The sequence below is a fragment of the Lontra canadensis genome, unplaced genomic scaffold (genome assembly GCF_010015895.1).
Source record: "Lontra canadensis isolate GAN:19392208 unplaced genomic scaffold, GSC_riverotter_1.0 scaffold5, whole genome shotgun sequence".
Classification (NCBI taxonomy): Eukaryota; Metazoa; Chordata; class Mammalia; order Carnivora; family Mustelidae; genus Lontra; species Lontra canadensis.
This window is the reverse complement of record NW_022630999.1, coordinates 41,659,636-41,771,977: the sequence shown is the minus strand read 5'-3', so window position 1 is coordinate 41,771,977 and position 112,342 is coordinate 41,659,636. Positions and strand designations below refer to the sequence as shown.

At 37.9% G+C, this 112,342-nt stretch overlaps 1 protein-coding gene across 1 annotated transcript; it reads right to left on the bottom strand.

Moving 5' to 3' along the window:
- Positions 1 to 35,178: 35,178 nt before the first annotated feature.
- Positions 35,179 to 98,208, bottom strand: SLC27A6 (solute carrier family 27 member 6). The gene is made up of 10 exons (XM_032851971.1): positions 97,556 to 98,208; positions 87,261 to 87,464; positions 71,521 to 71,679; positions 70,120 to 70,244; positions 52,268 to 52,462; positions 45,702 to 45,792; positions 42,270 to 42,468; positions 41,138 to 41,235; positions 39,474 to 39,604; positions 35,179 to 35,418 (listed from the first exon to the last, which is right to left on the bottom strand). The coding sequence occupies exons 1-10, from the start codon at positions 98,034 to 98,036 to the stop codon at positions 35,242 to 35,244; spliced, it is 1,860 nt and encodes a 619-aa protein (XP_032707862.1). The 5' UTR covers positions 98,037 to 98,208; the 3' UTR covers positions 35,179 to 35,241.
- Between the last annotated feature and the right edge of the window lie 14,134 nt (positions 98,209 to 112,342).

Here is a 112,342-nt window from a genome sequence, read left to right as displayed (position 1 = left end):
AGAAGGAAGACCAGTGCCTAAAAGGCCTCTTCAGATCACAGAGACAGCATATGCCACAACGGAGAATAATATGACTCATTCTGTGTGACATGAAATGCTGCCAGCTTTGAGGGGGGCCCAGTAGTAAAGGGGTTTTACAGTACATTCAGGTAGCAGTGTGGACAGCCCTGCCTCCCAGGCTATATGACCTGATAGATCCCATAGTATTGGAAATATCAAAAGTAAAGAAGATCCCATTAGGTTGATGGAAAGCCCTAAGGCAAGAACCACAATCCAGACAGCATCAGTTTTGGAACACAGTCGTGTTATCTCCAGCAGCAAATTCTACTGTTCCGATGGGACATCAAATTACCATCAGATGGAAAAGCTGACCCTGAGCTGATTTCTTTCAGATCCACCAAGACTTAGGGTTAAAAAGGCCCAGAAGAAATCATATTGTACTTTCAACAGAAAGTTGGAAGTGGTACATACGGGATCAAGAATAAGCAAGACTGGACAGATGAAATGATTAAATGTGTCAGCTAGCCTAGACACCCATGTTACCCACCACTGTCTTAACAGCACCTTTCCTTCATGGGAAGGAGATCCATTATCACTAATTGACAGAAGCTAAAAGATTTGAGCTTGGTTCACGAATGCGTTGGCTTAATGTCTTGGTATAAGCCATGGAAGACAGGAATGAGGAGAAATCCCCCCAGGGGGCAAAGTTTGGACAATGATTTAGTTATCTACTTTTCATGGAAATAGAGGTTATCTGAGCTGGGCCTAAAAATTACACAGAATGATGGACAAAGGCAAATGGCTTAGCAAGATAGTCAGGAACCTGGAAAAAGAACGACTAGAAGATCAGGAACAAGGAGATCTGGGATAGTGACATGAAAATATTCATAAGGAAAGGAGCACCAAGTGCGACAATTTTCATATTGCATGGTAATGCTCACTCAAAAGGATCCACTACAGAAGAGACACTATACCAGCAGGAAGATACCCAGAATATAAAAAGGACTCCTTCTACTCCATGATGAAAAGACAACACAGTTAAAATGGGAGAAAAGACTTGAACAAGTACTTCACAGAAAAAGATGAACAAATGTCCGACAACAACATGAGAAAGTGTTTAATGTCTCTAGTTGTCAGAAAATCACAAATTAAATCAACATAAAAATTCTATTTCAAGTCCACTAAGATCGTTACAATTAAAAAGATAACAACAACAATATGGAACTAGAATTTTTGTACATTGTAGTGAGTGTGTAAAATGGCACAACCGTTAAGAAAAATTGACATGGCAACTTTTTACATAGTTAAACATGAATCTGTTCTTTACCCACAAAATCTCAACCTGCAGTTTTTATGCAAGAGACATGAAAACTTATACACAAATATTCGTGGAAGCTCCATTTATGATATCCCCAAACGAGAAATAACCCAAATTCTATTAAGGTTTCATAAACTGTTGGTGATATTGTCACACAGTGGAATACTACAAGAAATAAAAAACAGTGAATATCTCATACACAGAACAACATAGATGAATCTGAAAAAACAAACAAACAAACATGAAGCCAGACAGAAAAGAGTATATATTGTGTGATTCCATTCAAACAAACTTCAAAAAGAGTTAAAACTAATCTCTGTGCTATAAATCAGAACAATGGTAACCTATGGGAGGATTGCAAGGATTAGAAAGAATCACAGAATTTTCTGCGTTGATGGAAATATTCAGCCTTTCATTTGCGTTTATTTAATTAGAAGCCACCTATGCATTTTACCATATGGAAATTTTTACCCTAAAATAAAAAGTACAATCCAAAGTCTTATATTAATTATTTCTCTGATCCTAATTCCTGCCACTCAACCCTCTGCTCCAGGCCCACTGACCTCTTGTCATTCCTCATCCTTTGCACCTACTATTTTTTCTGCTTGAGAACTATTCTGCTTCCAGATAGCCACGCTGAGTTTTAAACGAGTCTATATGAGTTCCTGCTGTCTCATTTAATGCAGGTCTATGTTCAAATATGAACCTCAAATCAAAGAGGTCCGCCCTCATTTTCTTACATCTAATAAGTAGATCAGTTACCGTGACCACAATCTATACCCATTTCCTGCTTCACGTTTTTTGTCTTTCTTAACACTTATCCCCATTTGTATATATAGTGACAGCAGAAACTTGTTCCCTTTGTTTCCTGCTGTATCACCACCCCTAGAACACCCCTAGAACATAGTAGGCTCTCCACAAACAGGGTGAAGGGCTGTTAACAGTGTATATATCTTTAAGCTAGCTGTACTGAAAAATCCAAGGTATGCTCAGTCAAGGGTATTATTTAGGTGACTGCTTTGTCTACATTGTAAATTAATCCTGCAACAGCTATGATTAGAGGATTACCAGATTTCTTAGAAGGCTCCAAACAAGTATCTGACTCCACCTGCATTTTCTGAAAACTTTGTGATAAGCAAAGAAATGCAAGCCTCACATAGCTTTTACACCCTCCTCCATGGGGAGTTCTGACAATTTTCTGCAAAGGAAAGGAAAGGTGTCAAGATAACATTCCATACATAGATGTGACGTGGTATAGCAAAATGATGGGAAGACATAACAGATAAATTTAAGAACCAGAGGAGACCTTAAGATTATCTACCAGAGACACTCTAGCAGAAACTTATTGCTCGGATTTGTTGTTATTTTATTATAACATCACCAAAAATCTTAGAGTTGATTGCCGGCGCATCCAGCTGTGACTAGCTCCCATAATGTTATTCAAACTCATATTAATATAAAATTCAATTGCTTGAATTTCCCATCTATTCAATCAATGAATACTATACACTTAGAATTCTGTGGTGAACAAGAAAGATAATAAATATTCCTACAGAGCTCCTTGCTGTTATGGAGCTGACAGTCTGTCTACTGAGGTAGATAGACAATAAACACATAAACAAATAAAAGAGCTAAATAACCCTGGGTAGCAAAAAGGCTACGAAGAAAATGTCATAGACCATAGTTGGAAACTGTAGGATGCAGGATACTTTAAATAAATAAATAGCCTGCAATCTACTTTCTTGGAAGGCAGCATTTAAGCTGTGATCTGAGTGGTGGGAAAAAGTGCTCCAGAGGGAGGAACACATGCACGGGCTCTGAAAGTCTAACCAGCCTACTATGTTTGAGGAAGGTTGTGGTTGGAACATAGTGAATTGCGTGAGACAAGATATGTGATCAATGGCTTATAAGCACATAAAGAATATGGGTTTGGGGCGCCTGGGTGGCTCAGTGGGTTAAGCCTCTGCCTTCAGCTCAGGTCATGATCTCAGGGTCCTGGGATCGAGCCCTGCATCGGGCTCTTTGCTCTGCAGGGAGCCTGCTTCCTCCTCTCTCTCTCTCTCTGCTTGCTTCTCTGCCTACTTGTGATTTCTGTCAAAAAAATAAATAAAATCTTAAAAAAAAAAAAAAAAGAATATGGGTTTATTTTGAGTATAAAAATTTTTTTTAAGATTTTATTTATTCATTTGAGAGAGATACAGAGACAGATATGGAGAAAGAGAGCACAGGCAGGGGGAGAGGCAGAGGGAGAGGGAGAAGCGGACTCCTCACTGAGCTGGGGGCCCAACATGGGGCCCAATCCCAGGACTTGGTGATCATGACCTGAGCCAAAGACAGATGCCCAACCATCTGAGCAACCCAGGTACCCCTTGAGTAAAATGTTTTAATCAGGGAAATGACATGAATGATTTATAAATGAATAAAACCTCATCTTAGTACTATGTGAGAAATTGAATGTAGAGGGTCAAAAGCAGAGACAAGGAAAATAAAAGCCGAGATAAGGAGACCTGCTTGGTTGGCTGTCAGAGTCATCCAGGCAAGAGAGGGTGGCTGATTGCTTTGGAGCAGTGGTTCTCAGCCAGGGGCATATTTGGCAATGCCTGGGGGGCATAAACAGCTGGAGAGAAGAGCCAACTATGTCTAATACTGCGGAGAGATCAAGCAGAATGAGAATGCACGTAGAGAGTAGGGACATCTGTGACTTTGACAAGGGCAGTTACAGGGGAAGATGGGGTTTAAGAGCCTGGTTTTACTGCATTCAAAGACACAACTGGTAGTGAGAAATGAGTTGATCAATTCATTAGATTAAGAGGGACAGGACACCTGGGTGGCTCAGTTGGTTAAGCTTCTGCCTTGGGCTCAGGTCATGATCCTGAAATCCTGGGATCCAGTCCCACATTGACTCCCTGCTCAGGGGAGTCTGCTTCCTCCTCTGCCTGCTACTCCTCCTCCTTCCGCTCTCTCTCTCTCTGTGTCTGACAAATAAATGAATAAAATCTTTTTTTTAAAAAAGCATTAAAAAAAGAGACAGTTTAGGAGAATTTCCTTAAGGATAAGAAACGCTAGAGATATTAGATTATCATTATACACTGGTGAGAATCAAGCAGAAGAAAGCAAGAGATTTATAATGCTGGAGGAAAAAAGATAATTGAAGGAGCAAAGTCCTTGAAAAGGACAGAATCCAGAGCACAGAAGGGGGGCTGTGCTTCTTTTGGGAACAGAGATTCTTCTTCTATGGAGAATGAAAGGCAGAGAATTAGGGTAAACATAGAGGCAGGTTAACAACTGGAATAAGGACATAAGGGAATCTGTTTTGTTTTGCATGATACATAATTTTGCATACAACTCCTAAATATCTATTATCTTTATTTCTTAGTATAATTTAGATATGTTATTATATTAAAGGCAGTCATAGTTTTGGCTTGGTCTGGTATTCCTAACTCTGTCTTTTCTTATTCTCTTTTCAAAGGACATACTTTGGGAGCCACATATCTACTTTAACACATTCCTTTCATCATGACCATCTTTCGAAGACAGAAAGGTGTTTACAATCCATTCTATTTTGTATTTCAGAAGTTCCCTGTATCTCCTCAGGAAGTTCCTGTCCAATGTGGCATCTGGTTCATTTTTCCAAGACGAGGCTCCTGGAGTGGAAAGGAAAAAGTGAAATTATAAACTTGCGAGTGTTTCCATTGTCTCCAAAATTTATCTTAAGATCTTCAAGTCAGACAACCTCAGACAGTCCAGCCACATGGCTGATATCACAATCTGCATGGCTTTGGTTTTCCGAAGTTCAGTTATGGCTCCTTTGGAATCCTTAATCACCTTGTTGCTTCTCACCTGTTGGTGCCCACCTGCAGCAGACGAGTACTGTGACTTGTGATTCTTTGACAAAAAAAAGTTTGTAGAACCTCTCAGGTCAGCCTAGCATTTAGCCCCCACATCTTCCCTCCTGATAAGTTGGAGGAAGCAACCCTGCTCCTAACAGAGGCTCCCCCTTGGGCCCTGGATCCTCCATCTCTCAGAGACTTCTGCTCTGCAATTATCCCCAATCCTGTTCTATGTGAACAAATGCCTTCCTCGCTCCTGGATCTTTCTCACTGGATATGAGTTAAGTGAGAAAATAATAAATTAACTCTTTTGCTCCTCTTCTTCTAATAATAGGGTCCTATTTCTCTCATGTCAATTGAAAAACTTCTTGGAAAAGGTGACTCTACTTGTCTTTCCATGTATTCCCTAACTCACCCCACTATGGCTTCTACCTTCCTCTGTCCACTCAAACTGCTCTTGTCAAGGTCATCAATGAGCTGCTTCTTGCCAGTGTCATGACTATGCCTATCACCAATGACCAAGTCTGCACTCTGAACTTATGGGACTTTTCAAGCATATGCAACATGTCTCTCATCATTCTCTGCTTTGTAAAATCTTTTTAGTTGGTAACTGTCATTACTTCATACTCCCCTGGTTTTCCTTTTCACTGACTGCCTTCACGAGGCTTCTAAAAAAATCTTGTTGTTCTCCCATTACCTGACTTCTAAATGTCAGCACACACCAGACATCAGTCTTGAGTCCACTTTTTTTTTCCTCTCTGCATGCTTTCCCTGGTTGATCTCATCTTGTCCCTAATTGCTATCTATATGTTACAACAATCAAATTTTTATTTCCAGTGCTGATTCCTCCCTGATGTTCAGACTTATATGTCAAATTGCTTTCTTGGCCCTTCCACTTGATGTCTTCAGAACTTCTCACACACACCATGATCATGATTGGAATGCCTGGGTGACTCCTTTGGTTGAGGATCCGACTCTTGATTTCAGCTCAAGTCAATTGTGGGGTCATGAGATCAAGCCCGGCTTTGGGCTCCGCGCTGGACATGGAGCCTGCTTGAGATTCTCTCTCCCTCTCTCTCTGCTTCTCCCCACTTGCACATGAAAGAAAGAAAGAAAGAGAGGAAGGAAGGAAGAAAGAAAGAAAAGTTCAAATATGGGATAATCAACACAGAATTCTTAGTTTTCATCCTACATATATCTTTCCTCAGAGTCTTCCCTCATCTTAGAAAGTGGAGTCACCTCCCAGTGGTCAAGCTAGAAACCTGTGAGTCATTCTGGACTGATCCCCACCGGCACCACCACATTCATTTTGCCAGCAGAAGCCAATGGCTTCTACCACCCAGTTTTGTTCAGGTTGCCACCATTCCAGTCGAAGCACGTCAGCTTTCTCCTGGATGGCTGCCAGAGGTTTTGCCAGTGATTCAGCTCTTGCCCCTCAGGCCATGCTCCACATGGCAGAGTGAACTATGGACAAAGTAAATGAGAACATCTCACTTCTCTGCTTACAACTCCTCATTAGCTTCCAGCTACATTTAAAAGAGAAGGAAATCCATTTCCTTAGCTTGGTCTGCTAGGTGTTACGAAGTCTGACTTCTATTCTACCTCTCTGCTCTCATCTCCAGCCTTCCTATTCTGAACTCCCACTGCTCCAGCCACAAGGAACTTTCCAGCTTCAAAGCCTTGCGCTTATTCTGCCTGTAGGATTTGTTCTCAAGGTTTCCCCCTGCTGGGCCACTTCTCATTCTTCAAATCTACCTGGAGTAGATTCCCTCAATCCAGTCCCTTCACTCTTAACCACGTTATTGTCTTGATTTTCTCCTTGGCCCTTGCCATTATATAAGCTTATTTATGGAGTGTACACACCTCATGAAGGCAGAAACCCTGTCCATCTCTTTCATCAAATTGTTCCCAGGAGCACAGTGCCTGCCAAATAATACAAACTCAATAAACACATGAACAAATCAACAAATGACTCAATGTAATTGATTTACTCTCTCCTTATTCTTTCTATTCTCTGGTTGAGTAATTTGAAGTTATTTCCCACCCTCTCCAGGGTGTTACATATTTGTATGTTTTTGATGTTCCAGGGAGGTTACATCTTTGCATACTTCACGGTTCCAAACCTAAAGGATTGAGAGTCTGAATTTATTGTATAGATTGTGTCGATTATAAATACAGTTGTTACCTCTTATCAGTGGTTTTGCTTTCTGCCATTTAGGTTAACCCGTAGTCAAGCACCTTCCAGAAGCAGATGGCTCTCCTTCTGATGTATCCTTAGCAGGTCAGTTGTACCCTAATGCTATGTCATGATAGCTGGGTCATTCACCTCCCTTCAGCTCCTCAGGTAGGCATTTTATCATCTCACGTCATCACAAGAAGAAGGGTGAGTGCAGTCCAGTATGATATTGTGAGAGAAAGAGACCACATTTCTGTAACTTCTATTATATTGTTATAACTATTCTTAAAAAAAAAAAAAAAAGATTTAGGGGCACCTGGGTGGTGCAGTGGGTTAAGCCTCTGCCTTTGGCTCAGGTCATGATCTCAGGGTCCTGGGATCAAGCCCTTGGGCTCTCTGCTCAGCAAGAAGCCTACTTCCTCCTCTCTCTCTCTGCCTACTTGTGATCTCTGTCAAGTAAATAAATAAAATCTTAAAAAAAAAAAGATTTATTTATTCATTTCAGAGAAAGAGAGAGCATGCACAGGGAGGGGCAGAGAGAGATGGAGAAAGAAACTTAAGCAGACTCTACACTGAACGAGGAGCTGAGATCATGACCTGAGCTGAAACCAAGATTCGGAGCTTGACTGAGCCACCCAGGTGCCCCTAATTGTTCTATTTTATAATTAATTATTGCTAATCTCTGTGTTAAAACTGCCCAATTTAGAAGTTAAACTTTATCAAAGTATTAGTGATGTCATCATTGAAGGTTGGTATCTCTCTGATTCTCTTACTCTTCCTTTCATGGTCCCATGATGGGGGACCACCCAGTTCCAAGCATTGCACAACTGTATTCAGTGGCCCAAAGCAAGGGCAGCACAAGGGAGAGATCTTTTCTCTGCTTCCCTTGCAATTATTGAAAAAAAGAAAAAAATTTCCAGAATCCCCGCACAAACTTCCGTCATGCCATTGGTCAAAAGGGAGTCAGTCACATACCCACCCCGGACTTGCAAGTGGGTATTGTGGTACCAAGGAAGAGGGATATAGGATTTGCCAAATGCAGCCTTTCCTCTCTGGCCTTGCTTTGAGAAGGCAGCAGTAGTAAGCCTACTGCCTCAGTTTACACTTCATTATGGAGCTCACAATTTTGGGATGATTTTCAACACAGGAACGCTGCAGAAGAGGCTGACAAGGAGGCTTCAGGCTTTTTCTACCCGGGTAATGCGTGTCTGGCTTTCCTGCAGGGCCTCTGTGGCCACTTTATATTGCTGATTCTATCACCTCCATTAAAATTTAAAATCTAGCTGTGATGAAGTTAAGTGATTTCTCATACCCTCCTTTCTGGAGCTAAAACTTGGCAAAAATAGGATTTCCATGATTATTATTTCTTTAATGCCAGCATTTACTTTCACTGGCAGGGTTTTCCCCCAATTTAGTTTATCAAAAAATTGGACTATCTCCTATTACTTTTCTTTTCAGGAATAACCTCTCCAATCCTAATAGGCTACTCCCCAAAATTGTGCTACAGGGATTTTATGGCTTAGAGAGTAAGGAAAAGAATATTTGGGGCTAAAACAAAAAACCTGATGGGATCTTTTGCGCACACATTTTTTTGTATTTTTCCTTAGCCCTATCTAAATCCATTATCTACTTCAACCTCTATGTTTCTGAGTGAATTAGGGCCTTGGTCTTTTTTTTTTTTTTTTTGGATACTATTTTTTGAGTTTTTACTGCTCACTAGGTCCAAGACTAAGCACTTTCCATGTGCTCATTTAATTTGATTCGTACAATAATCCAATGAAATAACCTGTCCTCACCATCTGCTCTCCTCCAGACTTCTCAGCTTACAAAGCAAACTAAGGACCAGAGAGATGAAGTGGCTGCTTGGAATCCTATTAACTTGTTGTTACAGAGCACGGACCCCATAAGAGGTCAGGATTTTACTGCCTGGAATATAATTAGAACATCTTCTTAATGAAGCAGAAGGGAAGGCTCAGGAATATGGCCACTGCTTCCCTCTAAGGCTACCCAGGTGCCTCACTCTTGTTGCGTCTGATTAAAATTAGATTAAAATTAAAGATTAAAATGTCTGCTGGTGGAAGAGGGCCTGTCACATGGCATGTTCTTTTCACTTACCTCTTCAGAATAAGCTCCTATCTGGAAACCCATTCAGTACTCAAGTAAATGCAAATTCCTTGAAAATAGAGAGTTAATAGTAAAAGTTGTGGTTATTGTCTTGGAATACTAATAGCAAACACTTTCATAATCCTTGGTATGTTGTAAGCACAGGTCTATTTGTTTTTGTTTCCTATGGCTGCTGTAACAAAATTATCACAAAAGAGCTTACTTCAAACAGCACAAGTTTACTTGCTCACAATTCAAGAGGCCAGGAACCTGAGCTCAGTATCACTGATGTCAACAGGCCTGGGCTGCCTCTGGAGACTATAAGGAAGAGCTGCTCCTTGCTTTGTTCAGTTTTTGGTGGCTGTTGGAATTTCTTGGCTTTTGGTCCCTGCCTACATCAATATATTGCCTTCTTTTATGTCTGCATGTGGTCAGATTTCCCTCTGCCTTCTTCTTACATGGATACATATAATTGCATTTAGGGTACATCTGGATAATCTCCCTTGACTTAAGTCAAGGGCCTTGACTTAATCACACTGGCAAAGACCCTTTTTACCATGCAAGGTGACATTTGCAGGTTCCAGGGATTAGGACCAGATACTGGAGCTATGACTTAGTCTACTGCAATATTTTATACATAGTACTCACTTAATCACATAGTCATCGAGGTAAGTATCGTGATTATCCCCATTTATTGATGAAAGTGAGGCACAGAGAGTTCATAAAACTTATCCAAGATCAAACAGCCATTAAGTAGCAGTGTGTGGATTGGAACCAGGTTTGTGACCTGAAAAACTAGCTGCCACTGTAATTAAATGAAAAAAAAAAAATTCCTATAGAAGAATTCCCTAGGCTGAGTGTGCCAAGATCGAAGTCAAATGTAAAGAGGTTTCTGCTTCAAAGGCAGTTTTTCTAATTTATGGAATTTCCCCACTTTCTCCTCTTTGGCAGGACTCCTTGTTCTGTCGTGGACTTTATCATCTCATACATAGACAATCACTCTACGTGCGGGCCTTTTAGAGTCACGTGGGAATAGTGTGCTGGAGAAACTGTAGACAGTTGAGGTATTTGCTGAATGAATGGACTTTTAACTGATCCATCAAAGAAACACAAAGTTTGGGTTGGCAGTAAGCAAAGCAGCAAGCAAGCTGGATACTCATCATCATTTAAAAATTTTTTTTAAGATTTTATTTATTTGAGAGAGAGATAGCAAGAGAGCAGGAGCAGGGGGAGAGCCTAAAATGGGGCTCGATTCCAGGGCCCTTGGATCATGATGTTTGACCAACTGAGCCACCCAGGCACCCCTGCCCTTTGAAACCTTAAACCTACCCATCTCTACTACTTGCTCAGGTCAGGCTGTTTTAATCAAGTAGCCCATTTCTATATGCCTGTTATGGAGACTCTTCCAGAAAGCTCTGTATTTATATCCTTTCCCAGGTCTTCATTCTTTCTTGTACTTTTAACCAGTTCATTTTTATATTTCTTCCCCATACACTCAGAGTTTCACCAAAACAATTTTCATAGTTCTTCATATCACTATGCTCCTAGGGTCAGGCCACTTGTCCTGAAGCTTATTTCCTTCCCCATGAATCTCATTCTCCCTTGACCAAACTAGCATGACCAACATGCTCCTCAATTTAAAGTCTTACATTATCCCACCACTGCTGGGACACACAGGTATTACTATTCTACAGAATACCGGAAAGATGTATTCAAAAAATAATACCACATCAAATAATAAAAGTGTTTTTAAAAATATTAAGTGTTGGCAGATGAAATAAGACAGTCCCTCATACATTTCTGGTGAGCATGTAAGTTAATATAAATTTTTTTAAAAACCAAGTTTTCATCATCTATCGAGAATCTTGAAAGTATTCATTGTCTTTGATCTCTGAATTCTATTGTATAAGTCTGTATAGGTTGAGATGCTATAACTGAGAGATCCCAGCATGTAAATTGGTTTAAAGACAATAGAGGTTTATTTCTCACTCATGTGATAGCCCTAGTCGAGTGACTTTCTTCAATATAGTGATTCAGAGACCAAGCTCCTCCCTTCTAAGGCACTGCCATCACCTCCGTCTTTATCATCTGCATCTGGTAGACCTAAGAGAAGCAAGAGCAAGGGGAAGATACATTTACTTCAAGTTTTAATGCAAAAGTGACCCTTATATCCAATGGTGAAAACCCATCAGTCAACTTTAAGAGAGACCAGAACACAGTCTCGCCTACGTCCTCAGAAACAGAAGGAATTGGTTTTTTGTTGATGAACTAACAGCCACATCAAGCTTTCCAAAGAAGCCAGCCTCAATATAATGCCATAAGCTGAGTGTAGTGGGAAGATGGCCCCCGATACAGAGCATATGCAAACTTCATGGACACATAGGGGTATTCAAGTTTGAAGGCTCGCTCGGGCCCTCAGAAGCTGGGGCCCTTATGGAATTTAAAAAGTTATCCATTTTAAAGTTTGGATAATTCTTTCTCAAGGGGATTTGGTGAAGATTAAATGGGATATTGTATTCAAAGCACTTACTCAACTACTTGTTACACAGTAATCATTTAATAAATAACTACTATTATTATAATTGCTATTTTAAAATTTTATTTTATTTTATTTTATTTTTAAGATTTTATTTATTTATTTGACAGACAGAGATCACAAGTAGGCAGAGAGGCAGGCTTAGAGAGAGAGGAGGAAGCAGGCTCCCCGCGGAGCAGAGAGCCCGATGTGGGGCTCGATCCCAGGACCCTGGGATCATGACCTGAGCGGAAGGCAGAGGCTTTAACCCACTGAGCCACCCAGGCGCCCACTATTTTAAAATTTTATATACAAACATATCTAAGACAGTTATTCCTTTTGAACCAATATAATCTAAATGTATCTGTGAGTTAACCACCACACCTACATTCAATAGAATAGACTACAGTTCTTTAAAAGTGATGCAAAGTTGGGGTGCCTGGGTGGCTCAGTGGGTTAAAGCCTCTGCCTTCAGCTTAGGTCATGATCACAGGGTGCTGGGATCAAGCCCCGCATCAGGCTCTCCACTCAGTGGGGAGCCTGCTTCCCTGCCTCTCTGCCTACTTGTGATCTCTGTCAAATAAATAAATAAAATCTTTAAAAAATAATAAAAAAATAAAAGTGATGCAAAGTCTACAAAGTACAATACAAAATGTATATAAAATGTAAAAATTTAAAAATTTTTGAGGAATATGAATTTAATTAGATTAAAATATTCTTAGCTATGTAAAAATACAAAATGTAATAAAATTTTAACCAGTGTAATCTATAATTTTTCTTCTTTTGTTATGAAATTTTTTTTCATTTTTTGTGACTTTTGCTGGTTTTTTTGTTGTTATTGTTTTCACTGTTCCTTATGTTAAAACTTCTTTAGAGTAATAAAATGCTATAGGTATATTTGATATCTCTTTTACATAGGGTGCGTGGGTGGCTCAGTCAGTTAAGAGTCTGCCTTTGGCTCAGGTCATGATCCCAGCAAATCCCCCTACCAGGGAGTCTGCTTCTCCTTCTGCACTTCCCCCGCTCATGCTTTGTCTCTTTCTCAAATAAATAAAAATCTTAATTTTTTTTTTTTTTTAGAAATCCCTTCTATAATCCCTCCTGCTATGCCTCTCTCCATCTGAGAGAAAACTTCTTCTTGAGTGGGGTATGTCTTTCCTGATCAAGTATGTGGACATCTGTTTACATAAAAATATATGATAATTTGGAATTTTTTAAGTTACATGAATGGAATCCATCTCTGATTTATTTTTTTCATGTAATATTGTGTGTCCAATATATTTCCACATCTAGTCTATAGATCCAGTTCATTCAAAGTTCCATAGTCTTTCATTGGTTGAGTATAATACAATCCATTCATTCATGCACTACAGATGAATATTATTAAAGATTTCCAGTTTTGTGCTATCTTTAAGAAATATTGCAATGAACATTCTTTTATATGCTCCCCATGAACATGTGTGATCAATTCCTTAGGGTATACAATCAGAAGTGAAGTTCATAGGTCAAAGGGTATGATCACACTCAGGTTTATTAAATATTGCCAAATTAGTTCATATCTGTTTTACATTCTATTATGAATATAAGAGGTTCAATTTTCTATACCTTTTTCCCAATTCTTTCTGACATCTTTTTTCCCAGTGTGACAGTATTTAATAATATGTCTCTATGGCTTTACTTTTCCTTTCACTGATTATTTGTAAGGCTACACGTTTTTCATATTTTTCTTAGGCATTTAGATTTCAACTTATACCTTTAGTTTTTTGCTATTTGTGATAATATTTTACTTACTCATCTGTACGGTTCTCTTTCTGTATATATAGTCTCAAAACTAAACCCATTTTATAATACAGGCACCCCAAATATCATCGCCTATATTGTGGTTAGATGTATTGCTTTACAAACTTAAAAATCAAACTAGTATTTGGTAACTCTGGTGGAAAATTAAAATTATTTTCCAGTTGTTTTCATTGTGAATAATATATGTGGTTCACTAAAGAGATTCTGAGGACAAATGTATATTCCACACAGATCAAAGAAAGACAAGCCACCGAGCTTCTTGACATTCACCTTCCCTGCAGCTAAAGACAACAGAGTCTACACATGCTGCCAACTGTCAAGGATTTTCATTCTGCTCATCCAGGCTTAAATATCTGCTAATTTAGATAATGGCTACAGCCCATCAGCTAATAGTATTTACAACAAAAACATATGGCCAGTACTTGGAAGGCCAGTGATTAGCTAATGTTAGTCATTTCCAGATGATACAGAGATAATTTATATTGTCAGTATGAATTCTATTTGAGTCGTATGGCATTTACCAGAGTTGACCCTTCAAGAATAGACATTGGTAGGTATTTATGTGTTAACTCTTGACGGACTCTGAAAAAGACTATCACAGTTTAAGGAATACAGACTGAAAAAAGCAGTAAGGCTTGAGGGAGGTGGGGGAGAGATGAAAGAAAGAAAAAGAAAGAATCAGAAAAGAGTAGGAGGACAGAGACTGGGCAAGCTAAAGTTTACATTAGATGGAATAAGTGCTAGATTGTGCTGTAGTAAGAAACTAGTAATAATGGCTTAACCCAATCAAATTTTTTCTTGCTTACATTGATGTTCACTGTGGGTCAGAGAGGGCTCTGACCAATACTCCTCAAGAGGTAGAAGCTTCTGTGATCATTATAATTTCCTCTCAAAATTGATATGCACCATTTCTGATCACACGTGATTGTCCACAGCAGATCCCATGGCCACCTATAACTTCAACAGGAACTAACAGATCTTCCATGGTAGCCTGGAGGTAAAGGAACAGGAAACACTTGGCAAACAGCATAATAACTACCAAAGACCATCATTTTAGTTATCAAGTGTTGGTTCAGGGGCACCTGGGTGACTCAGTCAGTTAAGCATCTGCCTTTGGCTCGGGTCATGATCCTGGGGTCTTGGGATCAACCCCTGCATCAGGTTCCCTGTGGGAAGCCTTCTTCTCCCTCTCCCTCTGCACACTCCCACACTTGTGATCTCTCTCTCTCAGATAAACATAATCTTTTTTTTTTTTAAAGATTTTATTTATTTGAGAGAGAGACAGTGAGAGAGAGCATGAGCGAGGAGAAGGTCAGAGAGGGAAGCAGACTCCCCGTGGAGCTGGGGGCCCGATGCGGGACTCGATCCCGGGACTCCAGGATCATGACCTGAGCCGAAGGCAGTCGTCCAACCAACTGAGCCACCCAGGCGTCCCTCAGATAAACATAATCTTTAAAAAAAAAAAAAAAAGTTCGTTCAATTGGTTCACTCTCCCAAAAAGAGAACACATCTACCCCTACTCAAGAAAGATAACCCCCAAATCTCACTCTTAGTATTACCAAACCCCAAGTTTGGCTGCCTATCACTTGAAAGGCCAATGCTCAAGAAAAGGTTTTGATTAGAAAGGAATTTGAGCTTTATTTAGGAGGTCAGCCACCTGGGGAGAAGGCAGACTCTTGTTCAAGAGCCAACTTTGAGGTTTGTCCCTGGTCCATGGGTTTTGAAAAAGGTTTAGGGGGATTCATCAGTGAAGGGGGTGGTCTGCAACATTTCTTGATTTCGACCAGACTTGATGGTGCCAGCTACAGATGTTACCTCAGTGCCCCAGGGATGGTACAAGCAGGTCCAGTTCTTGTTTGATGATGTGTATGAACATTCTGTTCTTTCAGGAGGGCGATATCTACATTTTCTCAAAGGGAGGTAAGTAAAATTATTTTCATGACCTGAAAAAAGAGAAACATTTTGCTAAAAAAAAAAAAAAAAAAGCTAGACTCATCAGAAAGCTGAGGTGGCTTCAGAATTGCTGGCCTCTGTGGCCTGGGAGTCTTGGTCCTTCACTCCTCAAGGCCAGCGGCGTGTCTGCTGAAGATCAAGGGACTTAGGTCAGCAAGTAAAGACTGTGTTAACTTGAAGCAAGCTAACCCGGCAGACTTTCATAATACAGGTGTTTTCAGTAACTGACAGTACAGTTGGTTGAAAATAAATTTGAAATGAGAGTGCATGGGGGTATTTTGTTGGGGGGAGGTGGGTGTTTTTTAATATGTAGAGTATACTTCCAGCAGGTTAAGACCCTGAGATAATAACCTGGGAAGAACTATAGAATGCCAAACACCGAAGGGAATAAGTAATTGAGGCGGCGGGGGAAAGCCTGGGGAACTTTTGAACAGAAGTCAGTCGAGGAGGCTCACCCTTCGTGTCCAAGGATGACCGGAGCACTAGCAGCATGGGTATCATCTGGGAGTCGTTAGAAAGGCAGAATCTTGGGTCCTGTACATTATAGTATCAGAGTGTGAATCTTATCTGTATCATCTGGTGATTCCTATCTGTGTTAATGTTGGTACTCATCAAGATTTTAATTATTAAGAGGTTTTTTTTTTTAATTTACTTATTTGACAGACAGAGACCACAAGTAAGCAGAGAGTCAGGCACAGAGAGTGGGGGGGGGTTGTGGGGGTGGGGGTGAAGCAGGCTCCCCGCTGAGCAGAGAGCCTGAGGAGGACCCTGATATCATGACCTGAGCCGAATGCAGAGGCTTTAATCCACTGAGCCACCCAGGTATCCCTACTAAGAGGTATTTTATTTTATTTTTTTAAAAAGATTTTATTTATTTATTTCAGAGAGACAGTGAGTGAGAGAGAGCCTGAGAGGGGAGAGGGTCAGAGGGAGAAAGAGACTCCCCACTGAGCAGGGAGCCTAATGTGGGACTGGATCCTGGGACTCCGGGATCACGACCTGAGCTAAAGGCAGTCACCCAACCAACTGAGCCACCCAGGTGCCCAAGAGGTATTTTAAAATAGTAAGGTACAGTTGCTCATATATTCTTGCATTCAGAAAGCAGGACCTAACAGAGTTACCAAAGCTAATACAAGCTGACTAGTTGGTTATTGGTAACTATTATTAAAATCAAATCATGGGACACCTGGCTGGTTTAGTCACAAGGGCATGTGACTTTTGACTCACGGGTTGTGAGTCTGGATGCTATGTTGGGTGGAGATATTATTTAAATAAATAAATTAAATAAATAAATAAATAAAAACTTAAAAAATAAAATCACCTCTTTTGTAGTGAAAACATTTTTTCCTTTGTGTAGACTGTTATTGCTAGGATAAAGTTTATGGGGATGACAAAGCAATAAATATAAAATTTGAAAGAACATCATGAAGTAGAGAAATGCCTTGTCATTTATGTATTTACATATTCCTGTATATGTGATGTACACGAGCAGAAATCATGCATATAAATATATAAAATGTAATATAAATTATAAGTGTAAACTTTTGTCATGTAAAGTGTCTTCATATAATAAAGGATACCTAGACACAGAGAAGTTAAATGTATCCAACATCACAAAACTTTTAAGCAGCAGAATATGGAATACAATCTAATTCTCCTGAACATATTACATTGTATCTAATAACTGATATTTAAAAACATTCATTAAGTTTAACTGGGATAGTATTTCATGATGACTTTTAAGCAAGAATCAAATTACAGCTTGAATAGTATGGATTTTATGTTCATGTTTTTCTGGAATTTTAAATAACTAAAATGTCTGTCTCACAGTTAAAAATATTTTTCATATATTATAATTTCTTTTTTTAATGTTTGTTATTTTATTACTATGGAATTCTCTATTTTCTAAATAGGATGGGCTAAATTTAATTTAAACATTAAATCTTTAACTCAGAAATTTTAATATTACTAAAGGCTACCACAGTCTTAAAAATGAAAGCTTTTCTAATACTTGATTCATTTTAATCCATTCAATTTTTATAATGGGAAACCATAAAACATATTAAGTAATAGAAACTAATTTATTGGGTATTTTCCATGTGTCATGCACTTATGCCATATTTGTGCCAATAAAACTTCCTTCTCTTTAAAATATTGATATATATTAGTTCCAACTTTTATTACATATGATACTTTATATCTATATTTTATAAAAATAAGAAATGTAGAGGGGCGCCTGAGTGGCTCAGTGGGTTAAGGCCTCTGCCTTTGGCTTGGGTCGTGATCCTGGGGTCCTGGGATCAAGCCCTGCATCAGGCTCTCTGCTCGGCGGGGAGCCTGCTTGCTCCTCTCTCTCTGCCTGCCTCTTTGCCTAGTTGTGATCGCTGTCTGTCAAATAAATAAATAAAATCTTTAAAAAAAAAAAAGAAATGTAGAAAATCAAAACACTTATGTTATAATAAAATAATCCAAAATTGCATGTACACCATTATTACAATATAAAAATATTCATGCATATAGACAATGAAATGTAAAAATACATTTTCTAAAATAGGGTTATAGATTTGTGTTACTCTAGACATTTACATAATATGATATATTATTTTTAATAAAAACTGAGTGCTCTGTTTATGTTTCTCAAATGAGAAAACAAATGTTTTCTCATATTGTGGCTTAAATTTTTATCTTTTTTTTTAAGATTTTATTTATTTATTTGACAGAGAGAGATCACAGTAGACAGAGAGGCAGATAGAGAGAGAGAGGGGGAAGCAGGCTCCCTGCTGAGCAGGGAGCCCAATGTGGGACTCCATCCCAGGACCCTGAGATCATGACCTGAGCCTAAGGCAGAGGCTTTACCCACTGAGCCACCCAGGCGCCCAAAATTTTTATCTTCTTAATGATGTATTTAGAGAAACGTAGATCTTAATTTCATTGAATAAGAGACATCAGTCTTCCTTAGTTAGTGTTTGGTTCTGTTTAAATTTTTACACATCACAAGTTCATATTCTCTCTTCTTCTAAAAACATCATAGTTTTTACTTTCATGCTTAAATTTGCAACTGATTTGTAATTGATTTTTGTTTGTGGCAGGATGTTGAAAGAAGTTTCATTACTTTTCCACGTGAATATCCAATTTTCACAACATGGTATTTGGAAATCATTGTCATTTCCCCACCACGCTCCAGGGCTACTTTTCCACAAGTCAAGTGTCCATATGCACACGGTTATATTTTCTGGTTCCCAGTTCTGGTCCTAGTTTTATTTCTCTACCTTTGTATATCATGATAATATCTTAATTATTTTAGCTATATAATAAATCTTTAATTACAGATTTTCTTTTCTTTTTTTTCTTTTTTTTTTTTAAGATTTTATTTATTTATTTGAGGGAGAATGAGTGAGAGAGAGCATGAGAGAGGAGAAGGTCAGAGGGAGAAGCAGACTCCCCAAGGAGCTGGGAGCCTGATGTGGGACTCGATCCTGGAAGTCCGGAATCATGACCTGAGCCGAAGGCAGTTGCTCAACCAACTGAGCCACCCAGGCGCCCCTAGATTTTATTTTCTTAATAGAAGAATATTATTCAGATTTACAACCTCCTTTTTATTTAATCAGTTTCATTGAGTTGTATTTTTCTAGAAGACCTAACATATATTTAACTTAAGTCCTAGAAGGAAAAAAGGGAATCAAAGAATGAGGCAGAAGGGATATTAGAAGTGGTAACAACTAAGAATTTCCCGAAACTAATTAAAGACTTCAATTCGAAGATTGGAGATCAAATTTAGATCACGATAAAATTTAAGTTAGAGGCAAATAAATGAGAAAATGGTTACAGAATTCATAAAAGTAGAAAAAGGAACAAAGAAGCAAATTACATAAAAAGGTTTTAACTCACATACTGTAGATTTTAGTTACAAATTCAAATACCAGTTACACTGCATGTAAATAATAGTTTGAGTGCTAGGATTAGGCTGTTTCAGAACCTCTCAAATGCCCTCAAGCTATTGTGCCTTCTCTGCAGGAGAGTCTGCAGGAGATTAATTACCAGTGGACCCTGACCCTGACTCCCTACAAGGCCACCTTTGAGCCCTAATCTAAAGCCTTAAGATAAAGGTTTAGAAGAGTCCCCACCACTGGTGTCTTCTGGAGTGCTTTCATTCCCTATCCCCCAGATTCTTTCAGTAGTGGGGATGAGTTTCCTTGCCACCACCACTAGGTTAATGGAAGACTCTTGGGCCAAAGCAACCCTGGAGGGATATGGCATTTCTCCGATTTTCCATCAAGACTCAATTATCTGCATTTCTGTCTTCTCATCCCCTAGTGTTTTACTACCTTGTTAGGATCCTGATAACATCAAGTGAATTCTTTTTTTTTTTTTTTAAGATTTTATTTTTTTATTTATTTGACAGACAGAGATCACAAGTAGGCAGAGAGGCAGGCAGAGAGAGAGGAGGAAGCAGGCTCCCCGCTGAGCAGAGAGCCCAACTCGGGGCTTGATCTGAGGACCCTGAGATCATGACCCGAGATGAAGGCAGAAGCTCAACCCACTGAGCCACCCAGGTGCCCCACAAGTGAATTTTTTTGGCAACATATTTGATACAGGTTTTCTACTTTTCAGTGGGAAAAGTGGTCTTAATTACCTAGTTTGCCCCTACCAGTAAAGATAATTCTACTCTTATGATTTCTTTACATGTAGAGGGCCTATCATTTCACCTTTCTAACCTAGTTGAAATCATCTCTTCATTTCTTTTTTTAAAATGTTATTTATTTATTAGAGAGAGAGAGAATGAGTGAGAACGCACAAGTGGGGAGAAGAAGGAGAAGCAGACTCCCCACTCAGCAGGGAGCCTAATACTAGACTCCATCCTGGATCCTGGGTCCTGGATCACAACCTGAGCTGAAGGCAGACGCTTAATTGACTGAGCCACTCAGATGCTCCTCTACATTTCTTAAACTTATGAAAAATAAGGGTTTTAATATAAACAGCAGAAAATCTCATTAAAAGTCAGGAAATCTCTGAGTTTAATCATTAATATTATATTTCATATTTACAAGTCAAGGGTTTAACAGATTTATTGTATGCATTGCCCTCATACCAAATTCTGTAAAGGTTCAGATGGGTCTAAGTTTTATGTAAGCATATTTAACATTAGCTTTCTTTAGCCTAGCTAATTCTAGGCGAAAACAAAGTAATAATAGATATAATATTAGAGATATGGGGCAAGTGATCTTCAAATATTTAAATCTGTTAGACACTCAAGAGACAGGGGCACCAGGAACTAAAAGGAAGGACAGAAATAAAGGGGAATACATGCAGAAGACATATTCCATTTTTTCTAGGAATTATGGCTCTCTGGAGCTGCTCTAGAAGAACTGGTAGTTTATCTTATATGCAAATAACACTGAATCAGGGGTTCATGTGAGTATTTCTCCCATCTCATTTTCATAGCTTTATGCTTGCTTATGCTTGATAATGAAAACAATGCCAGATGGTAAGGCCAGTTAACAGGCTCTAAGAGACAGCTACCAGAACTTAAATGTGAGTTAGTCTTAAATAACTCAATTCAGTTGCTTTTCTTAACTATGAACAGGAAATGTGCAGTCATTTGGCCAGAGAGAGATGGAGTTACTTTAATACTTCGAGTTTTGTTTAATGCAATTCTGTTCAGAGACTGCTTATGGGACTAGGGAAGATTTCTTGGTAAGGACAAAGTCTCTGATGGTTATTAAATAGTGAGTATGAATTACCAAGGTTGGGAAGGGTGTGGGGAAAGGTAATCAGCACAGGGATGTATTTAAGAGATGTATGTTAAAATCTCACCACGGGGGGCCACCTGGGTGGCTCAGTGGGTTAAGCCTCTGGTTCAGCTCAGGTCATGATCTCAGGGTCCTGGGATCAAGCCCTGCATAGGGCTCTCTGCTCATCAGGGAGCCTGCTCCCCCCACCCCAGCCTGTATACTTGTGATCTCTCTGTCAAATAAAAAAACAAAATCTTAAAAATAAATACATAAAATAAAATCAAATCTTACCATGGGACAAGCAAAGGAGTAAATTTTGCCGCTAATCAGACAAAAGTTTCTGACCTGACTCATCGGGAAAATGGCTAAAGGTGCAGTTTACTGTGATCAGAAATACAGTAGGTTGAAATCCTAAAATGCATCAAATTTAAGAAATTAGATTAAAAAGAGGGGCAAAGGACTTTGAGAACCCAGAAAAACATCCTAGAAGTCAAGAGATTCGAGAGTTTTAAAAAGAAATAAGCACCCAAAGATGTCAAATGAACCCCATAAGACTTAACAAATGGCAAAACAATGGCAAAAAGCCATTAGGTTTAACAATATGTTGATTATTAAGGACGTGTAGACAGCAATTTTGACATCATTATGGCATCAAAAATAAGATTCAGGTGGTGCCTGGGGTGGCTCAGTCAGTTAAGCATCTGACTCTTGCTTTGAGGTCAGGTCAAGATCTCAAGTTCTGAGATCCAGCCCTCTATCACCACCTACACTCCCCGATCTGCCCTCCACTCATTAGGGGGTCTGCTTTGAGATTCTCTTCCTCTCCCTCTGCCCCTCCCCTACTCATGCTCACTTGTGTGTGTTTTTTCTCTCTCTAAAATAAATAAATAATCTTTAAATTAATAGGATTTCAGTGAGTTAAGATGCAAAGGAATTAGGGACGCAGAAATAACAAGGGTGCAGTAGACTTTCAAGAACCTTGGCTAGAGTGACATGGAATGCTATCTATTAAAGGGATGTAAAGTTGAGGGGAGGGTTCTCTTCTTTTTCTTCCTCCAATGGGAGTAAACTAAGAACAGAAAGACTCAGGGGATGAACGGGATAAATAGGGGAGAAAGGGTACACAGATGGTGGAGAAAATACTGTGCGAGAAGGAGAAGTCTTGATGGGAAGTAGTGGAATGTTAAGTGGTTGGTCATAAAACAGAAGGACATTTTGAACAACTGAGGGTAGGCAAAAGTTGCTTAATGAAGATATAGATATAACTGTGTCTGGAGAAGCTTTGCTGTGTAGATGATGCATGATCAGGTCTGAAACTATGCAAGATGCACTGATTAAGCTCTGCTCTGAAAACTCAGTTGAAGTTGATTTTTAATACAAAGGCTGTAATTAAGAGAAATAAGACAATTTGTAATAGTCATCCACATAATAAGGAGTCTCAGTAAGATAAATGATATTGTGAACAAATCCAACAAGAATATTTTAATTAAAAATCTTGCACTCAAGACTGAGCTTGAAGGACAATTATAGGATGGAAGGGAATTGCTGATGTTCCATAAAGATGATGTTGTCAGCAGCAGGGCTGCCCTTAGGCTTCAAGGACATCCAGTCCATCAGCCAAAGAAAATGCCAGTGGTCAGGATGGGGTGAGTATTTGAGATAACAGAAGTCAAAGGGGAGGACAGGCCTAAAAACATGATGGGAAATAAGAGCCAAGGAAAGAGTTTTTGAAGCATTCACCACATTCATTGCACTTGGTAATCTTCTATTTATATTGGCCTCTGGGATTTAGTTAGAACTCATACATCCCTGTTTGCCTGGTTTATATCTGTGGCGACAGCACCATTTCCTATTTAACATTTGTCATGGGGTGAGCCTAGATGTAGGCACACCTGGTTGAACATTAAAACTAAGAAAGGTCATGCAGAAGTTAAGTGAATAGGTTAAGTTAGGAAGGGTAAGAAAATTTGAAATTAGATTGCTGGGTCCATTAGTGTTTGCCCAACCAATGTATTTTGTTTTAATCTAATTTGCCCTTGATAAGCTTGATTTTATAAGCTTCGCTGTTCAAACTGCAGGAGATTAGCTAAGGCTGAACTACTGACCTAATGATAAAGATCTAATCACAGGAAAAATGCCTAAGAGGCTCATAAACTCCTCAAAGCTTTCTCACTGAATCCTTTTTAAGTTACGAGCTAGCTACCTAGCTGAATGCTAACTGAATGCTTTTTAAGTTTCGAGCTAGCTACCTAAAAAGAAATAGTTATTTGTGACCACAAGTGGTAAGTAAAGGATTGTGTTAGCATATCTTTCAAGAAGAGAAAAGGGCGGGGGGCACCTGGGTGGCTCAGTGGGTTAAGCCGCTGCCTTCGGCTCAGGTCATGATCTCAGGGTCCTGGGATCAAGTCCCGCATTGGGCTCTCTGCTCAGCAGGGAGCTTGCTTCCTCCTCTTTCTCTGCCTGCCTCGCTGTCTACTTGAGATCTCGGTCTGTCAAATGAATAAATGAAATCTTTAAAAAAAAAAAAAAAAGAAGAGAAAAGGGGTGAAAAAAATCAAACTAATATCTCCTTTTCCTGTTAACTTGCTTTGTCTTTCCTCTTCCCCTTCTACATCCTGGAAAACGAACTTATAATTTGAATATTGCTTCTCGAATACAAAATCAATACAAGCCATTCTATAGGCAGATAAGGGATTTTATAATAAGTATAGGATTTTCCAATTTTGGCATTTAAAATGCCTAGAAGGCTCATTAAAACACAGGTTGCTGGGCCCTGTTCCCAGAGCTTCAGTAAGTGTGGCACTGACAGGGAGAATGGAATGGACCTGGGGGGACCGTATTTCTAACAAGTTCCCAGGTGATGTGAATGCTGCTGGTCCCAAACCACGCCTGAGAACCACTGCTGACTGTATACCTACAGGGTATACCTACTCAATACCCTCTTCTTTGTGTGGTATTTAAGAACCCCTGACTCATTCTTCCCCTATCATACTGCTGCCCAGATTCAGTGAAAATTCAGGTCTGCACCGAAATCCCAGATCACTCCTGATAAGTAGTATGAAGCCTCAAGAGACTCTTTCTGACCCTCAGGGACTCATGTAAGAATTAACTAAAAACATTTTAAGTTAAGTGACTCCCAAAGTGAAAGGTCTGCTCACAAATCTGAAAGTCCACAGGTTACTGACACAAAGCCTACAGGAGCCAGAGGACTAGCTTATATGAACACACCCCGTATTTGTAGAGTGTGCTCAACATTGGCACCTGATCAGGCTGAAAATCGCTCATCTGAAGTCACTAACCAATTTCTTTCATATCTTCATATGATTGCAATCTGGATGACAGTGGGTGAGTTTGCAGATTATTTAATAAAATTAGACAACAAGTAAACCAATGTAATGCTTCTTAAAGTTTTTTAGGTAGTGAAATTACTTGCAGAAACTAAGGAAAGCTATGGATATTTTCCCCATGTAAATACATTCAATTTGTTTGGGGTGTGGAGGGACAGTGCAGTACCTCCTCAGGGATCTATATGCTCCAGATTAAGAACTTCTGCTCTAAGGGTTTCAGGTTGATGCCCTCCTGCTGAACGAGGTATCTCATAATCCTATGATATAAAGGCCAGTTCTGGGAAGGTTTCAGTCAGGAAGGGCTAGGCCCGCATAGACACGGTCTATGTCTTTACCTTAATCTTCCTTTGACCTGAAACTGTATTCATTTTAGCTGTTGAGGAAAGTTACCACAGACTTTGCAACTTTAAAACAACACAAACTTATTATCTTATAGCTCTGGAGGTCAGGAGTTCGAAAATCAGCGTGTCAGCAAGGCTGTGTTTCTTCTGGAGGCTCTGGACTTACTTGAACTCTTGAACTTACTACTAGTAAGGAAGTTGTAGGACTCTAATAGCCACTCCATGAATCATAGAAAACTTCTAAACTTAGATATTTATACACACAAATTAATAATGTTGCTTCTAGTTCTCTAAAACTTACATATTGTGGAAACATGGTTAACAGAGTCTGTATTTTGAGACTAACTGAAAAAAAATAGAAAAAGAACAAATTAGTTTAATCTTAAAAGCACATGATGTAATCAATCAAAAATTCTTGTGCTCAAGTATAGAAAACCAAGGAATGCAGTAAAAAAGACATGATTTCACCGAAATATTGTCAAAAATAAAGTGTTTTAGTTGCCTCCATGTTCAATATGGGCTTTCAAGATAATGAGTAAAATGAATTAACAGTAGTATAATATTTAGAAAAGGGGAGATAATATTCATTCATTCAAAAAAGGTTGTTTTTGAAGCACCTATGTAGCAGACAATCTCCACTTTGTACTGTTACTATGTCCTCATTTTTTAAAATTTTAGCTTCAGAAAACCTGGGTTAAAAAAAAAAATCACAGGACAGTTACAGGAAAAGGCCTAAACTTTAAACTCAATAAACAAACAACAAACTTTCTTCTGAATTATTGTATCTGTTCCTGCAGTTTTATTAGCAAAAATGTATTTAAAACTGTTTTTTTTTTTTTTTTGATCATCAGTGGCATCTGCATATGAAAGTTTTAAACCATCTGCTTTCCAAAATGTTCAGTTCAACATCACCATCTGCTGAAGGGGATTAAGAGCACACCTTGATGAGCATGGAGTAATATACGGAATTATCGAATCATGCTATATTGCACACCTGAAACTAATTTAACACTTTCTGTTAACTATACTGGAATTAAAATCAAATTTAAAAAAAAGGAAGGAAATTCTGACACAGACTACAAGATGGATGAACTCTGAAGACATTATGCTAAGTGAAACAAACCAGTTACAAAAGGAAAAAAATAATAAATCTCATAATTGCAACATGTGAAAACTGTTTTTCTTTTAATTTTCCTCCTATTTCTCATGAACAGCTCTCAGAATGAACTGCAGTATAACCATTGACAGAATTTACATTCTGTCATCATGTTTAGCTAAACATTTGATATACTGCAATTTTAAGCTGCAGGAAGAGTAGCAAAGAGTAGGAAAAAAAAAAAAATCTTGTAAACAATTAATTCTGTCTGTGATGCCCTAAATTGCCTCAACCTTTTCCATGGACTCAAATCCCTGTTTCATTATTGTATTTGGGATAGACACACATTTTTAAAATCCTGAAGTGACATAAGCAGGCAAATGCTATTTGGGTTACAAGTTTTATGACAAAGTAATCAGTTCTTCTTCTTCAATGAAGTAAACGTGGAAAAAAACAGAAAACACAAGTGGTGACCAATGAGTGTATCAGGCTGCAGGCCCAGGGGCACCAGAAGAAACCAGGCCTCAACCCATTTGTTCAGTCGAGGCTGGCTTCGGCTGACCTGTCCCCTATCCCATTTCTCATCCAGTCGGCAGGTCAGGCCAGTGGCACATGAGTGGCCCGTGAGCCTCCTCCTTAACTTTGAAGCTTTTTGTTCCAATTCTTTCATTACTACAATGACCCTCTAAAAGGCTCGGAAAAATACTTGTCTGGGCCCGCATACCATGCTGGCACAAGGATTCTCTCAGGCTAGCTCAGACCACTTGTGCCTAGACACGTCAAAGACAACCCCTACCCACATCAGGCCATGTTGGAGAAAGGGGCCCTTGAGGTGGTGCTGACTCCCAGGACTTTATTCGAATTGGGGTTCAGAACACCTCCCAAACTCAAACACACCATCAACCATTGCTTTAATTAGGATTTCTACTGTTCTTCTCTTTCCTGTTATTTGGCCTCAGACATCAGCTAGGGCACAAAGCCCATTTCCTGGGAAAAATCACACACTATCTAAACCTTGTGCTTTCCCCTCCAGCTACCCACCCCCCGCCCCCCCTTCTAGTCTGGCCAACTTGAATACTGTCTCCAGAGACAGGGAACAGTGGCACTGACTGACACTTAGCTTACATTTCTGAAGCCCAGAATCTAAGTATTGACTTGTTTTGTTCTGTGGTACGTTGTAATAACAGGCCAATTTAGAGTAAAGCCTGCCTCTTGCCCCTACTAGGTAGGATGCAGTGAGGAGGAAAGGGAAAATGGGGGAAAGGCTGGCTCTTGGGAGGGTGAGGAGATGGATACACGTGCAGAGTCTTAGTCTCAAACTTAGAAAGAAAAGAAAAAGAACAAATGTCAGAGTGAATATTTGGAGGGGAAGCACTTAAATTAGTCTTGAAATTAAAGGAGTTTTGAAGTGAAAATAGCTCTGCTTAAGAAGGAAGAGGACCAAAGAGTTAAATCCAGGGTAGAATAGGAACTTACCTACGCGGGGGAGAGGGAGAAAAGTGCTAATTAATTAACCAGCTTTTTAATCTTTGTGTCATTTTAGTTACCGTAGTTTTTCCTGATATAAGTTAAATTTTAGATTTTTAAAATGCAGCGAGGAACAAAATGTGCTGGGCAGAAAAGAATTCACTCACGTCGTTACGACTTCTCTTCAGGTCACACGGTAGTTGCAAGATTTTTACCTTTACGAAGGGCACCTTGCTGACTCAGTCAGCAGCCCCAGCGACTCTTGATCTCAGGGTTGTAGGTTCAGGTCCCTTGTTGGGTGTAGAGATCACTTTAAAAATAAATAAATAAATAAATAAATAAATAAATAAATAAATAAATAAATGTTTTATTTAGTTATTTTTACTTCAGGAAAAAGTGAAAAAAAAAAATACAGAGAATTTGTCCTCATCATCTTCTCCCCTTCTTACTGAAGACTTTCAATCCTAAATCTCAGATGCTGCTATATATGAAAGGCAGTTGGCTTTCTGTTTCACTTAAATTTATATTTTTGTATTATTACTGAAGTAATGCTTGTGTTTTGCTAGACAATTGCATTTTTCAAGGCATGACGCAAATTTTATTCTTCACTATAACAAGGAAAGAATCCAGGCACCAGCCCATAAGCGCATTATAATCTCCTGGAGACTGTGGACTCTGAGAAACAAACTGAGGGTTTTGGAGGGGAGGGGGGTGGGGGTTGGGTGAGCCCGGTGGTAGGTATTATGGAGGGCACGTATTGCACAGAGCACTTGGTGTGGTACATAAACAATGAATTTTGGAACACTGAAAAAAAGTTAAATAAAAAAAAAAGAATCCACTTAGTTCTATGGAGAATGAAATGCTATGATTCCATAGAGGATGATAGGAAACAGGCAACCTGAGTTTGTGTCCCCACGGTCACAGGCTGACCCCAGATGATGCTGGCACTCTGGAAATAGTTTGCCAGCTACTGAGTAGCAGAGAGAGCCTCAAAGCAATATAGAGATAGCCTTACTCATGCAATCTATTTTGGCATTGGAAAGCTTATTTAATCCATCTTTTAAAGTATCTTTTACAGAGATGTCCGGGTGGCTCATTCAGTTAAGGGTCCCCCTCTTGATTTCAGCTCAGATCATGATCTCAGGGTCATGAGGTTGATCCCTGAGTCAGGCTCCACACCTCACATGGAGCCTACGATTCTTTCTCTTCCCGCTCTCCCTCTGCCCCTCCCCCAACTCATGCTCATGTGCTAGCTCGCTCTCTCCCAATAAAAAAATTATAAAGGGGGCGCCTGGGTGGCTCAGTGGTTAAAGCCTCTGCCTTCGGCTCAGGTCATGATCTCAGGGTCCTGGGATGGAGCCTCGCGTCGGGCTCTCTGCTCAGCCGGGAGCCTGCCTCCTCCTCCTCTCTTTCTGCCTGCCTCTCTGCCTGCTTGTGATCTGTCAAATAAATAAAAATCTTTTAAAAAAATTATAAAGTATCTTTTACATAAGGTAAGCATGACAAAATTTGTTCTTATAAGTTATTTCTTCAAAATAATAGCCACTTGTAATTTAATTATCCTTTCCCCCTTCTGGTTATGGCTTACTCTTATTGCTAATAATGTCAGATTTTGTACTTGACTTACCTTTCAATCCGATTTAGCAGCTTTCCTGAAAGTCCCTGATGTGTTTCCTCATACATAACACATCAGGATACTTTTTTTTTTTTTCCCCCACATCAGGATACTTTTAATGACGGTAACAGGAACCCCACTCAAACTAAAGGGATTTCATTGCCTCCCATAACTAAAAGTCCAGATGAAGAACAAATTGCTTGAGTGGTTCAGTTTGGGATTGTCTCCATTTCTCTGCAATGCCCAGCTCCACATTTCTGTGTGTGTTAGTTTTTTCCCCCTTAGCTCAATCTCCATGTAATTGTAATACAGCTGCTGTCGACATTAGGGCAACCTGATACCTCATTCACATCTGGCTGGAGAGTCTGGCTTTCCATTGTTCTCTGGTAAAAGTAGGGGAGGACTTTCCCAGGGACCACCAGAAAACTTTCTCCTGGTGCCTCATTAATGAGAATATGAGGCTGATTGCCATTCTTCACAAGCCACTGTTAAAGGGAATACCAAGACCAACCAGTTCTACCCCATAAGCCGAGGTCAATTACACAAACTTTACAAATGATAGTAGAAGAAAATCATCATCATCATCATCATCACCACCATCACTATCATCACCATTTCAGATAGGTTAAGGATATTAAACATATTGGCCTTCTTTTTTTTTTTTTTTTTTCCTGTTAGAGATCCCCACCAATGCATCTCGCTAGTGACCTATTCCACAGCATGGAGCTTAAAGTAGCTTTTTTCTAAACTTCTGTGTCCAGCTTTTTTCTTCCCATGCTCCTCCTGCAAGCCTTCCCAATCAAGCAAGTTCTCTCTTGCTGGGCTCTGCTAAATAAAGGTAAGTGAATATCCTGTATGCTATTCATTCCTATATTAACTTGCTGATTAATTGACACTTAGATAGCTTTGTGATGAATAATATGAAGGAATATTAGTTGTTAATTATGGTAATTGTTGTCATATGTGAATTAGTAAGGCTTGGGAATCCATCTTTTCAGGAACGTAACCCTCTACCGAAATCTTGTTTCCATGGGAAAATGAATTTATCTTCTATCATTTCCATTGGCATAAATTCATTTATTATTTGAATTAGCATATGGCTCTAAACTTAAATACCAATTTTTCTAAATTAATGTGACCATTCATTCATTCAATAAAAATGACATTGCTCAATCTAATCCTGTAGATAGGAAATGGCCATCTCTATTTTTGCAAAATGAAGGCTAAATACAATTGTGCATATTTAATAGATAGATGCAACAAGCATTTTTTTTAAATTGAGTGTACCCAAGGCCTTCATATTTGTTGTTCACTTCATCTTCACAACATTTTTGGAAGGCAGATTTATAACTTCTATTTTACAGGTGAGCAAAACAAGGCTTAGAGAGGTGAGTGGCCAAACAAAGGTGACCCAGCTAGCTAAACATCGGGGCTGTGAGAGGACAGAACACAGTAAATCCTGACTCCAGTTTCACTCTACCCATGAGTTTAAATAGGGAGACATAATGGCTAGACACTGGACAGGGCAATGTCAAGGCGGCAGTGAATTTAATTTCCAGGAATCATATACTGAAAGAGTATTTTGCTACATGTTAAACTTAATTCATCTGCAGTGTGGGCCACTAGACATAAGACAATGTTTGACCAGAAAAATTTTTAAGAAATAAAAATCACTACATATTAATAAGAGAGATTATTACTCACTATTCTTCTATACAGTTGATAGAATATGTTAGTCTGATCTCTCTCCTACACAGAAACAGTAAATTTCTTAAATTTCTTAAAATTGCCCCACATTTTAGATTCCAACCATAGATGCAAGCATACACACCTCCAGGTTTTTACTGACCTTGATAGTTTTGAGGAGCGCTAGTCGGCTGTTTTGCAGAGTCTGGCATTTGTGTGATGCTTTTTCCTATGATAAGGCCGGGGTTATCTATGGGTTATTGCCCACAGTCTTTTTTTAGTCTCGTGTGAATGGCTAAAGTCTAAGAAAAACATATGAGAGATCTGAATTAATGCTTTGTTCTGCTTATATACAGAACTTCTCCCATTTCCCGGAAAAAGAAAATTAATTCCTCTTACTACAAAACCCCATTTGATATAAATGTCTTTTCATATCACACAGATCATAATAGCTTCATATAATGTTCTCTACTTGGTTTAAATAGTGTGTGAATGTAATTCAATAGCAAAATCACCTATTTTGATGAGGATCAAAACCAACTGACCACTCACAGACTTCCTTTTTAAACATAATGGTTTGGCTTGCCTAACAATCACCAAAATATTTGATTAGTGCAGGATTCACAGAAGTAGATTTAACCGTTATCTTTGATATAAACCAATTAGTTCCTATTTTTCCCTTACTGGTTTTCTTGGCAATATCAAGAAAGAATTGCCTTTTTGTTTGCTAAACTTACTCTGACAGAAATCTGTTCCCTATGTTACTGCTTTTGTGGCATAAGCTTTCACATATTATCTTCAATATTTGAAGCTCATTTGCATGAAAATATAATATCTAGTCTCAATACTGCAGCTCTTAAAATATGGAGAATTTGCTTTACTTTTCCATTATGTCATTGACAATTTATAAAACATATGCCTGTGGAAAATGGCATTTTTTTGGCCCAGAGGTTCACTTACAGATAATAGTACATTCAAGAAATAGCACAAAGAAGAGTCATTGTAAAAAAAGACAGCCAAAACCAAACCAAACCAAAACAAAACAAAACAAAAGGCAGTCAATGACTTAGCTAATTCCATTCCCAAATCTGGCGGCTCGATGTCAGCATAAGCCTGTCTTTGACCCACCCATTACCTGTATGGGTCCCTTGTTCCCATCCATCATGCCTATGGAAGCAAAGTAATCCCTTGGCTGCTCTTTCTATTCTGGCCCCAATTCATAAATAGGTAGAAAGAAGTAAAATATCTACCAGTTCTAAGAGAATTGCATCATGAATCCTACTAGAAGACCCTAAGAAACACAATCAATGACAATTCTGTGATTATTTGTAGAGATCCTTTACTGTAATTTTTCTTCCATGTCAAGAATTAGAAGTTAAGGAACTGAATTTCAGTTTGAGCCAGAATTAATCTAATTTCCATTTTGAAGGGCAAGATGGAAGCACTTAATTTCAAGCTATTTTGGCTTCTATCATTTCCCTCAAATTTGGGTCTACATCCTTGGGAATGTGCTGTGGATACTGGAGAGGAGGGGGGCATTGGGTTACCCTACCATGCAGTTCTCTCTGGAAAAGTCAATTTTATTTGGTTCCCAGTCAAAGATCCATGCAGTTAGCCACTGAGATGCCCCTATTCTAGCACCTAGCCCTCTAGAAGCCAAATGTCCTTCTAATTTCCTGCTAAAGTCAAAGTCATGGGGACCATTCTGTTTCTGAATTAGCCTCATGACTTCTCATAAGTCTCTGTGACTCTAAGACCAGAGACTTTCTAATCTAGATAGATTCTAGAACCTCTCTTATCTACATTTTCTTGAGGATTTCATTTCTTAGAAATTAAAATCAGAAAACCTCCTTGCCCCCTGCTTTTGTCCTAGTAAACTTGGATCTTGGTAGGGGTTCCATTTTTTTTATATTCTTTCTCCTTTGGAAGAGAATTCATCTTCTCTTCCTTTTGCCTCCCCCCCTTTTTTGTGCAAATGTTCTTAACATATAATAAATGTGGGCAACTTCCTTCCCCAGGTTTCTAGACATTTTCTCTTAGTTTCTAGCTCTTTAAAAACTTTAATCCTTAGTGTCTTTTGTCTTAAAGAAGTTTTGAATGTCATGGGATCTTATTTTCTATTTCTTTTATGTCATGAGTTATTTTGTGCACTGATGGAAATTTTCTATAATCAAGGGAAAGGCAGAGAAACTCATTATCTCAATTTTCTACAATTAATTACCCTAATTAATTACACAGAGGACCCATCTTGGTCTTTAGATGTGTTTTCAATGTGGTTGGTTTCTTTTGCTTTGAAGCATTTTTCAATGGTATAAGTGTGAGGCTTTCCCCCCCATCCATCTATGGTTTCTTTGAAAACCTGGTCTCATGTGTTTCCTATTTTCCAGTAATTTCTGACAATGTTTTATCCACTGAAGACAGACTCTCTTGTTCCCTCCATTCCCCCATCTTTTAGTGTATTATTGTTTTCATGATATTTTGTCTTTTACTATAATGAATTTGACAGGAAAGTTACAGGTAAGGGAGTAAGATATGTATGCTAAATTCACCATTATTTTCTCATCTCTAACAATTTTAAAAAGTTATGAGTTAGTAGTAAAATGTTCATTCAGATTTATTGCAGTAAAAAGCACATAAATCAAAACTATGTACATAAAGACAGAACAGATTTTTAATGGGAAAGGTAAAGAATCCAAATCACCAATATAAAAATCAAGTGCCAATTTATTCATTCACTTAATAGTTTTTAATAAAGACCATTCATCCATTCTCATATATTTAACAGGAGAATGGATACACTTAGACTTACTTTAATTCATTCTGACTTAAGAACTTTTTTCTTTTAAAATTTTTTATTTCTGCAAAGTTGATTACATCTTGTCATTTATTCAATCTTAAAGCTTTACATTTTATTTCTACGCTACTAGGCTTAACCTATACATTTAAAAAATATTTTAATTTTATAACTCTTGTTTTCCTAGTAAGTACAAAAAGGAACCACTGTATCTGCAACTTCTCTTCCAACCAAAATAAGCTTTTTTTTTTTTAAGGTTTTGTTTACTTATTTGAGAAAGAGAATGAGCAAGTGAGATAGAGAGAGAGAGACAGAGAGACATAGAGAGAGAGAAGGAACAGGGGGAGAGGGAGAAGCAGACTCCCCACCGTGGAGGGAACCAGATGCAGAGCTCCATCCCAGGACCCTGGCATCATGGCCTGAGCCAAAGGCAGATGCTTAACCACTGAGACACCCAAGCTTTCCCCCAAATAAGCTTTTTAACAGGAGGCAAAGCTAACTTTCCTTCTCCTTGTACAGGGAGCTAGGTTTATTGGCAAAGGAGCTTCCTGTTGGGCTCCGCTCCATTTAAGCTTAGCTCCACAACCTCCTCCTGTGGAAGCGAGCTCACTTTACCAGGAGAGTCATTTACGTGGTTCCAGCTTGAAGCAAACCTTGGAGGTTGTTGCTTCCAGACCGGAAGAAGTCCAACTGTGTGTCTTATATTGTCCTTGCAATGCATTTCTGTTAATAACCACAAACCTGCTCACACTCAAAGTCTCTTCTGCCTCTGATCTTAGTGTCAATACCTACATTCTATTGTAGTCCATTCTTTTTCTGTATCACCAGTGGTTTCTACAGTTCTGTTGGATTTTACCATTAAATTGATCTTGTTTATGTATCTTCCAAAAATTCCTAAATGTTTAGGGCTTACTGGTTTTCTTGGTTTGCTGTAAAACACTTCTGTATTTCTTCTATCATCAGAATGTGAGTTCAAGAAGGGAGACAGGAATGTATGCATGAGTTCAGTCAGCTTCCTTGGACTGGAAGTTTACAGTTAAAACATCAGAACAGAACCTCAAAACACATATTAATGAAGATGATTTTATTGAGTTATAGGGCAGGGTGCATAAGAATAAAGCATTTGAGCAAAATTTAACCATTTACTCAAAACTGGAAACTTTAAATAGTAAAGAGTACATTTGTAGTAAGTTTCTAAATTTTTAACTACTGATTATTTAGAATCTTTATGACTGAAACAAATATTTAGTTATGTAGTGAACCCCCAGATAGATAAAACAAATAATCAACTAAAGTTTTTCTATGGTCTAAAACAAATGAAAGTTCCTACTTAGAAAAAAGTTGTTGCATATTAAGAAAACACAGCATATGTTAATATCCATTCCCCCCTCCCATATTGTGTTAAAGAATCAGACACTTTCCTCTCACTTCTCCTAAGAAAACATGAAAATCTCATGTGTAAAAATTCTTAAAGTTTGACCTTCCCTAACACTATTTGATCATAAAGTTCTTTGGTCAGTGGAACATAAGATTTTTTCAAGTTATCCATGAAATAAAGTGGGTCAGAAATTTTCAATGGACTAAATCCTTCTTCCATCAATTGAAACTTCTGTAGTTTGAATGTCCCTGTTGTTTCCATCTTCTCCTACAAAGCAATTGTCAGGATTAGTGGAATCATTTAATATTATCTAAAATCTATAAACAGAATATTCAATAATAAGATAGACTGTAATATTTAATTATAACACTTTTATATTCAGTGACCATCTCTCTATTTACTACTAATAATTTAACATCAGAAATTTTAAAAAATGCCCTCTAGAACAGTGGAATTTTTAGCTTGATTTACCTCTGAACTTTATTTAAAATAGAAGAATTATGAAAATTGTCAAAAACTAATTACAACCAACTATAGAAGCATCTAAAATACATAGGCTTAACTCTTTAATTCACTGTCAACACAACAACATGTACAAGAAATGTTATTAGACACCAAGAAGATAAAACCTATGAAAGAGAACATTCCATTCATAAGGCCAAATACTATAAAAACCAGAAGGAGTAAAAGATGATCTAAATCCTGGGTTTTCAAACTGTGCACTGAGGTGCTCTGTGGTACTTCTGTGAAATTCCAGTGTCTCTAAGGTGTATTTTAAATTTTCCAGGTAAACCCAGTGATATCTGTTGGCCACTGCTTGCTAACTACTAGCTCAAGGTAGTTCATACTTCCAATATTAGTTTGTGACACATTCTTTTCAATGATGCCATATCTTTGTGAAACAGGGTTTTCAGCGGTTGCTGTGATAAAAGGCAAGTACAGCTCCAAATCAATGTGGGACAAGGAATTAGGCTCTCCCTGTGCAGTCCAATCTAATTCCAAGGTTTGAGGAGTTGTACAATGCCCAATTTACATCTCTCTGGTAGTTGTGGTTGGCTAAAAATAAGAGTATTTTTTAGCTTTCAATTTATATACATTATTTTTCCAAAGAGAAATTAATTTGTTAGACCTAAAAACTTAATGAATTTCTTTTGACCTAAATACTGAAGAAAAGAAAATTTAGGTATTTGGTGAATCCCAAATGCCAGGAAATACTGAGACTCTAGAGATGCCATGAATCTAGAAAGTTTAAGCTTTCTGCTTTAAGGGATTTAAGAGATAAAGTGTATCTCTCTGTGACAACTTCAGGCATGGAGAAGTAACCTGCTTTAAGTCAGATGACACAGAGAGGTCCTTATAAGGTTCTATGAGTCTCCTAGCCATTTTTATTCATCCTTCTGGACTAATGCAAGACTCAAGTTCTCTCTGTACCTCCTTCCCTGATCTCATCCTTCCTATCCCACCCTCTTCCCAACACTGTCATCACAGAATTAGATCTGACTGTGTGGAAACACATACTCTTTTTCTCATTTTTAGAAAATTAAAAACTCCCTGTATGTATACAATTGATATTCTGCCTTAAACACACACATACACACACACACACACACTGCTCTAGCAGCACGTGGGTAGCTCAGTTGGTTGAGCTTGAAACTCTTTGATTTTGTCTCAGGGTCCTGGCATCTGGCCCCATCGGCTCCACAATCAGCACAGAGTCTGCAGGGGATGCTTCTCTCCCTCTGCCCTTCTTCCTACTCCACTTTCGCACTCTCTCCCCACCTCTCTCTATAATATGTAAATAAATAAAATCTAAAGAAACAAACAAAAAACCCCAACTCTATAATATGCTGGGTGTATTTCTACAGGTAAGGTAATTTTTCTTTAGGTAATAAAAACTATTAGGTAATGGTTTAATAAGATCTCATCTAATTATAATATTTTAATTAACATTATTCTTATTCTAACTAATAAAGAATATCAAAATTTTTAACTGCTATGAATAACATTTTGTAGAGCATCTTTATATATAACATTTGTTCAGCTTTGATTACTTTTTAAGGATACATTTCTGGAAATGAAATTACTAAGTCAAAACATATGTAAATTCTAAGAGCCTAATTATATATATACCAACTTGTTTTCTAGTGAGGTTATAATAGTTTGTGTTTCCACAAGCTGAATGAAAGGATCAATTTAATTTCATCCCACCCATACTAATATCACATTAATTTTTTTTTTTTTTTTGTAAATTTAGAGTGCCTGGGTGGCTCAGGCAGTTAAGTCTCTCTCTCTTTTTTAATGTTATATTAGTCGCCACATAGTACATCATTAGTTTTTGATGTAGTGTTCCAAGATTCATTGTTTATGTATAACTCCCAGTGCTCCAAGTGTCTGACTCTTAATTTTGGCTCAGGTCATGATCTCAGTGTCCTTGGAGGGAGCCCCACATAGGGCTCTGGGCCCAGGGGGAGTCTTCCTGAGGATTCTCTCTCTCCCTTTGCCCTTTCTCTGCCCACCCCCAGAATAAATAAATCTTTTAGAAAAAACTTTTTTGTAAATTTAGTAGCAAAAATAATCATTTTTTAAATTTTTGCTGAATGGATTTTGGTAAGATTTTGATTTTGATAAGATAGTTATTTTATTTACTTTGTCAGAAGTGACTTAAAGTTTTGTACTGCTTATATCAGATAATTTATTATAATTCATTTGTTAAATAAATATTGTTACTGCCAACTAAGTATGATGCATTGTACTAAATATAGCAAATACTATAATAAATATAACAGTCACATTTCTATTTCTTTAGGTGTTAAATGATGCTAAAGCATTTTCTAAGTTTGTGTAAGACTGACTTAGATTTCTAGAATAGTTCTATGCCAAAATATTTCTTCTTCTTAATGAAAGTGAATTTTAAGTTGCCCTAGGGGAAATGTGTTTAAGATATTATTTAAACTACCAACTGTCTACCCAATTAAAATATATTATTTCTAAGGTAGTATGGGGAAATTCAAGAGAGAACTGAATGTGATTATAAAGGGAAACATGAGACATCCTGTGGTGTCAGAATTGTTCATATCTTGGCTGTAGTCATTGGTGAAGAAGCAATACAGGTGATAAGAGTGTATAGATCTTAACACACACACACACACACACACACACACACACATAGGTAAACACAAAATTTAATAAGATGGGTAGATTATATCAACATCAATGTCCAGGTTATAACAGTTTTGAAAAATAACACCTCTGGAGGAAATTGAGTAATCGCTACACTAAGGATCTTTCTCTGTGTTATTTCTTCCAATAGCATGACTACAACAATCTCAATAAAAATTTCAATCGAAAATGTATTAATTCTGCTTCATACTTCTGCTTACCTTTGGCATTTCAGAGGACCGCTATGAAAATAATCTGAGTCAATGCGTACGAAAGCTCTTAAAAGTTATGTAAATGAATATTTTAAAAATTATGTAAATGAAATATATATTTATGAGAGTTCAGATGATGCATCCCTTTGACCAAGCCATGACAGGGCCATGAAGATTGCTCAGCAAATGCTTGGAAGATGAATATGATGCTATCGATTGTTCCGCTAGGGATCTAAGAGTGATATGATGAATGTATCCAGAAAAGTTTTGTGATTGGATGTTAAGAGATAAGTACTAGCTTTGGGGACACAGTATTAAATACACAAATGGCTGAATAAATGAGTGAGCAAATTCATCCAGTGGCTGAGCAAACTCTTCTTTTTACTGTATTTTATTCTAGCAACCTAACAAGAGAGTGCCCACTTCTCAAAACAAATAAACTGAGAATTCCCTAAAAGTATACAGTCCCAGAGGAAGGCTGGACAGAACAAGGGTAAAAATTAAAAGCAGAATTGCTTAAAGCCAATGGCCTTTCCGTTCTGCACACATCCTCAGACATCTTGATGTCAGCCTGGTGGAACACAGTTCTAGGCATAGAGCACCAAGTGTCTTCACAAGGCTTGTGTACAATGGAGTTGGGGCTTGCACCATTGCTAAGGTCTTGAGTGAAGAGGAAGAAAGCAAGTCTATAATTAGGACAAAGACAAAGACACCCTAGCATTTCATCAAGTTCCCTTCTATAATTAGGCTTCAAAAATGGCATAAATTAGCATTCCAATGCTTTTCATTATTCTTGAGGTTTTCTAATATAAATCAAATGCACATATTATCTAAAAGATAAAATATTATCTTATAAATAAACCATCTCCTGGATTCCTGGTCTTGTAGTTAAGTTGAATCTTTAGTTAAGTAATATTACCTGAATTCTTAAAATTCAAACAGTAGAGTTACCTGAATTCTTAAAAATCGTGGGCAGGCATAAGCTGGTAAGAATGTTACAACTTGTTCATAAACCTTCTCCAAGTCCAGAGACTTATTTGGTTTTAAAGTAATAGAAGCCATTCCTGCTTTTCCTTCATAATCTGAAAAAAAAGTTTGAAATAGCATTAATTTTACAAGCACTAGGTGATTTTTAAAATGATTCTCTTAATCACATACTAATTATTGCAAATGGAGACATTAATCCTATCACAGCAGTAACAATGCAACAACATTCTAAATGAGTGGATCCCTCCCTGAGCATATGATCAATGTCCCAGAAATAAGTCAGGAACAGGAAAGGATACAGTCTATTCTTGACTGTCGACACTACACAAATGAAATAGATGGAATAGAAAACACCATAAATAACCCCCAGTTTGCATTCTACCACCATTAATATAAAATATTGGGAGGAAACACTTATTTAACGGTGAATATATTCCAGACAAATATCCATGTTAAGAGTCAATACAAAAATTAAAAGGCAATATTGTTTTTAAATTTAAAAACCAGACTGGTATTGAATTCCACGATCACTTAGTGCTTATCATGCCACCTATGGGTTTTTCCAGGGAAACAGTATAGACAACACCCAAGGTCTATTAGAGTAAACATCCCCTTCCTCTGCTCCTCATTTAAACACTTCCATCCCATTGTCCTGGGCACCTATAAACATTAGTTGGACATTATTTACACTTTTCAAAACAAAACAAAACAAAACAAAACAGCAAAGGAGAACAGCTATCCTATCATTTCAGTTTGGTAACTTTTCTTTGTCATTTTCACCATCATGAGACAATCCTCATATGCACATTTACAAAGATAAATGAAGCCAAACAAGTTTTTAAATTATTTTTTATAAAGGTTCAACTAAAGGGGCACCTGGGTGGCTCAGTGGGTTAAATGTCTGCCTTTGGCTCAGGTCATGATCCCGGGGTCCTGGAATCGAGCACCGTATTAGGCACTCTGCTCAGCGGGGAGCCTACTTCCCCGCCCCTCCCCTCTTTCCCCCCCTCAGCCTGTCTCTCTGCCTACTTGTGATCTCTGTCAAATAAATAAAAATAAAATCTTTAAAAAGTAAAAATAAAAAGGTTAACTAGGGCTCCTCAGTGGCTCAGCTGGTTCAGCAGCCGCTTTTACCTCAAGTCATGATCCTGGGCTCCCTGCTCAGTAGCAAGTCTGTTTCTAGCTCTCCCTCTGCCCTCCACCTACTCACACATGCTCTCTGTCTCTCAAATAAATAAAATCTTCAAAAAGGATTCAATATAACCATAAGTCAGTGTTACTAAACATTTAAACTAGCATGTGTTCCTATTTAGTGGCATGCATAAACTCTAGTCATAAAGGGAACAATAACAGACTATTGAAAAGCTGGAATTATTTTCAAGCAGTGAGTCATGGACCAGAATTTTCAAGCTTTACTTAAAAATACACACATCCATTAAAATTAAGTTGGTACTGGATGTGACCATTGGCATTTGTTAGCCTGGTCTAGGGCATTACTTGCCAAGACAAGACTAAGATATTTAATATACCAAAAAATGAAATGTCGAATTAGTAAGATCGTTACAAAAGTAAAGAAAAGCAACACATTCTATTTTGAGAATTCTTCCAAACCTGAAATATACTCGTACCTGGCACTGTCACCCCATAGACGTTTGTCTCCTGTATGAAATCCAACATTCCAATAAGGTCAGCAACCTCTGTGGTGGCAACGTTTTCTCCTTTCCACCTAAATGAAAACCAAGTTCCAATGAATGTACCTCTGTCTGAAGAAGTAGGTACCCAGTTTTAGCTTCAGTGCCTTGTGTTTGGTTCTGGGCAAGTTCCAAGTAACCAAACACAATGGCAGTTTTTGAAACGAAAGGCATTTCCAAGGAAGCACTTCACTGAGAAGTCAACAAAAGCAGAATCATTGTTTTAATTAAAATTACTGTATCTGTGTTTCATTGGCATAAGTCGATTACCATGTTTTTCTACAGTATGTCATAAAAACAAAGGAATGATAATTCCTCTTTATTTTGAATTGTAATTACAATTAAGTACACAACATTGCCTATCTCTAATGATAGAGTCAGAAAAAATGAAAGGAAAGTTCCAGTTGTCTCTCAGGGTAGTGACCTTTAATTTCTAGGGGTTAACCCCTTTGGATCCTTTAATACAAATGAATTATGGATTGAGTATATTCAATTAGAATGATTTTATACAAAGTGAGCCCGTAAGTTGGTAGGAGAAGGTAAGGAAGTATGATTCATTTATCCATTCAAACATATTTTTGAATGTCTCTTGTATGTCCCTCATTATTCCATAGTCATTGAGTAGTAAAGCAAAATCATTGAATAAGCCTAAAATAACCTTTAGGAATTAAGAAGGAAAATGTAAGAAAGGAAAATTTTGCTGTTTCATTGTTTTTATCATTCAGTCAAAAATTAGACCAGACTTGACCAAACTGGTTTCTGTTTCAACTCTGCCATTTAAACATCACATCTGTCTACTTATTTTATATTCTTAAAAAAAGGAGCTCACTGATTTGGACCAAAAATGATTCATTTAAATAATGATAAAAATTGACATCAACACTTAAATTAGGTTTTAATCTAGAAACAGATGGTCACTGAATTTTTAAATGGGGAGACATTACAGAGGTGAAAGTGCTCTGTCTGCCCCAAAGGTACAGACCATGTGGTCTACAATCTTTCCACGGAGCCTTGCTTGGACATGATTCACAATTACAGAAGAAGCAGTATGACCCATGCTATTTCGCACCTGAAAGTGTCGCCAATACGGTCCCAGAAATAAAAGAAATTGTCCTGATCTTGCACCATTAAGTCTCCTGTGTTAAAGTAAACATCTCCCTTCTTAAAAACATCACAAAGCAGTTTCTTCTCTGTGTGTTTCTTACTCCCGGCATAACCAAAGAAGGGATTCTTCTTATTCACTCGACAAATGAGCAGCCCAGGTTCTCCTGGGAGAGAAAGGCACTTTTTGGTGACTTGATTAAAATTATTATTACACATATCATGCATGTACTTAGATTATATCTGACCAATACAACCAAGGTTGATATTCTTTCCCTGAACTTGATTTTTATTATATTTGATATTTACCCTGGGTGCCTGCATCCTGCATCCAACACACCCTTTCACAGACAGCCACCAACACAAACCGCTTTGGAAAAACTAGCAAAAAGGAAAGCGAATGCAGGCAAAGGCACATTAAATTTATTTTACATCCTATCCTGGGTGGATAGACCAAAGGCTACCTTTTTTTCAGGTTCCATAGATTTTAACACTGATAATAATGAAACTATATAAATAACCATAATAATAATTTTAGTAAGATTATGATAGTAGCAATATTTATCAGGCTTTTACTATGCAGCAAGCCCCATGTGTCTCTTGCAACTGTAATCCTATTTATTCTTCACAGAAATCCTTTAAAAGTGATAATTAAAATCCTTATTTCACAAGGAAGGAGCCATGGCTCAAAAGGGTCAAGTAAGTTACTGAAGTCCAACAATGTTGAAAGGAATGGACCTAGAACTCAAGTTCAAGTCCTTGATTTCGCAACAAGGTTTCTGTTCAATAGGATCTCAGATCTAGAAGGTAACAGAAGCTTAAGAAAATGTTTTATTTTATAGGATAAAATATAGGATCCATATAGGATGTTATGTGGAAATCCTCAATGGGCAAGAGATGAGGCATGGAAGTTATTAGTATTCTTTATATGTAGACACATTAACTGAAACAAATTTTCAATCAGATTTACTCAAATTAATCAGGATTTTGCCCAGCAAGCTGCAAGATAAAAATCTACTTCTACAAGAAGTGTGGAAGACAAAGGGGAGCAGCAATCACTGTCCCAGAACATCCCAAGGCCATTGTTGACACGATTTGCCCCCCTGTAAACAGATGCAACATCCACATGACTACTCAGATGGGGTTAATTCCAGAACACTGTAAACCAATTATGTCATTTTAACATTATTCAATGTTCATTGCTCCCACTCCTGCTGGACATCCTGGCTTCCACAGGCACATATGCCATTGGTCAAGCCAAGTCTGGTTGGCTACTGCAGAGGCCCCTCATTGTCACTATCATCATGGACACCTTCATCATCATCATCGTCATCACCATTGTTACACTTCCTGAGTGCTTTCTGGGGACCAGTCACTATTCTGAGCACCGTATTTATCTGATTCTCATCACAAACCTGTAACACAGGCCCTCATATCATCTTCATTTTACAGTAAAGAAACCAAGAAAGATATAGTAATTTGCCCAATGTCATACAGTTACCAAATGTGGGAGATGGGCTTTGTTGTTGTTGTTTTAAAGCCTCAGGCTCCATGCTGAGATCAAGACTCAGAGGCTTAACTGACTGAGGCACCCGGGTGCCCCTGAGATGGGTTTTTATAAACCAAGTTCATCTGACTCCAAAGCCTGTCCTCCAACACATATTCCTTCAGTTACATTCCCTCTATTGCAGAAATTTCCAAGCCTCTCATCTTCCCCTTAAAATTTATATTCTTTGTTTTTCTTCTTTAAGACACAGGTTGACAGTTTCTTCCCTGACAAATTAATTATTGCAAATGCTTAAAAAGATCATAGTATTCTTCATCTATCTATTCCAGGCAAATGTATGCAAGATGCAGTATCATTAATGGAAAAAATATTGAGTAATTTATAATAAGAATCACAGAACACTAAAGCAAATGTTTGGGGACAACCTGCTTTTTTTTTTTTTTTTTAAGATTTACAGATTTATTTATTTATTTTAGAGAGAGCGAGAAAGAGTGCAAGCACAAGTCAGGGGAGGAGTAGACGATGAGGGTGAGCGTGAATCCTCAAGCAGACTCCCACTAAGTGAAGAGCCCAAACAGGGCTCAATCCCAGGATCCTGGATCATGACCTAAGCCAAAATCCAGTCGGCTGCTTAACCAACTGAGCCACGCAGGTGCTCAGGGACAATCTGCTTTTTTAAGAAACCCTGAGTTTGTACAAGCAGTTCTGAGACTCAAGTTCCGATGTTGATACTGTCCTAAATCCAATAAATAAAACACACCAGGAATGCATGGCTGGCTTAGTCAGTAGAGCATGAAACTCTTGATCTTGGGGTTGTGAGTTTGAGCACCATGCTGGGTGCATAGATTCCTTAAAAAAAAAAAAAATCTTAAATAAACAAAACAAAATAAAATACACTAGAAAGGTGTGAATAAACAAAGTTCTTTATAATCTTTTTAGAATTGGCTTTTCTCTTGGACACAGCTTACAGACCTGAATTAGGGGAAGATATTTGATAAATGCTCTTAGGTTTGAAATTTAGAGGACAGGGCGATTTGTTTTTTAATAGACAGGCTTATATTCTTTCCAAGCTTCCAGCTACCAAAACACACAAACAAGCCAGGTTTGCAACCTTTATCTCCACATTTGAAGTTAAGATTTAAACGAATTCATCTTTGAAATGTAGCCTAAGCATATTCTGAAAAAAGTAAAAAGTAATTTTGGCCTGATTTATCCAGCCTGAATCTCTAAACAAGTCCAAGTGCACATATCTACATTGAAATCTCTAGACTGATCCTATGCAGCAGCAAGTGAATTGTCTAACCAAAAATTATCAGAAACTAGACCTTGGTGGAGGAGGGGAGTGAGATGGAGAAAAGCAGCAGGTAGGTAGCAAACCCATGCCAGGCTCTCTGTAGGACTCTGCATACATCACCTCATTTAATGGTCAACAAGAACCTCACAAAATAAATATTGTTGACTCTACATATAAAGAAAATGAGTCTCCGCTCGAGTGGCCTGCCCAAAGTTGTACATTTTCTAAGGATGAGAGCCCAGATATAATGTAAGCCTACCTGACTTTCCACTATACCTAGAGTGGTAACTAAGGCATTCTTTTTTACATTTTATCTTGGTGATAGAGGACATTAGCACTACTGTTACAACTAGAAGAGCGGATCAGGAAAAAAGGATCCCAGTAATAATCCATTTTAGATTTTAGTAACTGACCATCCGAGTGACCCAATTGGGATCCCTAATACCTAATAATGAAACTATTCTACCTGCATTGAAATTCCAAATAAATCTCATCACATATCTGTAACAGCTATTCTTTCTTCTCTAAATTCAGTAGTAATTAAACAGAAATTCAGAAACTTCTGCCTGAAAAGACATGGTCAAACGCAAGAATCTTACCTTTCTTCGCATGAATACACCAGCCCTGTTCATTTCTAATGGGTTCATCTTTCTGAAAATCATACTTTAGCAAGTCATAACTGAAAAGAAGCTGCAAAAATAAAATTCAACAAACAACAAAAACAATAACGAAATACTTATTTGTGCAGTGACATCTACTGGTGGCAGAGTTTATGTTCAGACAACTGAAATAAAGAATTAGAATGCAGATTTACGAAAAAAAGTAAACTTTCCTGATAAAAATTAAATACATATTTGAAAATCAAAACTGAAGGCATTGATAAAGAGCACTTATATGATGGCATTTACTTACATTTCATTTTATGTTGCACATTACCTTAGCAAAACATTAATTTTATTCTTGAATGAGCAGTACCAAACATCTCGGTGCTCAGTCACATACTCTACTAACTCTAGCTAAAAGGAACACTTCCTGCTTTCTTCTTTTTGCAGTCATTCAAAAATATCCCTTCAGGGGCACCTGGGTGGCTAAACTGGTTAAGCATCTGAATTTTGCTTTCAGCTCAGGTCATGATATCTCAGGGTCTTGAGATCCAGCCCCACATGCTTAGGATTCTCTCTCTCCTCTCCCTCTGTCCCTCTGTTCATGCTCTCTCTTTCTCAAATAAATAAATAAATACATAAAAATTTTTAAAATCCCCTGAAAGTTTTAATAAAACCAAAGTTTCAACTATACGAAGACAAGGATTTCGTTGTCTGTTTTTAATTTACAATCCCTTAAAAAAGGGATCAGATGCTTATTTGACTTTGAACTTTTCCCCAGGCCTTTCACCTTTACATCCCTAAACTAACACTCAGTACTTCTGTGCTGTGAGATAGCAAATTTGTTAGAACATGCTCATCAAGTTGGGAAACAAGCTAGTTGGACATCTCTCCTTGTCCCCAAATATTTCCAGCTATCCTGCACCTGTCATGTCCACCCATCCACTAAGAGGTGATTCTGGGAGGAAACATTGCAGACTGGTTCAACCCCACCCCTTCCTTTTATATATAAGAAAACTGAGGTTTTGCCAATCAATTAAACAAGCTATCTTATTAAGGTGAACTAGAAAACAGTCATCTAAAAATACAGAAAAAATAATAAGGAAGAACACATAGAAGAGAGAAAGACAAAGAGGAGAAGGAACAAAGTGAATAAATATAGAGCAAATTAGTGGGAAAAGATGAATAAAATTAATGGGGTGCCTGGGTAGCTCAGTCATTGGGTATCTGCCTTCAGCTCGGGTCATGATCCCGGGGTCCTGGGATCAAGCCCTAAGTCGGGCTCCCTGCTCCGTGGGAGGAGGTCTGCTTCTCCCTCTCCCACTCCCCCTGCTTGTGTTCCCTCTCTCGCTGTGTCTCTCTCTGTAAAATAAATAAATGAAATCTTAAAAAAAAACTTAATAGACTATATAAAGGAATGCATTTGACAAGCATCATTACAAGTGTGTTTAAATTGATAGGGAGAAAGGTGGGAAACTGAGTAATAAAATAATCTATAAAAATGATACCACACCATTTTAAGTAATGCAATTAATGTAATTCCCTTGAATTTAACCAAAGAAAATGGAACCGAAGTTAAATTATGTGTTTCTTTAGCAAGAGAGAAATCAGTCCCTGCAGCATCAAGAATTTAACCTTAACCCCAGTTTAACCAGGGGTCTGGCTTTCACTCTCAGCTTCTGGGAGATTCTCTCTATGCCTTGCAATGTTATGGTTAACAGGACTCTATGTGTTAGCCTAAGGGCTTTTGGCATCCACATAGTGACAGTATGATTCAGATTGAGTGTCTCTGAGCCACATGAATAACATGATGTTGGGTGGGGACTTTGGGTCTCCCAGCTTGACCTTCTGAGGGATTCGGGAAAGAGGTCAGCCTCACAAGCAACCAAATAGATTTAAATGATGGAGCCGCAAAGAAGACTGCAGACACCAAGGCTGGTGAGCGTCCCTAGCAGGCAATACTCTGTGTACATGGTCACATGTCAGTTCCAGGAGAATAATGCCATCCTGACTCCACATGAAAGGACCCCTAAAAGCCTTGCATTTGGTGCCCTTTTGATTCTGCCCTATTGCTTCTCCCTCCATCTGATTTTAATCCATATCCTAATAATAATAATTACAAGTGTAACAGCTTTTGGTAAATTTTGAGTCCTCAGCAAATCATCAAACCCCAAGTGGGTTGTCGGGACTTCAAAACTGGCAAGTGCTGTGAGAAGTGACGGTGGTCTCGGAGATTATTGCCTAACTGCACTGCTGGTTAAATTTCCTGGTCCATAAAAATTGCCTACTTTTAAGATAATAAATAAGTTTACAGAAATTTGAAGGTATCTTTTTATTAAATCCTTTTATGTATGTACTTACATAAATATGGGAAGATGAGAAAATTAGTACCTGTATTTCCTCCTCTCCTCCCACCCAATTCCCATCGTAGTTAGTGCTGTATTTTTATATTTTCAGGATTGATACTGCCATCTGTAAACATAATTTGGAGCTCTTCAATCTTCTGTATTTAAATGGATTCAATCAAACCTTTTAACTGAAGGTGATTTCTTCATTTCTAAAATCTGCTTTCTCTTCAGGTTGACTGGATATTTCCACTGAGTGAATTTTATAAAGATGTATGATATTTTTATACATATAGGGGTATTGTATTCTCCGAATTCTTAAAATTTTGAGAACATCTCTGTTGCTTTTTTACTCAAAGAACAACTCAGTCAGAAGTAAAATTCTTAGGTGAATACCTTCCTTACTTTTTTATTTTTCCTAGCTTTGAGTGTTTAGTTCTTGTTTTAAGAGATGCCTGAGATGACTCCCATCTTCACCCTACACTTTGTACAACCTTTGTTTTCTCCTTATGGTTCTTTATGTTCAGTAACTTTACCAGTATATATTTTTCTGATGGTCATTCTGTACTTTTTTCCCCCCAGACCATAGTGTGCTCTTTTGCTAAAGATTGAAGTCTTTAAGGAAGTTTTCTTCTATTAGGTTTCAAATAAATGTTTTTCTTTTTGATCTTTTTTTTTTCTTGCAGAAACACCAATTAGTGGATGTCAGATGATTGTATCTGTTTTCTAAATCAATCTTTCTCATTTATTTTATATTCTTATTTGCTTATTCTTTTTATTGTGTTTGTGTGACTCCTTAATCCCAACCATCTTGCTCCCTAACAATGTTTAGAGCCTGTAATGTGGTGTTCATCTCTGCAATACTTTCATTCTTAGACCCTTTTATTTTTCTCCTTTGAACTGAGTGTGTCTACTTTTCAACTCCTTTTGTTAATTTTTATTTCCCTTGTGCTTTCGTATCTTTTGAGCTCTTATTTCTTTTTAAAAGATTTTATTTACTTATTTGTCAGGGAAAGAGAGAGAGAGGGAGAGCACAAGCAGAGGGAGCAGCAGGCAGAGGGAGAAGCAGGCGCTCCCTGAGCAGGGAGCCTGATGTGGGACTCAATCCCAGGACCCTGAGAGTATGACCTGAGCTGGAGGCAGAGGCTTAAGGGACTGATCCACCCAGGTGTCCCACTGAGCTTTTATTTTACTTATTTATTTTTAAACACTTTATTTACTTACTTGACAGACAGAGAGGGAACACAAGCAGGGGGAGCAACAGAGGGAAAGGGAGAAGCAGGCTCCCACTGAGCAAGGAGCCTAAAGAGGGGCTTTGGGCTCCATCCTAGGACCCTAGGATCAAGACCTGAGCCCAAGGCAGACGCTTAATGACTGAGCCACCCAGGCGCCCCCGAGCTTTTATTTTTAAAGAGAATATTATTACAATTTTTTAATCTATGGGAAATTGTTTTACTAAATATTCCCTGGTCATTTTATAGGGCTTATCATTTTGCTGTGTATTCGTAATTTTTTGTCAGCTACCTTTTATTAAGACTTCTTTTCTTTTCTTTTTTCAAGTTTTATTTCTTCTAGGGATTTCATGTTTGTTCTCTCCCAATTATATCATCCCTGGGTGTAGAAAAGGAGAAGCCAGCCTATAACTGTGACTTGGGTTTGTCTCTCAAATGCAGTCACAAAATTTTTTAGTGTTTGCTCTGAGGGCTTATATGGCACACATTCCCTTTGGCTGCATACATTTAAATTGTAAGTACGGCACACAGGAAGGACATTTGGGATGCAGGAACTTTGTGTTGATGTCTCATCTTTTCCCTTTTTTATTAACAGCCTATCTCTGTTTAGATGCTGATTTGTCTGTGAAACGGTAAGTGGAAGCTTCCATTAGGTTTAGGTGTTTGAGAGATGGACTTATCAGATCTCTCCACATGATTATGAAAGTTATTGGTCCAAATTTTTCTGGGGACTTGGTATGTAACAAAACAGTAATATATGCATACTACAATAATAATGAGAAAAGATATTACTGAATTCATATGATACCAGGTATAATTTTTTTCATTTCCAAACTGAAAAAAAAATAAAATAAGTTGAAAATCAGAAGTTTTCCAAATAAATTGGGGACAATGACTTCTTGCTTTATTGACAGTATTACAGTCAGGGAATTTAAGATGTTATAAAATTATAACGAGGTCAAGTCAGTAATGTAAAATACGAATCTTCTTTACGTACTCTTGTTGGATGACTACTAGGGAATGACTCAGCTTCACTAAGGAGCTTTAATGCGAATATGAAATTCTTAGTGGAACCAGTGCAATGAGTTGAGAAAATTAACTGTAAGGACTGAAAAACTCAATAAATATCAGCACTTACTTTCCCAAAATTACTTTTCAGAATGCAGCAGCATTTCTGAGAGGTCAATAAGACCCTCAAAATCCCAAAGAGTATATCATAAAAGTAATTTGCGCCTTCTCTTTCCAAACACGAGATAAATTTATACCAGCTTTGAACCTATTTCTTTACTTTCTAAAAATTATATGTCTCTCTCTTCTGATACTTCTCACTAAATGTTTATTTTGTGTTTCTTTAATTTTTGTTTTTGATTAGTTCCTTATTTTTATTTTTTTTTTTTAGTTTATTTCAGTTGCTTTTTAATTAACCCCCAGAAATGGATATTTAGCTCACAAATTTTCAACCACTCTTATGTAGGTCCAATGTTTTGAAATATAACATTTTAATTTTGATTCAGCTCCCATTATTTTTTTTAGATTTATTTTTATTTATTCACTTGAGACAGAGAGAGAGCACAGACAAGAGCCCGAGCAGTGGGAGGAACAGAAGGGGAGAGAGAGGGACAAGCATCAGTAGACTTTCTGCTAAGTGTGGAGCCTAAGCATGGGATCCATCCCACAACCTGAGATCATGACTGAAGCCAAAATCAAGAATCAACTGATTGTACCACCCAGGCTCCCCATCTCAAATTATTTTTCAATTTCAATAATGATTTTTTGTCCACTCATAGAAACTTACAGATATTCTATAACCCAATATATAGATGACCTACCTGTCATTTAAAAAATTTATTTCTACCTTAAACTGCTGTCAGAGAACATAAGCCACATTTAATCCTCTGAAGTTTGCTGAAATTCCCTAAGTGACCCAGTAATCTTTGTGAATGTTTCATAAGTGCTTGAAAAGAAAGGATACTCTGTAGTTTTTAGATGCAGTATCCTATAAATGTCTGTTAGTTCAAGTAACTTGTTACTGCATGTTCTATAACATTGAAGGGTTTTTTTTGTTTGTTCTAACAAATACTGAAAGAGCTATAATACAATATCCTACTATGAGTCTGGAGTTGTTTATTTCCACTTGAGTTTATAAACATTGTGCTATATAAATTTAGAAACTATTTTCTTTAACTTCACTTTTATTCTTTAAAAAATATTGTTCAGTGTAAGCTTTATGTTGACAATTACTTTCTCCAAAGCAGTTCAAGACATTGTTCTTTTGGCTTCCATGGTTGCTACTGAGAAATCAGCTGGAAGTCTTTTACTCCTAGGTAAGTGATTTTTTTGGGTGGCTTTTAAGATTTTAGTGGTATCTTGGTTTATCAGAAACCTATAAATAATTTTTTTTAAAGATTTTATTTATTTATTTATTTGACAGAGAGAGCAATCACAAGCAGGCAGAGAGGCAGGCAGAGAGAGAGGGGAAGCAGGCTCCCTGCTGAGTGGAGACCCCGATGCAGGGCTTGATCCCAGGACCCTGAGATCATGACCTGAAGGCAGAGGCTTAACCCACTGAGCCACCCAGGAGCCTCAGAAACCTATACATAATTTTTGAGTGATATAAAAATGAAGTGTAAGCAGAAACACTGGATTGAAAAGACTCAGGAAAAATGGAAAGAGTCAAATTGACATGTATCAGAAACTTTGCTTGTTTTTTATATATTATCTTATTAACTTTGAAGACAGAGCAAAAAACACTTGGGTATCATTATCCCCACATTATACAGGAAAACCTGGGAGACAGTTGAGGCTTTTATAACCTATGGTTCACCTAGAAGCTATGACTTTATAGACGTCCTCAACTTAAAAAAGAAAAAAAAAAAAGAAAAGAAAAAGGAAAAGTGATTGTATTTACCGTAATTTATAAACAGGAAGTCTAGAAGAGAGGTAAACTGACCTCAATATATTTATGGAAGGAAAATACTGTACTTACTTTGTGAAAGAAATTTGTTCTCCCAACGGATCCTATTTTTCCAGTGTAATTCATGAAACTAATGTTTCCTTCAGTAGCTCCATAAAGCTCACACATCTTAATATTTCCAAATCTGTCTAAAAATTCCCTCCATACATCACTCCGTACACCATTTCCAACTGCCAAACGCACTTGATGATCTTTTTCTCCTTCTCTCTGTTAGAAGAAAAGATTTTACTTGTAATTTATTATTTCCAGTTCTCCATTCTTTCTTTCATTACTATGACTTTATTGGCAAATATCCAGAAGTAAGTTGCACATATGCAATAATGGAAGGGAAGTAAAAAAAAAAAAAATCACGTTTAACTGTTGCTGAACCACGTACAATAGCTAATGAAACTAACACTGGCCTAGAATAATATAGCTTTTATTACCCCATATCTGGTAAAAGATCTTTACCTTCCAGATTATGAAAGCCTTATTTTGGTAGAGATCAGGTAAGGAAGAAAGCATATTTCAGGAAAAAAAGCATTACTTTTAAAAAAATTATAAAATATACTTGAGTTTGTACTCTTAGCTCTACTACTTATTGTCTATATAACTTTGAACTAAAAGGTTGAATATCATTGCGATTCTCCATTTATTCACCTATAAAAATGAGAATACCTCTCTCACCTGTATACTGCAGTATATAGTAAACCCAGGGCCTAGCATAGGATAAACGATACACTGATATCATCTAACCCCTATAACATTTGACTTGCAAATATTATGGCAACTGCTTATAAATATTATTATTTTTCATTGTGTTATGTTAGTCACCATACAGTACATTAGTTTTTGATGTAGTGCTCTAAGATTCATTATGTATAATACCCAATGCTCCATGCAATACATGCCTTCCTTACTACCCATCACCAGGCCCTATGACTTGGCAATTATAAATAATATTTTTAAATATGCAATATTCTCACATTTTTTCTTCTGACTGATACTTAAGAATTGAAAGAGAAATAGAACTATATTTTACTCTACATTCAGCAGACACTATGTTAACATGAATTATACCCTGATCAAAAATGAGAAACTCACACCTGTTAGAATGGCTATTTTAAAAAGAAGACAAGAAATAACAAGTGTTGGCAAGGACAGAGGAAAGGGAACCCTTGTGCTCTGTGGGTGGGAATGTGTATTGGTACAGCCACTATGGGAAACAGGAGAGAGGTTCCTCCAAAAATTAAAAATAAAACTCCCATGTGATCCAGCAATTCCACTTCTGGGCACTTAAGTGAAGGATAAGTGGAAAAGCTATTTGCCCCCCACCCCCACCATGTTCACTGCAGTATAATTTAGTACCCAGGACACAGAAGCAACTCAAGTGCCCACTAACATATGAATGGACAAAGAAACTGTAGTACACACACACAAACACACACACACACACAGAGTGGGATATTACTAAGCCAAGAGAAGGGAAATATTGCCATTTGCAACAGCACAGATGGACCTTGAGGGTGTTATGCTTAATGAAATAAATCAGACAAAGACAAAGACCATGTGATTTCATGTATATGTGAAATCTAAAAACAAAAGCAAAAACAAAACTCAGAATAATCCCCAATGTAAAGCTCATTGATATAGACAACAGAGTCAAGGAGTGGGGTGAGGGTGAAATGGGTAAAGGAGATCAAAAGGTACAAAATTCCAGATATAAAATAAGTCAGTCATGGGAATGTTATATACAGCAAGGTGAGTACAGTTAAAAATACTGGGCTGCATATTTGAAAGTTGCTAAGAGTAAATCTTAAAAGTTTCTCCACAAGAAAAAGAAATTTATAACTATGTGTGATATTGGACATTAATTAGATTAATTTTGGTGATCATTTTGCAATATACACAAATATAGACTCATTATGTTATACACCTAAGACTTACATAATGTTAAATGTCAATTATATTTACCAAAAAAACTGAGTAAGAACATAGTATAAATTAGAGTAAGAAGATACTGTAAGTATAGTTATGATAAATCCATGATTCCCCCTGAGCGACTCCCATCCTTGCCAAAAATAATTATAAAATTAACAAGAAATAATAATACATCAACAACAATAAAAATCAATATCCCTGACACTTATAATTAAAAATACACAACTGAGCGCATTCTTTATCTCAGTTCCTTCTCATTCTTAAAGGAAAGATTTTTATCTATTAACTCAGTGGGAAGGGCTGGCATAAAGGCCTGCAGGTGGGAACACAAAACATGCTCTGAGGTGTTATGGAAGCAGCAAAAAGAATGAGGAAGGCAGAAGGCTTGATTGAAAATGTCTAAGTAGCCCCTGCACCCTCAGATATTCCAACATAGACAATACATCTGGGCGTCTGCCCTCGCTACGTGTTATGCAGATACCAGAGACTAACTTTCTGGAGAAGCCCATCCAGACAGTCACCAGTCTGGGGTTGAGGAATCTACTGAAGACAGTAGTGTTACAGAAAAGTATGAATACTAAATGGTGAGATCGTTAAACTCTTCTGCTCTGATCTCAGAGCAAAACTAATCTGTAGTGACAGAAAGAATACTGTTCACATTTGGTGGGACAATGGCTGATTCTTAAAGCTATCCAGGGGGATGGTCTTCAAGAAAAAAAATAAACAAGGATGCCTGGTGGCTCAGTTGGTTAAGCAACTGCCTTTGGCTCAGGTCATGATCCCAGAGTCCTGGGACCAAGTCCCGCTTCGGGCTCCCAGCTCCATGGGGAGTTTGCTTCTCCCTCTGAACTTCTCCCCTCTCGTGCTCTCTCTCACTTTCACTCTCTCTCTCTCAAATAAATAAATAAAATCTTTTTTAAAAAAAAAGAAAAAAAATAAACAGAATTACTTAAAAATACTCCAAGTGATGTTAAATTATAATGAGAAATTTCAGCTGCAATGGAGAATTTGAGAGTATTTCAATACTAACTCATTTAGATCCTAATTCATTGGGTGTTTAGAAATCCAAATTTTCTAAGAAGCAATTATTAGAAAAGAAAAGTTGAAAAAATAAAATGGTAATGCTCTTTTAATTACATGATATGCCTCAGCTGTGAATAAAATGTACATATTATAATTTCTTTATAATAACTTAAAAAAACCTGATTATTGGGATAATTATATTGGTGCCAAAGAGGGAGAAGAAACAATCTATAAGAATATGTGAGTAGGAAGCCAGGTAGATGACAATTAAAACTAAAAAATCAAGAAATTAGTAACATACATATTTTATTGAGAAATATGTGACTAGATAACAACCAAAAATATGTTAAAATAATGAAGGGCGTTTACTTCTAGGGATCAGGTATTGATAGCAAGGGGTTACCTTTATTTTGAGAGTACGACTTGGTTTTTTTAAACTATAGAATTCCTTATTTGATAAAATAAAAATTAAATTAAATAAATAAACTAGGAGGCAAGCAAGAGTGTGGATATATTGAAAATAAGACTCCAAGCTGCTGATTTCCTTAGCCCTGCATCAACAGGGTTGAAGGTAAACATTCTGCAGACAGAGAAAAAAGCTCACTCAAGATACAAGCAGCTCGTTTCAAGACAGAGGAGCAGCTGTGTACTGGTTCCCACCTCCCATGGGCATGTTGGAGATGGCCAACCTGCCATGGAGTTCGTTCTTGGATTTTCTGCTATCATTTTTCTGTATAAGACAGTAGTGCTGCTAATCTTAGGATTTATTCTGTTTGAACAGAGAACAATCGTTTATGTAGTATAGCTCTTGGATGCTTTCCAGGTCAGAGATGAGTCTCAGCAAGTATCATTACTTATAAAATGTGTTGCGCACTCCAGAAAATAGTAAGAAGGTGTTTATAAACCAAATTCCACAGACTTTAACCTGTGTGTGCTACAGCCAGACAAGCTTACTAAATGAGGATAAATATTCATCCAAAAATGATTGGATTGATAGAGAAAATCGTATTATCAATACTAGGGTAAGGCTTTTGTCTAAAAATATCAAATCCACTTATGTAACTCTTAAGATATCTTTATTTTATGGTCTTCTCTTTTATTTTACTTTTTAAATTTATTTATTGAGAGAGAGAAAGTGAGAGAGAGCGAGAGAGCACGTGGTCGGGGGGAGGGCAAGAATCCTGAGAGTCCCTCCTGAGCACGATTCCACTAGTGGATCCATCCCAGGACCTGAGATCAAATTAAGCCTAAATGCAGACTCAGACCCTTAACTGACCGAGTCACCCAGGCACCACTGGTCTTCCCTTCTGAAACAAACCCAGAAGATCATGCTTTGAGGGGTATGAGAAAAGATGAACTGATTCATTTTTTACTGTTATGGGAAGAGAAGGTATATTTCTTCTGATTTTGAAATGCATGCACATCATAGAAACTTTGGAAAGCACAGGAAAGTTTTAAAATGAATTAAAAAATCTGTATCTTACTATACCAACATTATTTTCATATAACCATGTATGTAATGAAAAGTAACAATCACACTGCATTCGAGCTACATATTCTTCTTTATTAATATTATATTCTGAACATTATCCTAAGGTATTGGCTCTTAAGTGTCAAAAACAGGATTTTTCATGTGTATATGACTGTCATATCATTGTATCACAATTTATGTACTATCACCTATTTTTGGATAACCACCTTGTTTTCCAATATTCACCTATATAAAGAAACACGAGTGAACATCCAGTCTATAAATCTTTGCAGCTCATTCAGATAGATCCCTCCAAGAACGTAATAGTTACCAATTTTTATGATTTTGTTGCCAAAATTATTGTATAAAAAGGACATCTTATTTACATCATACTTCTTCAATGTACGAACTAAGAATTCATTTAATTTAAAATGTTAATTTGGTAAGAACACGTGGAATAATCTTTTTTATAATTAAATATATTATTCTTTTCTTTGGTTAATATTTTTACTTACTTTGTGATTAAAAATCTCCTTTCCCATCCAACATAAAAAAAAAAAACTCAACAGACTATCTTCTTCTTCACATTTAACAATTATATTCATCTAGAATTAAATTTGTGAGAAAAGTGTAACTTTTAAAACTTCATGTAATGATTTGTCTCATTTAAGGCCAATTCAGATAGAGATGCAACGTGAGAGACATTCAGAGAGACGTAGAGAAACCCACGCACTAAGTGAGATGTAGAGACAAAAGTGCAAACACAGGGACGGATGCTTGCTCTTTCTTGCTTGACCTTGCTCTCTCTTATTCTCTACTCCCCCCACCACATACGCTCTCTCTCTCTCTGTCTCACTCTTCCCCCACCACACACACACAGAGGGTGTGAGAGAGAGAGAGTTTTTAAAAAAAAAAAAAAAAGATAAACTAGACACATAAACTAGACACAGAGACATACTTGAAGAAAGAAAGGCGCACACACAGAGACACACGGTTGTACACAGAGACACAGGTACTAAGACACAGAGATACAAGGAAATAGAGAAGCAAACATGCAAGAATAAGTGAGATAGAAACACACAGAAAAAGGAGACAAACGCAGAAATCCACAGGGTGCGGGACAGGAACAAAAGACATGTTTGTAGCCCAATAGCAGGAGAAAAAGGAGTGGATATGTTTGAGCCCCCATGCTCAGGTTACCGTACTTTCTCATTTTAATCACCATGGCAACCCTAGAAAATAAGACGCATTATCCCCATTTTGCACATTGGGATATGAAGTTCAGGTCCAAGGTCACAGGCATGAAATAAGACACAGAATTTGAACACATTAAAATGAAAATGCTATGTGGGCAGGCGCTGTAGCCTGTTCTCTCCTCTGTGGTGCTCCATTGCCTAGGATAGTGCCTGTGTGCATAAAAGATGTTCACAACATACTTGTGGAAGGAAGAAAGAAAGAGAGGGAAGGCAAATCAAAGAAAGAAAGGGAGACAAGAGAGGGAGAGAGAGAAGGAAGGAAAGAAAGGGAGGAGAGGAAAAAAACAGCTCAAAACCCCACAAAGCCCATGTTCTATTTTCCCAAGTATTTCCCCCAAGATTTTAGGAATAGAAAGCAATCAAAACATGAGTTTATAATTCAATAGTCAGTGCTTAAATATTTATAGACTTGCATGTGTGCGCACACACACACACATACACACATCGAGTAAGCCATTTTACAATACACAGAAAGTACTCATTTTTATCTCCAGACATTTAAGCTCCCATTTGAAATTTAAAAGAGAATCTGCTGGATGAGTCAGACCTTTTAATACAGAGATGCCACAGTCCTGGGTTTCCGTAGAGCAGTTTCCCTTTGCCTTTCAGTATCATCCACCCAAACCAATGTGGACAGACCATGTCTGTACCAGGACAAGACTCATACTCAGTGGACCAAGGCTCCTGTTTTGTCAAAGCGTTCTCAGAGGAGGAGCCGTTTTCAGGCTGCCAGATGCCAGGCAGGGCTTGAACTATAGCTTCCTCCTCCTGAGCCATACATTCACGTACTCATTTGCTGAAATGCACAGGCCTCTAACAATGCCCTCCTAGAAACAAAGTCTTTTTCTTCCAGAGCACGGGCTTAATCCTACCCAGAAAATAACACAGCCAAGCTAAATGCTCTTCATATGCCTATGAAAAGTGTAAGTCTGAAGGTTCTGCTTACATACAGGTAATTTTATATCAACCTTGATTTCTCAGAAACAAAGCATGTTTTTTGACAGACAGAGACACGGAAAAGCAATATAAATTAACAGTGAAAACAAAGGGGCAAACCATTTCTGCCTTCAGAAACTATCTGCCTCGGGTAACTAGCTGCTTAATGTGCAAAACAGAAGTATGGTCTAATTACTAAAGGATCACTGGAAATTCATAACAGCATATGATAGGGCTTATGACCCTTCCATCTTGATTCTACTTAAGACCTCTTTTTTTCTAAAACCCACTGATAATCACACATGCACATGTGTCACACCAAAACACTCCACGGGGTAAGAATAACTATATTCCAACAGTTTGCTGCCTTCATAGACACTCCAATATCAATATATTGAAAAAAATAAAGGCAGCAAGCCAGCTGAGTATTACAGAATGGGTACCAAGTAACACTAAATGCAAACACATTATCAGAGAAAAAAAATAAAAGGCATAAAACAGCAAAATTTCTTCTACTACAGCAGGAAAGGAATGGTGGGGGGACAGGGTAGAGGCCTCTTTTGAGAAAGAGCCAGAGAGTATTTAAAAGGAGAGGTGTGCCCTGCTAATGTGGTGTGGGCTCCAGCGCCCCTAAAAGTCTTTGCCACGCTGCCTCTCCAGCCTGAGTTGGGCAGGTAATGGTTTCAGAGATGCTAGCTCTCAGTTCAACAAAACATTTTAAGGCCTAAATCATAGCTTGAAAAGAGCTGTGTGATCTCAAGTATTACAGCAGAAAGCAACCACACTGTGGGCTTATTTCAAACTCCCCATCTAGATAAAACAGTAAGAGCGATGGCCATTTACAGACTACTTCTTCTGAACAGGTGTCTTCTAACCTGACAGCACTCCAGGGAGCTCAAAGGTAGTGGGAAAGCCATGCTGCAGACCAGAGACATTTCCAAATTGCCTTGTTTGACAAGGACTGGCTCCAAGAGTCTATGCAAGACGTGCCTTAAACCTGAATGACAGAGCTAACAACTAAAAAGACAAGGGAGCTGTGTAGACATAAAGAGAGTTCGATCTGGAAACCCAGAGAAAGGGTCACCTAAGCCACAACTAAGCTGACTTATTAATGAAATGTTCTGAAAAGTGCAGGGGCCCATGACCAAGATAATTTCTGCTGTGAGCGGGATACAGCAGCGGTCTGACTCCCTCCATGCAAGGATGCAAACTTTTGATTTATCCAGACTCCTTCAGGGAGCTCTGTCCTCCCCAGGAATGTGACTTGCTGATTATAACTGAGCCTACCAGGCAGGCTGGGACCAGTGAAAGATTGTGCTGATCAGGAGCACACAGGTATCCTAGCAATGAGGCTCATTATTATTTGTTACTTTATTTTTAAAAAAATAACTCAATGAATTTTTATTGAGCACCTGTTATGTGTCAGGTACCATAGTGAGTACTGAGGGTATAACATTAGATGAAGAAGATAAACTCCCTGCTTTCCTGGAAGGAGAAGATAAGAGGGGAAGGGAAAGATTAAGAGAGAATAAGGAACAATTATATACAAAATCTGTACACGGTAAAAAGTTCTGTGAAGAAAAACAAAGCAGTGAAAGAAGACTATGAGATAAGCATGAGATAAGACTATGAGATAAGAACTGGCTTCATTCTTGATGACTGACTCCTAACAGCTAATAGCTTTCTTCCCTGCCCCACACCTGGGCAAGCTGATGAGATCACCCAGTGTTCCTTTATTTGGCAGCATTAGGAAGCTCAAAGTATGCAAGCAGTCCCACATGCACAAGACCATTTGCCCTGGTGCCTTCTTCTTGTCACAGTAAAAGCCAAACCTACCTCTTTCCCCAGCTTTCTGAAGTCATTTTTAGATATCCTTGGGACCCTAGTCTGCTCTCCCCAGAAAGCCCCCTTATGTGAGTAATAAACCTGTTCACATTCTCTCGGTGCATGTTTGGTGCATGTAAGTCTCAACATCTGTACCAAATTTGGGTATGAGACCATCTGAGTTGCTAAGGTGACCGCACCTATATTAGTAGGACTTGTGGTCAGAGACGCCCTTGCCTGGGAGGTGGGATGTGGATGGACTAGGGACTGAGCCATGCAAGTATCTGAGGGAACATTCAAGGGGAAAGAACGTAGAGCCCTGATATATTGAAGGAAAAACAGGGAGGACAGCAAAGCTGTGGTGGAGTAAACAAGGAGAGACAGCAGGTGTGGCAGGGAAGTGGGGAGGAGAGGAAACACTATCAGGGGAGCTGACCACGTAGAGAGCTGTGTGGTCCATTCTAAAGGAATCTGGATTTTCTTCCAAGTGAACCACCAGAAGGATTTTAATGGTGAAGGAACACAACCTGACTTCCATTTTAACTGAATCATTCCAACTGCTATGCAAGAATGGAATAGAAGGGGACAAAAGTGGGGCAAAGAAGAAGCCAGCCAGAGCTAAACTATCAGGGGGAGTTTAAACTCTCAGATGAGAGCAGCAAGGAGGCAGTAAGCTGAGGTTTGATTCCAGATGCATTTGAAGGTCAAATCTGCAGGGGTTGCTCATGGATTAGATGGGAAGAGAGGGAAAGAGAAGCTCCAAGGGAGTTTCCAGGATCTGTGTGGCTGAGCACCTGGATGGGGCAAGAAGGGCATCTTGATGGAAGAGATAGTGAAAAAGTTGAGCTTTGGCCATTTTTGAGATCAGATGCCAATGAGATTTCTAAGTGAAGATGTCAAGTGGGAAGGCAGGTATCTAATACCTGAAATCAAGGGAGAAGACACAGCTAGAGATACACCATTGAGAGTTAAGCTGTGGGTGGTATTTGCAGCCAGAAACATATCCAGAGAGTGAGAGTAGAGAAAAGAAAGGTTTGATTGCGAGTGGTGGGCACTGTGAACATTTGCAGGTCAGGAAGATTAGTGAAGACCCAGCAATGGAGACGATTTAAAGCTACCAACTGGCACTCCTGAGCTTGGTCTATATGAGTCTAATCTAAAGACCTATACTGATAAAGGGAGATCTGAACCTGTCAGGCTGCAGACTAGAACTTCAACTTTGGCATATTTGCTGTGATAACAGAAACCATTTTGTGAGGTCTCTTCTGAGAGCGCTTCGCCACTGTTTCCATGTGAATTTCTGTGCCTAACTACTTAACCCTTACATCAATCTGTTTCCATGTGAATTTCTGTGCCTAACAACATAACCCTTACATCAATCCCAGACATAACTGTTACTACACTCATTTTATCGATGACCAAACTGAGGTGGGAGCTGCTCAGAAAAGCGAGATAATTTGTTCCAGATCACAGAGCTTTTGAGACACAGAAATTAGGCTTGAATTTCAAGATCCCTGATTCCAACAGGGAAAGAAATGAAATAACTTGCCTGATGTGACACAGTGAATTAATGGAAAGGCTGGAAATAGATCCCTGATACGTTTAAAATAAAGTTATTATTATTTTTTCCACTGGGAATAAAATGATCACTTGGAAAATTCTGGCCATTTATCATTTGCTGAAGATTCTTTTGCTTATACACTAAAGACTGGCCATTTCTTGCCTTGATTTTATACATTTTATACATCCATAGCAAGGACATCAAGAACACTATTAAAGAAAGAGACAATGTAAAAATTTGCAAACAAATCATAATACAAAGAATCTTGGAGGTACATTTTAAAATGTTAAATCAATCTGGACTATAGGAAAACCTCACCCACATACCACATTTACAGTAAAAGAGTATATAACCCAAGAGGAAACAGGCATCATATCTTCAGGATTTTTAACTTTATATTTCCGTTTTAAGTATTTTTATTTGTGAAAAGTATCATGTTATAAAATTATTACTATTTTAGTATTTTAAAGTTTTACTTTGAAATTATCATGCTGTATTTATACTGGCTTTTACAAATTTTATTCATTTTAGCTATTTATTCATTCATTCTTTTTTTTTTTTTTTTTTTTTTTTTTAGAGAGAGAGAGTGCCTGCACATGAGGTGGGGGGCGAGTGGTGAGGTGGGACAGAGGGAAAGGAGAGAGAGAATCCTAAGGAGGCTCCAAGCTCAGTGCAGAGCTGAAGGCAGGCTCCATCTCACGGCCCTGAGATCATGACCTGAGCCCAAATCAAGAGTCACTTTACTGACTGAGCCACCCAGGCACCCCTAAGCTGGCTTTTATAATTAAAGTATGATTTTCATTAGTCAAAGGCCAATTATTTTCAACGCTCGCACAAATCACTCTAATTTTACAATGACATTTGCAAAAAACATTACTACATTCTGTTTAAAAATAGTTCCTTCCATTTGTATTGGGCTTCTCAGTTTAGATTTTTTAATGTATATCTCATAACTGGATTATGAGAAGCAGGGGGCAAATGAGGACAAGTGGGTGTTGCCACTTATTTTATATAATGATGGGAACCATGGCTCAAAGAGAAGTGACCAGCAGAAAGTCACACAACAAGAGTCTGAAATTGAACCTGTGTCTTTTGATTCCATAGTCAATGCATTTACTTTCTTTCTGCATAAAGTATATTTGTTGGAAATTTTTTTAAAAGATTCATTTATTTGAGAGGAGAGAGAGAGAACACACACACACATGCAAGAGTGGAGGGAAGGGGAGAGGGAGAGAATCTGAAGCAGACTCCCCGCTGATTCTGGAGCCAAGGCAGGGCTTGATCCCAGGACCCTGAGATCGTGACCTGAGCCAAAATCAAGAGTCTGATGCTTAACTGACTGAGTCACCCAGGTGCCCCTATCTGTTGGGTAATTCAGCAACTAAGAGATATGTGTACTCTTAATGGAAATTATAACATGAATGGTATAAGCAAATAGAAAAAGATATGTATATTTTATAGGCATTACTACCCACGAAATACAGATCATTAAATATTAAAATTAGCACTTATTAAAACCCATTAATAGTATACACAGTCTAAAACATTTCAAAATATTCATTAATTCCCTGCTAATTCTTCTAGCATTTAGGCAGCTCATAGCTATTTCTATCTGAGTCCTTCAAAGGACTATGTTTTTATATTTGTAGTTTTTGGTTTTTTTTTTTTTTAAGATTTTATTTATTTATTTGACAGAGAGAGACACAGTGAAAGAGGGAACACAAGTAGGGGGAGTGGGAGAGGAAGAAGTAGGCTTCCCGCTGAGCAGGGAGCTTGCTGTGGGGGCTCGATTCCAGGACCCTGAGATCATGACCTGAGTGAAAGGCAACCACTTAATGACTGAGTCACCCAAGCATCCCTCTATATTTGTAGTTTTTAAGCAGAAAAAAAGATTCTGGGAACTTGTCAAATTTTCTAAACGCTTTTATATCTACTATGAGAATATTAAACATATCTCTGATTTACTTAAGGAAAACTGAGTTTTAAAAGAGAGATGATTTACTCAATCATATAATAAAATGCTTCAAGAAATAACAAAAAATATAAATATCTTAAAACGACTAGGTCTTGGAGATAAAATCAATTGTTTTGACTGTTTCAGAGTCAGAAATGATAGTGAAACTAATGCAGAACATCTTAATAAGAATTAAAGCTCATATTAATTTAAAAATGTCATTCTTTAGAGGTTATTAAGTATGATGAGAAAAGTTTCCAGAGCTCAATGTTTTGATAAACTACATCTTTTACAAGATGTGGAATGAGGAAAATGTGATGATAAATTAGGTAGAAACTAAAAAAATGAAAACATGATAGAAAAACGAATGTTTTTAATATACCCATTAAGGTACATGTATTCTTCTACATCCAATTTAGTGTAATTTAGTCCCTTCTACTAGAATTGTATTCTTTGACAAATCTCCATCTTCCTCATCCCCACTTCCCTAAATATGACAAGGAAAACTCTTAAAAGTTTGGAAGAAACGATGGGCTTTCTTTGAAGAAAATAGAGTAGATGTCTTTTCAAATTGAAGTCTTAAAAAAACTCGCAGTGCTGATAATTGATTATTGTTATTTAACAACATAACATTAATCATTTACCATTTAGGGTAACAACTTGTTACCCTAAAGAAAGCCCAGCAAACACTTATGGGTGCCCTGCATGACTGTCTAAACATTGCTGGTAAAAAAATTAGTATGGCTTTTAATGACCAACATTTAATAAATATTTATCAGCTATCCGGGTCCTGTAAAATATCTCCCTTTTCATAATGGAAGTCAACTGTAATCCATTTTGTCAAAGTTTTAAGACACTTTAATGAAGGTATCCAGAATCTTAAGGATACTATCTAGTTCCTAGTGAATTTCCTGGCTTTTAAGAAAATAGAAGAGAGAAAAAGGATGTAACTTACAGAAGATATATTCACTAAAAAACATATGCCAAAATACATATACTAGAAAGTATAGGATACGCCTTCAGAATGTCAAAACATAGGTGTTTTACATTGATACAAACTATATTGCCTAAATGATAATATTAACTTGAAAAACAAATATTACATACATAAATCTTTGCCTGGTTAATTATACCCTGCCCTCTGTAGGCTTTGGGCTCCAGATTCCTATATCCAACTACCAATTCCACTTCTTTACCTGAATGCCTAGTGAACATACTAAACTTAACAAGTCCAAAAGAAATTTAATTTTAATTCTTTAAATCTCAGTTTAACTTACCTGACAATGGCTCACAGTTTACCCATCTCAACCAAAAACCTGAGACTCATCATTGATTCTATTACTTCACCGCCTAACCCTGTTAGTCTTGAAAATCTAACCCTGTTAGTTAAAAGTCTTGTTATCCTTCCTTCAAATAGATTCCAAATCAGTATAGTTTCTTTTTTTCAGTTTGCCTTCATCTTTTCCCAAATGCTCTACTGGAAATGATATCCAAATTTCTCCTCCATGGTACATATTGAGCCCTACAAGATCTGGTCTGTGAGTGGCCTAGCCACCCTTTCCTTCTCTAAATATTCAGTCTGTGTTCTCCGTGGGCTTCTTCATTTTCATTTTGTTCTGTTGTGACTGTAATCCCCCAGCTTCTTCATGGTTGGATCACACTTGCCATACCAATTCCTTGGCTCATTGGTCACCATTTCAGAGAAGCCCTCCCTGACCCTTCAACCTAATTAGTAATGCCACACCCTCACCACCCACCATCTCCTCCTCCTTACCCTCTTTGTTTCTTCAAAACACTTGCCATTGTCACTTTCCTTCATGTATCGGCTGCTGTATGTTCTCCCTTCCCAAACTAGAGCATGAGTACCATGAGAAAAGATGACTTGTCTTATGTGCCCCTGTATACCAAAACCTGCAATATTACTCGAATGACCGAATGAGTGACAGGTAAGATTCTATTCCTAGATATTGCTAACTCTTGGCAGTTTCAGGCAGAGTGTATTTAAAGAAGATGAAGTGTGCAGGAATCCCACAGAGGATCACTGATGTATAGCATGCCACCATATTCCTCACCAACCAATATGAAATGCAGCACTAATGCTAAGAAAACAAAGAACCTGATCCAATCAGAGAGTGTATGATGCTGCTTCAGTAATGCAGAAGACTTGAAAGACTGAAACGTGGGGAGAGCTGTTTTCCTATTCTTCAGGGAAGAGAATAATTACTCCACTTCTCCGTGACTAAGAAGAGTCAGTACCGTGGCTTTTTAAAAAAGGGTAGTGCTGCTGCCAGAAGTTTGAGGCACATCCAATGTTTATGCCAAAGGAACTTTTGTAACTGGACTTTAGAAAAAGAGAAAAAAGACAGGGTTGGTTTGGGGGGGTGGGGGTGGATAAAAGCTATCAGCCAGGGAAGGCCAACTCTAGGGTGTTTTTATTCAACTGTGTACAACCACATACAGCTTTGGGCAAAGCTCTATTTATTTCCGTCCTTCTTCCTTAATTTGCCTCAGGTCATTGCTTAAAGATCGTTTCCAAACTCTCTCTTTTCTTCCAAGAACCTCAGTTAAGACTTAAAATATGATGTCATTAACTAAGAGCAATCAGGAATTCTGTTTTAAGCACTCAGACCATGAATTCTGCCTGCAGGTAAACCTCCTTTGGAATATATTACTTATCTTTGAATGGAGAACAAATCTGGATGTATTTAGAGAATATGTGGTTTGCTTTTTTTTTTTTTTTTTTAGTTAAGGATTTATATTAAACAAATGTCTATGGTGCCTCAAACCAGGGTGTAGGACACATCCACTTCTAATTCTCTGAAGGTGTGGACCTGGTTACCTGCTTACTCTTGGCTTTGCCTGGAGCCCCTGATGTGCCACAGAGCAGATGTGGCCCCTGCCTGTAGGAGTTCACTGAAAGCAATAAATATTGGACCGAAAAAAAAAAAAAACAAAAACAAGACCTCCTTGAAGGGGTCAGATGTCTTACCAGAATGGCTTTCTTCTTTCCCTAATCTTTAATGCCAAGAACTGCTTGTTCTTGTTCTGTGTGAAATCAACAAAAGGGATTAAGTAATACAATGAATCGCTGCTCAAAAAAAAAATGATCACTTTTTCCTTTGAGCAGAGCTATTTTTTACTTCCCCTTTCTCCTCCTCCACTTGTCTTCAGGCAAATGCTGCCAGATTATGTCAAAAACACTATCTTTTCTTCAAAGAACTTTACTTAAGAGTGAAAATATTTCATTAACTAAAAGAAAAATCAGGTATTCTACTTTCAATTCTCAGTTCTCTCATATTCTCTGTGGCTATAGCATTTTCCCCAAATTAATTCATTCCCAATTCAGAGAGGTGAAAATGTTCTTTTTATAAAAAAATTCTAACAAAATGCTTTGAAAAAAGATTTGTAGTGAACATGACAAACTATGAATAAATATCTTTATTATAGGAAATGATGGCTCAAACAGATAAAATATTATGTGTACAGGCATAAATGAGTAAAAGACTCAGAAAAGACATTTTAAAGAGAACTACTGATAATTTTCTAATTATTCAACCTTGCTAGTAATCTGAACAAAGAAGTTAAAAATATATTTGTTTCTATCCATAAAGTCATAAATGAAATTAAGTGTTCCCCCATTACCAAAAATGGAAGAAAAAAAAAAAAACAAGAAAAAAAAACCCCAAGACATTCCTTGTTCAAACAAAATATTATTAAGAAGCCCTAAGGATGCCTGGGTGGCTCATTTGGTTAAGCATCTGCTTTCTGGTCAGGTCATGATACTGGAGTCCTGGTATCTAGTCCTGCATTGGGTTGCCTGCCCAGCAGGGAGTCTGCTTCTCCCTCTGACCTTCTTCCTTCTCATGCTTTCTCTCTCTCTCATTCTCACTCTGTCAAGTAAATAAAAATCTTTAAAAAGAAAAAAAAAAAAGAAGAAGCCCTAGCAAACTGGGTTTCATCCAACATATTTGAAAGACTGTGAAGATTGCCCTATTTTTCCCTATTCACTATCCTTCAGTGACTTTTGAGGAACTCTGAAGGGGGTTCTAGTTCTCCATGAAGCATAACTGGGAAACCACTATTTTTAATATCACGCAGTCCTGATAAAGAGACCATACGCACAATAAGTATACTCTCACAACATCATTGAGATTCTAAATCATGTTAACCACTTTGAATTGTAATTTGGAAATATGCCCTAAAAGTCGCCAAAATACCCATGTCCTTTGACTGCCTTCACTTCTGAGCCCTTCTACTGGGTACATTGCATAAAGACACTAATTGCAGCATCATTTAACAGAGTAAAACATTAGAAAAAAAAATACATGTGTTCCACTATTCAGTACACACTTACTGAGCAAATAACCCTGACAAAGCTAATGTTGCTATTGAAGGATGAGGAGAAAAAGGAATGGTTAGTGGTGTAGTTAGAAAGTCTGTGAAGAAGTTCATTATGTGGTGCCCAATTTGTCCTTTACTAAAGGAGGCTTCTATCTCCATGGAGGACATTAATTCCCCAAATTATCCTCATCCAGACATCACATCACCAAAAAACACAATGAGAACTAGAAGATATACCAGGTTGTGGAATTATAATTAATTATTCCACTAGGATTCTTAAGATAAGACCACAACTTTGACATGGGCCTAGTCTCCCTAAAGAAAAAGAAGGCCAAAAAGTCTAAAACATTTCTCTGGGACTCCCTGTCTTAGAGATGGATCTAGGGAACGTATAGCTATTTGAAGCACTCCTGACTGAGAAAAGAACAAGGATGGCTTCTGGGCACAAAGGGAATGTGGGTCAGGAGCTAGAGGAGATCTCTACATGGTAAAAGTCAAGCTTAAAGTGAATAAAAGCATTTTGTAAATAAAACTATCCAGTTTCACATTCTTCTTGTGTTTTCCTTCCCTGTGTAATCCCATCTCTTCAACACAGTCTAATTTAAATGCTTCCAGCCTAGTCTCAGCTGTGCTGAGGGTAAAGGAAGAATTACAAGTCCATATTTTAGCCAGAGAAGACAGAGAAGACATCCCAGTCCACCATCCATGCCTTAGGCTGGCATGATGATGGCAAAGGTGATGCATGAGGAATGAGGAAGGGGGTTTATCAAAGGCCAAAGACAGGCCATCAGCTTCTGCTGCCTGCCCCTCACAGGGAGGCATTCCCAATCACCATTATTCATGGGGTGGTGTGGATTTGATGACAGAAGGTCACTTCTTTGTAGCCTCAAGAATGTTTTAAGAAATCAGGTAAAACATAAGCATCTCAAAACACAAACAAGACCAGGAAAAGAATTTCTGAAGGCAAAAACGCAAACAGATGAATAAAGACTAACCCTAGGCTCTTGCAACTCTCTCTGCTTGTCTATTTTCAGAAAGGGCCAATTTATCAGTTGTTTGTGGGAATGACCGTTTCAGGTGGGGAGACAAGAACACATGAATGCAAAATTTCTTTTTAACTTAAAATCAAAACCAAACAGACTAATGTAATCACTTATTCAAAAGAAAAGAAATAACAAACATGTATAGTCAATATCATTAGTTTTGTTTTTTTTAGAGAACAGCATTTTGAAAGATGATCTAATTCAGCCTTGCAGTAACCACTTTCTGTGTACAGAGTAGGCATTTAATTTCATAATCGGATGTGTGCTACATTTGCAGAAATTTTAATCAGTCTCAACATAAAGTGGACTGGATTGCAAGTCTCTCCTATCCTGTCATAATGTAAAGCACTTCAGTACAATCACGCAGAGCTCTCCTTTTATTTCCTCTGACTTGCATCTCTGTAAGTCAGTCAAACTATGTTCTGGAAGGTCTCCACCTTTGTGTACACACACACACACACACACAAATTTTTTTTCTCTCCATACTTTTTTCTTTCTGAAATTATTTTTCCTTTCTGAAAATGATTCCTCTTACCTTAGGTTGTTTGCAAAGATAGCGACAAAGTTCTCCAATATATAGAAACACAGTCACATTATACTTTCTGCAGTCATTCCAAAATTGACTTGCTGAGAATTTCTTCTTCAACACACAAGTAGCTCCTATGAGAAAAGTCAAAGAACAGGCACTGGGGGAAAATATTCAAGGGCAGAAGTGACATAAAACAGAAATGATGTTGCCTCATCTATACATGTACATTCAATTTCATGGCTTTTGTAATCCATCAGTGGCCATTTAATCAAGCTCATTTCAAACCATTAATCTTACAATCCAATAAACTTAAAAAAATACACGTTATAATTCTACATTTTGACTGCAAATGTATTTTTTTTTTCTTTTTGAAATACAGGGGATGAAAGATAAGGTCAAAATAAGGAGGGAAGTTGAAAGTATTAGAGCATGACTATAGATAATGGTCAGTCTTCTTCACAGAGTCCAAGAATATTCACTTACTTTGTTTTTGAATATGTACACTTATTTTTAAAACCTTAAAGCTGCCTCAATATTTCTTGATGTGGAGAGTTGGTAAGAAAGAATTGGTAAGATAGCACCAGTCATGTTCATTGATGACTACAGAACCTAAATGTAACAACCTAAATTTCACAAGAATGTAAGTCATATGAATATGTTCCCAGGAAAATGCTAATGTCTTGACTCTTGCCTTTGTTTATTTTGGACACTGGTCATGTTTTACATATCCATAAAATTACTTTTTTATATTTCAGACATATACAGGTAGTAGTGAATGGTCTCCATTATATATTATTTAGTGGCCAGACAAATAATCTCAGCATGTTTATGAACAGAATCTACTGAGTCATGAGCTACCAACAGACTTACTGGGTTCCTGGGGTACCTTGTTTGCAAAGGTAGCCTCAACAATTCCTGTTATGCAATGTGGATTTGCCACCTCTCTATTTCAAGGGGTAGGATCTGTTTCCTCAACCTTCATATCTTGACTCTAGACTGGTTTGTTACTTGCTCTGATTAACAATATGCAGGTGAAATGATCAATGTGATTTCTGAGGTTAAGCCTTAAGAGCTACACAGTTTCTACATTCACCCTCTTGGAAGCCTCCTTCCACCATTTAAGGAGGTGGGGAGTAGATAGATCATCAAAGGATGAGTGACCACATAGAGAAGGAAGACTGGTCAACAGCCAGCTCCAACCACACAGCCAAATGTCTAAGGCATTGCTCTCTTCAGTTCAGGAATAGACTAAGTATATCACAAAATTGGGTCCTTTTAATAAAAATTATGTTGTAACTATATAATAAGCCCACAGTTACTCTGAATTCTCTGACAGAGTTTCAAAATTTAATGAACACAAGTTAATAAGCATTTTGAATACTCATCAAACAGAAAATGAAAACTTACCCAACTCAACACATCCACCAATTCCCAGAAGAGATCCTGAACTATGATACAGAGGAAGAGTTATATAAATGATGTCATTAGCAGTAGAACCGAAACCCCACAAGCCAGCAGAACCCTTTAAAGACTGCAGCTGACTGATTACAGCTGCTTTTGGTAGACCTGGAAAAAAAGAAAAGAGATATATATAATAGAAAGCAAGTTTACATATTACAAGTGCTTTGTAGGGACCAAGCAAATGTGAGCTGTTGCTGTAATTATTTCTAGAATCTTGGATCTACCCAAAAGATTAAAATTAAAATTATATAGTTTGTGATACCATAAGCTTCAAAGAAGAGTCATATCTGTTTTAAGAATGACAAAAATGCCCCAAATCTGAAAATGTACACCCAAAATGAGGCAACTCATGACATTAATCTAAATTATACTTAAAGTAGACATTTTCTAGTGAAAAATTTTAAAATTCTATCTCAAGAACCATGACAAATTCTGTCATGTTTCATATCAAATTCCATGTTAAATGATGTTGAAATAGTTCTACACATTCATGATCCAAACATAAATCATCTGCTTTTTTCTTTCTAGTCTTCTTCTATGTACCATGGGAGTCTTATAAAAATATATAGCTATAATTAGTGTATAAAACATTTTACATACTGTTTTTAATTTTCCATATTGTTATAGTCTTTTGTAGTATAACATCAGCACAATAAATCCATCCAGTTAATACATGATATAATATGAAAGTGCCTTATCCTGATTGAATATCACCAATTTCGTGTTTCAACCTATATCTCCTTGTATACACAACACACAACTTGTTTTCATAATGGTAAGTACCCTCTCTTGAATTCATTTGTTAGATTAAATGGTATTTTAGTTCTATTCTCTTTGTCAGTTCAAAGAGTTCTAGTATCTGTGGAATGTCCTCAGGCAGAGGACCCCATACCAAATCTACCTTACTGATAAAGTTACTTTGCTTCACAACATGCAATGGTGACAAGGAGTATCATCCATTGTTCCAGACAGGCAAGCAGAGACCAATGTCAGAGAAGGCACAGGAATAAGCAAGTGGCAGGATCAAAAGTGAGGACCAGCAGCCCTAAGTGTGGCCTTTCTCTCTAACCCCCTACCGGAACAGTCCCACTTACCATTTGCCAAGGGTGGGTTACTAATGTCAGTGGCTCTGCACACTTACTGCTGCACCTGACTGGATTCTATTTCCCAATTCTAGAAAATGAGACCCAAATTTCACAATGTATTTCCTAAATTGAAGTACTTCCTTGGTATTTTCAGTTTGTCTTAGAGTCCTACAGCAAAATATACTCCCACAGTGATGTTGGCTGCAAGGCTGTATGAGTCATTCCTTTTTTTCTCTCCCTTCTAATATACAACTAATGGGACCTGTATAACTACCTCCTTTCCAAAAGTGCCTCTGTACAACATACAAAGACACCCAGAGATCCATCCACCCGTGGATGTGAATGTGGGTGAACTGGACCCCAGAGGAGGTGGCAGATTAGGGGAGGTGGTGCTACAGCCATGACCTTTCTGGCAGAAAAGGTCAAGGGTGAAGGCAGTGAGTGGGTGAGTGGTGAATTTGCCTGGCCCTGTGGGCTGCTGCGTCTAGGACCAATTGCTCTCTCTGAGAAGAGACCACAGTGACTAAGGGGAGGGAAGGGGAAGTGAAATAGGCAGACAAAGAGAGGTGAAGGAAAGTGATTCCTACTCTCTACCCCAGGACTCAAGAGAACCAACCATAGACCTTTGGGACCTCCCCCTCCACTTGCACTTGATGATTCCCCCTACCAAGGCAGAGGCACGCCCAAAGCCCAAGTGCTAAGTACATACTTAGCCCTCCCACCTCAACCACCGCTTGGCCTTTTTGTGTGTGTTTTGAGCAGCAGTAGAGAAATCAAGAATTGGTACGATAGCGCCACCTTCTGAAAAACAGAAGGAGGGCTCCGAACTACCAACGTGTTCAACTGTTGGTATCACAGTAAACAAAACCTTGCCTGGGGACACCTGGCTGGCTTAGCTAGTGGAGCCTGAGACTCTGAATCTTCAGGTTGGGACTAAGAGTCTCAGACTGGGTGTAGAGATTACTTAAAAATAAAATCTTTTAAAAAAATAACCCCCCAAAACCGGGATGCCTGGTTGGTTCAGTTGGTTAAGCATCTGCCTTGGACACGGTCCTGATCGCAGATCTGGGATCTAGTCCCTCATCACGCTCCATCCTTGGGGAGGAGTCTTCTTCTCCCTCTGCCGGCTGCTCCCCTTGCTTGTACTCTTACTTTCTCTCTCTCTCTCTCTCTCTCTCTCTCTCTGATAAATAAATAAAATCTTAAAAACAAAAACAAAAAACCTTGCCTAAAGAAGAAAGGTATTTCCTGCTTCAAATATGGTGGCAGAGGCACTTTTCATCAAACATCATGAAAAATCACGGTAACAGAGTATAACAGAAAATGACAATTTTTCCATGAACCAAACCAAAGATATGGAATACTGCAATCTAACTGACAACAGAATTTAAAATAGTTATTATGAAGATATTCAATGAGCTACAAGAAAACTCAGAAAGACAATATGATGATCTCAGAGCTACAATTAATGAGCAGGAGTACTTTACCAAAGAGACTGAAATTGTGAAAAAGAACCAAACAAATTCTCAAACTGAAGAACTCAAGAAATGTTATGAAAAAATGTATTAGGCAAGCAGTGGAAATAGACCAGATTATATGGAAGACAGAATGAGTAAGATGGAACAGAGAAATACAGAAGTGATTCAAGTATATGAGGAGAGAAAACTAAGATTTTTAACAACTGAAGAAAAACCTATGAGAATTATCTGATTCTATGAGAAAAGCCCATATAAGAATAATGGGTAGCCCAGAAAGATGAGAGGGAGAAGAGGGCAGAAGGACTATTTATTTATTTATTTATTTATTTTAAAGATTTTATTTATTTATTTGACAGAGATCACAAGCAGGCAGAGAGGCAGGCAGAGAGAGAGAGGAGGAAGCAGGCTCCCCGCTGAGCAGAGAGCCCCGATGAAGGGCTCGATCCCAGGACCCTGGGATCATGACCCGAATCGAAAGCAGAGGCTTTAACCCACTGAGCCATCCAGGTGCCCCCAAAGGGACTATTTAAAGAACTAATAGCTGAGAACATCCTTTACCTGGGGAAGGAATATACAAGTCCATGAAGCTAATAGCACGCCTTACTATTTGAATGCACAAAGACTTTTCCTAAACCACATTATATTAAAACTGTCAAAAATCGATGATAATGAAAGACTTTTAATGGAAGCCAAGGGAAAAAAGACAGTAGCCTGCAATGGCACCCCCATTACACTATCAGCAAATTTCTCCGCAGAAACTCTACAGGGAAGGAGAGAATGGAATGACATATTCAGAATATTGGAAGATAAAAACTGCCAGTCATGAATAATCTGGCTGGCAAAGTTATACTTCAGATATGAAGCAGAAATAAAGGCTTTCCCAAACAAACAAAAATTGAGGGAGTTCACCACCATGAGACCTGACTTACGTAAAATGTTGAAAAGAGCTTTTTGAACTGAAACAAAAGGGCAAAAGTACACAGAATTCTGATTAAGTTGATAAGCAGTCAGAATTGGAATACTGTAACTCTTTTATAGAATAGTATAAGAAACTCTTAACTATAACAGAGGATAAAGGAAAATTGTCTTAAAAATAACTACCTACTATAACTTGGTAATAAAATCACAGCATATATAGAGATAACTTATGATGTGAAAAATATAAGAGAGTATAAAGATGGAACATTTTAGATGGATGAAGATTAACTGCTTCAGCAGACAAAGAATTATTTTATCTAGGAGATGTTTTATGTAATGCTTGGTAACCACAAAGCAAAAATCTAGAGCAGGGACATCATACATAAAAAAGAGCAAAACTGAGCAAATCAACATGCAAAACCACCAACTTACAAAAGTAGACATAAACATAAAAGGAAAGAAAAAGAAACAAAAGAGACACAAAATAACCAAAAGGTAAAAGATAAATGACACCAGTAAATCCTTGCATTATCAATAATGTAAATGGTTTGTACTCACCAGTCAAAAACCACAGAGTGGCTGCATGGATTTAAAATTTAAAAGGCCCAATTATATGCTGCCTACAGGGGAATCATTTCAGCTCTGAAGACACTAATAAGTTCCTAATGAAAGGATACAAGTTGATATTCCAAACAAATGGAAATGAAAAGAAGGCAGGCATAGCCATTTATCTCACAAAATAGACTTCAAGCCAAGAGAAAGAAGGTCATTATAAAATGAATAAATATAAATATATTTATATTTATAAATAAATATAAATGAAAATCATTATAAAATGATAAGGGGTCAGTACCTCAAGAAAATACAGTGATCATAAATAGATAATGTTCTTAACACCTGAGCACAGATGTTAAATGTATTAAGCAATTTAACAATGTATTTAACAGGTGTTACATGTATTAAGCAATTAATAACAGATCTTAAGGAAGAAATACATGACAGTACAATAATTGTACGGTACTTCGCACTTGACCTTAGTCAAAAAGCTGATAAGCTCTTGTAGGGAACCTCAGTACCCCACCATCAACAATGGGTAGATCATTCAGTAAGAAAATCAACAAGGAAACACTGGAATTGAACATTTTAGAAAAAATGGACCTAATACACATGTACAGGACAGTCCATCCAACAGTAGCAGATTACACATTCTTCTCAAATGCACATGGAAAAATCTCCAGGGTAGATCATGCCGTAAGTCACAAAACAGATCTTAGCAAATTTAGGAAGACTGAAATCATATCAACTATCTTCTCTGAACACAATGGTATAATACTGGAAATCAGCAACAAGAGGAAAGTAAGATCGATCTGCAAATTGTGGAAGCTAAATAACACACTTCTAAGCAGCCATTTGGTCAAAGAAGAAATCAAAAGGGAAATGAAAAATTATGTCAAAACAAAAGAAACTGAAAACACAACATACCAAATATTGTGTAATACAGCAACAGCAGTTCTGAGAGGAAAGTTTATAGCTGCAAATGCCTACATTAAGAAGTTAGAAAGATCCCAAACAACCTAACTTTGCACCTTAAGGAAATAGAAAAAGAAGAAAAAGTTAAGCTCAAAGTTAGCAGAAGAAGGAAATAATAAGGATCAGAGCAGAAATTATGAAATACAGAACAGATAAACAAGAGAAAGGATCAACAAAACTAAAAGCTGGTTCTCTAAAAAGATCAACAAAATTGGCAAACTTTCAGCTAAACTAACTGAAGAGAGAAGGCTCGAATAAATAAAATCAGAAATGAAAGAGAAGACATTATAACTGACGCTAAAAAATAAAAACAATCATGAGAACTAAAGTGAAGAATTATATGGCAACAAATTATACAACCTAGAAGAAATGGATATGTTGCTAGAAGCACACAATGTACCAAGACTCAATCAGGAAGAAATAGAAAATCCAATAATGAGTAAAAAGATTGAATTAAAAAACAAAAACAAAAAACACCAACTCCCAAAACTGAAATCTCTGGGACCAGATATGATACTTCACTGGAGAATTCTACCAAACAACTGAAGAATTGACACCAATCTTCCTCAAGCTCTTCCAAAATATTGATGAGGAAGAAACACTTTCAAACTCATTCTACAAAGTCAGCATTACTTTGATACTAAAATCAGATAAAAATACAAGGACAAATATATAAAACAATATCCATAATGAAAACAGATCCAAAAATTCTCAATGACATATTAGCAAACCAAATTCTAGATCATATTAAAATCATAATACACCACGACCAAGGGGGATTTATCCCTGGGATGCAAGGATGGTTCAACATATGTGAATCAATAAATGTAATACCTCACACATCAATAAAGTAAAGAGATAAATCAGATGATCATTTCAACAGACATAGAAAAAAAGCATCTGACTATACAATATTGTCTTATGATAAAAATCTTTAACAAACTGTGTATTGATGGAATATACCTCAACAAAATAAAGATCATGTATGACAGACCCACAGTTAACATTATATTCAATGGAGAGGAACTGAAACATTTCTTCTAAGATGAGGAACAAGGCCAGGACGTCCACTCTCACCACTCCTATTCAACACATTACTGGAAGTCCTAGCTAAAGCAATTAGGCAAGACAAAGAAATAAAATTTATCTCAAATAGGAAAGAAAGAAGTAAAATTGTCTTTATTTGCTGGTGATATGATTTAATAGAAAATCCCAAATAATTAATCAAAAGACTATGGGAGTTAACAATTGCAGTGAAGTGTTAAGACACAAAATCAATGTAGAGAAATCAACTGTATTCCTTTATACTAATGATGGATCAATTAGAAAAAAAAGAAAGAAAACCATCCCATTCACAATAGTATCAAATATAATAAAATCCTTAGGAATAAATTTGCTCAAGGAAATGAAACATACATGCAATGAAAACTACAAAACTTTGCTAAAAGAAATGAAAAAAACATAAAAAGAAAGACATCCCACGTTCATGTACTGGAAGAATCAGTATTATCAGAATGACCATACCTCCCAAAACTATCTACAGATTCAATGCAATCACCATCAAAATGCCAAAGGAATTCTTCACAGAAATATAGGAAACAATCTCCAAAATTTGGTGGAACCACAAAACACCCCAAAGAGCCAAAGTAATCCTGAGAAAAAAAGAACAAAGGCTTTTTGAATCAGGCTTCTGAATTTCAAACTATACTACAAAGCCATAGTAATAAAAACAGTATGATACTCACAAAAAAATAGACACATTTACTAATAAAACATAATGGAGAGCCCATAATTAAACCCTGGCATATGGTCAACTAATATTTGACAAAGGGGCCAAGAATACCTACTGCAGAAAATATCTTCAACAAATGGTGCTGGGAATGCTAAAGAAATATATATAGAACCATGAAATTGGACCTCTATTTCACACCACAAAAAAATTAACGTGACATGGATCAAAGACCTAGACATAATACCTAATACAATTAAACTCATAAAAGAAAACATATGGAAGAAGGTCACTGATACTGATCTTGGCAATATTTTTTAATACAATACAAAAATCATACGTGATAAAAGAAAATTTAACAAATGGGATTACATCAAACTCAAAGGCTTCTGCACAGCAAAAGAAACCGCCAAATAAAAAGACAACCTATGAATGGGAGAAAATTTCTTCAAACTATATATCAGATAAGAGGTTAGCATTCAAAACCTATAAAGAAGTAAGTCAACACAGAACAGAAGAAAATCCAATTAAAAACAGGGCAGGAGAATTAAATAGACATTTCTCTGAACTGCACATCAAAATGGCCAACAGACACATGAAATGATGTTCAATATCACTAATCACAAGGGAAATGCAAATTGAAACCACAATGAGATAACACCTCACACTTATTAAAATGGCTACCATCAAGAAGACAAGAGAGAACAGGTGCTGGCAAGGATGCAATAAAAACAGAATATTTATACATTGCTGGTAGGAATGTAAATTGATCTAACCACTATAGAAAACAATATGGAGGTTTTCAAAAAATTAAAAATAAATTTACCATATGATCCTATTCTATTTCTATATATATACCTAAAGGAAATGAAAATGAGATTTCAACAAGACATCTGCATCCCCATGTTTATTATAGCATTATTCACAATAGCCAAGATATGGGAACAAGTCCATCAATGGATGAAAAAGATGCATACATATACACAGTGGAATATTTTCCAGCCATTCAAAAGGAAGATACCCTCCCATTTGTTTTTGTTTTTCTTTTTTAGATATCTTCCCATTTGTGACAGCATGGATGGACTGTGAACGATGCTTGAAATGATGCTTGATCTTCCAACTGAGATTTGACTCACACTGGTCTTTCTATGTCCCAACATATATCTCACTCAGACAATGAGCTCTACCTGTTCCATACAAACTAAACTCCAATTTTGCTCTGGTAGGCCTTCTCTGGTTTCATCCTCTATTCAGCAGTTTGTAGTAATCAAAATTACTTACACGTGGCTCAGTCAATGGGGGCACCATCTTACTAGTAGGATATCATTATCTCTGATTTAACATATTCACTGATAAGAGCCAAAATTTTCATAGTTTTTTTTTTTAAGAAGTTCTTTTTTTTTTTTTTTAAAGATTTTATTTATCCATTTGACAGACGGAGATCACAAGTAGGCAGAGAGGCAGGCAAAGAGAGGAGGAAGCACCTCCCTGCCGAGCAGAGAGCCGGGACTCTCTTCCAGGACTCGATTCCAGGACCCTGGGACCACAACTTGAGCCGAAGGGTGAGGCTTTAACCACCCAGGTGCCCCTCATAGGGTTTTTGGTCACAGCGGCACCTAGAACTATGAACCACATGTTTTAGTGTCTCCTAGACACTAACCCAGGTGAACCTCAAATCCACCTTGTTGTTGTACCTGCCCTGACATTTTCTGACCAGCTTTGTGTTGCATTTCTACTAAACTGGAAGACAATTGATCTCATATGCCAAGGCTGGCATTATCTTGCTTTTATCCTAGCTAAAATTTATTAATTTTTTTCAAAAGAAGTCTCTCTGGCTCTTCCTGATAGGTTGGCATCTCACAACATGGAAGTTTCTAGTCATCCCACGCACAGGGAATCTGTCCAAATTTTCTCATCATAGCCACATATAAAGATTTTGGGTGAGCCTATCTCCATCCTTGGTCTTGATAATTTAATGCCTTTCTCTTCTTAATCCAGAGGATCAAGTTTTTATGTGTTTTCTGCTTCTAAGAAGTTCCCACCCATGGTTCTTCAGTCACTATATTCCTTACTTCCCATGCTGTTTCTGATCTCATGGAAACCCAACTTTAAAATAATTTTTCACTTATGGTGTGACCAAAAAATAATTTTAAAAAAAGGATACTTTATCTAGTTGTTTTCCATCTGTATGTTTATGTCACTCCTTCAAAGCACTTTAGTAAACTAATTAATGATGTTTCCTTTCCTAATTTGGTTAGCTTTAAGTGATAATGAACTCATTAATTTATTATAAACCATCCAAAGTACTCAGTTAGATTTGGGGGCGGGGTGCAGAGGGACAAGGACAGAGAGAATCTTAAATAAGCTTCACACCAGCATGGAGCCAGACACAGAGCTCAAGCTCAGGACCCTGAGATCATGATCTGCCCGAGTTGAAATCAAGAGTCGGTTGCTTAACTGACTGAACCACTCAGGTACCCCATCCCCTAGATTTTTTTGATAAAAGAGACAACAGATATGAGATTGTCCAAGAAATTAAAGTGATCAAAGGTTGATGGAGATTAAAGTTGGAAAGAAGAAAAAGGAGAATAAAGTTTGTTAAAAGTGCATTTTAGCATCCCCCTTTGAAGAGTTAGAAAGCACATTAATATTTTAAAGCCCTTGCAGAGTCCATCAATACACAAAAACTTTGGTATTTTTCTTAATGGTGTCTCTCAAACTTACATGGTCATAAAGCCATATATATACATAATTTTATTATACACACACACACACACACATATATGATTTTACTTTATCTTATTTCATTTTTCTTTTCTTTTTTTTTAGGTATACTCCACACTCAGTGAGGGCTTTAACTCACAACGCTGAGATCAAGATGTGGTATCAAGTCAGATGCTCCTCCGACTAAGCAACCCAGGCATCCCACCACTTTTTAAGGTTTATTTCACTTCTTTAAACATGTGAAGGGACCTATCATAGAACACACTTTGAGAAATGCTCTGAAGTCCTCTGCTCTTCTAACCTTCTACAAATCCCTGGCATTGGAAATCCTCATAGGTCCAGGAGGAGGTCCAGGCATAAAGGTAGGAGGAAGGTATGTCCAGTGATTTGGGGATTAGGAGGGTGAAGGAGGAAGAGATGATGTCAAGAGAAATCTAATCCAGAGGCAGGAATAAATAATTTGGGGAATTCTGGGACAGTTTTGGAAAAATGAAAAATTCCGTAAGGTTAAGGAAAAGGAGAGATGAAGGAAAGAAAGATTGAGATGGTAATAGCACCTGGCTTCCAGGAAAAGCTTAGCGGGTAGTGAGCTAGTTTTCCTCCTCCCTCTCCTTCTAGGAACAGTTGAACCCATGGCTGCTCTGTCCAGGCTTAAACAGTTTTCCTAGATATTCTTGAGGGTACCTAACTAAGACCAGTGAATAATAACAGAATTAGAATTTGGCAGAAAGTACACATACTTAGACCCTCAATGCAAAAATAATGGATTTATGGATGAAATCAATAAAATTTCAGAAGAGCAGATGGATAGCCGTGATGACTAACACAGACCCAAGAAGCTGACACCTGAGAGGAGCCTTGAAGAAAGCTGATTTCCCCCACTACAGAGCCCTAGAAAGGCTTAGAAATTTGATGAACAGGTACCCTATAGAATGGATGATAAATATGGAACTACAAACAAGGAGCTTTATGGAAGTTCTATTTAAGAAACAATAAGGTCAAGGTTATAGAAAAGGGTATCTATATAATGCTCACCCCTTGTTCATCAAGAAAACCTTCTAGGTCAAAGAGACAGGAATGCCATCAAAACTGATGTCAATCTTTTTCTTACTCAGACACACTCTATGTTTGTTCAGATGTAGGAACATAATATTTTGGTGATCTTGAGTAAACAGGGCTTAGCATTAGTAAGAATGGCTAAGAAATGTTCACTATCAGCCCAAGGGCTTTCTTAGAGCCTGCTGAAAGGCCTCACAAGAGGACTCTCTCCCTCCATTGCTCACTTTTTCAAAGCCTCACTTTCTACATCACTTCCTAACATACACCAACACCCTCTTCATTATCAACATCAGAAGACTTTGCTGTATGAGAATCCTTTGACTTTTCTGACATTAAATGGCATACTAATATAAATGATTATATTTACTACTATTACAATCAATTCAGGTCAAGGTTTTAAGTTGCAAAACACCAGTCTGTATTAGAGATTCTTTTCATAAAAAAATGTCAATTAAATCTTTAATGAGGCTGCATCATGGTTTTGTTACACCCTTCGATAGCATTATTTAAAAAAAATCAAGGCATCCACTGTATGACCAATTCTGTACATGGCTCTGTTTTGCTCTCCATAAGAGGACCCCAGGTTGCTTAGGACTTTAAGCTATAAGAAGATGACATTTGTATCACTCTTCTTTTTTTTTTTTTTTTTTGGATGGCCTGTACTTCTTTTTTTTCCTCTTTGTATTATTATGTTCACTTTCCCTGTGTAAGCTCATTCACAAAATAATTTTGGAAGTATGTCAATAAATGCTTTTGGTATTTGTTCTAAAATTCAGAAAAAAGAACAAATCATAGCCCAGATTGCTTCTGCCATACTGGTAGAAGTTATGAGATTTATTCTCTGGAAAAGATGAGCCTCAGGAAACATGAGGAAGAAGAAATATTGAGCAAACAAGGGGAATGAGAGAAAGTCTGCTTATTCCTCCAGCCCCCTTCTACATTTGACTCATTTTACCCTTTGAGCTTCTTGTCTGAGGAATCTGAACCATTCGCAAGTCAAAACTGAAAGACGCTGGCAGTCATGAGTCCCCCAAGAAAATGTCCTGGATGACGAAATCAATCAGTCCATGCACACACAGCTACTCATGCACTCATGCACACACAGCTTCTAGCCAGGATCTGTTTTGGGGGGTTTTGTGTGTGTTTCAGTGTCTGCACTTTAAATGTGAACTGACAGCCAAAGGTCACTAGTTATTTAAGGAAATCCTCTAGGATAAAGGATAGAGACCAAAATAAACCAAAAGATAAGAGGTTGTTGGCAAAAAAAGAGACAAGGTGAAGAGATATTTAAAAAAATATCACTAATATTCTGAGAGATACAACATGACAAATAATCAATAATACAAAAATAGCCTGCTACACAAAGAGGCATTTTCAGAGAACAGAGGTTTAAAAGATAAATCACTCAGAAAGTAGATGAAAAATAAGGAAGGAAAATGGGATAGAAAAGATTAGAAAATTAATAACTCAGTCCAGGAGGGCCAATCTTTAAAAAGTTTGAGTTTCAAAGACAAAAGAATGAACAAACAAACAAATACAATAGGAGGGACTGTATAGAAAGAACAACAATAAAGAAGGAAAAAGAAGGGGATGTAGAACTTTTTTCAATTTCCAAGTATCTAGAATTGCAAGATATGAATTTCCAGACTGAAAAGGCCTACAAATTTCCCAATAAAATGGATAAATAAGACTAGTCCCAGTACAAGTCATCACCAGATTAGAGACTACTGAAGACTCCCAGAAGGTTAAAAAATTCCCCCCAAAGAAAGAGAAAAATAACACCAGCTAGCATGTAAAGGGTAAGAAATCAGAAAGAAAACAATGTCTCACTGTGTGGAAGTCAGAAGACAGTGGGATGTCCTTAGAGCCAGGGATAAAAATTGTGTTTAACCTAGAATGCTACACAAACAAGGATAAAGGTATTTCCAGATGTGAGGACTTAGAGATTTTACCTCCTAAATACTCTTCTTTTTAAAAAAGATTTATTTATTTTAAAGAAACAGAGAGAGAAAGAGCAAGCACGAGAGACTGCCTGATGCAAGCACGGGGGGGGGGGGGGCGGGCAGAAGGAGAGACGGAGAATCTCCAGCAGAGCCCCCCTAAGCACGGAGCCTGCCATGGGGTTTGATCTCCTGACCCTGAGATCATGACCTGAGCCAAAACCAACAGTCCGATGCTCAACCCATTGAGCCACCCAAGAGCTCCCCTCTTAAATATTCTTTAGAGGAGGCAGCTACTGAAATCAGTGCAGTGATAAGATAAAAAGTAAACTGGGGCACCTGGGTGGCTCAGTGGGTTAAGCCTCTGCCTTCAGCTCAGGTCATGGTCTCAGGGTCCTGGGATCGAGCCCCACATCGGGCTCTCTGCTCAGCAGGGAGCCTGCTTCCCCCTCTCTCTCTGCCTGTCTCTCTGCCTACTTGTGATCTCTGTCAAATAAATCAATAAAAATCTTTAAAAAAAATGAAAAGTAAACTGAGGAAACTAATTTAGAATCTAGAAATTAGAGGATCAAGAAAAAGAAAAGAACTGAAGCGAATTCCCAGGACAATGGTGAAAAAGGACAGCCAGAGAGTGAGGGCTTGAGACTGAAATCACAGAGAAGCTCCAGGCAAAAGGTGGCCAAGAACAAAGTCTTGACAACATACAGACTATCTTATCAATATCAAAGGTGAAAAAGAGGAAAGTAGGAACCAGCAAAAAGTGTATAGAAAATTAAGGAAGCAAGGAAACAAATAAAAATAATGGTCAATCCCAGGTTGGGGGGGATTTTACATGGAAGGCCTACTAAGGAAGTGTTTACTAAGTTATGATAACTGATATCAATCCAGTCAAAATTCATAAGAACAAAATATTAGTGTGACATTAGGGAAAGAATGTGTCTCCACCAGAGAAAAAGAAATGAATGGAGAGAGAGAGTGGTTGGTCAAAGAAAACAAATCATTTCCATCATGGAAAATCAGTAGATACTCTTCAGTAAGCATCTACTAAGTACCCAGTAAGATACCCCTTTTATGCAAAGAAGTGGAAGTGATTCTAAAAATTAAGATCTAAAAATATTGACTGTAGTTGGTTTGGAGAAGGAGAAATGGGGAAGGAAGTTATAAGTGTACTTCTCTCTAAAATTTCTGAAAGTATTAGAATTTATCTCTGAGCTATATAACTTTAACATAAATATAAAATAAAATAAAAATCAGTAGTGCTTTTGCTTTTGGCCTGTTATATAAACTCATAGAACAATCTGGTTTCAATCTTGGAAAATGAAAAGCTGTTACTAGTGGCTCTGGCTTATTGTCTCTCTCTCTCTCTCTTTTTTTTTTTTTTTATAGAGAGAGAGAGTATGTGCAAGCTAGTGGGAGGTGGGTGGGGTAGAGGGAGAGAGAATCTTAAGCAGGCTCCATGCTCAGTGTAGAGCCTGACGAGGGGCTCAAACTCATGACCTTGTGATCATGGCCTGAGCCAGAATCAAGAGCTCAATGTCAACTAACTGAGTCCCCGGGCACCACCACCCTCCACCCCAGCCTGTTCTCTTTGGGCCTTGGGATGGGGGAAGTGGTAAAGAATGTTTGGAAGACCAATCACTTTCTATTTTTCACAAGAAAACAGCCATACAGATAAATTGGTTAAGTACCTTCTGTTGAAAGTTTTCAAAGCATTTCTGAAATTTCACTGTCTCTTTCAAAGTCCAAAGTCAGACTGAATGTATGCTGACAACCTGAGACACATGAGCACTTTCCAGTTCATTTATCAAAGCTGTTCTAGACATCAAAATTATAGTCTACTCTCCAGTCTAAAATATCATTGTTAGCCTCTACAGAGTAAATAAGAGAGACAGACACACACACACATAGAAAGAGAAAAGAAAAAGAGAAAAGAAAACATTAGTTATGCAATAGTAGTTTGCTTACAATACCACCAGTGCTTAGGAAATAAGTTAACAGAATATTTTTCCTTGCACTAATTCAAACACCTGATCATCTTCACACTAACGACAAAAGCTTATTTAGCCTATCATAAATACCATTCACCTTTTCCTAAGAGTCAATTAGGTTTAACATTTCTTTTGAATTCTAAGGCAGTTTAATCATTCTTTTTATTTTTGGGTGTTGTGATTTTTTTACCTACAAAAAGGGAGGAGGAGATGTTTAGTTACTTGATTCTATTTTGTATCTTCTCCTAACTCCCCACTGCTTTGAAGACTTCCTGTTTGTCATACATTCCAATCTCCCTAAGGAAAAGTAGGAGAGCCTGCTCCCCATGCTTAAACTACAGCTATAGCTGGATTGTGTTTAGGATTTAAGATGGCACATAAGAACACAGAAGGCTATTTTAACTTTTTTTTTTTTTTTTTTTTTTTTTTGGACAGAAAGAGATCACAAGTAAGCAGAGAGGCAGGCGGGGTGGGGAGACAAGCTCCTCGCTGAGCAGAAAGCCCGATGCAGGGCTCAATTCCAGGACCCTGGGATCATGACCCGAGCTGAAGGCAGATGTTTTAACCCACTGAGCCACCCAGGTGCCCCCAGAAGGCTATTTTAAAGTAGACTGATGGATTTTTTTGATCCAGGAAGATAATTCGAAACTACATAAACGAATCTCCTCATTTTACGTATCAGGAATCTTAAGGAATAGAGAAGCTAGCAGGTGTCTTGCCAATAAGCTGGCCAAATTTCACACTCGGAGCAACTGGGCTGGATCAAGGTCTTCACTCATTTCAAGGTCTTCGATGACACTTAAAGAAAATCTTTCTAAATGAGACAATGGTCAAGCAAACATGGTAACCTGCCAAGTCATGGTGAGAGCAAATTCATCTAAGTTTGAGAGTTCTAAGATCTAAGAACCTTGGGACCTCTTGAATGCATGCTTTCTCAGAGTTTTGGTGAGTACCCATGACGGCAACTCCTGTTGCTTTGCAAATGTGTTGCATTCTTCTTTTTTTTTTTTTTTTAAGATTTTATTTATTTGACAGAGAGAGATCACAAATAGAGAGTGAGAGAGAGAGAGAGGAGGAGGAAGCAGTCTCCCTGCCTAGCAGAGAGCCTGATGTGGGACTTGATCCCAGGACCCTGAGATCATGACCCGAGCTGAAGGCAGAGGCTTAACCCACTGAGCCACCCAGGCAGCCCCGTGTTGCATTCTTCTTAATTCTCGAGAAGAAACGGATCCTACCTGTAGTTCCGGATGTAAAAATATAAAGATGAGGAGACTTGAGACTTGAAGCCACATGGTAGCTGCGGGGCACGGGCCTGTCAGATGCCGTGCTTAGTTTTTCTTTGAGTGAAGTTACGCCCTGTGGAATAGAATCGCTCATTCCCCAAACGGTGATACCTTCTGGGAGGCTTGGAAGGATTTCTTCTACAGTTTCAAGCAGATCTAAAAACCAGAGGTTAAGGAAGAGAGAAATAAAACATAAATCTCAAATCATTAACTTGTGTTTTCTTTTCTCTGCTGGAACATGGATAAATGTCACTATCATGCTGACTTCATCTTCATTGGGATAATTAATATCATAGCCATTTTATGATTCTGATTCAACAGGACCAACTGAAAGGGAAATCTGGTTACCACCTGATATAATAAATGCAAATAGGCTGCTTCAAATAAAATTCTGGAGACACCATTGTTCAGATTATGATTTTTTTCTAATTTTTAAATGAAACTCTATTTTTATATTCTGCTTTAAATCTACACTCAGGATACCACACTAAACATTTTCATTGAAATAGATCTCGGTAGCTCATTATTCTCCAAAGCTATCTATCAGTGTATCACTGATTAATTCTACCATAACGCAATACATTCAGGAAACTCTGCTGACCCCTCTGGAGTCCTCAGATCATTATGGTTTAGACACTGTTTCAGAGCCAAAAGTTAAGTGAGGAAATTTAAAGATGCCCTTTTCTCTAGATCAGGTTATCCAAAGGTGAAAGTCTTTGAAAGCAAAAGGATGAAATGAATGCCTTCTATAACAGGCAACAAGGTCCCCAGGGCCTGGCAAGGTGGGAGCAGATTGAAGACAGCACAACCTCCATCCGCAGCAGTGTAAGATCCAAGAGCCACCTAGAGACAACAGCAAGCAAAAAGGAAAGCAAGAAGTAGAAAAGCCTGAAATGCAGGTGTCTTCAGGCTTGAAGAACTTGAGAATCTCACCTCACAAGACCAAAGGTCTGGGCTGCAATTCGGATTTCAGAAAGGAAAAAAAGGATACATCTCCCAGGAAGTCTCTACTGTACAGAAAACAAAAGAGTACCTGGAAAGGAGAGGCTATGTTGCATTAATTTGGGAGACTGAACGCAAACTTTTTCATTTGGCCATTAATGTAGAAGAAAACCTTATTTGCTCAGGAGGAGCTGGTAGAGAATAAGAGAGGCAGAAGGTGGGTGTGAGTCCCTGAGGAGGAAATATTTATTAAGGTATCCAGCACTCTGTAGGATATAAAAGAAGCAGAGCCTCACCATTCCCAGAGTCTTTTGTGTAAGCCAGTGAGGCCTCATAGTTTTTGCTAGAGTAGAGACACAGTTATTCACAGTCTCAAAATACCTTTAAAATTTAACATTCCCCTATTTTAATACGGATCTCTAATACAGAAGTTTGACTTTTATATTCCACAAAGGTGCTCCAGTTTCAGTGTGGTATGCCTATAAAATGTCGTATCTATCTAAGTTATAAGGGATTTCTGAGCACTACATTACTTATCTTAAAATCCACCTTAACATCCTTAGAAATACTAAGTGGTAATACCCACTGGATTTTGGAGTTAATGCAAGGAATGCCAGAGATTACCAGCAACTGCCAAAAGTTAGGAAGAGGCAAAGGAAAATTTTTTCCTAAATCCTTTAGAGGGAGTGTGGCCCAAAGGACACTTTTATTTTGGACGTCTAGCCCCCAGAATGGTGAGGGGATAAATTTCTTTTGTTTTACACAACCCAGTTTGCAGGAGTTTATTATAGCAGCCCTGGAAAATTAATATACCACATCATAAGTTGGTGGATAGAGCTGTTATTATAACCTGTGGTTAATTATCCCTAAAATCTATACATTACCTCATAAATCAATTATGAAAAATGTTATTAAATGTAAAATATACCCTGGTTAAAAGCTCAAGTACACATAAATATGAACCTTTCCATCCAAGCAATTATATTTTTTTCTAAATTTTTATCCAAACTTCAAGAATACTTACAAGATATATTCTGCTTTGAAGCTGAACTCGGTGTCCTGCATTAATTTTTCTGGAAAGGGAAATCAGTATCTGGCAACCTCAAAAAGCCATTTGTCAGCCACTATTTAGTTCTACTATAATATAACACATTTGAGAAGGACTCATGACTTAGTTCCTCAAAATCTATAATCCAGACTGATCACGAAGAAACAACAAGAGAAACGTGTCAAATTAGACCAAGTAGTTCCCAAATAAAACAACCAAGGAAACACAGAAAATGATAAGGAGTTCATATGCGGGGGGTAGGGAGGCAGACTGGGACTTGAACTTCTTTGAATTAATTTTTATTTCTGTCACAAATCCACATAAAATAAACTTTAAGAGTCCAGAGTTCCACTGAGTATATACAGCGTGCTGCTAGCTATAGATTGCTTTGGTAAGAAGTGGAAAATCACAAGGAATGGTGGGGGAAGAATAAGCCACAAATGAAAAAATAGAACAAACAAATGATCGAGACTTTCTGTTTTCTTTTGTGTTGTCGTTGTTTTTGACGGGGTGGCTGGGGCGGGGAGGGGCAGAAGTAGAAGGAGAGAGAGAATCTTAAGCAGGCTCCTCACCCAGCTCAGAGCCCAAACCAGGGCCCAACCTCACAACTCTGAGATCAAGGACATGAGCCTAAATCACAAGTCAGATGCTTAACCCATTGAGCCAACCAGGCACCCCTAAACTTGTTTTAATGACTCTTTCTGGCAATTTGAATGTATAAGTACAAGTCTCTGAACTGACTCATTTCATTATCTTCATTTCAAATTTCTTGTCTGGAATTGTAAATTAACAGCAAAAACTTAAAATGTTTGTAATGATATGTAAGTCTAAATAGTTAAAAAAAAAAAGTGCAGAGAAAGTTATAATGTGATTAATTGTGGCTCCAAATCTTTTTTTGGAATTGTAGAGTTTATAAAGAAACAACTCAATTTTTACAATGAGTGACAAGTTTTAGAAGAAAAAGGAAGTGAGCAGATTCCTAAGAATTAGAGGAAATACAATTTAGTTCCCTTCATAGGTTAAAATTTAATTGACTTGACTCAGCTGAGACATTCAGAATTCTACAGAATTTCATTAAATTATTTCTTCAGTAGTCCTAGGTAATGTGGTCGAGGATAATGAAAACTGAAATAAAAACTTGGAAAGTCTTGTAGAGGATAAAAAAAAATGAAGATTTATTTATCACTGTCAATCTTCCTTAAAAAACGAAAAGGTTCAGTGCCATTTTGAAAGTAAATTCTGAATAGTAAGTCCTGACACAAAATAGCACACTTTTCAATACCTAGAGGACACTTGGCTGTGGTTTCAGGAAGATTTACTCTTCAGTGAAGGGTACTACATCAAAACTTGTCAAACTGTGAGCACCTCAAATAAATGTTGTGTGTTCTAACCCACACCTCTGCTCAGGGCACCTGGCGCCCACAGGCAGCGGGTGCAGGATAGAGATCTGGTTATGGAATTGAGCTCTGCCCATGAGATCCCCTGGCAGGTCATGACAGAAAACTGTTGTAAGAAAATGAGACACCTGAATATTCTATGATCCTGAACAAAGTCTACCTCAAAGGACAAGGCTGTAATGTAGAAGGCTTTCACCACAATAGGGTCCTTTTAAGAAACACTTTTTTATTTCTCATATACACAAGGCACTTCATTAGGTAGCACTGCAAGCATTAGCATCAAAACAAGTAAATTAGAGGGCTGCCCGAGTGGCTCAATCAGGTAAGCATCTGAATTCAGCTCAGGTCATCATCTCGGGGGCCTGGGATGGAGTCCCAGATTGGCTCCCCACAGTGCTGGGTGTCTGCTTCTCCCTCTCCCACTCCCTCTGCCCATACCCCACTTTCTCTCTCTCAAATAAATAAATAAATTCTTTTTTAAAAAAAGGTAACTTACGAACTCCACCTATTATCCTCCAGCACTTTTTGTACCAATTAATTTGTTTCTACATCATCTTATCTCTTATTCACATTACTGAAAACGCAATGAGTAAAATCTAACATATCTTTCTACTATGCCATTTAGTATGAATCATGTTATTCAGCCTACATTAAAAACTTTTTAAAGTTATCTTATTTTACAATGTTTTCAAAGGAATTGCTTGTAGCTCTTAATACATTGGCAAACACTGAAACTTTTAGGCGTGAAGACAACTTACATGGAATTCAGGGACAAATGGTTACCTTGAACTTTCCACATTCCAAAGCAACAATCACACAGAATCCAAAATGAAACTGCAGATCTCATTTCATGCTTATAAATATCATCCTACCACTTAGAGAAGCTCAGCAAGTTTGACATAGAAAGCATGGGCAAGCTCTGGTTTCTAACAAAACTGATGCTTAAGTAAGCAACGTCCTAAGGCAATTCATAACAGGTTAGAAACACACCTCACCATGAAAAATGTGCCAGCTATTCTGACAAATATTAGTTTAATAATAATCATTATAACCCTAGGAAGTCCACAGAAGCACAAGTCTTTCAATTGTGGTAACATATTCTTCCCTGAAATGATTTTATTAGCTGCCCTGAATATATGTACATAAGTTTGTAAGTGGGCTTATGTGTTTTCACTCTCAGCTGTTTCGAGGGACAGAGAGCATATTTATTATAGGTTAAATTGTGCAAGAAAGTAAAAAGCAGAACACTTCATTTGATTTTATTTCTAGCACATCTCTCACTGCCAGTGAATAATTATTATCCAAATGGGAACACACCGCCATGATGTATTTGGCTTGTTATTTTTCAATGGCAAAATAGTAAAAACCAGTAAATGCACAGAAAGGCTCTCCAGACACAGACTAATCAGCAAGTAAACTATAAATTGGGAAAAGGCAATTCCAAGGTAGTATGTCTACAAGATTCATACACCATCAGAGTTATTTTCCACATTCCTTTTTGGTTATAAATGGAAGAATTCTCCTTTTCTTGGCCAGAGAAGAGCTAACCATCTGGCTCCTAACTTGTCTGACACCATTCCAGCCCTAGCTGCTGAGGGTTGGGAAGAAGATATGGCCGCAATGCTACGGGGGACGACAGAACAGCTGCTTAAAACGAGTCTGCCTGGGTCACATGCCATGTGCCTGGATCTGCCTCCCAAAGGCCTTCTGCCGACAGCAAAGGTAGACATTCTTACTCTGCATATATGTCTCTGCTTCCATGTAATTAAAACAATTATGGCAACCAATTATTAAATATATACTATGGTCCAGGCACTTTCTTCTGTTCTTTACGTTTAATTCACACAAGACCCACTGATACCCATTGATTATCTGCTATGTGTTACCAGTCAGTTAATGGAAGAGTTAGGGTTCAAGCCCATGTTTTCCTGACTCCAAGATGTATATTTCTCCCACTTAACACTGCCACTTCTCTGAGCAGGTACAATCTCCTTTTAAATAGTTTTTGCTCCTGCCAGCATTCAAACATCTTTCCCTTACATGAACACATAATCAGCAGATACTGTAAATAAGAACCCCAGTCAGTGAACACATGATCAGACAAGAAAAAAACCGTAAGTATATCAGTGCTTAGAATACTGTCTTTTCCAGCGAGGGAAACTTCCTATTGAAATGAGCCTTTTCTTTTGGAATGGAGGTCATCTTTGACTGAGCTGAGTCTAAAATGGAAAATAAAAATGCAAAACAGCCATTCATTCTACTAAATGTAAGTAAAAATACAAAAATGTCCTAAAAATGAATATAGATAGATGTGCGGTTATCACAACACCTAGATTAAATAATAAAAGTTTACAGGAGCCATGTTTCTTATCTATCTGAATACATATACTTTTCTATAAAACTTAAAGGGTCTTTATTTTTCCTCTAACCCTTCCTCTTGTTTTTTAAAAAGCAGATGCCTTTATGGCTGAAAGTCATTTTGAGAATTACAGTGGCTTGATCCTTAACTGGAACATCTGCCCTGCACAGTCTGAACGCAACGGTTCAGGAAAACTACCAGGGTAAATCTGCCTGCATTACTGTAAGTTATTAGAGCCTTTTTTTTGTGAGCAGGAACACAAAACCTTTGCAAACATGTTGATACTACTGAATCCAAAGTAAACGATTTCAGGGCAATATTAATATATATTTTTTAGTTATCCACTTAGAATAATTTGTGTATATTAAGATAGCAGAGAGTACAAAATACATACATGCAACTAAATCTGAAACTTTGGGGATGCTTAGTGTATCTAAAGCACTTCCTACTTTTGGGGAGTCATGATTCTAACAATTAGCAACATTTATATAAAATAACACAACAAAGAAATTCCACTGACACATCTACTACCAAAATCAATTACCAAATGGACAGTGGTGGGACAATGTATTAGCAAAAATAGGCAAGTAAATAAGTTACTGAGTGTCCATATGTACCTTGTATTTTTCATGAGGTCATTCATTCATCCTGGCAATATATATTTGTTGAGCATCTCCTTTGTGCTAAGCTTTGAGAATTTAGAAGCAAACAAGACAAACTTCTTCTACTCAAAGAGCTTACTTACATCCTGGTTCCAGGCCTCCTCCTCAGAGTCCACACTAGAACTTTACCATATCAGTCGGTCACTGTGAAGAACCATACTACACCTGAGGTAAGAGGGATTAGTGGAAAAGATACTAAAAGCAAGTAGGTGGATAGATGGAAGGCTAGAGACAGGGTAGGAAAGGCGGTGGAGAAGGAAGGGATGAGGAAAGGAAAGGAAACAATGGTGATGGGGGAAAGAACACGAGCAGGAGGACAAAGACAAAGGTGTACCCAGCAGGCTTTCACATCAGAAATGCTAGTTCCAATCTGTACATTGCTTCTTCTACATGTGTGAGCTCTAGGAGATGGCTTGCCTGCTTTAAGCCATGCTTCCGCTCCCTTTAAAACGAGACTATGGCTGTGATGAGGCTTACATAAGACAATATATATATAAAAACAATCTGTAACTCATAAAGTACTTTAGAAATAGAAGAGATTATTATTATTGTAACATTATTATTGCTAAATACATCAATATAATTGCATAGACTATTTAAAGTGATATACAAGCATGATAAACATTTTCCTGTTTATTCTAAGTAAAGAGAAAAGCATATAGAGGTAGATGATGATCTTGGCCACAGCCACTAATAGTAATAATAACAGTTGAAATATTGGGAGGAAAGGATTAGATTTAACCTAACACTATTTAATTTTGAGTAAGCACTCAAATTTTCCAGAGAAATCTGAAATGCCATTTGATACATCTTCAAAACCATGTTATACAGATAGGAAACCTTCTGGCAAGTACTTTTGAACCTTCAGACTGTGAGAGAAAGGAATAAGCGCTGTAAAAACATTTAATTTTTTCTAGTTATCTGTATATGAAAAATCTGGTGTCTATATATAGCCAACTTTTATTTTACTATTTCTATATAACTGGAATGTATATTTTTTCATAGTTATATGAAAAGGGGGCTGACAGCCTCAGAAACAATTGGGCTATATTAGATAGTACAGCACAGTCTTGTATCAGAGATAAGTTTTTGAAATCTTTGCTCTGCAAACTAAGTTGTGTTAAACTAGACATCCTCAGTGAACTTCTTTCCCTCTGCTGCCAATATATATAGCTCTGTACCTGCCTCTCAGAGGCAATGAGAGTATCTTTACAAAATCAGCCTTGTGTAAAGGGCAACTGTTAATATTTTTGTTAATGACAGTAACAATTTGGTAGATGAGTTGATATATTTCCTTTGACTTATTCCTTTTTTTTTTTTTAAGATTTTATTTATCTATTTGACAGAGAGAAAGAACACAAGTAGGCAGAGTGGCAGGCAGAGAAAGAGGGAGAAATAGGCTCCCCACTGAGCAGGGAGCCCGATGGGGCTGGATCCCAGGACCCCGGGACCATGACCTGAGCTGAAGACAGCCGCTTAACCGACTGAGCCACCCAGGTGCCTCTGCTTTGACTTATTCCTGAAGACAGAATTATAAGACATTATTTGGCTCAGCTTGAAATTCCCTTGATTTCAGCTCAGTTCATGATCTCAGGGTCCTGAGATGGAGCCTGGTTTTGGGCTCCACACTCAGCAGGGGGTCTGCTTGAGATTCTCTCCCTCTGCCCTTCCCTCTGCTCACTCTGTCCCTCTCTCTAAATAAATAAATAAGGAAATACAATATATTTTTTAAAGACATTATCTGGCCTGCCTATAAAACCTGTTTGAAGCAAGTTCTATACAACTTCTGGAAAGTAAATGTTGTTAAAACATACCAAAGTAAGGTGTTCGAGGTCCTATGCCAAATTACTTACTAGCCTTTTTTATAGCTAACTAACTTATAGCTATCTAATTAGATTGTATCAGCAAAATCCAAGTAAGTTTCCTTATTAAAAGCCTAAGATGACTTTATAATAATAATAACAGCAATTATTTCAATTCACTACAGCTCCAGTTAGTACATACAAGCCACTCAGCTAGTCATTTTACAAAAGCCACATCATTTAATCTCAAAATTACATTGTGAAGTAGATTGGTATTGTCACCTTTTTACAACAAAGTAAAATGAGACCCAGGACAGCTTGTGACCTTTTCCTCAATGACACAGCTAAGAAGTGGTAGACCATATATGAAATACAAATCTGTCTGGCTTATCTCCATCTAAATCCTCTGAATCATTTCTTTCTCAATACATTTTCCCTGGGGATATAATGGTTTAATGACACATCTCCATTAGAAACATTCCACGAGAACCTAAGACCTCTAAAATGTAAAGCTCTAAAAACTGTATGTATATATTTTTCACTAATTTGACTCAAGATGCCAAGAGTACACTATATTGGGCTAAGAGCTTCAAATACAGAAAAGTCCCCTTGATAAGCCACATCTTACCAAAAAAAGAAAAAAAAAAAAAACAACAAAAACCTCCAAAACCCCAAAACACACAACAACCTAGGAAGTACATAAAACATAATTGTCCCATCTTTGAAAAACATATGTAATTTATATATTCTAAAGTATCCTAAAGTATGCTAAAAATCTATTAATAAGATTGAAGGTTGATTTCTCTACCTATCTATTACTAAGCAGGTTGACTAAATGGTTTTGGCTTCAAACTCCAGCATCTCGAATTGATTTTTACAGATAAAAACTCACCATTGGTGAGTTGCTACTTTCTCAGGTCACAAGTTGAGCTGGAAGAACAAGGGGAATGAGCAGAAATGAAAAATCTTGCAAAACTAAACTTTGTACTATATATTACCTAATCCCTTATTATGTGATATGCAAGAGTTATATAATAAAGGTTACCCGTAAAGTTCTACACTTTAGAGACTGCTAATGTATAAATGTAGATAATTTTTCCTTAATGCTTTATAAATCTAAAAACTCTATCTGAGGTGTTAGTGTGTACCTATGAGTCTAAAATACTTAAGAACTTTCACTAAGGCCCTTGCTGTTGAGACTCCTTATCCTCCACCTGCCTATCCTCATGCAAGAAAAATATGCAAAAATCCATTAGATTATACCAAATAAGTATCACTGGTCATAATTCAAGTCCACTTGGTTGTGGGACCCATCTCCCTAGGTTCTTTCCTAATTAGATATTCAACCAAAACTTTCTCTTTGTAGTTCTGTGTCAATATGCATATCCAAAGCCTAACTCCAAGGGAGGAGGGAGAAGACTAGAACCTACTCAAGGTTTAAAAAAAAAAAAATGACAGGCACGGCTAGACTAGGGTGAGAGAGAGAAAGAGTCAGCCAAGAGCCTGCCCACTGGCTGGGAGATGGGAACCTAACCTTGCTAGGCAAATCCTAGCTTGCAAGCTGTGCAAAATAAGAGCAGACATGAAGATAAGAATTCACGCAATTCAGATTAAACATATTTGTTCTTCAACTGTAGTCAATCTTGAGAGTGTTACTCTTAGAGGCAGGCAGGTATTCCACCATAAAATCAAGATATATATCCTACTCGTCACATAATTTGGTCAGATAGGACAAAATTAAAAACTTATCAAGTTCTTGCATTCACTGAAGGCATCAATAACAGTAACACCGCCTCCCTCTCCCAAAGCACTAAGAAGCAGAGAATTCAGAAAAGTTTTTTGAACTTGTCTTGGTATTAACTAATCTACAAGAGAGTGAGTGATGGAAACAGAAGAGGGGAAATTAAACCACCAGTCACAACTCTAAAAACGGTTTGTATCCTTACTACCACACTTCATCACACATGCAAAGCATTATTTATGAACTGTTCTATTAAAGAAGGGCGGGGAGGGGGGAGCCCTCACCCCTTACTTTACCTGCGCCTACCACGAGGGCCCGGGGCTCACAGCTGCGGATACAGTGCAGCAGGCAGTTGGAGCGAATGTTGGAATTGAGGAAGGCCACCACGCAGCCCAGCTTGGCCAAGCCGAACCATACGTGGACGAAGTCAGGCTCATTGCTCATCAGAAGAGCCACGGTGTCCCCCCTTTTCAGCGTGGAATGGTTCAGGAAGACGTGGGCCACTCTGCTACTCCTTTTATCTACATCCTGATAGGTGTGGATGTCCCCCTCATAGATGATGAAAGGTTTCTGGGGCTGCTTCTTGGCAAGACTCAGGAATTTATCCAGGACTGTGAACAGCTCCCCTTTCAGGACGTACTTCTCCATCCGAATTCCATAGCGTACCACCTTCAGCAGGAACCAGAAATCGTCCCAGAAGTAAGGAAACAGGAGTTTCTGCAAGAAATGCAGGAAGACTATTCCAGCCGCTAGTCCTGTTAAACATGACAGGAGCATGGAGGCCACCGGGATAGAAGGCAGCTCGGACACCAGCCCTTCTCTCCAAATGCAGCTCTCCGCAGAGACCACAGGTCGTCGGGGCTACAGCCTGGCACCTGCAGGTCGCGCCAGCCTTTCCGGGACGGAGAGGGTAATCTTGAGAAACAGAATCAGAAGTGTGCACAGTAGAGGTCGCTTGGGTCACCTGGCGGATGAGGGGAGAGCGAGCGAAATCAACGCGGGCACTCGCAGGGTCCACGGAATCTAGGAGCCCAGATCAGCGCCCCTGCCTGGCAAAAGCCCCGACGGCGGCCCGCGCCCTGCGAGGTCCTCTGGCCCTCTCCAGCCCTCTCCCCGCAGGCTGGGTCAGTTCCCGGAGCCTCTGCGGCCCTCAACAAGTCCCACCACCCACAGGAGAACTATGTCCAGAGGGCAGATGCTCTTCTTCTGAGGGTAGACTTTCCGGCGGCTGCAACTTGTAGGCTGAACTCGAGCCTGGAGAAGGCGGGGTAGCGACGCCTGAGAAAGGCAGCGGCTTCCCCTCTTAACCCGCCAGAAACCGCGCGGAGGTGTCTGGGCCACGTCTCGGTCGGGGATGCCCCAGGTCTAGAGAGATCCGAGTCCGAGCCCCGCCCCCGCTCCGCCCCGCGCCCCACGGCCGGGCTCCCAGGGACTCCCGGCCGACGCACCGGTCCCGGGCTAGCTGCTTCCCCGCGATCGCCACGCGGGCAGGGAGTGGTTGCCTCCTGGCCCGGTCGCAGATCCCCTCCGACTGTTCTCTGGCTGGTGTATCTCTCCCCCGAGCCACCCCGGAGGTGTTGTCCGCTTACCGCCCGCCTCCAGGCTTCCAGCCAAGCCCTGTTCCGAGCACCGCCGATGGAATGGCTCGGGCCCCTTCGCCGCCTCCTCCTCGGGCGCGCGTCCCACCACCCCGTCAAGTGTGCAGTGACTGGGGCCTCTGCGGGAGAAAGGACCGTCCCTGGAGAGAAAGTCGGGAGCCCAGAAGTCGTGGCAAGAGTGGAGGGCAACCAGGCTGCTGGAATTAGGGCGAGGGAGTTCATTCACTAAGCAATACAGGGAACTAAACTTAACTAGAGGTTGGAGAGGCGATTGGAAGAATTAAATATATATCTATCCCGACGGAAAGAGAGAGAGAAAACAACAGAAAAGCTGTCTATGAATTGGTCAGTTCAAGGGATATTTGAACTCTGATTACAAAACACAAAACTGTGTTGTTCTACAAAAAGTACTTTTAAAAAACTTATAGGTTGGAATTGACATTTATATTGAAATTTTATCCTTAAAATGCCTAGAAACATTTTTTACAAAATCTTACAGAAATATTGATTGATGTAGAAGCTTAAGTCCATATCCACACACACACACACACACACACACACACACACACTTTTTTTTTTTTTAATATAAGATACTATTGGGCACCTGGGTGACTCAGTCAGTTAAGGATCCTACTCTTGATTTTGGCTCAGGTCAGGATCTCAGGTTCTTGGGATAAGCTCAGTGTGGAACTGGTGCTGGGCATGGAGTCGGCTTGGTAGTCTCTCTAGCCCTCTTTCAGCCCACCCCGTTTGTTCCTTGCTCTCGAACTCTCAAAAAAAAAAGGGGGGGGATACTATTTTCTGTCCTTAAAAATAACTTTTTTTTTTTCATTTGATCGTTTAAACCATTACCAAGACTTCAAAATAATGATTCCCAAGGTGGGAGGGGAAATGGAGTGGAAACAAGTAATTGTAAAGAATAACCATAAAATTTTATGCAATGATGAAATTTTACAGAAGGCAAGTACCTAAGGACCATTTAATTACACATTTTTTTTTTCTTGCAAACACCATCATCCCAGGCCTCTGCTTTTAAGAAGTTTGAGTACATGGTTAATTGCACATAATGAAATGATTAGCATTGCCTCACATTTCCCTCCTTCTATCTTAAGTTCTACAGCTGGGTTTTAGCTAACTTCAGATTTCCTAATAAAGAAAAACCTGATAACTCCAAGGCAGACTCCAGTTTATTAATCTGAAAATGATTATTTTGAAATTACAGTGAAGAGCCCAGAAGAAAGACAGGCTCTTTAATCCTATTTGTGCAGATGAAGAAAATGTTTTCTAAGTTTACTCAGCTCTGTTTTTTTCAATCCAAAAACATCTCAGTTAAAAAAAAAAGTGTTAACATCAAGTAGTTTTCAACTTGAAAAGCATCTTTGAAATTCAATCATTTTCTCTCCTAGCTGTAGTCTGCTTCAGTTACCTCCTGGAAAATAGCATTTTTAGCAGATAATAGATTATGGAACAGTGGGTCTTAGGCTTTTGGATTTCCAGCACAAGTAAACTCTGTCCTCCTCCAGTGGAAAAACATGACTAAAGAAAAACAGGTTGCCATCTTTTACTTTAATTAAAAACAGTAGCACACATTAAAACAATTACCATCTACTGTCACCATTGTTTTATAAAGGGAAGGATTTATTTCAACACTAAAAACAAGGAAAGGAATACTATCATAATAGAACAGTCTTTTAAAACAAAATTAGCTTCGTGAAAAATTCATTGTGTTATACTTATTTTTCTTACCATGGGTCTGCTAACATCATCCCAAGGCATGGAGCTAAATTTTTAGCAACTACAGATGTGAGTTAAGAAAATATTTGGCACGATGAATGTGAGATACTTTGATTTATTAGGAGAGCTACAAGACTATATTTACAAAATCTATATTAGCCAAGACCAATTCCTTGCCTGAAATCTCACCACAAAAGAAGGAATCAAGAAAAATCTTGTGACAGCTAGCAGTATTATCTGTACTATTACGTCAGCTCATATGTCTGTTCCTGTTTTTTTTTGGTCTATAAATTTGATATTCACTTTTGAAAGAACCAAAGACAGCTAAGTAAAAATGAAATAATTATTTATTTAGTTGTTAATTATTATAAAATGGGCATCAGACAGTAAGAATAATTGCAAGTGAGTAAATTTGTCATTTAAAATAGAAAAAAACACATGCAAATAGTCTAGACATTTAACATTACTTTTGATCAGGAACAATGTAATATTTCTCAGGTTTCCTTTTATGAAATATAAAAATTTAATTATTTTCTTTAATGTTATTTGACAATAAATATTTTGGCTAAATGCAAATTAATGCAAAACAAAACAAAAACCATCCTTTTTTTTCAAGGTAAATATGCTCTCCTCTTCCCTTCTCCATTTCTGACTTTACTTTCCCCTCTAACCTGATTCCAATCCCCTTTACACCCCCTAGTTCTATTGAAGATGAATTATTTCATGAGTAGATAGAACCAAAACTTAACAAAAAGCATCATATGATAGACTCTGAGTCATGTTATGCCCATAGGATTTTACCACTGTAACTTAAGAATTTTGACTTTGTATATTTGTGTAGACAAATTAAATTACTTGTGTCCATGTGTATTCTGAGTATTCTGAGGAAATTCTACAGATGTCATATTTTGGGTTATAGGAAGTTTTAGGGGAGAAGGTAGAGGTTTAGAGAGTCCCAAATGATGCTATGTTAGTACCAAAATACCACAACAGGTGTATGCCATGGGCCAGGACTGAGTCCCTCGACTATAGCAGTGCTTGGGATAGGGGTGGGAGTGGAGTGGACCGTTTGAGAGATATGGATGGTGAGATGAGGCTGAGAAGGAGTGAATGTGAGACTTGTCCACTTAACACTTCTGTCCAGGAATGGGGTCTGACTCAGGCTTTAATCACTGTTTTAGTCTCTGTTCATAACTTGGTTTTTGATGGGAAGCCTAAGTCTTTCTGCAATCAGCTTGTTTGTATTAATGAGCCATCACTGCCTACAAGATTATTCCCCACAAGAACTCATGAAGCAAACTCAACATTAAAGATGAGAAGTGGGTTAGAAGGTTGCACAGTAGTAATATTACTACATGTCTTAGACACATCAAACACTGCTTGGAGTAAAAAAATTTTATAGCACCATGTAAGTGATCCTGTAATAATAGTCTGGGAAACCATTATCAAACAAATTAAATCTTTAAATATTATTTTTGCCACAGACCAGAAAACATGCCTAGAAACTTTTGCCCATCAGGATTCTGCCAAGAAGATACATATTTTATCCATGAATTTTATTTTTTTATTTTTTTAAAGATTTTATTTATTTATTTGACAGACAGAGATCACAAGTAGGCAGAGAGGCAGGCAGAGAGAGAGGAGGAAGCAGGCTCCCTGCTGAGGGACCCTGGGATCATGACCTGAGCCGAAGGCAGAGGCCTTAACCCACCGAGCCACCCAGGTACCCCTATCCATGAATTTTAGAAGCAGCTTTCTTATATCCAGGTACTTCTGTCTATGATAACTTCCTCTTCCTCAGTGTTGGTGTACTATTTGGGAAGGATACTTAAATGAAGTTTTACATGCTGATTCTGAGTCCACAGGGTAGCTTCATTTCTTTATAAGCCACCACATGGAAGCAGGTCATATGATCATTAGTGAGATAAAATCAAAGAAACTCTTTGGCAACTTTCATTAGGAATTAACAGTGTTCCAAACATCACAGTGAGCTGTTCAATGGGTCTCTAGTTTTGCAAGTCTCATAGGGTCTAAGATTCAGTCTCAAAGGTATGGGAGGGGAGAGCAGAACTTCTGAGGTTCAAAGTATAAATATCACTTCTTGACATATCAAGCAAATTTACAACGTTTAAAAATAATATTTTCCCCAGTGGTTTAATTATAATAATCATTTCTCCCTGGGTAGGGAGGTGGTCCAGAGCTGATACCACTCTGCCAACTTCCACTTGGTGCTTTCCACTTAGGGGGTCAAGGCAGCTACTCCAGCTCTCGCCAGTTCCCAGTCTTCAAGAGGGGGAGGGGCAGGGAGACTGAAGGAGTCACCTTAACCCATGTTGCATTGCTTCAGTTTTATTTTTCAGCTTTTTATTAAATAAAATTTACAAACACACATAAAGACAGAAATAATACAATAATGATCCCTCTACCATATTGTCATCACCTGGAGTTCATGATTGTTAACCTTCTGCCCAATTTGTTTCAACTCTTCTTTTCTTAAGTACTTTAATTTCAGACAACATATCATTGCCACCCTGAATATCTCTAGTGCTTTTCTGAAAAAAAGGAGATTTTACTCCCTAATCACTATACCACAGTCACATGTGTTAAGATCAATGCTAATTCTTTAATACCATCTAATTCTTAGTCCATATTTAATTGCTTCCAAAATGTGTTGGGGGATTGGCTGATCTAAAACCAGAATCAATTCAAGTTCTAAAGTCTAAGTTCTCTTTTAATCTAGAAGAGTCCGTCTCACAACCTCTTAATCTTTTCCCTAAACATTTCCTGGTTAAAGAAAATAGGCCTAAGACTACAGAGTGTCCCACCTTCTACTTTGATCTGATTGCTTCCCCATGCCTCCTTTAAAATGTTCCTCTGTCCACCCACATTTCAGACAAACTGGTAATTAGACCTAAAGACTTGGTGAGATTCAGGTTAAACATTTTTGGGCAAGAATACGTCATAGGAGAATCTATATATTTTATGTTGTATTACATCAGGATAAACATGTTATCTAGTTGTTGTGAATCATCACTGTTGAAGAAGAAATGTACCTTACTGTATACACTGATACCTATCTTGTTTTGTGCCCCTAATGCACTCTGGTGACCACACTCTATCATTATGCAGTGATCCTCCTCATTTTCTTTCATGGTTGTATATACTCCATCATGTGGTGAATAACATAACTTACTCAACTTGCTCTCCACTGGTGGGCTTGTTTTCAATCTTTTGCCATTACAAATAGTGTTACAATTAATGAGTCTATGCACATGGTGTATATTTATTTTCAGTGTAATTTTGGGATAATTTTCTAGAAATAGGATTTCTGAGTCAGAGAAAACATTTGTATAATTTTTCTGATTATTATCATTTTCCCCTCCATATCAAATGCCCACCATAACTGTATGAGAATATTTGGGAAGAGCAATGACGTCTCTAATGGCTACTTTGACTAAACTGGCAATACCAGGGACAACATAAAATGTTCCCACAGGTATGTACAAGGTAATTCATGTTCAGTATTGTAAAGCATTTGGTTCTGTGTTCTGACAGTTATTCAAGTGTTTCATTTGTTTTCTTTAAGATTTTATTTATTTATTTGACAGAGAGACAGAGCACAAGCAGAGGGAGCAGCAGAGGGAGAGCGAGAAGTAGGCTCCCTGCTAAGCAGGGAGCCAGACACAGGGCTTGATCCCAGGACCCCAGGGTTATGACCTGAGCTGAAAGCAGACGCTTAATCAACTGAGCCACCCAGGCAACCCTGAAGTGTTTCACTTGTATTGATATAACTTTTTTCTTTTATTTTACATGGAACTATATAATTCGGAATCCACATCTGTGGTATGATTTGGGCAACACTAAATTTCCAACCTTATTAGACAGTAAATTACAAAAACATATTTAAAACAAAAGCTAAACTAAAGTAACAGATCTTTTCAAAGGTGAGAAATAAGACAGCAACGTGGCCTCAACATCCAGACCGCACACTTCAAAGAGATAGGCTTCTGCAAATTATTACAACAATATGTGTTCTGATTTATTACAGAAGGCACATATAAGTTTTGGCTCATTTAATTAATGACATCTATGGGCAGCCTAACATAATATCAGATGAAAACCTAAAGGTTACAGACAAGGAATTTCTAATGCATGCCAACAAGAAAACTTGCCCACTCTTTAAAATTGGCTTTTGAACCCAGAGACAGTTCCAAAAACCCTCGTATGGATTTTTCTCTATATGGAAATTTCAAGAATAAAACTGCAAGTTTGACAATGCACTCTTTTACCAGGGAAAGATACGTGAAAACAAAGGGAGAGAGCCTGGTACTCTCTCTCAGAGAAGGGTTTTCAACAAAGTCAACATCAGATTCTGTGGCCCTGTTCCAACAACCTGAGAACTAGTTACAAACATGGTAACTGATGCCCTTCTTTAAAGATCAGAGTACAAGGGATACAACTTGAGCAGTAGGCTGTCACGTGGCCACAGAATTTATCAAAACTCAGGGCAGGAGTGACCACATGCAACTCAGGACCATCTTTGACAAAGCTCTAGAGGAAACGTTAATTAATTAAGCCGGCATCTCACTGGGGAGGCTTATGTCTCTGGCACTCTGCCTGAGCCCCAGCATAATCTTGGTGGATCACCAGCAATGTTAACTATGCAGTATCTGGGCTTCAGGGTCCTGCGGTGATGCTCAGGTGAAATAACGACCTTCATTGGACATACCATATTAATCTGGTAGACCAGATGGACTGAAGTGTTTTCTGTACCTGCCCTTGATGCCCAAGAACCCTGGTTCTGGTCAGTGGACCCGCATATTGGTCTTCACATCCATATTAGCTAAGGTTGCCCAATTCAACCCCCTGGTATGAGTCATCATCAGAGTTCTCTACTCAAGTCTTTATATCCCCTGGCTTCCAAGGTCACATGATATAAGACTAAAGAATTATAATTTGTATTCTTCTTTTATAGAGTTCTGTGTTGCACCCATTCCCATGCCAATAACAAATGCAGAGATAACTGTAAGCTGAGGGGAGTCGAGTGCAGTATCACCTAGTATATCTTTCATCTCTGTGGGGCAAAATGGACATACTCTAATTCTCTCCAGGCATTTAATCATCACATATTCTTCATTATAGCAGATTCTATCCCTCTCACTGTCATTGTGGCTATTCCAATAGTAGGCCAGAATTTAGAGAAGCTGCATGACAAATAAAAGAGATAAAAAAAAACCATAGCCAACAAAGCCTATGTTCTCCAGGTCTGTATGTAATAGGGAGCTCAGATAGGTGAGGCCTATAGTTCTCATCTGTCCATAAACATTAAATAAAGAAGAGGGTACTTGGCTGATGCTCAAGCACCAAGCCAACAGCCCAGAAGTTTCTGCCTGATGCTTCTTTTCCCTTCTCCCAAGATTTGAACATCCCCTTCTCCCAAGAGTAGCACTAGCCCATCAGCTTGCCTCCCTTTGGCAGAAAATACCTACTAGAAGACTGGTAAATATTGTTGCCTGAAACCTGAAGGACATGCAGACCACATGCAAGAGAAATATCCCTTCTGGGACCCAGCCCTGTGCTTCCCCACTAGATGCGCTGCAGCCTCTAACATTGGCAAGTTGGCCAGTTGGTCTTTCAACTTATGCAGCTGGCCATTCCTCACTGACTCTTATGAATGGTTGATCCTTAAATTACCAATGTGCCCAAAATCAATACGATGAGTGGCTAATTCACCAAAATTTAATTCACTAGAAGATAATCTGCTAAACTACTGACCACTTCTTTAATGTTTTAGTGTTAGCTTTTTTGTTTGTTTGCTTTACCATCAGTGTCTATTGCTACCGAAGCCTTAGTCTAGACCTTGTACCTTGCAGAGGTTGTCAGACCAATGCTGGAATGTGTGTAAAGCAGTTAGTCCGCCTTGCTGCCACCAGAGGCAGGGAGGGGGCAGACCCAACTACAAGAGCAGGGTGACAATGAAGCTGCAAACAGAGAGTTTAAGTGTCAAACTGTTCTTTGAATATAAAACAGGAGGGTCAGCGGAAGGTCAAGTAGATGGTGGAGCAGGAGAAGGTGCAGGGGGAGGCAGCCACCTCATTCAGCAAAACTGAAGCTTTGCGAATAGTGTGATGTTTCTCTTTCCAACTACAATGCTTGGTATAGCTCTTCCTACTGGATTAGAAGGGTGGAGTAAACCTACAGACTCCTGGAGAGTAAATCTGGAGTTAGAATGAGGAAGAGGCTGACACATCTTAATGAGGATTTTTTCTTAAAGCCTCTTAATTAATTCATTTGAAAATATATTTGAGGGTGCTAAGGTGGGTTCAGCAAGTTTTAAAAGACAGAATGAAAGGATTCGAATGTACAGATTACTTCCTTATATTCTATGGCTTAGGAATTACGATGTACTCAAAGCACCAGGCTAAGGCTAACCCATCCATTTATTTCACACTTATTTCAGCAGCTCCTCTTCTGCCTTTAATAAGGTCTGTACATTGTTTTCTGATGTGCTCTGAGGACCTGTTTGGCTTCTGTGCAACTTTTTTGGGGGAAAAAAAAGGCATGCTTGTTTACTGGACTAAAAATAGAGACTCATCAGCATACATACACAGAAGCATCTACTATGGAGGCATTCATCACAGCATTATATGGGTTTTTCTGTTTTAATTTCATGGCAAAGCAAATAACTCAGAATTAGTTTATGCATATACGTATGTATGCATATATGTATATTCTTTCCTGTGTAGTATCTAATAAGAATATTATCATTAATCAAATGTAAGTATTCTTTGGGTAACTAATTGAGTTTCTTGAGAATGTCTTTTTATACCTTTACTGAGGTATAATGTGTAGAATAATTTTAAAATGGTACACATTTAAAGTGTATAATTTAGTAAGTCTTGATGTGTATATGTGTGTATATATATATATATATGCATGAAATTACCACCACAATCAAGATAATGAACATATATCCATCAGTATCCAAAGGGTCCTCACTTTGAAATCCCTTCTTCCAGTCACTCCCCACCACACCTGCCCCACCCCTATCTCCAAGTGAATACTGATGGTGCCTTCTATAGATTAGTTTGCATTTTCTAGAATTCCATGCAAAAGAATCATACCAGTGGTTCAGAGCATCTGACTAGACATTTTTCCAAATAAGACATATATAGCTAACCAGTAGGTACATGAAAAGATGTTCAACATCAGTAGCCATTACAGAAATACAAATCAAAAACACAGTAAGATATCACCTCACCCCTGTTAAAACAGCTATTAACAAAAAGATAAGAAGATAGCAAATGCTGGGGAGGATGTGGAAAAAAGAGAACACTTGTACACTGTGGGTGGAATGTGAATTAGTGCAGCTATTATGGAAACCAGTATGGAGGTTCCTCAAATAATTAAAAATAGAAATATCATATCCAGCAATTCCACTTCCGGGTATTTATTCAAAGAAAATGAAAACAAAAATGTTTATGACAGCATTAGTGTAATAGCCGAGATATGGAGACAACTGAAGTGTCCATTGGCAGATGAGTAAAGTAGTCATAATACACACACACACACACACACACACACACATTATTAAGCCCTACAAAAGAATGAAATCCTGCCATTTGCAACAACATGGGTAGACCTTGAGGGCATTTCACTAAATGAAATAATTCAGGCAAAGACAAGTACCATATTATTTCACGTATATGTAGAATCTAAAAAAACCAAAAATGAAAACAAGCTCATAGATTTCGAGAAGAGATTGGTGGTTGCCAGAGGCAGGGAGTGGGAGGTGGGGGAAATGGGTGAAAGGGGTCAAAGGGTACAAAATATCAGTTATAAGATAAATCAATCATGGGGATGTAATGTACAGCATGGTGACCACAGTTAATATACTGTATTGCATATATGAAAGTTGCTAAGAGACCAGATTTTTTTTATCCTTGATTTTTTTTTTTTACTTAAATTCAATTAGCCAACATATGGTATATCATTATTTTCAGATATAGTGTTCAATAATTTATTAGTTGCGTATAACACCCAGTGCTCATCACATCACGTGCCCTCCTTAATGCCCATCACCCAGTTACCCCATCCCCTACCCACCCACCTCCTCTCCAGCAGCCCTCAGTTTGTCTCCAATAGTTAAGAATCTCAGTTTTTCTCCCTCTCTGATGACTTCCCATTCAGTTCTCCCTCCCTTCCCCTACGATCTTCAGTGCTGTTTCTTACATTCCACATATGAGTGAAACCCATATAATTGTTTTTCTCTGATTGACTTGTTTCTCTCAGCATCATACCCTCCAGTTCCATCCATATCACTGTAAATGGTAAATATTCATCCTTTCTGATGGCTGAGTAATATTCCATTGTGTGTGTGTGTGTGTGTGTGTGTGTGTGTGTGTGTGAGAGTTTGTGTATGCTACATCTTCTTTATCCATTCATCTGTCCATGGACATCTTGGCTTTTTCCACAGTGTAGCTATTATGGACAGTGCTGCTATGAGCACTGGGGTGCAGGTAACCCTTCTTTTCACTGCATCCATATCTTTGGGGTAAAGACTTACTAGTGCAGTTGCTGGGTTGTAGGGTAGCTCTAGTTTTAACTTCTTGAGGAATCTCCATACTGTTTTCCAGAGTGTCTGCACCAGCTTGCATTCCCACCAACAGTGTAAGAGGGTTCCCCTTTCTCCACATCCTTGCCAATATTTGTTGTTTACTGTCTTGTTAATTTTAGCCATTCTCACTGATGTGAGGTAGTTGTGGTTTTGATTTGTATTACCCTGATGCCAAGTGATGTGGAACATTTTTTTTTCATCTGTCTGTTGTCCATTTGTCTGTCTCCTTTGGAAACATGTCTGTTCATGTCTTCTTCCTATTTAGGAGACTAGATCTTAGAAGGTCTCATCACAAAAGAAAACAATTCTGTAATTATGTACAGTGACAATGTTAACTAGATTTACTCCACAATGTATACAAATAATGAGTCATTATGTTATACACCGGAAACTAATATAATTTTGTATGTCAATTATACCTTTAAAAAAAAACCAATATAACTAAGGCTTTAAAAAGTAAAAAGAAATACTCTTAATGAACCTAAAAATTCATTAGCTTTTTCGTTTTGTTTAAATGTATTTTTTAAATATGACAGTCTTAAATCAATGAAAGCCTTTGGTTTGTCATTATGTTGCCTTTTTTCTTTTACTTTCTTATATAGTTTCAAATATATTACTAAGCAACATGAATTACCACGCTATTTTCTTTAAAGATTTTATTTATTTATTTGACAGAGAGAGAGAGATCACAAGTAGGCAGAGAGGCAGGCAGAGAGAAAGGGGGAAGCAGGCTCCCTGCCAAGCAGAGAGCCCGACGCGGGGCTCGATCTTAGGACCCTGAGTTCAAGACCCGAGCCAAAGGCAGAGGCTTAACCCACTGAGCCACCCAGGTGCCCCAATTACCATGCTATTAAATAATTGTTTATTATGTATTTTTTAAATTCTCACCAGAATATGATCTTATTATTTATATTTGTGGATATATTGTTAATACAAAATAATTTAGTTTCCTCAAAAAAAAATAATTTAGTTAAACATTATTATTTTACCCACCCTAATGGTAATTCTGGGAGCACCAGCAACGTCAGTTGGAGGAGCAAAACTGTATGCTTCACTCATATGCACTTAACTATTATTGAGGGAATAAGACACACTTCCAAAGACAGGATAAATTCCAAGATAATTAATAAGGCACACTTGACATTCATGTGCCATTTTGTTCAGTAAGTGGAGACATTTTGAAATAAATCTTTTATCTGTGTCAGAAAGACGTCCATAGCTATCAGGATGAAGACACAGGAGCAATCAGGTTAACCATGTCTTAATAGATCAGGCAGCTCTTAAGAAGAGAGACATATTGCTCCACTACTAAGCAATATGCCAGATTTCATTCCTGTATGGTTTGGGGTGGTCAAGTTGGACCAGATAGCAACACTCCTCACACCAATGCTCAACCCAATTCCTGGCTGCACTGTCCTCACCAAAGCAGAGCCATGTTATTGGTACTGAGCGATGGTAAGTCGCATTTTATTTATATTGATGTTCAACCTACTGGCTTTTAGTTCTACGGAAACATGTGAAGTATTAAACCATTCATCTATGTGATGGATATGTATTCAGTATCTAATAGCAGATATTGATAGATGCTGGGGACAACATGAAATATCATAGTCTCCTCTCTCAGGAAAGGGAGGTGGGCATGGTGGCAACCAGTAGGATGGTTTGTAAAATGGATGAATGAACAGTGTATTGAGGGTATAAAATGAAAGAATCCTCGGGTAACTTGGGAGAATCAGATACCTCCTTCCAAAAGAAGTCAATATTTGAAATGCACTTTTCTGAAATTTGTCATATCAAAGAATAGAGATGCCCCAGGCCAGGCTCAGGAATCAGACTATTTGGGTTTCACTTGGGCTTCCTGTGATATGTGAAGTTACTTGGTCTCTGTATATTACTTCAACCAACTACCATCAAGGACTACTGCAGACACAAGATGAGATAAAGAAGAACATTGTGCGGTTAAGTTTCTAGTAAATATGATTCATTCCTGTTTTCTTTCCATTACCAAATGTGTAGTCTTATCTAGCATTAGGTTGACAGCTTCTGGTTGGGGTTTCAGAGATAAGGAAAAACTGATCCAGAGATGCTGGTTGGCTAAAGCCACACAGGTCATTAATCTTCTGACATAATTTGTAAAATTAACCTATGGCTCTTCTGTCAAGTAGAACTTGCTTCATTTTTTTTTTTACTCGAAATATACTTTGATTCTGAGCTTATCATTCCTAAATAAAGTAGCATTCAGAAATTTATGATAAAATGGATGAGATTTTAAAATCCTCACATTGTCAAAATCTTCAATTTTCTTTTATCAATTGGATCAAAAATTGAAAGTATTTGCTATTTGAAGACTTTAAGTATTTTCTCCACATTCTTGACTACGAAAATATTTGTGAAGATGGTTTATCTGTCAGATTTTGGAAGCTAACATCAGCATTTAGTTTCTGAGGAAGAATTATTCTTTCCAACACATTAATACTTTATTGAACAAACTAGATGATGGCCCTAAAGATCCCCTCCCTTCACACATCAGAACTACAGCAAGTACAGGCAACTCAGCCTTACTCACACTCAAGCCTGAAGCCTCAGGTGATACTTTTTAAATCTTGTATCCATACTATTCAGCATTCCTATTGCACAATAATCCATTTGAATATCTGTGCCCTAAATCTATATCCCATTATCACAATGCAGATGAAGAAGAGTTCTAAGAAAAAAATTTCTAAGAACTATTTCTATTTTGTAAAGAAAACTCATGAGGTAAATATCACCTTTCCAAATGTTTTGACCATTAAAATTGATATTTTGATACTAAAACAACATTTATATTAATTTTACCTACATATTCACTGCCTAAATTAGTCAAAGTTTAAATGAAATTATTTGTTCCATCTTTCTTTTTTGTTTGTTGCTTTCTGTTAATTTACTGGTATTTCACGTTTATTTCATTAGCTATTTCACAAGTGCTTATTTGCTAAAAGAACATATTTTTGTTCACTTGGCTTAGAAGCAGGCACAAGGAAACATCACATTTATACACTGAGTTAGTCCAGTACAGATTTTGTAGGCTGGTGACATTTGGGTTGTAAATTAAAATTTTCAACACATCTGCACTGACTGGATTTATACACGAAATA

Excerpts from the sequence above, each read along its gene's own strand:
- SLC27A6 (XM_032851971.1), bottom strand. The coding sequence starts at position 98,036 with ATGCTCCTGTCATGTTTAACAGGACTAGCGGCTGGAATAGTCTTCCTG. Across the intron at positions 41,236-42,269 it reads CGTATTGGCGACACTTTCAG|GTGGAAAGGAGAAAACGTTG; the intron begins GTGCGAAATAGC and ends GTTTTCATTTAG. Across the intron at positions 39,605-41,137 it reads CTATGGGGTGACAGTGCCAG|ATTATGAAGGAAAAGCAGGA; the intron begins GTACGAGTATAT and ends CTTTTTTTTCAG.